The 125,629-nt window shown below is 42.5% G+C and overlaps 1 protein-coding gene across 1 annotated transcript; it reads left to right on the top strand.

Annotated features, from left to right (window-relative positions):
- The first annotated feature begins 18,112 nt into the window (after positions 1-18,112).
- Positions 18,113-95,669, top strand: LUZP4 (leucine zipper protein 4). Its single transcript, XM_039256080.1, has 11 exons — positions 18,113-18,200; positions 38,055-38,143; positions 45,642-45,703; positions 52,884-52,945; positions 71,495-71,623; positions 72,738-72,856; positions 77,456-78,477; positions 83,189-83,270; positions 89,916-89,968; positions 93,988-94,108; positions 95,280-95,669. Exons 1-11 carry the CDS (start codon positions 18,113-18,115, stop codon positions 95,376-95,378), a joined length of 1,926 nt encoding a protein of 641 aa, XP_039112011.1. The 3' UTR covers positions 95,379-95,669.
- The last annotated feature ends 29,960 nt before the right edge of the window (positions 95,670-125,629 follow it).

Genomic DNA, 125,629 nt, shown 5'->3' with positions numbered 1-125,629 from the left:
AGAAAGAAAGAAAGAAAGAAAGAAAGAAAGAAAGAAAGAAAGAAAGAAAGGAAGGAAGGAAGGAAGGAAGGAAGGAGAGAGGGAGAGAGAAAAAAGAAAGGAAGGCAGGAAGAAGAGAAAGAGAGACAGAAAAGAGGACAGGAAGGTAGGAGGGTGGTAGACAGGCTGGAAGAGAAGAGAGGGAGGAAAGGAGGGAGGAAGAAAGGGAGAGTTTGAGGCAGGCAAGCATCCAGATTGGAAAGGAGTCTATTAATAGAAGATATGATCATCAATGCAGAAAATCCAATGGAATCTACCAAAGAGCTACAGGAACAAATAAATGAGTTTGACACAGTTGCAAATAGAAAATCAGTCAAAGATGTGAAAGACCTGTGCACTGAACACTACAAACCACTGCTAAAACAAATAAAGTAAGTCATAAATGGATATATATACATCAGCCTCAAGGGTTGGAAGACAATATTGTTATGATGTCAATTCTCCCCAAAGCCTCCGAGGCATTTTTGTAGAAATTGGCAAGCCAATCCTCAGATTCATATGCAAATGCAAAAGATCTCGAACAGTAAACACACTTTGGGAAAAGAAGAATAAGTTAGAAGACTAAAAACACCAAAGTTCAAGCAAAGCTACACGAATCAAGACGGTGTGGTATTGGTTTAAAAATAGAGAAACAGATCAACAGCACAGAATAGAAAGTTCAGAAGTAAACCCATATGGACAAGTGACATTTGACAATGGCATAAAGGCAAATAAGTGGAAAAAAGTTTCAACAAATGCTGCCAGCACAATTAAATATTCATATGCAGGGGCGCCTGGGTGGCTCAGTCAGTTAAGCATCCCACTTCTCTCAGGTAGTAATATCAACGTTCCTGGGTTCGATTCCTGCATCGCGCTCTGTGCTGACAGTGCAGAGGCTACTTGGGATTCTCTCTCTCCCACCCTCTGCCTCTCCCTCATTCGCACTCTGTCTCTCTCTCCCTCTCTCGAAAATAAACTTTAAAAAATATGGGGCACCTTGGGGCACCTGGGTGGCTCAGTCGGTTAAGCGTCTGACTTTGGCTCCGGTCATGATCTCACTGCTTGTGGGTTCAAGACCTGAATCGGGCTCTGTGCTGACAGCTAGCTCAGAGCCTGGAGCCTGTTTCGAATTCTGTGTCTCCCTCTCTCTCTGACCCTCCCCTGCTCATGCTGTCTCTCTCTCTCTCAGAAATAAATAAAAACATTAAAAAATAATAATAAAATAAAATAAAAAATAAAAAATATGGGGCGCCTGATTGGCTCAGTCGTTTAGGCGGCCAACTTTGGCTCAGGTCATGATCTCGCAGTTTGTGAGTTGGAGCCCCACGTTGGGCTCTATGCTGACAGCTCAGAGCCTGGAGCCTGCTTCACATTCTGTGTCTCCCTCTCTCTCTGTTCCTCCCCTGCTCACACTGTCTCTTTTTCTCTCAAAAAAATAAATAAAGATTTTCTTTAAGTTTAAAAAAGTAAATAATAGGGGCGCCTGGGTGGCTTAGTCGGTTAAGCGTCCGACTTTCGCTTAGGTCATGATCTCGCGGTTCGTGGGTTCGAGCCCCGCGTCGGGCTCTGTGCTGACTGCCAGCTCGGAGCCTGGAGCCTGTTTCGGATTCTGTGACTCCCTCTCTCTGTGATGCTCCCCTGCTCACGCTGTCTCTCTCCCTCTCCTAGAAATAAATAAAACATTTAAAAAAAATAAAATGTTTTAATAGAAAATTGATCGAAGATTTAAACTGGTTCCTTGAATTCACTCTTAATATGCTTTCTCAACAAGAATAGTCAGTGAAATGTAATGTTTGTACATATAAGCAACAAATCAGCATGCTCGGGGTGCCTGGCTGGCTCAGTCTGTGGAGAGAGCCACTCTTGATCTCAGGGTTGTGAGTTCAAGCCCCACATTGGGCATGGAGCCTATTTAAAAAAGAAAGGAAGGAAGGAAGGAAGGAAGGAAGGAAGGAAGGAAGGAAGGAAGGAAGGAAGGAAGGGAGAAAGAAAGAAAGAAAGAAAGAAAGAAAGAAAGAAAGAAAGAAAGAAAGAAAGAAAGAAAGGAAGAAAAGGAAGGAAGGAAGGAAGGAAGGAAGGAAGGAAGGAAGGAAGGAAGGAAGGAAGGAAGCAACATGTTCTTAGAGTTCAAATATATACTGTAGCAAAATGGGTGAAAATGTTAGAATGAAAATGGCCTAGATCCAACTGGGATAATTTAAGTAATATTGAATTATATCCCCTTGATGAGCTTACACTGTAGCTGAATAAGTAAGACTTGTATATAATACACAGTTAAATAATAGTTAAATTACCTTCAGGGTATACGTTTCCGTTTATAATTGTAGTGGGAAATCAAAGAACTAACAAAGTTAAGGAAATCTTCATGGCAGGGTTGGAGTTTCATCTGAGCGGCGAAGGACAGTGGCGCAGAGAGAGCAGAGAGCGTATTCTACCTCAGGAAGGACAGACACAGAAATGAGCGTGCCATGTTTTAGGAGCAGTGGGCAGCATGGCCTGACCAGAGCACAGGGGCCGTGTCGGAATGAACAAAAGGTAAGCTTGCACAGGTAGGATGGAACTAGATTATAAAAGATCTTCAGGTCAGAAAGAAATGTTTTCGGGGCGCCTGGGTGGCTTAGTTGGTTAAGCGTCCGACTTTCGCTTAGGTCATGATCTCGCAGTTCGTGGGTTCGAGCCCCGCGTCAGGCTCTGTGCTGACTGCCAGCTCAGAGCCTGGAGCCTGTTTCAGTCTGTGACTCCCTCTCTCTCTGACCCTCCCCTGCTCATGCTGTCTCTCTCTCTCTCTCTCTCTCCTAGAAATAGATAAAACATTAAAAAAAAAAAAGAAAGAAATGTTTTCATTGGAATCATTAGACAAATTTCTCAGAGAGAATATGATACCATTATGCTCAATGAGTTTAAAGAGCGAAAAATTGGAATAGGGGAGATTTACCAGTTCTGGAAGACTAATGCAGCAATATTAGAAATGTTTAGGAGACAAATTTGAGAGAGATTTTATAGGAGGACTCAACAAGACTTGGAGACAGATTAGACATTTATTTCCATCACATCACTATTTCTATTCCTTGTTTCCTTGATATTTGATTGGTATCTAGTGTTGATCTAATATTTAAGTCTCCTTTCACATCCATATTTAAGAATAATTATAAGGGCACCTGGGTGGCTCAGTCGGTTAAGCATCCGACTTCAGCTCAGGTCATGATCTCAGTTTGTGGGTTTGAGGCCCACGTTGGGCTCTGTGCTGACAGCTCAGAGCCTGGAGCCCGCTTCAGATTCTGTGTCTCCCCTTCTCTCCGCCCCTCCCTTGCTCATGCTCTATCTCTCTCTGTTTCTCAATAATAAATAAATGTTAAAAAAATTTTTTAAAGAATTACATAGTCTCCTTTATATAACCTAAGCCTGGGATCTTTTCTATTCTTGTTCAAGCAAAGTCTATCAACTAATTCTTTCTGATTAATTTATTCAGTATTAAGCATTCTGAGTTCAGTTTTATTAACATGCTTTATATGATGGTTTTATTATAACCTCATTTCATAATCTGATACACTGTTTATTCTGTTTTTTATACAAGATTCGTTTTGTTTTTTTTTTCATTTTTTTAAAGTAAGCCCTATGCCCAACGTGGGGCTTGAACTCACAACCCTGAGGTCAAGAGTCTCATGTTTAGGGGTCCTGAGTGGTTCAGTTGGTTAAGCGTATGACTTTGGCTCAGGTTGTGATCTCACGGTTGGTGGGTTCAAGCCCCAGATGGGGTTCTGTGCTGACAGTGTAGAGCCTGCTTCAGAGTCTCTATCTTCCTCTCTCTCTGCCCCTCCTCCATTCTCTATTTCTCTCTCTCTCTCAAAATAAACATTAAAAAAAGGGGGGTCACATGCTCTAATGGCTGAGCCAGCCAGGTGCCCCACGAGATCCATTTTTAAATGAATATATTGAGCTATAATTTTTTAAACTTTCTTTAGTATTTTTCTAAAGTAGGCTCCACATGCAACATGGGGCTTGAACTCACAGCTCGGAGATCAAGAGTTGCATGCTCTATCGACTGAGCTAGCCAGGTACCCCTAAAACTCCCTCTAGTGTTTTAAACTTCATTTCTGTGATTCAGTATTATGTCCTAATAATTTAACACTTATTCTAGCTGTCTCTTCTTATTGTTCTTGTATGTGCTGAAGTCAGTATCATTGTCAATTGCATTCCATACATCTTCCCAACTCTTCCTTTTTTTAAAATAAACAGCTTTCTGGCACAGAAAGCTTTTTTTTTTTTTTTTTTTTGCGGGATTGCTTAGAGGGTATTTGTGCCTTTGGAGAGACAAAAAGAGACAGCCCGCAGAGCCTTTCTCCCTTACTCTGACCCTAGCTTGCTTTATTCCCATTGCACAATTGCCCAGAGCAGAGCAGGCTGAAACCCATTAGTTATTAAACCTCCACAATAGGCTAAGAGACCAATCGCCAGCAAATGGTTACTCTTGCCAGCCGGAAAGAAAAGAGAATTTTTTTTTTTTTTGAAAAGGGCATTTTCAGAATGATTTTCATACAAATATCTTATCTGATAGCAGCTTTTACGATGCTACCCGACACGAGCCCATTTCCGTCTCCTACTGCCACCGCATCAACCACTTTGACCGCAGGGTCATACTAAGTCTTGGATCAAAACGAAACAAAACAAGGTCAACACAACTCTGCCTGAACAATCTCAAGCTCAAACCCGTTCCCTTCCTGCCGTCCCCAGTGCTTCCTCTTCCTTCACACCCCAGTCACGTCCCGGGCTATTACAGCAGCCTCCTAACTAGTCTCCCTCCTTCTGGGCTTGCCTCTCTCTGGTCCTTTCCATTCTGCACGCTGCTGCCAGAGCGCCTTATCAAAATGGTCACGCACCAGCACCCCTACGGCTTACAGAAGAAAGCCCAGCAGCCTTAGCGTAGCATACAGGGCCTTTCGTGATTTGGCTCCTGCCTGTCTTTCCAGCTCCATCTCTCACCACTCACTTGCTTTGTTACTCCACGCTCTAGTCTAGTCATCCTCAAGTACTTACATTTCCTGCCACATACCATGCTACTCCTCTTGGCCGAATTGGACTCCCCCAAATCTTTCCCCTGGGTAACGCCTACTCATCTTTCAGGTTTTAGTCGCCGCATCGCTTTTCCAAAAAGCCTTTCTTCAACTTCTCATCGGCTGGCTTCCCTCCGGTTCACTTTGTTCTCAATACATTCTGGGCTTATCTCTATTAGTTATTACAGTACGTTACCTCCTCTTGGTCTTGTTCCCTCTCACTCAGATGTGAACTGCTACAAGGCAGGGACTATGTCAAGTTCTTGTGTGTGTTCATCTGTTCATGCAGATGTCCCAGACAGGCATGCAAAGGTGAACTACCACACATGCCTCGTGATCACCTCCTTATATTTGACTCTTGGGTCTTAGAAGAGTTCTGGTCCAGGGGCACCTGGGTGGCTCAGTCGGTTGAGCATCCAACTCTTGATTTCAACTCATGTCATGATCCCAGGGTCATAGGATCGAGCCACACGTTGGGCTCCACGCTCAGCATGGAGCCTGTTTGAGGTTCTTTCTCTCTCCCTCTGCCTCTCTGCCCCACTTGCTCTCTCTCTTTCTCTCTCAAAAGAGAATATGCATGTGAGAATTGAAATTATTTCATCCTAACATCTGCAATAGAAAGATCTTTATGGGGGCACCTGGGTGGCTCAGTCGGTTGAGTGTCCGACTTTGCCTCAGGTCATGGTCTCACAGTTCGTGTGTTCGAGCCCTGCGTCAGGCTCTGTGCTCACAGCTCAGTGCCTGAAGCCTGCTTCGGATTCTGTGTCTCCCTCTCTCTCTGTCCCTCCGCCACTCATGCTTTGTCTCTCTCTGTCTCTCAAAAATAAATACATGTAAAAAAATGTTTAAAGGAGAGAACTTTTTGGAGGAGGGCACTTGTTGGGATGAACACCGGGTGTTGTATGGAAACCAACTTGACAACAAACTATTTAAGGAAAAAAAAAAAGAGATCTTTTTTTTACAGACTCACATTCAAAACACGCCTCTCTCCGCATCATAGTTGAGATCACCTCCCCCTCCTTGCATTCAGCACAAAGCTGCCATGTTTCAAAGTTTGGTTGCGTGCAACCCTGTCTCTTTCAGACTTACGGTTCCATCTGAAGACGCTAACAGCTACTTTCACCCAACGTGACTGCTCCCCCCTGGATTTCTGGGAGCCTCAGACTGCAGCCTTGTGAGCAACTAAATTCCACTGCTGACTGCCCTAAGGCCAAATGCGAGAAAGGTTTTCTGGCTCATAAATTTTTCCTGCTGTTTGGAGTAGAGGGCACAGAGCCTGGGTGTCATAACAGAAAGTGCTAATCTGTACACCGGGTGTACTGAAGCATGTGAAGCCATTTCATACCATTCTATGACACTTTTATGAGCTTAAAAGCATCTTGCCAGACCTATTCGAACTGTATGCATGTGGGAGAATTGTGCTCGTAGCTATTTTTAGCGTTTTAGATCATCTTTTACAAATATGCCAAGGTACCCTCAGTAGTCTGTGAGATATCAGAAATGTTTCAAAAGAAGTATGCCAAGGTTCCAATGCCTTCTGATGCGGCAGGGCTGGTTACAGAATAATGATTCTTACCGTGGGGTAAGGGGATGGACGGCAGGTCTACCCGCTTTCTAATAAGAGGCAAGGCAGGTTGTTAATCTGCTGACTCTGGAGAGAGGATCAGTAAGTGACAGGGAGCAGCAGTCCTTGCAAAAGGCTGGCAGGGAGAAATCTCCGGCTCACGGAGAAGGGAAGTGGAGGTATTGAGAAGTCAGTGTGCCACCTTTAGTGGGAAAACTATAGATTGCTACCCGTCTTAGGATATGCCTTTATCTACTGTCATCTTACCCCATTCCCTCTTTCTTTTTTTTTTATGTTTACTTAGTTATTTTGGGGAGAAAGAGTGAGCGAGGGGAGAGAGCAGAGGGAGAGAGAGAGAGAGAGAGAGAGAGACTCCCAAGCAGGATTCTGTCAGCAAGGAGCCCAATGCAGGGCTCGATCCCACAAACCAGGAGATCATGACCTGAGCTGAAATCAAGAGCCAGAGGCAGACGCTTAACCAACTGAGCCACCCAGGTGCCCCTTTTTCTTTCTTTCTTATCTGTGTCCTTGGGGTATTTGTTCCATGTAATTCAGTCCTCCCCTACCAGGTTTTCGGTAACAACACAATCACAGTCAATAATGTGACATGTCTACTAAAACTGGTGACACAACTGTGTACAGTTTTAGAAGTACATAAAGCAGGTTAATGGAGATAATATCTTCACTCCACTTCTTATTAGGCAAGATATACCTGAATATTTGGTTCCAGCAAGGGGCCTACACTTGAAAAGAATAGACACAAATATCTAGTGACTTTGAAGATCAAGTCTTATAAACACCATTTATTGGAAAAGTTTAAAAATCTATTTTTCTAGGCAGTGTCTCTTCATAATTAGTCTATGGACTATCCTAACAGAATTACTTGGGATGCTTGTTAAAATTTCAGATTCCTGAGCTCAATTCTAGACCTATTGAATCAGGTCTCTGGGGATGGAGCGAGAGCTCTACATGTTTCACATGCTCCCTAGGCAATCCTGTTGAACATTAAACCTTGAAAACTAATGGTTTAGAAAGTATATGATAATGACCTTCATCTATTTGGAAGGTTCTTAGATGGAAAAAGGAAAAGATTAATTTTGAGTTGCTCACAAAAGGAAAAGATTAGTTTTGTGCTACTCAAGAAGGCAGAACATAAACTATGGATGAAAACTGTCACAGGGAAGTGTTCAACATGAGGACAATTTTTTAAAAAATTGAATTAGCTAGCAATAGGAGTCTCTGTCTTGCAAATCAGTGTGTCCTCCACCTCTGCAAGTGTGTGTATTGAGAGGGGACAGAGGGCTCTCTTTAAGGCATGATGTGGTAGGCTTTTTACCTTGAGTGGGAAGTTGAGCAAAGTGATTTCTTGAACCCCTTTCTAGCTCATGCACTTGATAAGTTTATGCAAAAAGCTTCAAACTAGTGAGATTATGCCATCATCTCCAAAACTGATAATGCTGATTTCCTTGATCTTTCCTTTTTGTTAAGTTTATTAATTTGTTTTGAGGAAGAGAGCATGAACAGAGGAGGGGCAGAGAGAGAGAGAGAGAGGGAGAATCCCAAGCAGGCTCCTCGCTGTCGGCACAGAGCCTGACACAGGGCTCAGTCCCACAAACCATGAGATTATGACTTGAGCTGAAACCAAGAGCTGGATGCAGAAGCTTAACTGACTGAGCCACCCAGGCGCCCCTCTTCAATCTTTCCCTTATTTAGCATTTGCTTGTGAGCAACTAGTCTGAACTGAGCACTGTGTTGATTTGTGGAATGTACAGTGTAGTGAGAAAACAGGGTAAAGGTACAAGAGCAGTAAGTGCTGTGGTGGAGGAAATATAAAGTGTTAGGGGAACATAAAGTAGGTGCACCTAACGGGGTTTGGGAGTCAGGGAATGCTTTCTGGAGGACATAATATCTAAGCTAAGAGCTCAATAATTGGCAGGAGTTAGCAAGGCAGACAGACAGAAGAGCCCATGCCAAGGGCAAGAGGCAAGAGACAGCAAGCCCATCAAGGAAATGAAGGCAATTCAGAAAGGCTAGAACAGAAGTGCCAGTAGACACCGGCACAGAAATGGTATATGGGGTCCACATCTGAATGAGACTAAAATGGTCTAGGGGGTCCACACCTCTCTGGGCCATGTAGATGAGAATAAAGACTTTGGATGTTTTTTTATTATTTAAAAGAATTTTTTTAACATTTATTTATTATTGAGAAACAGAGAGAGACAGAGCATGAGTGGGGGAGGGGCAGAGAGGGGGGCGGGGAGACACAGAATCTGAAGCAAGCTCTAGGCTCTGAGCTGTCAGCACAGAGCCCGACGCAGGGCTCGAACCCACGAGCGGTGAGCTCAACTGACTGAGCCACTCAGGCACCCCAAAACTTTGTATTTTATCCCAAAAGGCAATGTGGAACCAATGAAAGATTTTAAGAAAGAAAATAATATGATCCAATTTTTAGTATACAAAAAAACATTCCTTAGTGCACCGAAAATATTGGAGAGCAGGCAAGACTTAAGGCCCGGAGACCAGTTACAAAAGGCTTTCTTCAGTAGTTCAGAAGAAAGACAACACTGCTTTAGACCAGCGAGAAGGTAGGGGAGATGAAGAGATGTGAATTATTTGAAAAATCTTATAAGTCACCATTGCTAGGAGTTGGTGATAGATTGGATGTAAGTGTTAAGGAGAGGCAGGAACCAAGAATGATTCTTAGGTTTGTGGCTTGAGCAGCTGAATGTGATAGCATCGCTCAGTGACACAGAGAAACAAGGGCTGCAAGCTCGATGCACAGAAGATGGACATGATGAGGGCAATTTGGAACATGGAGAATTTGAGCCGCCTATAAAGTACCCACATAAAGATAGAAAATAGCCTGGGTGGCTCAGTCGGTTAAGCATCCGACTTCAGCTCAGGTCATGATCTCACAGTCTGTGGGTTCCAGCCTGTGTCAGACTCTATGCTGATGGCTCAGAGCCTAGAGCCTGCTTCGGATTCTGTGTCTCCCTCTCTCTCTGCCCCTCCCCCTCTCATGCTCTGTGTCTCTCCATCTCTCAAAAATAAATAGACACTGAAAAAAATGTTTGAAAAAAAAAAAAAGAAAGAAAATAGACAGTTGGGTATGTTGAAGAAGCAGATGGATCTGAGCCAGAGATTAGGTTTGAAAGTCATCAGTTTTTGAAACCACGTAAATAAAATCACCCAGGGAGAGTATATTAAGTGAAAAGATCTAAGAGAAATCCCTGTGGAAACTAACAATTAAGCTACAGATGAGAATGAAGAGCCAGGACACCTGGCTGGCTCAGTTGGTAGGGCACGATCTCAGGGTTGTGAGTTCAAGCCCCACGCTGGGTGTGGAGCCTACTTAAAGATTAAAAAAGAGAGAGAGAGAGAGAGAGAGAGAGACGGGGCGCCTGGGTGGCTCAGTCAGTTAAGCGTTCAACTTCTGCTCAGGTCACGATCTCATGGGTTCATGGGTTCGAACCCGCATCGAGCTCTGTGTGGACAGCTCAGAGACTGGAACCTGCTTCGAATTCTGTGTCTCCCTCTTTCTCTGCCCCTCTCCTGCTCTCTCTCTCTCTCTCTCTCTCTCACAAAAATAAGTAAACATTAAAAACTTAAAAAAAGAGAGAGGAGAGAGAGAGAGAAAACAGCCTGCAAGGAACACTGAGAATGTCTAGGTTTTCTTATTCATATGTTTGTATTGTTTTATATTTCCTTTTGTGAACCCCTGAACTTGCGGTTTGTGAGTTCAAGCCCCGCATCTGGCTCTGTGCTGACAGCTTGGAGCCTGGATTCTGCTTTGGATTCTGTGTCTCCCCCTCTCTCTGTTCCTCCCCTGCTTGCACTCTGACTCTCTCTCTCAAAAAAGAAATAAAGATTAAAGAAATATTTTAATGCACTCATTGTCCCATTTGACTACTTGGTTTTCTGATAATTCCCTTAGTACACAGGACAGTCTCTCACTCTGACTTTCGGCAATAACGCTCTGGAAGCCTGCTTACCTAGTGCCCATCTGGCTTTGACCTCTGGCACAGTGTTTCCTATGACTGTTAGCTGCTTTTTGATTAGTACCTCACAGCCACCATTAACATAAAGTAGAAGGTAAATATGTGCACATGCAGCCACACACACTGATCATGAGCTACTTGTGCGACCTCCCTAAGCCTCAGTTAAGTGGTTCATGGCAAAGTTTCATGAAGACAAGAGTCTTGTTTGCTATGATAGCCCTACGGAGTGGTACATTTTTATTCCTCTGTTAATGTTTGTTGATTGAATAACAAATCCACAAAATGTGGATTTGGGCACATACCAATCCTATGGTTGTTATTAATATTAAAAGGGATAACTATGGGGGCGCCTGGGTGGCTCAGGCGGTTAAGCATCTGACTTTGGCTCAGGTCATGATCTCACAGCTCATGGGTTCAAGTCCCATGTCGGGCTCTGTGCCGACAGCTCGGAGCCTGTAGTTTGCTTCGGATTCCATGTCTCCTTCTCTCCTTGCCCCTCCCCCGCTCATGCTCCATCTCTCTCAAAAAAGAAATATTTTAAAAATAATGAAAAAATAAACGAGATAACCATGTTACAAATGTAAAGCCTGAAATATAGCCAGGGTCCAGGAATAGTGGTCGTCACTATTATCATGATGCCTTGGTGCTTTGACCCTGGAGCATCACCTTATCACCCTAGTCTAATTTAATGTACAGTCATGGCTGGACACCACTGACTCTGGCTTTTCTCCTCCTTTTTTGAGATTGCCAGTTTCCTCAACACTTGGTAAGGATTTCCACAACGTGGTGTTGTATTTCCCTAGCTGTGATTCTGATTTCTCCCAAACCAAAAGAATTAATAACAATTTCATTTTTAAAATTCTAATATTGTATTAAGATTGATGCTGAAAATTCATGATTCAACATATTAGGAAATACATTGTTTACAGTCTTCATAATAATAATCTTTAATTTTATTTATCTAGTTTTTAAAGATTTAAAAAAATTTTTTTAACATTTACTCATTTTTGAGGGACAGAGTGCAAGTGGGGGAGGGGCAGAGAGAGAGGCAGACACAGAATCCGAAGCAGGCTCCAGGCTCTGAGCTGTTAGCACAGAGCCCGACGCCGGGCTCGAACTCTCAAGCGGTGAGATCATGACCTGAGCTGAAGTCGGATGCCGAACCGACTGAGCCACCCAGGGGCCCCTAAGGTTTTATTTTTAAATAATCTCTGCACCCAACATGGGGCTCAAACTCACAACCCTGAGATCATGACCCAGCCAGGTGCCTCATAATAATCTTTCAAATTGGAGTTATATGATGTAATTAAAAATAAAAGGAAGAGGGGCATCCGGGTGGCTCAGTTGATTGAGCATCGGACTTCAGTTCAAGTCATGACCTCCAGTTATTGAGCTTGAGCCCCTCATCGGCCCCCTACTGTGAGTGCATGCTTCGCAACCTTTGTCCCCGGTCTCTCTATCCCTCCTCCGCTCTCTCGCTCTCTCTCAAAACTAAATAAACATGTTTTAAAAGGCTTTATGAAAACAAAATAAAGTGGTGCCTGGGTGGCTTAGTCGGTTAAGCGTCCGACTTTCGCTCAGGTCATGATCTCGAGGTTCGTGGGTTCGAGCCCCGCATCGGGCTCTGTGCTGACAGCCAGCGCAGAGCCTGGAGCCTGTTTCGGATTCTGTGTCTCCCTCCCTCTCTGAACCTCCCCTGCTCACACTGTCTCTTTCTCTCTCTCTCAGAAATAAATAAAATATTAAAAACTTTTTTTAAACAAAATAAAAACAAAAGGAAGATGAACCAACCCAAACCAAGAAAGCATGCTATAGAATTTAGTAAAAGAAAACCCTTTCAACCAATATCGAAACTGATGAAGCCCAAGTTTAGCTTCAGCTACTTGTACACACTAGGTAAGCTCGAATCCGTAGGGAACAAAAGCAGAAAATTTGGAAACAGTGACACTGTGAATCAAACCAGGGAAAGATGGATTTGGCGAATTGCTTTGTCAGCCCTGAGGCAGGGAATGGGTCTGTTTACCAGCTGTCTGCCTATTTTCCTGATGTATCTGTTGGGCATTTGCTGTAGAGAGGAAAACAAACAAAAGTCCTGCCAATGGAGGTGAAATGCTGAGCAAGTGGCCTAAACGGAGGTAATTGGTGTGGTAAGACAAAAAGAATAACGTTACGTAACACATCGCTGGATTCTGTATATTTAATGGCTTGATCTCTAAAAAGAGACATGGAGTGGTTTATAGAAATGGATTTAAATTTGAGTAGGTCTGATAGTAACAAAAATGTGGAAAAAAATTCATTTGCCTGAGGGTAAAAATAAATGACTCGAATGAGGAAAACAGACATTTTGGGCAGTACCTTGGTTAGCTCAACATTGTAGATCAGGTTTAGAACACTATTACAGAAGCAAAATTGTAATACATGAATGTGAATTGATTTAAATATATTTGATGATATATAAAGATGTCTAATTACTGTGTATTTCACCCCCAACCCATTCGATAACATTTTATTAAAAGTGATTTTAGAAAGCAAAATGATATTCCCTCGACATATCACATATTTTCATAGTAGAACAGGCTTCATAAGTCTATCAATTGGATTATGTAAGAAGTCCCACCAAAGACGATCTTCCCAAGAACATAAATAGATTGTAATTCAATATTTTAGAGTATGTATAGCAACAATCACAGAAACACAACCACAAGAACGCATGCAGGATTACACTTACCAAATGAAAGGTTATATAGGCAGAAACGGGTCTCCCCAAGACTTAGTACCTCTCCCTGTAGGGAACACACTCTGAGCAAATCTCTCCTTCCCTCATCTGCCGGTCCAATCCTGAGCACAGGCCTTCTTGGCAAAGCTAACTAACAGTCGGGAAATGATCTTGTGTCTTCCCTGTAAGGTCTTTCACAAAGATAAAATATATAGACTGAGGTACAGAAGCGAGTAGAACAAAAATGAACTGCTGTCAGAAAAATCTCCACTACATTAAGGCGAAGTCCCATTTATTGGTGACGGAACCAGTTCTGGAAGTCTGCAGATACCTGAAATGTATTAAAAGAACCATTTTCCTATCCGTCTGATTTGGCAGTGGAGTGCCTCTTAGTGTCCATGGTAACTCCCCTAGAGTGGTTTGGAAATTCATCATGAAAAGGCTTGCACATTAAAATACAATGGAGCAGCCATAGTCCTTAGGTAACGTTCAGTTTCTGAACTTCAAAACAAATTTAAACCATTCTTTACCTTCAGGAACATATTATCAGCGGAATCCACATATAAAAACTAGCCAATTTTTGAAATCCACAGAGATACGATTTTTCAAGTATTACAAAGTATATAGCTTTGTGACAAAGGGTAAAAATATGAGAGTGTGTGGAAGCCTAGTCTCTTGTTTCCTTAAAAAATAAATAAATAAAAATAAAGCCTTCAGAAATGCCTTCTTTTTTATTTTTATTATTTTTTTTAATGTTTTATTTGTTTCTAGGAGAGAGAGAGACAGCGTGAACAGGGGAGGGTCAGAGAGAGAGGGAGTCACAGACTGAAACAGGCTCCAGGCTCCGAGCTGGCAGTCAGCACAGAGCCCGACGCGGGGCTCGAACCCACGAACCGCGAGATCATGACCTAAGCGAAAGTCGGACGCTTAACCGACTAAGCCACCCAGGCGCCCCTGTGTTTTTTATTTTAGATATGTATATCTAAATATACATAAATATATCTAAACATATTTAGATATAAAATATGTTTATTTTATTTTATTTTAAAATTATTTATTTATTTATTTATTTTTAAATTTTTTTAATGTTTATTTTTGATAGAGACAGACAGACAGACTATGATCAGGGTAGGGGCAGAGAGAGAGGGAGACACAGAATCCGAAGCAGGCTCCAGGCTCTGAGCTGCCAGCACAGAATCGGACGCAGGGCTCAAACCCATGAACCTCGAGATCATGACCTAAGCGAAAGTCGGACGCTCAACCGACTAAGCCACCCAGGCGCCCCTGTGTTTTTTATTTTAGATATGTATATCTAAATATACATAAATATATCTAAACATATTTAGATATAAAATATGTTTATTTTATTTTATTTTAAAATTATTTATTTATTTATTTATTTTTAAATTTTTTTAATGTTTATTTTTGATAGAGACAGACAGACAGACTATGATCAGGGTAGGGGCAGAGAGAGAGGGAGACACAGAATCCGAAGCAGGCTCCAGGCTCTGAGCTGCCAGCACAGAATCGGACGCAGGGCTCAAACCCATGAACCTCGAGATCATGACCTGAGCCAAAGTCAGACGCTTAACCGACTGAGCCACCCAGACGCCCCTTTGATTTTTTACTTTCTTAAGTGATCTCTACACCCAATGTGGGGCTCAAACTCACAACCCCAATATCAAGAGTCTCATGCTCTTCCGACTGAGCCAACCAGTCACCCCTAAAGTGGCTGTATTTCTAACTCCAAAAAACTTCCAACGTTTTTTTTGGTTATTCTTTCAGCATTAAGAAGCTAACTAAATTGAAGTAAGGCAAAATTTAATGTAGTGGGTTAAAACTAAAGAAATCTGTCTTGGTTCTCAGGGATAACCCTTCCTTGACAGGTTTCATACTACAATTTGAGAAACTGGTTAAATGCATGGAAATACTTCATTGGTCTGCTTGAAAGCAACTGACCTTTACCCGGCCTGTTAATCGGTGAGTGAAGTCGGTGAGATGTGACTAATCCCAGAGAAACAGCTTTTGAATATACCTTAGTGTGAGTAAAACCTGGCAGGAACTCGGGATGTATTTAGCTGAAATTAAGAATATAAAAATGGTAATCTTCTAGTGGTTTGAAATGCATTCTACATATATACATTTTTAAGTTTATTTGTTTACTTTGAGAGAGAGCTAGCAAAAGCAGGGGTGGGGAGGGAGCAGAGAGAAGGAGAGACAGAACCCCAAGCAGGCTCTAAGCCATCAGCTCACAGCCGGATGTGGGAAACCATCTCACAAACCTTGAGAGCATTACCTGAGCTGAGACCAAGAGTCAGACGCTTCACCAACTGAGCCACCTGGCACCCCTGCATTCTATATTTTTTTTAAAATGGATACTCCTTGGCGCACCTGGGTGGCTCAGTCAGTGAAGCTTCTGACTTCGGCTCAGGTCATGATCTCGTGGTTCATGAGTTCGAGCCCCGCGTCAGGCTCTGTGCTGACAGCTTAGAGCCTAGAGTCTCTTTCAGATTCTGTGTCTCCTTCTCTCTCTCTCTCTGTCCCTCCCCTGCTCGCACTCTGTCTCTCTCTCTGTGTCTCTAAAAAATAAACATTAAAAAAATTTTTTTAAGGTATCTCCGTGTAAATTGGACTTAGTCAACAAAACTATAGGCTCCATACACAATACACTCCCAAAATTTTTAGATGAGGTCAGGAATGTTATGGACTGAATGGGAAGTTTAAAAGAATCAAAATCACATGGACAAGTTAATCACCTGGGAAAATATTTTCAGGAAAATAACCCATGTAAGAGGTGATTTCTGAGTATGTTGATAATTGGAGTAGGGGATTCATAAGTGAGAAACACCCTCATTTAAAAGAACGTGTTCGGGCACCTGGATGGCTCAATAAGATAAGCATCTGACTTTAGCTCAGGTCATGATCTCAGCCTGTGAGTTCGAGCCCCACGTCAGGCTCTGTGCTGACGGCTCAGAGCCTGGAGCCTGCTTCCGATTCTGTGTCTCCCTCTGTCTCTCTCTGCTTGAGCTCTGTCTCTCTTTCAAAAATAAAGAAACATTTAAAATTTTAATTTTTAAAAAATTAAAAAGAAAAAGAAAAGTATTCCTTATTTTCAAAACGTATTGAAGAAATTAGTATCTTACATTGGGGCACCTGGGTGGCTGGGTCAGTTAAGCCTCCAACTCTTGATTTCAGCTTGGGTCATGATCTCATGGTTCATGAGTTCAAACCCCACATCGGGCTCTGAGCTGACAGTATGGAGCCCACTTGGGATTCTCTCTCTCCACCTCTCTCTCTCTCTGCCCCTCCCCCACTTGTGCTGTCTCTCTCTGTAAATAAATAAACTTAAAAAAGAATCTGAGATTGGTACAGCCATTATGAAAGCAATAAGGAAGCTCCTCAAAAACTTTAAAAGAAAACTACCATATGATCCAGCAATCCCCGGTCTGAGTTAATATCCAAAAGAAATAAAATACCATCTCAAAGATGGGACGCCTGGGTGGCTCAGTCGGTTAAGCTTCCGACTTTGGCTCAGGTCATGATCTCACAGCCCATGAGTTCAAGCCCCACGTCGGGCTCCGTGCTGACAGCTCAGAGCCTGGAGCCTGCTTCAGATTCTGTGTCTTCCTCTCTCTCTGCCCTTCTCACAGTCACGCTCTGTTTCTCTCTCAGAAATAAACATTAAAAAAAAATTTTTAAAGTAACCATCTCAAAGAGATAGCTACACACCCATGTTCACTAAAGAATTATTCACAGTAGCCAAGACATGGAAAGAACCTAAATGTTGGTCAATGGATGCATAGATAATCAAAGTGTGATATATATAAAAAATGGAATGTTATTCAAGGATAAAAAAAAAAAAAAAGAAGGAAACTCTGACTTATGCTACTGCATGGATGGGCCTGGAAGACATTATGCTAAGCAAAGTAAGTCAGACACAGAAAGACAAATATTGTGTGATCTTACTTAGAGGTGGAACTTTAAAAAGTTGAAGTCATAGAACCAGTCGGTAGAACAGTGGTGCCAAAGTCTGGGGAGTGGGGGATATTGGGAGATGCTAGTCAAAGGGGTACAGATTTCCAGTTAGAGGATGAGTAATTTCAAGATCTAGTGTACAGTATGGTGACTAGAGTTAACGATGCTACGTGGTATCCTGGAAAGTCGGTAAGTGAGTAGGTCTTAATTAAGTATTCTCGCCACACAGACAAAAACATGACACCTCTACGAAGTGATGGTTGTGCCGGGTAACATCATCGTGGTAATCATCTCACAATGTACATGTATATTAAATCATCATGTTGCACTATCTTTAAAAAAATCACATTGTACAACCTAAATCTATACACTTTTTGTCAATCATACCTTAGTAAAGCTAGAAAAAAATAACTGGTTCTTCTATTTTATGAAAACAAGATCCAGTTGAGTTTTCTCAAATCAGGATATACCCAAGTTTTCATAAAATGTAAGATCCAGTTATATATATATATATATATATATATATATATATATATATATATAACAATCTCTACTTCCAGTGTGGGGCTCAAACTCACCACCCTGAGATCAAGAGTCATATGCTCCACAGACTGAACCAGCCAGGTGCCCCTTCAATGACCCATACAAACTCTGAGAAATAAGCCCAGCACTGACCCAACCAAAGGAGGGACGAGGAGACTGGGAGCACAGGGAAGTGAGGCTTTAATCAACGTTCTTGCAAGAGCAGGTGTCTGACGGACAGGCACACTCGGGGCGGTTCCAGCCGAGAATGTATCTCCTGGTGTGCATGTCCGTCCCCTATACCTCATTGGCTGAGTACGATAGAGGTTACAGCTTTACCGAGACGTTGCCCACGCGTACGTAAGGCAAAAAGTAGTCTGATTGGAACAAATGGACATTCCCTGAGGTGATGCAGAGATTTTCAGTCCCTCCTTTGTTCTTTGCTGCACGCTCATTGCAAAGCCCGAGAAAATAAGCCTGCAAAACTGAGAGGGGAAGAATCAGGAAGTGAAGTGTTCAAGGGTTTGGGACTTCATTATGCGGAGGGGAGACAGGGATCATATATATTTCCTATAGGTTGTAAACCTACTGGTAACTGATAGCACAGCTTTAAAAAAATTTTTTTTTATATTTTTATTTATTTCTAGGAGAGGGAGAGAGAGACAGCGCGAGCAGGGGAGAGTCAGAGAGAGAGGGAGATACAGACTCCGAAACAGGCTCCAGGCTCTGAGCCGGCAGTCAGCACAGAGCCCGATGCGGGGCTCGAACCCACAAACCGCGAGATCATGACCTAAGTGAAAGTCAGACGCTCAACCGACTAGGCCACCCAGGCGCCCCTAAAAAAATTTTTTTAATGCTTATTTTTGAGAGAGAAACACAGACAGAGTGAGAGCAAGGGAGGGAGGGCAGAGAGAGGGAGACACAGAATCTGAAGCAGGCTTCAGGCTCTGAGCTGTCCATACAGAGCCTGACACGGGGATCGAACTCACAAACTGTGAGATCGCGGTCTGAGCCCAAGTGGGAACTTAACCGACTGAGCCACCCAGGTGCCCCTACATAGCACAGCTTTTATTTGGTATTTCTGAAAATGAATCAGCTCTCTCACTGATTCTCACTTTTTCTTATAGATTCACGGTGTTTCTTGTAAATAATAAATAATTCTGATAGATTTCAAATGTCAGTGAGCGATAGACATAACTTTTTAGAAATGTTTCTAATATTTCAAGTGAGGAATGACTTTAAAATAGGTAGAACATTTGGTAATCTTTGATATCGTTATTTCTTTTACATTCTGCAGCCAATTTTGCTTCTTCAAAATATACTCCAAATTCAACCACTTTGCATTGTTCCAAATTACCATCATCTCTCACCTGGATTATTGCAATCGCATACCACTGACCCCTACTTTCTGGCTCCATTCCTGCCCGCGACAATCTTTTCTCAACACAGCAGCCAAAGTGATTCATATTTAAAATATTTTTAAGTTTATTTATATATTTTGAAAGACAGAGAGAGAGAAGAAGGGGCAGAGAGAGAATTCCAAGCAAGCTCTGCATTGACACACTGCAGAGTCCAAGGCTGGGCTCGAACTCACACACCTGACCCAAAATCTAGCCTCCAATGAGCCACCCAGGCGCCCCAGAGTGATTCATATTCAAAACATAAGTCAAATCCATCCCCTTCCTCTGTTCAAACCCCTCCAACTGGCTTTACATTTTCACCAGATAAACAAAACAAAAATTTTATAATGGCTCCTTCAGGGCCACACACAACCCCCCACTTACTACTTTACTCCCCATTCTCCCACACAAACTGAACTAAGGTAGTGAAGTGTAGCAGAATATATCACCCCAAAGTATGCCTCTTGGACATAAGGATTGTTTCTGAGCTGGTGATTTTGAGAAAGAGCAGACACAGGAGAAGCTCTAAAACCAGAGTAGAAGTTACCTTTTTGTACAGGCAATTTACATTTATAGAGGAAATCTCCATTTGCACGTGTGTCTTCCTCTCCTTATCAAGAAGAGAAGAATGACCCTAAATTGTAAGAGAATCTAGCAGCGGAGGAGGCTCTCCCTGAAATCTGCCTAAGGAAACTTACCTTTGTTTGCTGGGTTTTCGTCCAGGGGAACTCCCTGTAACTATTTTTCCCCCCACCCCAACCTCTGTCTTTTGTTTCGCTGACAGTGGTATTTCAGGTGGTGACTTGAGCCATTTTAAGGACTTCCTCAGTTTTTCTGGGTACCTGCGTGTGTGCATGAAGAATACATGTTGATAAGGCTCTGTTTGTTTTCCTCACGTTTATCTGTCTTTTATTACAGGGGTTTTTCCAAGAACTCAGAAGGGCGAAGGGAAAATTATTTTTCCTCCCCTACGGCAGCTGTAAATAATCCACCAGTGTTTAGGGAAAAGGGAAAGCCCGGAAGGAAGTCTTTGCTGGTGAGAAGGGTTGCTAATATTTTGCTATGTTCTAGTGGCAGTGTCCTCATTTACTAGCTAGGTAGTATGGTTATCAAAGTAGGTACACAAAGAGCATTGTACATGTTACTGAGCAACCATGAGGCACGAGAGGAAAGCAATAGCAACATCCGAAAAGCAAGCGTTGCCTATTCTCAAAACCAAAGAATAAGCCCAAGGGACCTTAAGGCTAAATTCAAAAACCGAGAGGTGAAGGTATCGATTTGACATTTTTTAAAGGTGTTGCAGTTTCTTTATTGGTTACTTGCTTCCGCGTTCGCAAACATGAAAACCCAAAGACACCGCATCTCTTTTATTTATTTGCCTTCATTTTTTGATTTGTTAAAATAGTTTATTGTCAAGTTGGTTTCCATAGAACACCCAGTGCTCATCCCCACAAGTGCCCCCCTCCATGCCCGTCACCCCCTTCCCCGCCCTCCCACCCCCATCAGCCCTCAGTTTGTTCTCTTTTAAAACATGGGTTTGGATCCCCGGGCGGCAATTATGGAAAACCCTTTTTGTATTAAAACTGAGAACAAATGGTGAATGTTACTTAATAAAAGTACTTGAGCATGAATAGATTTGTAGTGGAATGGTTAATGAAAGAAGGAAGATAATTGTGATTATTATTATGTGGTATTTTGTATAATAGTAGAGAGACTACAGAATGTTCCCTTCTATTCATTTCCAGAAGGTTCTTAACAAAGAGCTCATATACTCCTAAGAAAACTTCAGAGGTTTTAAAAATGCCTAAGTATATAGCTAGCAGTGCCTCAGTGAAAGTAGATAATTTACCTAATATCTGAATACAAGAGAGCAAGAAACAGGATTCAGCTCAGAAAACGAAGCAGTCATTCACACGAGGGGTAAAGGTCTCTCACTGCATGGTTTTATCCAAAAATGTTGGGCATTTGATATTGCAGTCAAACAATGGGGCAGAATTGAAAATGATTTTCCTATTAAAAACAAATACGTCGCTTTGAAATTTTTAGGAATGAAATTTTTAAAATGCCATGTCTCAAAGGGGGCTTCGGGGATCGATACTGAATTATGAAGCCTGAACCGAAATGCCCAGGAAATAGGATGTCGTGACAGAATTAATTTTCTGATGAAATGTAGCTAAATTTATTTCTGTTCAAATTTTTGCTCAAGAAAAATATTCTAAAGAGTATTGTTTCTCGTGGTCGAATTAATAAAACCAAATTCAACGGAATTAGATTAATAATAAAAGAGCTTTTAATAAAACCAAAAGAACTTTTTTCATGCTTGCCCATGTGGTACTGTTTTGGATTCTAATTTTGAACAATGATCACTCTCCAGTGGCCTCCATACAAAGGTGAATTTGTGTGTTCGTTTACTTGTGTTGTTAACAAAGAGAAATAATAATCTCTGATGACAGGTTTATTGTGATGCTTGATTTTTGTTTTAGATTTTATAAATTGAAGTTTATCACATTGGGCTTGTCTTTTTTCTTTTTTTTTTTTTAATGTCAAGGCTACGTTAGCAGGAGTCTTTTTTTTTTTTTTTTTTTTTTTCAAGTTCATTAACATACAGTGTAGTCCCGGCTTCAGGACTAGATTCCAGTGATTCATCATTTATATGTAACACCTAGTGCTTCATTTTTTATTCCAAGTGAAAAACAGCAAACACCCCCGATTAATCAACTGGAAGTTGTAGTTAAGGAGATAGAGAACATGTAAGATTTCCCATATGTAAGGTCGACTGACCGACAAGAATTTGAATCTCCGATACGTGGACATTTGTATTGTTTCTCTGGGCTTTGTGCATTTTCTGCCTGCGGCTCTGACAGGAGCTCTGTGCCCCGGCCCCGGCCAGGGCTGTCGCTACAGGTCAGGCTACATGTGGAGGGCTCAACAGTTCACCAGCTGCGTGTCAGAGTATGTGGGCTCGAGGGGACCTGCCAGACTATTCCTATTCACCACAGGGGAAAGATGAGGGATCCAAACCCAAAATGCATATTTTCCTGGACGCTTCTCTAGGACGGACCTCAATTACATCTCTTCTCTCTGTCTGAGATGATGTAATGAAACACACGAACGTGCAATCCTAATGAGAAAGAAAAGGCTGGGGCGGGGGGGGGGGAGGGGGGGACGAGGTACCGTGTCCACTGTCATGGAAAGAGAAAAGAAGCAAAGACAATAGCTTTAAACAGATGAGAACATGTGACGCGTGTCGTCCACAAAGAACCTTATCATGACTTTGCGAACGGGTCTGGCCAATATAACTACGAAAGGTCTATTTTTAATGCCGCAGAATAAAAATACAAGGGGTAAGAAAAACAAGTTCAGTTGATTACTTGCCCGATGTCATTGTTTGGATACATTTGTTTTCACCTCCCATTTCTCTGAGGGTAGGTATTTCAAAATGGTAGCAAAATTCTCATCGCAAATTTAAACTGCTTAACTAAGTTTCTAAGGTTTTTTTTAAATTTTTTAAATGTTTCTTTATTTTTGAGACAGAGCGAGAGACAAAAGTACAAGCAGGGCAGGGGCAGAGAGAGGGAGACACAGAATCCGAAGCAGGCTCCAGGCTCTGAGCTGACAGCACGGAGCCCGACACGGGGCTCGAACCCACGAACCGCGAGATCATGACCTAAGCGAAAGTCGGAGGCTTAACCGACTAAGCCACCCAGGTGCCCCTAGTGTCTTTACCTTTAAACCAACACGGTTGGACTGGACCATACTCAGGGCTCTTCTCCACTGTAAAATTCTATCCTTTTTTTTTTTTTTTGTAAATGTTTATTTGTCTCTGAGAAAGAGAGAGAGAGAGAGGAGGAGGGACAGAGAGTGGGGGGGACAGGATCCAAACTGGATTCTGCACTGGGGCGCCTGTGTGGCTCAGTCAGTAAAGTGTCCAACTTTGGCTCAGGTCATGATCTCACTGTTCGTGAGTTCGAACCCCGGGTGGGGCTCTGTGTTGACAGCCAGCTCAGAGCCTGGAGCCTGTTTCAGATACAGATATCTCCCTCTCTCTCTGACCCTCCCCTGCTCACACTGTCTCTTTCTCTCTCTCTCAGAAATAAATTTTTTTAAAAAATTCAAAGTGGATTCTGCACAGATAGTAGAGATCCCAATGCCGGGCTCAAACTCATGAACCATGAGATCATGACCGGAGCTGAGGTGGAACGCTTAAACCGACTGAGCCACCCAGGTGCCCCTAAAATTCTATCCTTTTAAAGAATTATTATTTCTAATTTTGGATCTGGGCCTACTTGGTATAGAGCAAAAGAACAATCCAGAAGAAAATGAGTTTAAAAAACTAAAGATTTAGGCCAGCAAAAAATTGTAGACTCGAATTATCCAAACACACATAAAAGACATAATTTCTTAAATGTACCTTCTCTTTGTAGTACATAATTACATTATTTTATAATGCACTTAATAATATTCAGAACGGCTCCATTTTGGGGAAGAGTAATTTGAACTTTTTTTTTTTTTTTACCAAAATGCCACTTCTTTTACAAACACAAAACTGTGTTAAAAACACTAAAATGGCAAATGTGACGGTTACTGATGTGGAAATGTTGGGGTTGGGGGCCAGTGGCCAAGGAAGAATTCTTGAGACATCTTCCGTGCAATAAGGTGGTTTTATTAAAGCACAGAGACAGGACCCATGGGCGGGGACAGGATCCATGGGCGGGGACAGGACCCATGGGCGGGGACAGGACCCATGGGCGGGGTCAGGACCCATGGGCAGGAAGAGCTGCCCTGGAATTGTGAGGAGATACTGATTACACACCTAGGAGTTGGGAAAGGTAAAGTCCAGGGGAAGTTTCCAATGAGATTTTCATATGTTAAAGAAGACTCCCAGGGGCCACCTGGGTGGCTCCATTGGTTAAGTGTCCTACTTCGGCTCAGGTCATGATCTCATAGTTCGTGGGTTTGCACTCCACGTCACGCTCTGTGCTGACAGCTCAGCTCAGAGCCTGGAGCCTGCTTCAGATTCTGTGTCTCCCTCTCTGACCCTCCCCTGCTCATACTGTCTCTCTCTCTCTCTCAGAAATAAATGAAACATTAAAAAAAAAAATTAAAAAAAAAAAAAAGAAGACGACGACTCCCAGGATACTGGAGGCCTAGCTACTGTCAAGCTAAGATTGTTTCCCTCTAGCAGAGCATTAAGACCGTAGGGGGTTCCTGGAGGAATGTTCTACTCTGCCTGCCTCACGTATTTATCAACGGGCTGCAGGTTATAATGAAATTTAATTTTATCTACCATGTCCCTCTGCCTTTGTTTCCCACATAATTTCCCCCCGAACAGTTTTGACCCTTAAGTCTTTAAGTTTGCTGAGGATGGAAGGTCTTCTCTTCTGTAATTGCTTCCTGCTGAATAGGGGTGTAGAGACGTCCGCACCTATGTATGGGTCATGGCCAGTTGGGGAAACATATACAGGAGCTATCAAAGGCAGAGGCAGCTAGTCCAACATATTATGAACCTCCTTGAGTAGAAAGGATCATCTATCGGCTAGAAGTTATGGCGGTGAAGGAGTATTGGCACCAGGCAGGGAGCCACACCAGAAAAGGCAACAAAATAAGGTTAATAAGAAAAAGAAGCCCGAGTAAAAAGACCTTTGATCATTAACTGAAATTTTCCTCCAGCCCTTTATTGTGGTTTGAAGAGAAATTTGAGGTTTCCCACAGGCTCACAGGAATACTTTGGCACGTCAGCTGGTATATTCGATTCCTGTGAGGAAGGTACAGGTTTAATTCTTGATATATGAGTCCATGAGGAATGTCCTAATTTTACTGCACTGGGGGACATAATATGATGTGGTGGGGGTCGTCCATTTTGGAGTTAAATCCCCTGCTGTATTAGACTTTCTTTTTTTCTTTAATTTTTAAAAAATGTCTTATTTTTGATAGAAAGAGAGACAGAGCACGAGCAGGGATAGACAGAGGGAGAGAGAGGAGACACAGAATCCGAAGCAGGCTCCAGGCTCTGAGCTAGCTGTCCGCACAGAGCCCGATGTGGGGCTTGAACCCATGAACCGTGAGATCATGACCTGAGCTGAAGTCGGACGCTTAACCAACTGAACCACCTTGTATTAGACTTTCAATTCTTTAAATAAACCAGGTCTCCTGGGTTTGTGTGGGGCGGGGTTTCAGTAACTGTCAGGTCAGTTTAGGGAGGATATGGTTTGCATATTCATTTAGAGATTTATGAATTAACCGGGCTGTAGGTGATTAATTTAACAAAGCACTATAGTCTTCATCTACAAAGATGCATTATTGAAACAATTTTTCTCTCTATAATAAGCCTCATTTCCAGAGATAGCCAAAGACTAATTCATTTGTAAAACAACTTTAACAAACCTTAGCCTCATTATTTACATAAGCTCAGCAATAATTGTGGTCGATTATATAAGTCTCTTGAAATTTGCTTTGCTGGAACTTTTATAATACTTGCCATCTGACACGCCTGTAATCCCTTTTGGTTTGAGTGTATTCCTCTCCTTGAGGTCCTCAAACATCCTGAGGTTCCTGCACCTGACAGGAAGTGACATTCTTTCCCCACCTGCTAAGGTTGCTGGGAACTCTGTAATCAAGGTTAACAGGCCATTTCCAAGGGGCTTTTTGGCTCCATGTTTCATGAAGTCAATCTTAGTTCCTTAAAGCTATCTGGTCATATCTGAGTCTATGCATGACTCTCAAATAGGACATTCCAGTCAAAGCCTTGGTAAAATAACCAGGATTTCCAATGGTGTCCTGTTATACCTGTTATTGGATTTATGCAAATGCCCATGATTGCGGCAAAAGAAAGAACATTCAACAAGAGTTTGTGAATTTCAGAGGGCTCCAGTAGAGACAGGAGTTAAACGCTTCAATTTGTTCTCAGAAGAATACTTAACCCTATTTCTGTAGGTCATAGATATCTGAAGAGAAGGTTTCCTTAATCTGGAAGAACAGGGGCACCTGGGTGGCTCAGTTGGCTAAGCCTCTGCCTCTTGGTTTCGGCTCAGGTCATGATCTCAGGGTTTGCGAGTTTGAGCCCCACATTGGGCTCTGTGCTGACAGTATGGAGCCTGCTTGGGATTCTGTCTCCTTCTCTCTCTGCCCCTCCTGACATGCTCTCTGTATCTTTCTCAAAAATGAATAAAAAAATAAACTTTAAAAAATCTGGATGAGTGAACATTAGGGAACCAGCAATGTTTCAAACAAAAGTCACAAAAACTATGATCTTCTTCCTTAATTTACCTAGTCCCATATTACTAATTCTTGTTCAGTTTGAATGCAGCTTGTAGTTAGTTGTGGAAATTTTTACGCATTCTAGTTTCATGATCTTAAAGAAGTCAGGTACCTGTATTTGTCCTAAGAGTCCTTTTCATAAATCTCCTTGAAGATGAAACACGCTTTGTAAGAGCATCAGAACAATTAACTGGAAATGACAAAATCTCAGAAATGAACACTGTTAACAATCCGATATGAGATTTCATTATGATGCAATTGACAAGGAAATTCAGTTATTTGTGTCACATGTAATACTTTAATAATCACAGTGTCAAGTGATGACCTTATTTACCGAAACATATTAAAACTTCAGGAACTGCATATTTATATTCGAACAGTTAATGCATTTACCCAAGCAATACAACCTGAGGTTTATCATTATTTGTCTCACAAGGCTTCCAGGCCAATTTAACATACCAAATAAAAAAGCCTGATTGGTCAAAAAGACTTCATTTACAGTTTAAATCCTGGGAAGTTTGTTTAAAATAACCTCAGAACGTTATAAAAGCACATCCCCAAATAGGATTACAGATAATTACAAAACTCAATTACTTACTTAACCAAAGTAGCAGTAAGAGATCCATCCGAAGGCAAATATGTAGGGTTTATATAGTTGTTAACAAAACTTAGCTCCGTTAACATTGAGACGTTTTAACTAAGTAATCAAAGACGCCATAAAGACAAAACTAGAAACTTTGGTGTTCTGGGCGGACAAAAGAAAAAAAAACAACAACTTTGTTTACAATTTCTTATCAAGTATGAACCAACAAGGAAATTTTGTCCTCTGACAAGAGAAAAAGCAGAATTTCAAACTTTTCTCAGTGCACTTTAAAAAAAATTTTTTTTAATGTTTATTCATTTTTGAGAGAGGGAGAGAGACAGAGCGTGATCAGGGGAGGGGCAGAGGGAGAGAGAGACACAGAACCTGAAACAGCCTCCAGGCTCTGAGCTGTCAGCACAGAGCCCAAAGCGGGGCTCGAACCCACAAACTGTGAGATCATGACCTGAGCCAACGTCCGACGCTCAACCACTCGACTGACTAAGCAACTTCTCAGTGTACTTTTAAATCCATTCATTTTAACCTTAGTCTGTCCTGACCACACGTGAAATTCCTTTCCAAAGACTTACCTTTATATACCTTCCGCAGCTTTTTAAAGTTGCTTCCCTTATTTCCATCAGTCTTAATTACATTTAGCAGCGTTTTGAACCCTTAGGAACATCAGTCTCCAGTGAAAACTAAGTAGTAAACAATTGTGGAAGGTTACACCAGAATTTCTTGGATGGCAAATCTATGGATACATTTAAGCACAAAGCATGATGTCTCACAGACCCAAAGGTATGTTAGTTTCTTGCAGTAAGAAGTCAAAAGCAGATAAACCTTATGTTTAGTAATCAACGCTTTGGTATTTTATCTCATTTGGGAAAGTCCTAGATGTTCAATGAATACCAGCCAGTTTATCATCCGAGCAAAACTTTAAAGTTTCAAGTTACCAAAGACTTTGAAAACTATCTTAACAATCACCCATGAAAACTTTGAAACAGGCTTACCCATTTTAAGTTATCTTTTTGCTGACACATAGCAACAGAAAACACATGAGCTTATTTGACCTTCAGTAAATCTAGAGAGAATAAAAAGTTTCATATTTAATGCTGATAACCCTATTTTTAAATGCTTATTTATTTTTGAGAGAGAGAGTACATCATGCAAGAGCAGGGGAGGGGCAGAGAGACAGGGAGACAGGGGATTCAAAATGGGCTATGCGTTGATAGCAGAGAGCCTGATGCAGGGCTGGAACTCACAAGCCATGAGATCATGACCTGAGCCGACGTTGGATGCTCCACCGATTGAGCCCACTAGGTCCCCCGATAACTCTATTTTTAATTAAACCAAACACTTAAATTAATTTAAATGCTGAGTATATTCTACCTGCATCCACTTAAAAGTCAATCAATTTTGGGGCGCCAGGGTGGCTCAGTCGGTGGAGCATCTGCCTTCCGGCTCAGGTCATGATCTCACGGTTCGTGGGGTTTGAACCCGGTGTCAGGCTCTGTGCTGACAGCTCAGAGCCTGGAACCTGCTTCAGCCTCTGTGTCTCCCTCTGTCTCTGCCCCTCCCCTGCTCAGACTGTCTCTCTCTTCTCAAAAATATATATTTTTTAAAAGTCCATCAATTTATTGCTCATTGTCAATTTTTACCTGGGACATTGCTGGGGAAATCTGAAGTGGGTGCTCCAAGGTGGGGGGGAAGAGCACTCTCTACCGCGACGGTAGGAGGAGGAGCCAATGATGCCAGAGGCACCTAGGATGGTATAGGAACCAGTTAAACAGGCTGCACCCAAGGTGGTGCGGAAACAGGAGGAGGCAGAAGAGGCAAGGTGCCACCAGAAGGCAGAGAAAGAGGGCTCCTGGTTCTAAACTTTGTCAGCTCAGACAGATGAGCAGACGCCATGTTTGTTTTTTTCTTTACCAAAGTGGTTGTTCATATCGGCCTGTTCATATCAGGCCAGAGAAGACCGAGAATTTCCCCCAAAACAAAGGGAGTTTTGGCAGCTGCTTGGGATTGTTCCTTAAAGTCTCTGTCCCAAGGTAGACCCACCACAGTTGGCTCCAATTCTAGCCATTAGCCCGGGAAATGGATGAGGCAGGAGCCCCCACATGTGACTAGAGTAACCTGGGCCTATGTGGGAGACCAGTAGAGTCAGAGATCTCGTCCCCTTCATCAGGGATGGCCTGTGTTTCCTCCAGCCCCCCGGGTTTGTTTGGAGGAGGCCTATTTAGACCGTTATCAACCAAGAGATCAGGAGGAACTTTACTAGCCAAACACATTCTGCAAGGGGCCCTTCGGTCTGGGTTGTGATTTAGAGCCATGGAGACCTGGACCTAGGCTGCCTCCATCCATTTGCCCAGTTTGTGCGGGCGAGATCGAATTGGCAGATCCTACTAAGGCCATGCAGTGTTACAGAAGATCAGCCCTTTCTCGAATTTTGCAATCCGAATGGTTTCCGGTGGGTTAAAACGCATCGGAAGGGAGAGTCCTTGGGAACTGAAGAGAGAAGTTCCATGACCCAAAATCCCCCTGACTGCTAGGGGGTGTCCCACACACAGGCTATGTCAGAGGTTCATGAGAAATGTACGAAATGTATGTCAGAGAAATGTAGCTGAAATTCAATTTCCTTCCAGCTTGCAGCCCGCTGCTAGATACTTGGAACATGCAGAGTGTGACTTCCTTCGCGGAACTCATGGCTGCCTTACTTTCTTACTGTTTCTGTTTTATTAAAGACTAAAACTAACCTTATCTTAACAGCAGCCAGCCCCACAAGGTCCTTGCTTTCAAATTCCTTAGAGACTTACGCTCTCCCCAACAACCACTAGTTTAATAATCAGTCACTTGTCACAACCCCAACGCAGCTCCTTCTGCCCACGGGTCCTGTCCCCATGTTTTAATAAAATCACCTTTTTGCCCCAAAGACATCTCAAGAACGCTTCCTTAGCCATTTGCTCAAGAACCACATAATTTGGGGGCTCTTAGGTGGGGCGTCGAGTATTTTCATATGGACTCTGGGCCGATGCTAACCCAGTGAGTACTTCCTCTTTTCTTCCTTTACTCTCATCCCAGGGGCTTTTGCGAGAGGTATGGTCTTCTTGGAATATTTTCATGTCCATTGCTCAGGATGCAATCCTCTAGCCTCTGGCTACTCTCTACTACGGGGAGGAGAAAGGCTGCCTTTCAGCTGGAAGTGAGCACTCTGGCCAGAATTGTAATAAGACCCAGAAACTGGATGCCCTCTCTTTATTCCTGTCCTTATACAAAGTTGTCTGTCTCAGGCACGGGACAGCCACCTAAGTCACCAGGACACCTGCCAGTCTTAAGTTTCCTCCTCATTGGTCTAACATGATCCCCTCCACATCCCTGGTCTCGCCACTTCTGGCCAAGAAACCTCCATGGGGAGCCGGCCAAAACCAGTACCCGATTGAATTAAAACTCAATCGGACCATTTCCTAGGGAAGTTGGCTGTAAAGTCTACGTGTGTTGGAATGTCACTTAGATCGTGATGGATTTTTATCTTTACAATTTTCTGTCAATGTCCCCTACCTACTACTTAAACTACAAAATTGGGTAATACCCCTCGTGAACCTTTTCTAGTGTTCTCCATGGGTTAAAAATGGCACAGCCTTCAAGGAAACTGAGGCATGACCTTCATGGCATGCTTCTCAAGACAAGGTAAACTAAGGTACGGCCTTTAATAGAATGGACTTTTAAGGCACCGTTTTCAAGGCACGGCACAGCACGGTATTTCGGTCCATAGGCCAGGCACCCATTTGCAGCCTTGGATGAAATGGGGAAGCAAAGGGACACTAGCATCCCTTCTCCTGAACACTTAGTGGCTGGTCCGTAACCACAGCGACTTTGTTCGAGGGATACTTCCGGTCGCTTTGACACCAGGAGCCTCTGACATATCCTGTGTAGGATGCCACCCGGGAGTCACCAGGGGGGATTTTTGGTAATGGACCTTCTCTCCTTTTCTAGGAACATGGGATCTTCCTCAGTCCCCAAGGGCTCTCCCTTGGGATGCCTTTGAACCCACTGGAATCGATTTGGGTTGCAAGATCTAAGAAAGAAAAAACTAACCTTCTGTAAAACTGCCTGGCCCCAGTACTCCTTAGGAGTTGAGGAAAAATGGCCCATTAAGGGGCCATTAAATTTTAATACAATCTATCAGTTAGATCTCTTCTGCAGGAGACAGGGCAAATGGACTGAGGTCCCCTATGTCCAGGCTTTCATGGCCCTAAATCAGGGCCTCTTGCAGGATGTGTCTGGCCCCTAACCAGTCGATAAACTCCCTCCTGATATATTGGATGATTGTCTAAACAGGACTCCTCCGAACAAACCCAGGTTGCTGGAGCAAACACAGGCCATCCTTAACGAAGGGGACTCTGACGCTCTCTCTCACCGTTCCTCCTTCCTAACAGACTCAGGTACCTCTCGCTGTGTGTGAGGGCTTCTCCCTCGTTCATTCCCTGGGTTAATGACTATAATAATTGGAGCCAATTGTCTCCGGTCAGTCTACCTTGGGAAGGAGACTTTAAGGAATATTCCCAAGCAGCTCCTGAAACTCCCTTGTGTTTTGGAGAAGTTCACTGCCTTCTCTGGCATACCACGGACGGCCCGCTTCCACTTGGTTGTGGTGGAAAAAAAAAAAAAAATCTGCATCTGCTCATCTGCCAGAGCAGCAGGCTTTAGGACTGGAAGACTTCGTTCTCTGTCCTCGGGGCTTTTATCAACCTCCAGCCTTCCTGGAGTTATCTCACCTCTCCTGTCTCCCCCAGCACCCTCCCCCCCTCCTGCTTCTCCACCATCTCGGTACAGCCTACAGCCTACGTCTTCCATGCCTCGGGCACCATCAGTCCCTCCTCCTGCCCTCACTGTCGAGGAGTGAAGAGTAAAGAGCACCCCCTCGGACTTATACCGCCCACTTCGGATCCCCCCCCCAGGGGCCCCAGGTAAAAATTAACAATAGTGAACAAAGTGGTTGCCTTTTTAAGTGGACCCAAGTGAAACGTATTTGGTATTTGAACTAATTTAAGTTTGTTGGTTTAATTAATATAGACGTATATTTAGAGTTATCAGCATTAAATATAAAACCTTTTCTACCTAGGTTTACTGATGATCAGATAAGCTCGTGAATATCTCTATTGCAATTTGATAACAAAAAGATGACTTAAAATGATGGCTAATTCTGTCTCAAAAGTTTTCATAGGTCATTGTTAAGACAGCTTTCAAAGCCTTTGGTAACCTGACACTTGAACGTTTTCTTTGAAGGATAAATTTAAATTAAATTCATTGGACTTCTAGTTCTTTTCCAAATAGGATAAGATGTTAAAGCATTAATTACTGAACATAGGTTTGTACTTTTGACTTGTTGTAGAGAAAGTAAGGATATTTGGGTCTGTTGGAAAACCTGTTTTGTGCTTAGTTGATTCATAAATTTGCCATCTAAAACATTCTGGTGTCACAGCTCACAATTCGCTACCACTTAGTTTTCATTGGAGACTAAGGTTTCTAAGAGTTAAAATTCTGCGAAATGTAATTAAGACTGATGGAAATAAGGACAGGAATGCTATATGTAGAAAAGTAGGAGATATGTAAGAAAGATATAAGGAATGGGAATACATTTTTATTGAAGGTAAAAGAAGGTAATGTTGTCCTAAATGAGACTAGTTGATTGGAGAGAAATGGCTTGGGACAAAATCTGAATGCAAAGGAAAGTTGTAGAAGGTTTGCTAAGGGAAACCTTTGGAAAGGAATTTTATGCATTATTAGGATGGACCACGGTTGAAATGAATGGATTTGAAAAAATATACTGGTGGGGCACCTGGGTGGCTCCCTTGGTTAAGTGTCCGACTTCAGCTCAGGTTATGATCTCACAGTTCGTGGGTTCGAGTCCCATATTAGGCTCTGTGCTGACAGCTTGAAGCCTGGAGTCTGCTTTGGATTCTGTGTCTCCTTCTCTCTCCTTGCCCTTCCCCCACTGGTGCTCTGTGTCTGTCTCTTGAAAAATGAACAAACATTAAAACGTTTTTTTAAATATACTGGTAGAAGGCTGAAATTCTACTTTTCTCTCTGTTCAGGAGACAAAGTTTTCTTGGATTGTTAATCTGCTCTTGATAAAAAAAAAAAAAATTGTAAACAAAGGTCTTTTCTCTTTTGTCTCTGGGAAAACCAAAGGCTTATGTTTTCTCTTATCAGGCCTTTGATTATTTAGTTAAAACTTCTCAGTGCTAAAGGAGCTAGGTTTTACTAACAACTACATAACCCTCCATATTTGCCTTTAGAATCTCTTATAGCCGCCTCAGTTAAATAAATAAGATTGGTAATGATCTGTGATCCTATTTAGGATGCGCTTTATAACTTTCTAAGGTTTTAACAACCTTCCCAGGATTTAAATTGTAAATGAAATCTTTTTGACCAATTGGGCCTTTTTATTTGGTATGTTACTTGACAAGCTATGTCATACAATAATGGTAAGCCTTAGGTTGTATTGCTCGCGTAAATGTTATAACGGTTCAAATATATATATAAATTTACTAAAGTTTTCATATGTTTTGGTATAAGGTCATCACTTAACATTTCAATTCTCAAAGTGTTATGTGTCACAGAAATAACTGAATTTCCTTCTCGATTGCATCATAACGAACTTTCCTATCAGGTTGTTCATCATGTCCATTTTTGCGACTTTTGTCATTTATAGTTATTGCCCTGATGCTCTTACAGAACATGTTTCATCTTCAAGGAGATTTATAAAAAGGACTTTTAGGACAAATGCAGGGAGTTGACATCTTTAAGATCATCAAACAAATGGGTAAAAACTTTCCAGAACTAAAAAGCTGCATTCAAACTGAATAAGAATTAGTAACATGGGACTAAGTAAATTAAGGTAGAGAAGATCATAGCTCTTCTGGCTCGTGTTGAAAACACTGCTGGCTCTTTAATGTTTGCTTTTCCAGATTAAGGAAACTTTCTCTTAAAATATCCATGATATACGGAAACGTGACACAGTATTCATTTGTGAACGAACTGAGGCGTTTAACTTTTCTCTCTACCTGAACCCTCTTAAATTCAAACACTCTCGGTGCGTATTCTTTCTTTCATGGCAATTACAGTTATTTGCCTAAGTTCAGTAAGAGTCTGTTCTCCTTGTAAGAGGGCATGATTGGAAATACTGGTTATTTTACCAAGGCTTTGACTGGAATGCCATACTTGAGAGTGACATGCATAGACTCAAATATGACCAGACAGCTTTCAGGAACTAAGACTGACTTTATGCAACATGGAGCCAATAAGGCCCCTTGGAAATGTTGGCCGATACCTTGCTTACAGGGTTCCCAGCAGCCTCACCAGGTGAGTGAAGAAGGTCACTTCCTGGCAGGTACAGGAACCTCAGGACGTCTCATGGAAGGAATTTGCCCAAATCTACAGGTACTGCAGGCCTGTCTGATGGCAAGTACTTGGCTTGGCTCCTGGCCTGGAGAAGCTACTGAAAGTTTACCCTAGAGATTCCTTATAAAAAGTTCAAGCAAAGCACATTTTTAAAAACTTTTTTAATTGTAGTTTATTGTCAGGTTGGTTTCCGTATAACACGCAGTGGCCCATCCCAACAAGTGCCCTCCTCCATGCCCATCACCCCCCTTCCCCTCTCCCCCACACCCATCAGCCCTCAGTTTGTTCTCAGCATTCAAAAGTCTCTCATGGTTTGCCTCCCTCCCTCTCCTTAACTATTTTCCCCCTTCCCCTCCCCCATGGTCCTCTGTTAAGTTTCTCCTGTTCCACATTTGATTGAAAACATAAGGTATCTGTCCTTCTCTGCCTGACTTATTTCACTTAGCATAACACCCTCGAGTTCCATCCACGTTGCTACACATGGCCAGATTTCATTCTTTCTCATTGCCATGTAGGATTCCATTGTATAGATAAACCACATCTTCTCGATCCATTGTCAGTTGATGGACACAGGCTCTTTTCATGTTTTGGCTATTGTTGAGAGTGCTGCTATGAACATTGGGGCATATGTGCCCCTGTGCATCAGCACTCCTGTATCCCTTGGGTAAATTCTTAGCAGTGCTATTGCTGGGTCCTAGGGGAGTTCTATTGTTAATTGTTTGAGGAAGCTCCACACTGTTTTCCAGAGAGGCTGTACCAGTTTACATTCCCACCAACAGTGTAAGAGGGTGCCCGTTTCTCCACATGCTCATCTCCTCATCCTCCAACATCTATAGTCTCCTGATTTGTTCATTTTAGCCACTCTGACCGGCGTAAGGTGGTATCTCAGTGTGGTTTTGATTTGTATTTCCCAGCAAAGCACATTTTAAAAGATCTGAATGGCCAGTTGCCGTTCTCGCTGAGCTTATATAAATAATCAAGCTGTTAAATCAAGTCTGTTAAAACTGGACTTGTTCTACAAATGAATTAGTCTTGATTTGGCTATCTCTGGAAATGAGGGTTAATATAGAGAAAGATTATGTTTCAATAATGCGCCTTTATGGATGTTCAGTTCTGGTTCTGATTGACATTAAATGTTCGTTGTTTGCCTACATTAGACAAATTGAGGTAAACTTCAGAGAAATTGTCACAAAACTCATGTAAAGACAAGCATTGTTCTTGGTGCTCTATGTGCCATTCAAAAGGATCACCACATTTATCTATACGATGGAATACTCATGGCAATGAGAAAGAATGAAATCTGGCCATGTGTAGCAACGTGGATGGACCTTGAGGGTGTTATGCTGAGTGAAATAAGTCAGGCAGAGAAGGACAAATACCATATGTTTGCACATATAGGAGGATTAGGAGGAACTTAACGGAGGACCGCAGGGGAGAAGAAGGGGGGAAATAGTGGGGGAGAGGGAGAGAGGTAAACCATGAAAGACTCTTGAATGCTGAGAATGAACTGAGGACTGATGGGTGTGTCGGGGGGGAGGGGGGAGATGGGCATGGAGGAGGGCATTTGTGGGGATGAGCACTGGGTGTTATATGGAAACCAACGTGACAATAAACTATTTTTTTTAATTTTTTTAATGTTTTATTTATTTCTAGGAGAGAGAGAGAGAGAGACAGCGTGAGCAGGGGAGGGTCAGAGAGAGAGGGAGTCACAGACTGAAACAGGCTCCAAGCTCTGAGCTGGCAGTCAGCACAGAGCCCGATGCGGGGCTTGAACCCACGAACCGCGAGATCATGACCTAAGCGAAAGTCGGACGCTTAACCGACTAAGCCACCCAGGCGCCCCGACAATAAACTATTTGTAAAAAAAAAAAAAAAAAAAAAAAAAGGATCACCACAGTCATTTGAGTTACAAACCAGAAAAACCCATCCAATTCCCACTGCCTGTTCCCACTCCCTTTGAGGAGACTTCAAGCCTGTCACATAGAAATCTTCTCACTGGCAGATCTCAAGACTCAGACACTCAATTTATGATTTTGCTCTAACCATTAACCCATATTTTTATTGTTTCTTTAAAGAAAGACGCCTTAAATGACTCTCAAAATAACATTATATCATGAAACATGAAAATAACTCAAATGCATTAAACAGTTCTACACAATAAAATGGCATTAGATGTTTTAACTGCTGCACAAGGTGGAACTTATGCTCTCATAAAAACAAAATGCTATGTATACATTCCAGATTCTCACCAAAATATTCCTGGATTTCTAACTGACAAGTACTCAAATTGGCACTTTAAATGATCCCTCTCTTTCCTTTAATAATTGGATCAACTCCTAGACTAAAGAAAGGTATTTGCTGACTATCAAAGGACTCTTATTTGAGTTTCTTTTACTTTTTGTTATTTTAATCATGTTTGGCTGTTTTCTCCCACATTTCTCCACCTGGTGCCAACACTCCTTCACTGCTGTAGGTTCAAGTCCACACATGATCCTTTGTTATATGTTATCAACTCTAGATACAGCTGCCTTAGCCTTCCCTAGCTACTATTAAATTCTGGACTGACCAACCTTGGCCCATGCGTAGGAACAACTCTATGCCCCTTTTCTTCAGGAAGAAGCTACGGAAGATGAGACCTTCCACTTTCAAACTCCTTAAAGATTCAAGGGTCAAAGCTGTTCGGGGGGAAAGGATGAGGGGAACAAAGGCAAGAGAAATGTGGCTGAAATTAAATCTCCATACAGCTTGCACTGAAAGATACATGAACATGCACAGTGTGACCTTCCTCAAGCAACTCATGGCTGCCTTACTGCATTAATGTTTTTGTTTTATTAAAGACTAAAAGTAACCTTATCTTAACAGTAGCTAGCCCCTCAAGGTCCTGAAAGCCTTGCTTAGAAATTCCTTAGAGTTTGAAAATCCTAACAGCCACTGAATCTCTAACCCCATTAACTTGAAGGTATATAATCAGTCACTCCTCACAACCCCAGCGCAGCTCTTTCTGCCCAAGGGTCCTGTCTCCGTGCTTTAATAAAATCACCTTTTTGTACCAAAGACATCTCAAGAATGCTTTCTTTAGTCTTTTGCTCAAGAACCTCATGAAAACCAGCCCAAGGTGTCCCTGGAACAAAATTACTACGATCACCGTGTGCCATAAAGGAGGAAAGGCCAGCCCTAATAAGAGCTAGAAAGGCCAGGGGAAGTTTCCAGTGAGATTTTCATCTGCTAAAGAAGACTCCCAGGATACTGGAGGCTTAGCTATTGTCAAACTAAGGTTGTGTTTCCCTCTAGCAGAGCATCAAGACAGTAGGGGGTTCCTGGAGGAGTGTTCTACTCTGCCCGCTTCACGTATTTGTCAATGGGCTGCAGGCTACAGAGAAATTTAATATTCTCCACCACTTCCCTCTGCCTTAGTTTCCCACACCAGTTATCAGTAGCAACATTTGAGGCAGAATTGCTTGTCCATGTTCCTAGTGTCACCAGCTAGACCCCAAGACTGGACCTTTACTGCCCCCCCACTTGTACTCACCCACCTTTGTCCCACATTTGTTCCTTAAGTTCTGCTTTTACAGGTTATCTCTTAACTCGGGCATATGAACACCGAAACCCCACCTCAAGGGAGAGCAACTGCCTTGACAAGAACTCCAGCAGCCCTGGACCAGTACGAACAAACACCCCCCTCCACTATCCCCTCTCCACTATCCCCCCCTTCCTCCACCCCCGTGACTTGCTCCTGCACAGATGCACCATGGAGTGACCTCTAGAACGAATGACAATTACCTTTACATCATTACAATACTAAATTCTCCACCCGAGGAGGGGGCACAAGCTTCATTTGCATAACACACAGTGTGTATATAGGCATTTTTCCTTAAAGTGCACGCATGACCTTATGCCCACCTCTACATATGATGACAAAGTTCTCTTTTTTAAAAATATTCATCCGAGGGGCCCCTGGATGGCTCAGTCAGTTAGGCATCCGACGCTTGATACCGGCTCAGGTCATGATCTCATGGGTCGCGAGTTGGAGCCCTGCATCAGGCTCTGTGCTGACAGCAAACAGCCTGCTTGGGATTCTCTTTCCCCCTCTTTCTCTGCCCCTCCCTTGCTTGTGCGCTCCCACAAACACACTCTCTCTCAAAATAAATACATAAACATTTTTAAGTAAAATAAAACAATGGGCGCCTGGGTGGCTTAGTCGGTTAAGCGTCCGACTTTCGCTTAGGTCATGATCTCGCAGTTCGTGGGTTCAAGCCCCGCATCGGGCTCTGTGCTGACTGCCAGCTCAGAGCCTGGAGCCTGTTTCAGTCTGTGACTCCCTCTCTCTCTGACCCTCCCCTGCTTACGCTGTCTCTCTCTCTCTCTTATAAATAAAAAAAAAAAAAAAAAAACATTAAAAAAAAAGTGCAGTCTTTTAAAAAAAATAATAAATAAATAAATAAAATAAAACTAAGTGCTCCTTTGCCATTATGAAAATCGGTAATGCCGAAAGGAATAAATTGAATAACTCATTTTTTCTGCCATAAGATCGAAGATAATAAAACGAATACAGCTGATTGAAATAATAGTAACTTAATTAAATTGTCCTCACGATTTCAATGAGTTTTTTAAATAAAGAAAACCAACTTAGAAATATCTCCCTGGGGAGTGTCATTTTCTAAAAATTAGAGATTTTATAATTAAATAAGTAAATATTAGACTTTAACATTTTTTTAAATTTTTAATTGAAGTGTACCTGACATATATATTATTTCGTTTCAAGTGTACAACATAGTGATTTGCCAACTATGTACATTAGCATATGCTCATCACGATAAGTACGTTTACCATCTACACCACACAGTTATTAAAATATTATTGACTATATTCCTTATGCTGTACTTTTCTTTCCTGCGACTTACTTGTTTTCTAACTGGAAGTTTGTACCTCTTAATCCCCTTTACCTATTTCACCCATCGCTATACCCTCCCTTCCCCTCTGGCAACCACTAGTTTGTTCTCTATATTTATGAGTTTGTTTCCCTTTGTGGTTCTTTGTTCATTTGTTTTGTTTTTTAGCTTCCACATATAAGTGAAATCATATTATAGTTGTCTTTCTCTGTCATACTTATCTTACTTAGTGCAACACCCTTTTGGCCCATGCCCACATTGTCACAAATGGCAAGATTCCATTCTTTTTTATATGCATTTTTCCCCAAGTCACATAAATGGTCAACAGACATATGAAAAGATGCTCAATATGACTCATCATCAGGGAGACGAAAATCAAAACCACAGTGAGCTGTCACATCACATCTGTCGGAAGAGTTAGTATCAAAAGGCCAAAAGTGGTGCCTGGGTGGCTCAGGTCTAACTGCTTCTTTGGGTCTTCATTTCCTTATGAAGGCCCCTGTGTAACGTGAGACTTACATGAAATAAATGTGTATGGTTTTTTTCTCCTGTTTATCTTCTTTGCAGTCTAACTTTCAGATGCAGCCAAGGACACCAAAAGGGTCAAGGAAAACTTTTTCTTCACCAACATAATTTTATTTTCTTCAATAATATCTTGATTTCTTATATATTTATTTTTTTAGAGTTTATTTACTTTTGAGAAATTTGGGGAATGGCGAGATCATGACCTGAGCCAAAGTTGGATGCTTCACCGACTGAGCCATCCAGGCGCCCCTACCTTTGTCATTTAAAGAATATGTGTGAGGAGCATGTGGGTGGCTCAGTTCATTAAAGGTCCAACTCTTGGTTTTGGCTTAGGTCATGATCTCACGGTTTGTGGGTTGGAGCCCCTAGTTGGGCTCTGGGCTGACAGCACGGAGCCTGCTTGGGATTTTCTTTCTCCCTCTCTCTCTCTGTCCCTCCTCTGCTCACTCTTTCTGTCTCTGTCAGAGCTCCATGTGGGACTCGAACCCTAGATCGGTGAGATCATGACCCGACCGAAGTCAGGTGCTTAACCAACTGAGCCACCCAGGAGCCCCCCTCCAAAATGTTTTAAAGTGGGTGATAATATTCTTTTAGAAAATCAGAAATGCTGAGTTATTTTAGATGCCCATTTGCCCTATGAAGTCTTTCCTACCAAAGGCCTTCTACATCTTTATTATTTTTTAATTTATATATTTTGAGAGAGAGAATGAGCACATGAAGGCACACATGTATGTGCGTGCACATGCACGAGAGAGAGAGAGAAAGGAGCAGAGAGACAGAGAGTGAGAGAATCCCAAGCAAGCTCCGTGCTGTCAGCACAGAGCCTAACACAGGGCTAGACTCCATGAACCATGAGATAGTGACTTGAACAGAACACAAAAGTTGGGCAGTTGGACATTTAACCAATGGAGCCACCTAGGCACCCTAGCCCTTCCACATCATTAAGAAACATAGATGTGTTGAGATATAATTCACATACCATACAATTCATTCATTTAAAGTACACATTATACCGATTGTTGAAAGTGTGGTATTGAAACTTCCCACTATTATTGTTGAATTGTCTATTTCTCACTTGAGTTTTGTCAGTTTTTGTTTCAACTATTTGGGGGCTCTGTTGTTAAATGCATATGTGTTTCTTTCTCTTTTTTTCCTGTTTATTTATTTATTTTGAGACATAGAGAGACAGAACACGAGCAGGAGAGGGGCTCAGGGAGGGAGAGAGATAATCTCAAGCAGACTCCATGCTGTCAGCACAGAACCCGATGTGAGGCCTGAACTCACAAACTTCGAGATCATGACCTGAGCCGAAATCAACAGTCGGATGCTTAACTGACTGAGCTACCCAGGCACCCAATGCATATGTGTTTCTAATCGTTTCTTTACACCTTTATACCAAAAGAGAAAATTGTTATCCCACCCTCTGTGATTGCACAGCGCATTGCTCATTAGCCTATGGTATCGTTTTTCACAATTCACCGTCATTTTTATGATACCATACCTGTCTCTCTTCCTACTATGACTCAGCTCTCTTTGCACGATAGAATCTAATCAAGTACAGGGGCAATAATAGTAGTCAGCAAATGTTAAATGAATGAATGAAGAATCCCTTGTCTTGTATGTAGCCTCAAAGGCATTCCCGCCATGCTTAATATTTTGAGTCCAAGATAGTGATACACAACATTGTCAAAGGCAAGTCCAAAAAGTTCAACTAACATTTGAAAATGTCAAGTGGAATTTGGATAAAATCCCCCCACCAATTTTCTTTGCAAATCTCAGTATATGTTATATTAGATTCAATTGTGTGAAAAAATGAGCACAGCTGCAAAGGTTGAGGTCTCTTCCTTTGTAACTTCTACTTGTATATATTTATAACAGTCTTATAGAAATTATTTCATTTCTCGGGGCGCCAGGTGGCTCAGTTGGTTGAGCGTCTGACTTCGGCTCAGGTCATGATCTCACGGTTCGTGGGTTCGAGCCTCACATCGGGCTCTGTGCTGACAGCTAACTCGGAGCCTGGAGCCTGTGTCGGATTCTGTATCTCCCTCTCTGACCCTCCCCTGCTCACACTGTCTCTCTCGCTCAGAAATAAATAAAACATTAAAAAAAAAAGAAATTATTTCATTTACCTTGTATTTTGGAGTTTAAATTCCCCTACCACTAATGCCCTCATGCCCTCAGTGGAATGTCAGAAAAAGTAAGAAACTGGCACAGAAAAAAAAAAATACCTCTAGGGTATTAAATGTTTTCCTCATTTATGTCTATTTTATTTGCTATCTCCCATTAACCAGGCTCCTAATCTAGAATTGCAACGTGATGGGAAATAACAGATTATTTACTCTCTAGGAAAATATTCTCTGTGCAATTTTGAAAACTAAGAACACAAGCTCTGATAAAATGTTAGAGTTTATTGTAAAAATTCTATTTTCTTTAAAAGTTAAGTGACCCTCTCCTCAAACTGCTAAATATTTGGGGATGTATTTGGCTACACAGTAAAAAGAGTACTTAAGAGAAAGTGTTTTTAAAATGATCTAACAGTATAATTAGTAATCATGTTAGAAATATTAACCTTTAGGAGCCATGGGTGGCTCATTTGGTTGACTGTCCCACTCTTAATTTTGACTTGGGTCATGATTCCGGTGTTGTGGGATCAAGCCCTGCCTCAAGAGTGGTGCTTGAGTGTGGAGCCCACTTGGGATATTCTCTCTCTCTCTCTCTCTCTCTCCCTCTCCCTCTCCCTTTCCCTCTCCCTCTCTCTCCCCCTTTGCCCCTCTCTTCCCCTTCTAAAAAAATAATAATAAAATAAAAATAAGTTAAAAAAAGAAATAAAAAATAAAAAGAAATATTAACCTTTAATGAAAATCTCTGCAGAGGGCCGCCTGGCTGACTCAGTGGGTAGAGTGTGTGACTCTTGAGCTCGGGGTTGTGAGTTCAAGCCCCACCTTGAGTGTAGAGCTTACTTTATAAAAATGAATAAATAGGGGCGCCTGGGTGGCTTAGTCGGTTAAGCGTCCGACTTTTGCTTAAGTCATGATCTTGCGGTTCGTGGGTTTGAGCCCCGCGTCGGGCTCTGTGCTGACTGCCAGCTCAGAGCCTAGAGCCTGTTTCAGAGTCTGTGACTCCCTCTCTCTCTGACCCTCCTCCTCTGACCCTGCTCACGCTGTCTCTCTCTCTCTCCTAGAAATAAATAAAAAACATTTTAAAAAAATTTTTTAAATGAATAAATAATACTAATTTAAAAAGGGGCACCTGGGTGGCTCAGTCCATTAAGCATCTGACTCATGGTTTCAGCTCAGGTCTTGATCTCATGGTTTGTGGGATGGAGCCCTGTGTCAGGCTCTGACAGCACAGAGCCTGCTTAGGATTCCCTCTCTCCCTCTCTCTCTGCCCCTCCCCTGTTCATGCTCTCTCTCTCCATCTCACAATAAATAAATAAACAATATGAAGTTAAAAAAGGAAGTCTCATCACAAACCTTACACTTGAAACATATGTACATGATAAAATATAATAAATATATAATACAATATTTTTATATACAAATATATAACAAGCATGAGTATATAACATAATTATCTATATAATTATGCATAATAATCTTACATACCTAATAATTATATATGTAACTATATATGAGATATATATATATATATATATATATATAACTATTGTCAGTGAAAAAAAATTTTCTCTGCCCTTCGAGGTCCTTGTAACCGGACTAAGAATTAAGCTGACATTAGACAGATCAACAGGAGAAAATCAAATTTAGTTTTGTATGTGCAGGAAATCCATACAAACATGAATTGCCAGTGACAAGTCAGGCAACATGGGACTTACGGGACACCCTGAGCTAAGGTGAGGCCTAGGGGTCCGGGGATAAGCAGGGGAAGAAGACAGGAAGGTGAGTGGAGAGGTTTGGAAAACAAAGGGTGTCCTTTTATGCAAATAAGTTTCTTAGGTAAGGAGGAATCTCTTTTAGTAGCTCCATCTGGTACAGGCTCTACCTTTCAATGTAAATTCAGGGAGTTGAAGGGGTGGTTAAGAGCTTTTCCTGAATCTGCTGGGTTTTGATTGCTTTTAACTCAAAATAATCGTCATTTTGAAGTAGCCCATCTTGGGGCAGCCTGAACTTGGCCCCTATAACACATATATTCATGTATACACACACACACATATATTTTTTAACCATGTAACTTCTAACCACATAAAAATTTTTATACAGAAAGTATAGCCAGGGGGCGCCTGGGTGGCTCAGTCAGTTAAAACTTCAAGTCTTAAACTTCTGGCTCATGGTCCTGAGATCAAACCCTGAGTCGGAGGAGCCTGCTTGAGATTCTCTCTCTACCTCTCTCTGCCCCTTCCTCACTGGCACATGTGCACACATGAGCGCTCGCTCGCTCTCTCAAAATAAATAAACATTAAAAAAAGAAAGTATAGCTAGAAGGAAATATACAAAATGTTTAGGGGAATATTTGAAAATTTGGTTATTTTTCTTCTCTTTTCTTTCCTTTTTCTTTCCTTTTTTTGTGTCTACAAATATGTGAATGAAACTGATCATTTAAATAAACAGTATTTTTAAGATTTTATTTTTTGATTAGTCTCTACACCCATTGTGGGGCTCAAACTCACGACCTCAAGATCAAGAGTCACATGCTCTACCAACTGAGCCAGCCGGGTGCCTCAAATGAATTTTTAAGCTTTGTTTTGGTTTTGTTTTTTTTTTTTAAGGAAGAAACTTACGCTTGCCTTAAATATTGCTGGAACATATATTTAGTTACTCAAGGATCAACTAATTACCTACCGAACAATAAATTACACTATGTTCAAAAAGACATAACCTGGTGGTAAAAAAAGGGATCGACAGAGGATTACTTCCATTGGGTCCTCAAACTTTCTAATTGATTAAGTTCTTCTTTCCAGTTTATCTCTAACACAGACATAAGACCCTGTGGGCATAGCATCCCCTGATGGGAACCCAAACTACCCCCTCCAGCACTGAGGACTGCCCCGAGCCAGGGAGACCCCATTCATGACTGTCCCTCAGACAATGATTGACCTGACCTTTACTGCCCACCTGCCTGTACCCACCAACCTTTGTCCCCCATTTCCTTTATATAAATCTAGAAGTATTTTCAGCACTTAGGAGACAGTCTTTGAGCGGTTAGTCCACCATCTTCCCGGTGTTGGCCTCATTGAAATAAATTCCTTTCTGGTTTCACCACCACTCATCTGTCTGCCTCCGGGTTTTGTCAGTGGCGAGTGTCCAAAGTCAGTCTGTGTTGGGTCCCGCAAACCACATGCTCTTGCACCCCTATGCCCTGGCTACAAGATAAGCAATCCAAAATGGAGTCACTGATGCTGCACCTCATGGCAGCGAACTAAGACTTACTGCCTAATCTCATTGCAGTTTCAGCCTCTCCTGGGAGTGTAACCTCTAACCAATCAACCTGGAATGACCTGGTCAGCACTGATGAATAAATCTGCCTGACAAAAACTTTCCATCCCTCTTTGGAAGACAACCTTACCTGAAACAATGCACTCTTTGCTAATAAGCTGCCATTTATTTCCCCCATTCTGCCTTTAAAAACCTTTCTTTTAAAAAAAAATAATAGATAAAAACCTTTCTTTTTCTACAGCTCTTCAGAGCTCCTTTCTATTTGCTAGATGGGATATTGCCTTATTCATGAATTGTTGAATAAACCAACTTTATCTTTAAATTTACTTAGTTGAGTTTTGTTGTTTAACAGATTTGGTGGCAGCCAGTGCCGAAGGAGACTTCCAACAACTTCAGAGACAATGAAAGTCAAAGGTATGATACCTGAAAATCCTTTCGAGTTTTTTTCTTGCTATTTCTGAGGGCCTCGGGTAAGTTCTCCTTCGTTCTGTTCTCTTGCAGGGAGCTCCTCATCTAAGTGACTTTCCACAGTTCCTCCATTTGTTTGGAATCCCTCTCTGAATTCTCTCCCTAACCTCCCAAACTTCAGGCTGGGAACTGATTGTGGTTACCAGATTGGGTCTTGAGTTGAACCAGGCCCAACTTAAAATCGGGATATTTGGGGCGCCTGGGTGGCTCAGTCGGTTGAGCATCCGACTTTGGCCCAGGTCGTGATCTCGCCATTCGTGAGCTCAAGCCCTGTGTCGGGCTCTGTGCCGATCACTTGGAGCCTTGAACCTGCTTCAGATTTTGTGTCTCCCTCCCTGTCCTTCCCTGCTCGCGCTCTGTCTGTCTCTCTCTCTCTCAAAAATAAACATTAAAAAATTTAAAAATATATATTAAGAAAAAAATCTGGATTTAGTCCAGGATCAGACTGGGTTCAACTTAAAAACCAGACTGGGTTTGGAACCAGACTGAGTTCAATTTAAACTGGGCAGGGTACACTGAGAGGCCTTGTTTTAAGTAAGGGCTATTGCTAATGGTTATCTTGGAGGCCAAAAAACAAACAAACAAACAAACAAAAGCTACAAAATTGGAGACCGTGGGTCACGCACTTAGAAGATGACAGAATGCCTGCCACTTCACTCAAAGGTTCCCATGTTACATAAGTCGGTTACAAAGCCGGTTAGATGGACACGAGGTCACCCGCCAACTTTAAGAGAATTTCCGTGCAACAAGGTACATTGTAAAATTCCACATAATTCCCAACCCAGGGGTGCAACCCTCTTAGGGTATTAGGTTGGCTCCAAGAGACCCAAATACTTACCAAAAACTGAGATCGTTAAAATTAAAACAGTTAAGGACACCACCTTCCAGCATACCTCCTGAAGGCAATCAGCAGAATCCTTAGACATAAAGTATGTCTAAGAACTAGGTTCCAGAAGCTATAGATAACTATGGCAAAATCTTGCTAAGTTTTTGTGTCCTGAGAACTGGGCTTCGTAACTGCGAGGCTGAGGGCTCTAAACTATGGCTAGACAGAAATGTGGGCTGTACGCTATTTGTGGCTAGATATGACTGGACCAACATGTGGGCTAAATTCTCCTTGTGGCTAGGTTCCTACCTAACTGCTTCCAGCCGTTTAATGTTTATTTATTTTTGAGAGAGAGAGAGAGAGATACAGAGTGTGAGTGGGGGAGGGGCAGAGAGAGAGGGAGACACAGAATCCGAATGAAGCAGGCTCCAGGTTCTGAGCTGTCGGCACAGAGCCAGACACGGGGCTCGAACTCACAAACTGTGAGATCAGGACCTGAGCCGAAGTCAGACACTTAACTGACTGAGCCACCCAGGTGCCCCTACAGTGACTATTTTGAAGAACATTCAAATTAGGTACGTCCATTTTTTTTTTTTAGAAAATATTTATTTAGTTTTGGGAGAGTACAAGCAGAGAAGGGGCAAAGAGAGGGGGACAGAGGATCCGAAGCGGGCTCTGTGCTGACAGGCGGACAGCAGCAAGCCCGATGTGGGGCTCGAATGCACAAAGCGTGAGATCAGGACCTGAGCTGAAGTGGGAGGCTCAACAGACTGAGCCAACCAGGTGCCCCTTAGCTAAGTTCACTTTTCAAAGTGCACTTAAATGGAAGGGTTTCCAAATCAAACAAACAGAATGGGAAACCTATTTTAATTGGCAGGCAGAAGCCTCCAAAGTGCTTCAAAATTCCAAAATAGCTCCAATGAAAGGCTGGCTGTGAAAGGCGAATGAAAACATTAAATATAAGAGGTACCTGAAACAAGACTGATATAAATCCCACTGCTTCCCTCTATCTTCCTTTATTTGAGTACTAATTCTAATAATCCTCTGTCTAAATAGTTTTTTTCTTTTCACTCTGCAAAGTCTATTAAACAATGTTAACTTTTAAAATAAGACTATCTGGGGCGCCTGGGTGGCTCAGCTCATTAAGCGTCCGACTTCGGCTCAAGGCATGATCTGTAGTTCATGAGTTCGAGCCCCGCGTCAGGCTCTGTGCTGACAGCTCAGAACCTAGAGTCTACTTAGGATTCTGTCCCCCTCTCTCTCTGCCCCTCCCCTGCTCAAACTCTGTCTCTCTCAAAAATAAATAAACATTAAAAACAAAAAGTTTTTAAATAAGACCACCCAAAGCTACAGGTGATCCTCTTTAGCTAGCTTTCAGTCTTTGGTCAAAGGCCAAACTACGGGCGATCGTTTAAAAATTTCCTAAACCCGCAGAGAACCATCAAAAATTTTTCTAAACGCATCATCTTCCAAGACTAATAGGTTGATAAAAAGGCAGAGGCTAGGATGAGAGGCCACTGGTGTGACTAAGCACTATCAGTGCTAAGTGAGCACTTACTTTGTTCTTTGTGAAAAGACTTTGGGACAAGACTAGAAAAACAAAATCCACCAAATTAGTGGCCTTGTAAACAATCCCATATGCACCCTCCAAGAAGGGAGGCCGTTTCATATGGGCCCCTTCTAGAGTTGATGAGACTCTGAGGAATTTTCTGGCAAAATGCTACACTATTCCCTTAAACTACAAAGGGGAAACTAAACATTCATGGAAAACCTTGGTGAATGTTAGTAGATACTTGAGCTGGACTCTAAACCCCACGTGGCCTATAGATGGGGCCCTGCGGAAGTTCATTAAAGCTGGCTAAGGGTGAGAATTCTTACCAGACTTGGCTTCCAGATCTTGATCAGTAGTACCCAGTAGAGGAAGGAAACCAAAATATCTTTTGCATCCTCTTTCTAATGTCTGAGTCCAGGGGTTGTTAAATATTCCCATGGATATTTACTGTTCGTCCCAGCTGAAAACTGATGAGATCTTTAAAGAGATTCTAAGCAGTCGGCTAAATTGGAAGCGGATACTCAGAACCTGATAGAAATTTGTTTTTATTAGGCCCTCTCCCCTAAACTAAAATAAAACTATGTACCTGGAGGAAAAGAAAAGCTTTCTAAAGCCTCTGTGGAAGGATTCCTAGAACTCTTAACAATAGGAAAACTAACCCAACGGTTTTGAGTTTCTTTTCAAGTTCTCATGACCTAAGACAATCTTCAGTGAATAAAAGCTAGTTTAAGCTGTTGTTTTAAATAAAATAGACATGTCCGTAGCGTTATCAACATTGAATGAATGTCATATAGACATACTAAACTTTTACTCCACCTGGCTTTACTAACCGAATAAGTACAAATTTGTCAGCCAGAAAAACAGCGTGAAATAATGAATGACTTTGTCTAATGTGTAATAACACTTTCATAATTAATCTAAACATAATTATCAAGAAAAAATGCTTTTAATAAGATGTAAATGGGATAAGTGTTTCTAGGTGATCTTTCCAGCAAATAGTTCCCAAAATCTTTTGGTTACTCAAAAAGTTAAAGTTTGAGCAAGTTAGGTTAAATGATGAGTTAAAACGAACATTAAATATCTAGGTCGTCTCCAAATGAAATAAAACACTGAAATATTACTAAAAATAGATTTATCTGCTTTAGGCTTCCTTTACAGAGGAACTAATGATACTTGGGCCCATTAGTAAACATGTTATGTGCCATACTGAAAAATTTACTATGAGAAAGCATATGTTTCTAAAAATTACAAAAAGTGTTTATTGGCCAAGCCACAGAATGCTAGTGTAAGAGAGAGTCCACAGTTGTTCACATCTTAATGTTCAGTAGAAAATAAGGCTTTTAAGGATTAAAAATTCTAGTATATGTAATCTAAAGTATTTAATTGAATTTACATGTATGTAAAACACATTTAGATAAAATATATGTAAATGAAAGCTACTAGAAATTATAGGGAGAGCATCTCTGTATACAAGGAAAGTAGAATCTGTATTTTCAGTAAGAAAGGTATGAGATGCATTTTGTTGAAGGAAAATAAATTAATTTTGTCCTAAAGTGAAGTTGGCGATTTCAGAATGGGAAAGAGTAAAAACAGGACAAAATCTGAATGTGAAAAAGAAATTCATACAGGGGCATCTGGCTGGCTCGGTGGGTAAAGCAGCTAACTCCTGATCTCGGGGTCCTGAGTTTGATTCCCACATTGGGTACAGAGATTACTAAAGAATAAAGAAAGAAAAAAATATATGTACAAAATAAAAAGCTTTACATAGCAACAGAAACCATCAGCAAAACAAAAAGACAACCTACTGAATGGGAGAAGATATTTGCAAATGATATATCCAATAAGCACTTAATATCCAAAATATATAAATAACTCATACAACTGAACACCAAGAAAACAAATAATCTGGTTTAAAAATGGGCAGAGGACCTGATTTTTCTCCAAAGAAGGTATTTTTCTGAAGAAGACATACAGATGGCCAACCTCAGTAATTATCAGGAAAATGCAAGTCAAAATCACCACGGGATATCACCTCAAACCAGTCAGAATGGCTAAAATCAAAAACACAAGAAACAAATTTTGGCAAGGATGTAGAGAAAAGGGAACCCCTCATGTACTATTGGAAGGAATGTAAATTAGTGCAACCCCTGTGGAAAACAGTACTTAAAAAATTAAAAAGAGTAATTCCACTTCTGGGTATTTACCCAAAAAAAGAGAAAACACTAATTTGAAAAGGTATATACACTCTTATGTTTCTTGCAGCAATATTTATATAGCCAAGATATAGAAGCAACCAAAGTGTCCACTGACAGATGAATGGATAAAGAAGTAGTATATCTATATCCATATCTATATCTATATATTTATATCTCTATCTCTATCTATGTCTATGTCTGTCTATCTATCCATCTATCTGCAGTGGAATATTACTCAGCCATAAAAAAGAATGAGAGCTTGTCACTTGTAACAACATGGATGGAGCTAGAGGGCGTTATGTTAAATAAAATAAGTCAGAAACAAAAAGCCAAATACCATATGATTTCACTCATATATGGAATTTAAGAAACAAAAAATAAAGAATAGAAAAGAGATGAACCAAAAAAAACCAGACTCTTAACTACAGAGTTGTTACAGATGGTAACCAGAGGGGAGGCAGGTGGGGGGATGGGGGAAATAGGTGAAGGGGATTAAGAGCACACTTATCACGATGAGCACTGAGTAATGTACAGAATTGTTGAATCACTATATTGTACACCAGAAACTAACATAACAGTGTATATTAACTATACTGAAATTACAACACGTGTTTTCTTTATGCTGTATTTGTATAGGTATATGTTATAAGTATTCCAGAAATTGTATAAAATTCCTAAAGTCTGATATATCCTTTATAATAGTATATTATATTATATATGTATAATATATATGTATGCCTACATATGTATAATACTATCATCACAATTCTCATTATCATTTTAAAATTGGTGTGTCTTAGGGATGCCTGGATGGCTCAGTCATTTAAGCGTCTGACTCCTGGTTTGGCTCAGATCATGATCTCACAGTTTGCGAGTTCAAGCCCTGAACTGGGCTGTGTGCCCAAAGTGCAGGGCCTGCTTGGGATTCTCTCTCTCCCCACCTCTCTCTCTGCCCCTCCCCTGATCGTGCTCTCTCTCTTCCTAAAAATAAATAAATAAACTTTAAAAATAAAATAAAATATAAGATAAAATAAAATTTGTGTCATAGGAGTAATCAAATTTTCTGTCAATTCTATTATAATGAACTGTAATCAGATCTTTAACAATGGGGATTTTAAAAAGTCTTTTGTCATTAACAGTTATTTTACTCAGGGGTGCCTTGGTGGCTCCGTCCATTAAGTGTCCAACTTCAGCTCAGGTCATGATCCCACGGTTCGTGAGTTCGAGCCCTGCATCAGGCTCTGAGCCTGGAGCCTGCTTCGGATTCTGTGTCTCCTCTCTTTTTCCCTACCCCGTGCTCTCTCGCTCTCTCTCTGTCTCAAAAAATAAACATTATAAAAACAGTGATTTTACTCAAAGTCTTTTACAAAAGTATTCCTGCCAAAGTGTCATCTTCAAGGATATTCATAGAATGAACTCTGGTAAACACAGATTTCTAATAGATCTAAGATCATGAAAATGGACTGGATAAGAATTTCCAGAATTAATGATATAATCGGATCCTAATTGAAAAGAATGATTACAATTATTATGACTCCTTGTTTGAAACATTGCTGGCTCCTTAGTGTTTTATTTTTCCAAATTTGAGGACATTTTTTCTTTTATTTAGGACTTACAATAATTTGGCCAAGTAGACTTTTGTAAACAAGGATGGCACCTGCACTTTTTCTCCCACCTGATTCCTCCACAATCCAGAGATTCTTGGGTCTTTTCTTGGCAAAATAGTTATTTACATAAGTTTGATAAGATTCTGTTTCCCTTGTAATGGGGCACGATTAGAAACACTGGTTATTTTACCAAGGTGTTGCCTGAAATGTCACAGTATTTTTGAAATGTGATATTCGACAGAGATGTGTGCAGACTCAAAAATGGCCAGAGGGGTTTAAAAAAACTAAGGTTGACTTTATGAAGCCAATACAGCCTTTGGAAAAATCAGCCTGGTCCATTTTTCATGAGGTTTCAGCAAAGCAGCCTTCCAAGGAGCTTACATGGTCAATCGCTATTCTTGCTGCACTTTCGTAAGTAATCATAGCGTACTTAGGGCAAACAAATTGTCTTTGGTGAAAAAGAGGGGGGATAATTATAATAAGAAGAATGATGTTAGCACCTTTTTTGATATTAGATTCTAATCCTCTTAAATGCCTTAAGATTTGGTTGTATCCCTGTAGCCGAACCGGGTCCTGAATTCTTCGGGTTTCCTCAAATATCTGGCTCTAACTTTTCGAACGAACATTTCCAAGTGTCTCCCATCCTTCAAGTTTGGAATCACTCAGAACAAAGGCTGCCCTTGAATCTCCTTGGAAAAGGACTAGATCAGGTCTTCCTCCCTAACCTAGAGATGGCAGCTGAAGTTCAGGGACTTGAACCTCGGATAATGTATTTCACGAATTTCAGCTAAAGGAGTCTCTACCTGGACAGTTCACACAGCTGGAGACTTGAAAATCAAACTGGTTAGTAAAAGAAGTAGTTGACATAAAGGCCAAGACCCTAGATCAAGACTTCACACCTTAACTGAACAGGACACTGTTCCTTTCGTCTCTTTCTTCCCTTTAGAGTGTCATCGGCCCGAAAAGAGAATGCCATCATCTGTAGCAGCCAGGCAGTTGCTAAGGAGGGTACTCCAACTTTCTAACAACTGTTGGGCTTGCACAATGCTCCTGCTTCAGTTTCTCTAGAACAGACTCAGCCCCCTCACTCTCGCGTCACACTTTTTCACCTAGGGATCGATTTCCTCATCTCTGGTTAACAACTCCAAACGCAGAGAACCTTGAGTCCAGGCTTTATACCGAGAAAGGAAAACAAAGCAAAGGTAATCAGAAAAAACCCACCTGAGGGTGCCTGGGTGGCTCAGTCAGCGAAGCGCTTAAGTGTCCGATTCTTGATCTCTGCTCAGGTCATGATCTCGGGGTTCATGAGTTTGGGCCCTGAATCAGGCTCTCTGCTGTCAGCACAGAGCCCGCTTTCGATCCTCTGTCCCCTTCTCCCTCTGCCACTCCCCAACCCATTCTCTCTCTCTCTCAAAAATAAACATTAAACAAAGAAAGAGAGACTAAAACCACTTGTGTGGTTTATAGACCCTTAGATTTTACTTACTTGCCCCCACGGCTGTACCAGAGGCTGACTGAAAATTAGCTCCCTTTGGCGGGTCCCAACTTCCCTGTTTAGGAATAAACGTAAATAAGAATGTGATCAGGAACCTCTCGTTAAATCTTGAAAATATTACAAACTCTGTTGCTAACGCAATAGCTGTCTGACAAAAATCCTTCATCCTTCTGGCCAAAAGTGTTCTTGTGGGTGGGGCTAGCCCTTGATTATGTTTTTAGCGGCACAAGGAGGTGTCTGTGCTGTGTCCAATCCCCCCTCTTGCACCTGGATTAGCACTTCTGGGCAAGCTGGAACTCAGTTGCATAAGCTCACTGAGCAAGCCACTCGGCTTAAGAAGGTGACTCCTTCAATGGGGTCTTTCTCTGGCTCAGTTGATTTTCATTGGTTTGGGTCTCGGAGCCCATGGCTTTGACGTGCACTCCAGACATCGGTAATTATCTCGCTTGTAATAATCGTAGCCATCTCCTTGGTGCGGTGTATTCTCTCAAACACCTAAATGCGTGTTTGCGGCCGCTAACCACCAAGAAAAAATGACCTCCCAAAAACTGGAGCGCCAGAAAAAGAACGAAGAAAATGACCAACTAAAAAATTGTGAGCCTGAAGTCGTGACCTGTGAGTACCACAGAGTCAGCAAAATCGTGCTGACCTGTGAGTACCACACAAAGAATCAACAAAAACAGGGAGAACTTGAGAGGTGGCTGGAAGTGGCACTAAAGCCTTACAGTTTGGTCACATGTCTCGGCTTAGCTAACAGTTTGATCAAAGGGGCTGGGGATTGTTAAAAAAGAGACAACCGGTCCCAAATGGGGTCACTTATGCTGTCTCCCACTTCACCAAACGGAGACTTGCTACCTAATCTAATTGAAGTTTCAGCCTCTTCCAAGAATATAATCTTTTTAAAAATTTTATTTACTTATTTTGAGAGAGAGAGAGATAGAGTGTGAGTGGGGAAGGGTCAGAGAGAGAGGGAGACACAGAATCCAAAGCAGGCTCCAGGCTCCGAGCTATCAGCACAAAGCCCGATGCAGGGCTTGAACCCACAAACCATGAGATCACAACCTGAGCAGAAGTCAGACGCTTAACTGACTGAGCCACCCGGGCACCCCAATTTAGCATCAGAATCTTGATCTCCACTCAGGTCATGATCTCATGATTTGTGAGTTCAACCCCACTTCGGGTTTTGCCCTGACATCACGGAGCCGGCTTGGGATTCTCTGTCTCCCTCTCTCTCTGTCCCGCCCCCTACCCCGACAAAATAATTAATTAATTAATTAATTAATTAAGATAATTTGTTATGATACTTTGCCAGAGAAATTTGCCTAAGAAACAATAGTTAAGTGTATGTAAATTAGTACCTAATTTTGTAGGTACCATAGTGCTTAATCTCCATTCTAGGTACATAAGATCTATGTTGCTCTCACTCCTCTAGGTGGGAATGGTTACCTATTTTTTTCTTTTGCTATCATTTCTGCCTGTTATTTTATTTTTATATCTAAAAAATTTTTTTTAATGTTGTATTTATTTCTAGGAGAGAAAGAGAGAGACAGCGTGAGCAGGGGAGGGTCAGAGAGGGAGGGAGTCACAGACTCTGAAACAGGCTCCAAGCTCTGAGCTGGCTGTCAGCACAGAGCCCGACGCGGGGCTCGAACCCACGAAATGCAAGATCATGACCTGAGCGAAAGTCAGACGCTTAACCGACTAAGCCACCCAGGCGCCCCGCTGCCTGTCACTTTAAAATCCCGAGGGACTGATAATGGTCTCTGAATCATACGACTGCAATAATTGGCCAGAGAAGTCACCATGCATTTGTTTCTCCGATAGCCTCAGACTTAGAAGGAACCTCAGAGATCATTGAATGCGGCCCACCGAGGCAGTCAGTAATTTAGCCTCCACGGTTCCAGTGTCGGGACCTCCGTTCAAGGCGGTTTATCCCATTGCAGTTTGCCCCACTACTGTCGTTTAATTATTGGAGTGTCTCTGCAGTGAGGGGAAATCAGTTTTCCCAGAACGGGCTCGTGCTGCCCTCTAGTGCTGCACAAAGTGATCATTTTGCTCCCTCTTCCTAGGATTATTTGAAACTGGCTATGGTCCCCTGAGATTTCTACAGGCTAAATATGTACAATTTCTTCAATAGTGCTTCACAGGACATGATTCAAATCTCACACATTTAGCTGAGTTCCTTTGTTTCTTTTTCTTAAATTCTTTTTTACAAAATGATTGATTTATTTATTTGGGGAGAGAGATTCTGAGAAGCAGAGTGCGAGAGAGTGAGAGGGAGACACACAATCTGAAGCAGGATCCAGGCCCTGAGCTGTCAGCACAGAGCCCAACCTGCGGCTCGAACCCATGAACCACCCATGAACTGCGAAATCATGACCTGAACCGAAGTCAGACACTTAACCGACTCGGCCTCCCAGGCGCCCCCTGAGTTCCCTAGTTTGTCAGTTAATATCAGTGGCCAGTACTAAAGCAAAATTCAATGCATTATTTCTCCTATGCTGGATGTTTGATTGATGCCAACAAGAACAGCATTCTTAGTTGAATGGGACTAACTCTGGCTGCCTTACGAATGGAAGGAATTTACTCAAAGTCAGTTGGGTAGCTCAAGAAATAGCTAGAGACTCCAGAGAATGAGGCTCAAGAAAAAGGACAGGAACCAAGAATGGCTAGAAATTCAGAATTGCTGGGGCACCTGGATGGCTCAGCGGGTTAAGTGTCCAACTTCAGCTCAGGTCATGATCTCACGGTTGGTGAGTTCAAGCCCCATGGCAGGCTCTGTGCTGACAGCTCGGAAGCTTGGAGCCTGCTTCAGATTCTGTATCTCCCTCTCTCTCTGCTCTTCCCACTCCCTGGCTCATGCTCTGTCTTTCTTTTGCTCTCAAAAATAAACATTAAAAAAAAACTTTAAAAAACAAAAAGGAAATTCAAAATCGCAACTAAAATCACACCTCAAGATTAATCTGATGAGGTCACCAGCGCCACACACTGCTGCAGGAATCACAGCATGACCACTGCTGCCCCTAGAGACTGACTACTGTGACCAGAATGACTTCTACACGGTCCCTGCTTCGGTGTTCTACTAATACTAGATGCCATGCAGGCCAAGTCTAGGTCATTTGTCTCCGCTCTGTTTCTTAGAAATTTTCTTGGTTGGTGATTGGAGACAGGCTCTGCCTCCCGATAAGATTCTAATGCTGAGCAATCCCTATCAAAATAACAACAGCAGTCTTCACAGAGCTACAACAAACAATCCTAAAATTTGTACGGAACCAGAAAAGACCCCGAATAGCCAATGCAATCTTGATAAAGAAAACCAAAGCTCCAGGTATCACAATCCCAGATTTCAAGCTGTATCACAAAGCTGGAATCATCAAGACAGTATGGTACTGGCACAAAAAGAGACAAATAGATCAATGGAACAGAATAGAAAACCCAGAAATGGACCCACAAACGCATGGCCAACTCATCTTTAACAAAGCAGGAAAGAATATCCAGTTGAAAAATACTCGTCTCCTCAGCAAATGTGCCTGGGAAAACTGGACAGCGACATGCAGAAGAATGAACCTGAACCACTTGCTTACACCGTACACAAAAATAAATTCAAAATGGATGAAAGACCTAAATGTAAGACAGGAAGCCATCCGAATCCTAAAGGAGAAAACCTCTTTGATCTCGGCCACAGCAACTTCTTACTCAATACGTCTCTGGAGGCAAGGGAAAACAAAAGGAAAAATGAACTATTGGGACCTCATCAAGACAAAAAGCTTCTGCACAGTGAAAGAAACAATCAGCAAAACTAAAAGGTAACTGACAGAATAGTAGAAGATATTTGCAAATGACATATCGGATAAAGGGTTAGTATCCAAAATCTATAAAGTGCTTATCAAACTCAACACCCAAAAACCAAATAATCCAGTGAAGAAATGGGCAGAAGACATGAATAGACACTTCTCCAAAGAAGACATCCAGATGGCTGACAGACACATGAAAAAATATTCAACATCACTCATCATCAGGGAAATACAAATCAAAACCACAATGAGATACCACCTCATGCCAGTCAGAATGGCTAACACTAACAACACGGGAAACAACAGAGGTTGGCGAGGATGCAGAGAAAGAGGATCTGTTTTGCACTGCTGGTGGGAATGAAAACCGGTGCAGTCACTCTGGGAACCAGTATGGAGGTCCCTAAAAATTAAAAATAGAACTACTCTGTGACCCAATAATTGCACTACTAGGTATCTATCCAAGGGATACAGGTGTGCTGTTTCGAAGGAGCACATGCACCCCAATGTGTATAGCAGCACTACCAACGATAGCCAAAGTATGGAAAGAGCCCTCAAGCCCATGGACGGACAAATGGATAAAGAAGATGTGGTGATATATACAACGGAGTATTATTCGGCAATCAAAAAAAAAATCTGTCCACTTGCAGCTATGTGGATGGAACAAGAGGGTATTAAGCTAAGCAAAGTTATTCAGTCAGAGAAAGACAAATATCACATGACTTCACTCATATGAGGAATTTAAGATACAAAACAGATGAACATAAGGGACGGTAAGCAAAAATAATATAAAAACACGAAGGGGGACAAAACATAAGAGACTCTTAAATATAGAGAACAAACAGATGGTTACTGGAAGGGTTGTGTGGGGGGGGGGATGGGCGTAAATGGGTAAGGGGCATTAAGGCATCTACTCCCAAAATCATCATTACACTATGAAGGGACTTCATTTGCTGAGCAGTTGACTAATGTTTTAAAAGCGTCATTTTAGCCTCTGTGTGGAAAATAAACATAAGAGCCATGACAGAATTACGAAAATTAGGTAGGAAGCCACTTCAGTAATGGAGGCAAGAAATGACGGTGGCTTGAATCAAGATGGTAATGGTCAAGGTGGTGAGAGATGGTGAGATTCTGGCTATATTTTGAAGATAGAGTTCACAGCATTTGCAGATAGGTTGGATCTGGGGTACGATAGAAAAAAGTCAAGAATGACTTCAAATGCTTTGTTCCGAGCATAAAGAAGTATGCAAACAGACTCTTAAGTATAGAGAACAAACTGAGGTTGCTGGAGGGGAGGTGGGCGGGGGGATGGGTTAAATGGGTGATGGGGATTAAGGAGGGCACTTACTGTGACAAGCACTGAGAGTTGTCTGTAAGTAACGAATCACTCAACTCTACACCTCAAGCTAATATTAACTGACTGGAATTTAAATAAAAACTTAAAAAAGGATAAAAGAAAAAGAAAGGAGCTGCCGTTTAATGAAATGGGACAATGCGTAGGAAGGGCAGGCTTTGTGAGGTAAGATAAGAATTTGGTTTGGGGGCGCCCGAGTGGCTCAGTCAGTTAAGCGTCTGATTCTTGGTGTCAGCTTAGGTCACGATCTCACTGTTCATGAGATCGAGCCTCACACTGGGTTCTGCACGCTACAGCACAGACCCTGCTTGGGATTCTCTCTCTCCCTCTCTCTCTCTCTGCCCCTCCCCTGCTCTAGCACACATGCCTGCTCTCCCTCTCTCAAAATAAATAAACTTTTGTTTTAAAGAATTTGGTCTTGAAAAATTAAGACCACTGTGTATCTGAGCAGATATGTTGAGTAGGTATATCAGTTATACAAACCTTCAGTGGAGAGGTCTGAGCTAGAGATTCAAACTTAGCAGACGTCAGTGTCTAGCTGCTGTTGAAAATCATGAGACTGGATGAGATCATCAAGGCAGTCTAGGTAAATACAGAAACTGTCTAAGGCCTGGGCTTTGGCTCTGGTGGGTAAAGCAATGGTCCTCAAAACATGGTCCCCTAGACCAGTAACATCAGCATCACATGGGAACTTGCTAGAAATACACATTTTTCTTCCCTATTCCTGACCGACTGAAATCAGAATCTCTGGGGGGTAGAGCCCAGCAAGCTGGGTTTTAGTAAGGTGATTCTAACGTCTGCTAAAGTTTGAGCACCAGTGGTTTAGAGGTCAGGACAATGAGGAGGAACCAGAAAAGAAAACGTAAATGGAGCAGCCGGTAAGGTAGAAGGAAGCCCGGGAAAGCATAAGTCAAGTGAACAAAGCATTTCAAGGAGGAAAAAGTAATCAACTACATCAAATCCTGCTGGTGTATCAAATAAATTAACCAGTTCCGGTCTTTTGGGAGGGCAAACTATACTTCACACTGTTGACCTTCACTGGATGCTTCTAATAAATCCTCTTTTTTGTTTAACCTGGTTGCATTAGGCTTCTGTTATTTCCAACCAAAAGATCCTTGACTAAAAAACCCTCAAATGTTCTACAATTGATTTAGAGAAACAACATTTTTTATGTTTATTTTTGAGAGAGAGAGAGAGAAAGAGAGAGAGAGAGTGGGGGTGGGGTGGGGGAGGGGCAGAGAAACGGAGGGAGACACAGAATCTGAAGCAGGCTCCAGGATCTGAGCTGTCAGCACAGAGCCCCACACTGGGCTCCAACTCATGAACCCCCTAGATCTTGACCTGAGCCGAAGTCGGACACTTAACCAACTGAGCCACTCAGGTGCCCCTCTTTTTTTTTTTTTAATTCTAAGTTTATCTATTTATTTTTGAGATAGAGAACATGCATGTGTGCACATGCAAGCAGTGGAGGGGCAAAGAGAGAGGTAGAGATAGAATTCCAAGCATGCTCTGTGCTGTCAGCTCAGAGCCCGATGTGGGGCTCCATCTCACAAACCATGAGTTCCTGACCTGAGCTGATACCAAGCGTCAGACGCTTAACTGACTGAGCCACCCAGGTGCCAGAGGATTAAACGGAGGAATATTTGTAAAGATCTTAGAATGGTGACTGGCAGGCAGCAAATGTTATATGTGTTCATGAAATAAAAAATAATAAATTGCTCAATCTTCAACTTAGGGCCTGTTAAAAGTCTGCTGAAGGTTAGGAAAATAACCAACCAGCTCTTAATTACTGAATTTAATGAATTCTCTAGTCCTTAGCTAACTTGATCATTCAGCAATACTCGACCTGGTGTACCACTAGGTTCTTCTTCGAATTTTCCCTTTATTTCCTGGATGCTTCTTTGCTGGTTCTTCCCATAGCTCTCTGATCTTGTCTACTCAGTTTCCTTTGTAATTTCTTTGGGATTCTGTCTTTGGTCCACTTCCCTTCTTACTCTATAATGCAATCAATCTGATATTTTAAATAAATGCTCCAAACCCTTTGTATAAAAACCACTCCATAATCTATTCTCTGCCAATCTCTTCAGATTCCTATTTCAGTACTTCACCACATGAAGTGGCTTGAACTTTTCAGAGTGCTGGTAGTGATACTTCCTCTGTCAGGAAATACCCTTCCCACCCTTAAAATTACTCCCTAACTTTTCAAGTCTTAAAAGAATTTTTCTTGATACCTTTGGTGATTTTCTCCTGTAAGTCTCATATATATTTTATAGATACCTGCGTCCTCAGAGACTAACACAGTAAGGAGCTCAGTAGTTACTGACAGACCGAATTATAGCATCTAAGTTAATATTTTACATGTGTTTACTGTCTTCACCAACTGTATGGGCCCTGAGAAAAAGATTTACTTATTAATCCTCAGGATTTGGGTGCTAAGGAATGACTTCAATACAACAAATAGTTCATAATTTACATTTTTACAATAATTTCAGATATTTATGCTGTCATTTCTGTAACACATTTTCAGCTCTCAAAATGTATTGGTTTTATTTTTATTTCCTCTGAAGAACCAGTGACACCCAGGATTATTCTAACACTTAAAAATAGCATATCCTGAGCAGTATTAAGCTGATAAGAAGAAAGATTACATTTTTTTCCCTTAAGAAATGTCATGGATACATCTTTAGGGAAGTCATCAAAAAGTATGTGGTACCTCAAGCCTGTGGGGGAACCCTAACTGCTAAATTTGTAGTAGCTCTTCAAATCTTAGGGAAGCACGGAACCCATCACATAGAGAACACGATGTTCTCTTCACCAAGAATGCCAACGGCAAAGAGGACAAACGGGTTTTTCTGAGTTATGAAAGGCGAAGGTCAAGGTGTCACAGAAGAAAAAGAGTTGTTCCTGATAGGATGGGGGATGCACAAGACAAGAGACGATTTTTAGAAAGAGCAGAAAAGAAATGCGAGCGTACTTTTTTTAATGAGCCAAGCTCAAGTTCATATCAGGGGAGCTCTGTGGGGGCAGGGGTGGTAATTGCTAAGCTCCACCCCTTGAGCCTTAGCAACAGTGAAGGAAAGGACTGTGATTGGGTGACAAATATCCCCAGACTCTTAAGGAGCAGGCAGAGCTCGCACTCACTGCGCAAGCTTAGCCGAGAGCCGCGTGCAGCTGCACGAAGAAGATGGCTTCGCTTCTCAACGCAACACCCTCTGAAATTGTCCCGAAAGAAGCTAACACTGAGATGATGGACTTTATAGATATATCTTTAGGTACGTAGACCCCAGACTCTAGCCCCAGCTAGTCGGGGCTCCCCAGTTTTGGACAGAAGACCTCAAGTGGTGCTTGAGGCAAACACCGCTGGGCCACACGAGGCTTGCACGCCATGCGCCATTCTGGGCCCACAGGGGTGCAAAGCCCGGACCTTTCTGCCCCCATTTTCTCTGAAGCGGGCGAAAGCTGATAGAAATTGTGTGCAGCGCGACTGCCGCAAAGGGTCGGGCTGGGGGGAATAAAAAAACCAGCTCTCTGCATGTATTTTCTTAAGGGTGGAGAGCAAGCTACCTGCCCCCTTCACATGTGGGGCCACGTGAGTCTGGAAATCACTCTTGGAAGTCCGAGAGCCTCTCACAAATTACTGCTTTCCAGGGACTAGTTTCCAAAGGGGGATAATGGGCAGCAAGACTAGGCAAAGGGGTGGTTTACCTGCTTGCTTGCTTCTTGGTTGGTGCTTATGTGCCACAGATCACCTTTCCTCTCCGCTGGCACTCCCGAACCCGCTAGCCTCAGACCCCTTCACGATTAGCACCCACTTTGGAAATGGGGGAGAGGGGCAGACTTCATAAATGAGGGTTGGAGAGCTGAGCAGGGAGCTCCAAACTTAGAAATGGCTGAATGGCTGCAGTGCGGGCGCAGTGGGGGAAGGGGAGATGCGGAGGGTGGGGGAGGGAGATACGGGAGGGGGAGGGGAAATGTGGGAGGGGAAGTGGGGGGAATATGCGGGGGGGGAGATGCGGGCGGGATATGCGGGAGGGGAGGGGAGATGCAGGGGTTGCAGAGGTGGGGGTGGGGTGGGGGAAACAGGGAGGGAAGTGGGGGGGGAAGTGTGCCCCAAAAATGAGGTGGGTAGGGACAGGGAGGGCGTACGTTACTAGTAGAGGCCCAGCCGTGAAGGCCAAGAAGAGCCGGAGATGCAAATACTAGACACGCGCAGAGCAGAACACGTGGGGGATTTAGCGATGAGTCGCCTAGAGTAGGAGAAAAGAGACGCGGGCGGGGGCTTCCAGAAATAAGCAGGGAAAGCAGAGCAAGGAGGGGGGACCTTAGTGGGGAGGGAGAACTAAGAAAAGCCCACGTTAGAAGTGGGGTTGAAGAGGAGCAAAAGACCTTAGAAATGGAAGGAGTCGAGGACGGATGCAAGACCCTAGAAGCGGGGTGGGGGTGGGGGGCAGTGAGGGTGGAACTTTGAAATGCGAGGGCACCAAGCGGGGAGAGCTGACCTTATTAGAAGTGGGGAAGGGGGGGCTTGAGAAATGAGGAAGGAGCTGGGGTGTTCAGGTCTAAAATCTGAGACGGGGAGCATTGTGAGGGCAATCTTTGGAAGCCAAGAGAAGAGGAGCCCGAAAAGAATGGACGTTGGCAATGAGAGCAAAGGAGCCGATAGGGAGGGCAGCCCTCCCAAACCAGCCAGGGAGGATCCTGTAAGCGGCCGGGAGCAGGCGGAGTGGACCTTCCAAATGTGGGTGAAGGCGCGGACTTCTGAAATGCAAGAGAATGGTTTGCCTTTTTATTGTATTCGTTTTGTGGTGTTTTTTTTTTATTACATATTGTGGCCACTAGACCCTTCTCAGATATGCAATTCACAGATCCCTTCTGTATTGCGCGTGCGCTTTTTACTTTCTTGAGAGTGTCCTTTGAAATCCAAGCATGTTTACTTTTGATGAAGTCCAATTTATTTTTTTTTCTTTTGTCGTTCATGATTTGGTATCATAGCTAAGAAAGTATGAAGGCTTACCTCTATGTTTCCCTCTAAGAGTTTTCCGGTTTGGCCTTTGGCATTCACTTCTTGATCCGTTTTGAGATGATCTTTTGCTAATGGTGTGAGCTAAGATCCAGCTTCATTCTTTCCCACGTGGATATCCAGTTGTTCCAACATCATTTGTTTAAAAAAAAAAAAAAAAAAAGACTATTGTGTCCCCTATTGGATGGTCTTGATGGAATTGGTTTCTTTTTATTTATTTTTTAATTTTCTAATGTTTAGTTATTTTTGAGACAGAGACAGTGCCTGAGTGGGGGAGGGGATTTGCTTCTGTTTGCGGATATTCTGTTCCACAGCCTTGCCAAGCTTGTCTATTAGGTCTAGTGTGTGTGTGTGTGTGTGTGTGTTTCTTTAGGATTTTCTTCATATAAGATAACGGCATCTGAAAATATAGATATTTCCACTGCTTTCCTTCAAATCTGGTTGCCTTTGATTTCTTTTGCTGGACTAATTCTCTTGGCTCGAATTTCCAGCGAATTGTGAAATAGATGGGCTGAGAGTGGACATCCTTGACTTGTTTCTGATCTTAGGGGGAACGTTTTCAGTCTCACGCCGTTAATCATCATTTTAACTGTGGGTTTTTTCCGGATGCTTTTTATAAGGTTGAGGAAGTTTCCTATTCCCCGCCACCACCCCCCACCCCTTACCTCTGAGGGAGAATGGCCCAGAATAGTACCTAAGACATTTTCTTGCTTTTTTCCCTTTAAAGTGTTTTTAACATCTATTTCATGATGGGTGTCAATAAGCTTTACAATCCCTCTGGATTCCAGACTGCAGAGTCTGGCTTCTTGCCCTCCACCACAGGCTCCAATGTGAGTTCTGAAATATTTTGTGGCATTAAAATAACTTTTATTTTTTATTTTATCTTATTTTATTTTATTTTATTTTATTTTATTTTATTTTATTTTATTTATTTGAGAGAGAGACAGAATCTCAAGTAGACTCCAAGCTCGGTGCGGAGCCTGATGCGAGGCTCAATCTCACAACACTGGGATCAGGACCTGAGCCGAAATCAAGAGTTGGCTGCTCAACTGACTGAGCCACCCAGACACCCCTGAAATGACTTTTGGAAAAGAATATTTGGTCACTGGGCAGGGCTGGGGCTATGGTGAGCCAGATGAAATCCTTGCCAAAGGTGCAGAATTTACGGAGGCAATAAAAATTTGATGATTGAGATAATATTTTTAATGAGATGTTTTAAAAAATCAAATGGATAGCTTCAGCTTTTTAGCTGGTCATGTATTTCTGTAAGTAAAGGAACTAGAATGAAGCAAGTGGGGCAAGATTCCATGCACAGGATCTGCTCTGATTTCTGTTGTTGATATTGTATTCATCAGGGATTGTTCTTGCATTGATTAATTTTAAATTTTTAATGTTTATTTATTTTTGAGAGAGAGAGAGTGGGAGGGGGCAGAGAGGGAGAGAAGGAAACACAGAATCTGAAGCAGGCTCCAGGCTCTGAGCTGTCAGCACAGAGCCCGACGTGGGGCTCAAACCCACGAAACATGAGATCATGATCTGAGCCAAAGTCAGACGCTTAACCAACTGAGTCACCCAGGTGCCCCTAAGAAATGTTTGTAAAGATTTTATTTTTAAGTAATCTCTATACCCAGTGTGTGGCTCAAACTCACAACCCCGAGGTCGAGAGTCGAATGCTTTACCAACTGAGCCAGCCAGGTGACCCGCGTTGATTTTTATTTTTTAAAATATTGTGTTAAATACTGAGGGTTTTGTTTTGTTTTTTTGGAGCGGCCTAAAAATTATGCGTGAGGTGAGTGCCTCATTTGCCTTACTGTAGGCTCTGCCCCGTCCCCAGGAGCGTGAATGGTGAGGACATCCCAGAGCCAAGGAGAATCTGTAGCACTGAGGTCAAACCTAATTTCCTGTGCTTTTTTTTTTTTTTTTTTTTGCTGTTGATTTCATTGTCTTATACTCTTAAACACTGGTTCCCCAGATCCATATTTATACCATTTCAGACAGACGAGAGTACAGGTTTTGAGTTTTTCAAGGGGAACAGGCAAAACTGGTTAGTCATGAAAGGCCCTTCCAGTGTGAAGCCAAGAAAAATACATCGTAAGGGAGGAAATACATGTGGCTTCTATGAGTTGATGAGAAATCCATACTTTTCCAGTAAATTTGCCCATGATTTTATTAAACTTGTCTTTGGATAGCTGCATATGTACATTAGAAAAGCAACTTTGGGAGCGTCTGAGTGGCTCAGTCGGTTAAGCTGCAGACTCTTGATTTCAGCTCAAGTCATGAGCTCACAGTTCGTGAGATTGAGCCCCACATGGGACTCCGAGCAGACAGTGCACAGAAACTGTTACTGATTCTCTCTCTCCCTCTCTCTCTGTCCCTCCTCTGCTTGCACTTACTCTCTCTCAAAATAAGTAAATTAAAAAAAAGAAAAGAAAAGGGGCCCCTGGGTGGCTCAGTCGGTTGAGCGTCTGACTTTTGCTCAGGTCATGATCTCACGGTTCGTGGGTTTGAGCCCCGCGTCGGGCTCTGTGCTGACAGCCAGCTCAGAGCCTGGAGCCTGTTTTGGTTTCTGTATCTCCCTCTCTCTCTGACCCTCCCCTGCCCACGCGCTCTCTCTCTCTCTCTCTCAATCTCTCTCTCTCTCAGAAATAAACATTAAAAAAATTTTTTTAAAAGAAAAGAAATTTTGTTATTTATATTACTTACATATTATATATATGTTTATATTGTCTACATTATTTATATTGAATGCAAGATTATTACCTCCATTGTAATAAGTTGTGCTAAAATAGGAAAAGGCTATACAAATTTATTTTTGTTCTTGTCCGTAGTAAACATTTTCAGAAGGTATTATAGTGTTTTCTTAGAAATAAAAGGCAGAAATATGGGGAGCCTGCCTGGCTCAATAGGCAGAGCATGTGACTCTTTTTTTTTTTTCAATTAAAAAATTTTTTTAATGTTTATTTTTAAGCGAGAGGGAGACACAAAATCCGAAGCAGGCTCCAGGCTCTGAGCTGTCAGCACAGAGCTCGAACTCAAGCGCCGCGAAGCTCCTCTGACCTGAGCCAAAGTCAGATGCTTAACAGCTGAGCCACTCAGGCGCCCCAGGCACGTAACTCTTGATCTTGGGGTTGTGAGTTCAAGCCCCATGTTAGGGGTAGAGATTAAAATATTTTTAAAAAGAAATAAAAGGCAAAACTAAGACCAAAATTGGAACTGTCAGCAGCAAGAACTTAATGGGAACCACACTTCCTTGTTCACCACTCTGTCTAAAGGAGACTAAGGCAAAAGTACCGTAGCGTGAGGGAAAAACGACTACTTTCTGCTTGCTAGATGCATTGGGTCATAGACCCATACATGGGTATAAAGCATCCGCTCTGTATGAAGCACAGTGCTAGGCACGTGGTACGCTGGTAAATAAGCCATGGCCTCCTCTCAAGTGGCTCATAATGCAGTTGCAGCGGCGGCTAAGTAAATACGTGCAATTCTGTGTTGTGTTGAGTGTTCTGGAAGTGTATATGGTCAGAGTCTGTCAGAAATGGACGGGAACTAAGTCACACTTTTTGAAGTTTTTAGTATTTTCGGTATTTAAGGGGCACCTGGGCTCAGTCGGTTAAGCGTCCGACTTCAGCTCAGGTCATGATCTCATACTTCATGGGTTCAAGCCCGGCGTCGGACTCTGTGTTGACGGCTCAGAGCCTGGAGCCTGCCTTGGATTCCGTGTCTCCCTCTCTCTCTGCCTCTACCCCACTCACAGTCTGTCACTCTCTCTCTCTCAAAAAAAAATAAACATTAAAAAAATTTTAAAGTATTTAAAAAATGACAGAACAGTGTTTACAAAAATTAGAGTATATATATTTTTAAATTTTTAATGTTTTATTTATTTCTGAGAGAGAGAGAGCATGAGCAGGGGAGGGTCAGAACCCATGAACTGAGATCGTGACCTGAGCCGGTGTTGGACGCTTAACCGACTGAGCCACCCAGGCAGCCCAAAAATTAGAGTATATTTTAAATGTTCATAAATAGGGGCGCCTGGGTGGCTCAGTCGGTTAAGCGTCTGACTCTTGGTTTCAGCCCAGGTCATCATCTCACGGTTCTTGGTTTCAAGCCCCGCATCAGGCTCTGTGCTGATGGTATAGAGCCTGCTTGGGATTCTGCCTTCCTCTCTCCCTGTCCTTCCCCTGCTTGCTCTCGCTGTCTCTCTCTGTCTCTCTCTCAAAAATAAATCAACATTACTTTTTTAAAAATGTTCATAAATAACAAAATAGTGATTTCAACACATTCTAAAATACAAGGGAATATAATTACGCTTTTTAGTGGCACCTGGGTGGCTCAGGGGGTTAACCAGGCTGTTAGGAAGGCTCCTACCCTTTCTTGTTTATCAGGATACTAATAACTCAAGGCTTTTCATCGTCTACCTTCTTTTTCCCTTTTATTTTTTTAATTTTAAGTTTTTTATGTTTTTTAAATGTTTATTTATTTTTGGGAGACAGGGAGAGCACAAGCAGGGGAGGGGCAGACACACACACACACACACACACACACACACACAGGATCTGAAACAGGCTCCAGACTCCAAGCTGTCAGCACAGAGCCCGACGCGGGACTTGAGCCCATGAAGCATGGGATCATGACCTGGGCCAAAGCCAGTTGCTTAACTGGCTGAGCCACCCAGGCGCCCCCTTTTCCTTTTTAAAAATTTATTTGTTTTTGAGAGAGAGACAGAGTGTGAGTGTGGGAGCGGCAGAGAGAAAGGTAGGCAGAGAATCCGAAGCGGGCTCCAGGCTCCAAGCTGTCAGCACAGAGCCCAAAGCGGGACTTGAACTCATGCACAGCAAGATCATGACCTGAGCCGAAGTCAGATGCTTAACCGACTGAGCCACCCAAGCACCCCTACCTTGTTTTTTTTAATGTTAATTTTTGAGAGAGAGAGAGAGAGAGAGAGAGAGTGAGCAGGAGAGGGGCAAAGAGAGAGGGGGACAGAAGATCCGAAGCAGGCTCTGTGCTCACAGCAGGGACCCCGATGTGGGGCTCGAACTCACGAGGTGAGAAATCATGACCTGAGCCGAAGTTGGGCCCTCAACCTACTGAGCCCCCCAGGCGCCCCTTTTCATCGTCTGCCTTATTTAACTTCGCCCCCATAACTCTCCAGCACTAATCTTCTGTTCTAGCCATTTTGGTCTTCTCCCTGGACATACGATACTAATTCCCAGCTCCAAGCCTTTTCCTGCGTTGTTTCTCTTTCTTAGAGTGCCCGGATCTTAGCCCTCATCGCCGTCTTATCCATCTTACCCAACTCTGCCACAAAGATTTCACAGCTGTCCCAGTCCACAGCAATCTGACTCTTTTCTGCGGTCTTGGAGTATTTTGTCTTTATGTTATTCAGTTGGTACTTAACCATATACAGGCAAGTCCCAGCTGGCAAAGTGCTGTTATGTCCGATACCTCATTTGTAGGTCAGCTGTTGGATGCGTGATGAATTTCCCTGTAGAAACAACATTTTCTACCTTATTTAATCCTTCTGTGACTCTAACATGGAGCTGGCCATTATTTTCGGTGACTGGGAGGTCAGGAAAAATTGGGTCACTGAAAATCATCCAGGAGGGCCACAAGACAGACAGGTTCCATAGCGCTCTCTCGTGTCACTGTGAAACGTACCTGTGACTCAGGAAGGAGCTTGCTCTTCGTTTTCTCTGCTCTGAAGTTTTGCTCTCCTGTTTAGCAAGTCACCCAGCCCACTGGGTCCCTGTGAGCTGGGTGGCAGCCATTTTAGGGCTGATGAGGGCAAGGGGTTGGAGATGAGAAACCTCTTCCTGCGGTGTCCTCTAAGATGTTCCGATTCACGCACTTGCTTATTCTGTAACGAGAAAAAACTCTGCACGGAGATTTGTACAGACTTTACATGTAGGATACAGCGGAAAGAACCGAGGGGGAAACACTGAGGAGGTAAGAGAATGCAGAAGGAATACAAGGAACTGAAAATTAAAGGCTGCGTCTTTGCAAGATGTTAACAACCGTTGGCTGGTGACAGGCAGACAGAACAAAGGCTTAAAATGAGCTTGTCAAGAGATGGTACTCGATCGTTGAGCTTTCTCCTGGCTTTTACCTCTGAAAATGTCAGCCATTTCCAAAAAAAAAACCAAATCAGAATCAGATTTGCGTAGGCCCGAGGCAGGACTAGCACTAAGCAGAATAAACGTCCCTATTTAAGGAACGAGTAATCTTTGGTATTGAACTGCCTCCTTTTTTGCACCCTTCCCAGCTCCCCCTCTTTCTTCTAGTATCTCTAGTTCTTTCCAAATGCCTAGCTTGTGCTTTTTTTTTTTAAACATTTTTTAAAGGTTTCTAAAATTTATTTTTGAGAGAGAGATACAGAGCAAGCAGGGGAGGGACAGAGGGAGACGGAGAGAGAATCCCAAGCAGGCGCCACGCTGGCAGCGCAGAGCCTGATGCAGGGCTCGAACTCACAAACTGTGAGATGATGACCTGAGCGAAAATCACGAGTTGGACCCCCAACCAACTGAGCCCCCCCAGGTGCCCCAGCTTGTGCTCATTTTAAAGGTATCGTGACCTAAGTAAGCTTTCATCCACTGATAGAACATTGAACTTTTAAATCTTACCATCTCAGGTATTAGGAGAGATTTTTTTTTTCTTTTATAGTTCACTGTCAAGTTGGTTTCCATATAACACCCAGTGCTCAACCCAAGTGTCTTCCTCCATGCCCATCACCCTCCTTCCCTTCTCCCCCACCCCCATCAGCCCTCAGTTTGTTCTCCGTATCCAAAAGTCTCTCATGGTTTGTCTCCCACCCTCTCCCCAACTAGTTTTTCCCCTTCCCCTCCCCTATGGTCCTCTGTTAAGTTTCTCCTTTTCCACTTATATGTGAAAACATATGGTATCTGTCCTTCTCTGCCTGACTTATTTCGCTCAGCATAACACCCTCAAGGTCCATCCACGTTGCTACACGTGGCCAGATTTCACTGTTTCTCATCGCCATGTAGTATTACATCGTATAGATAAACCACATCTTCTTGATCCATTCGTCTGTTGATGGACACTTAGGCTCTTACCAGGTTTTGGCTATTGTGGAGAGTGCTGCTATGAACATGGGGGTCCATGTGCCCCTGTGCATCAGCACTCCTGTTTCCCTTGGGTGAATCCCTAGCAGTGCTATCGCTGGGTCATAGGGGAGTTCCCTATTTTGAGGACCCTCCACACTGTTTTCCAGAGGGGCTGTACCAGTTTACATTCCCACCAACAGTGCAGGAGGGTGCCCGTTTCTAGGAGAGCTATTTTAAAGCGGGTTGTACGTGTCTCTCACCCTTCAAATCATGCCATGTAAGTGCTGTCTGTATGAGAGCAGTAAGAACGTGCCGAACTATAAGGCAGTCTGATTGCTCCCTGCTGTTGACACTAACCTTGGCTCCTTGCTCTTTGCTGTCTCCTGTGAACGCCCATCACTATTGTTCCCTTTCTTATAATTCACAAAAATAAATGCAACTAATTGCCTAGCACTGACATTTAACCAGGAATGACACGATTGCTCTATGTTTCTCTGAAACTAAAACAACACTTGAAAAATCATTCATTTAAATGCTTTCCCCTTGAGGTTACATTACTCTGAAAGCATTTTATTTTTGCCTGTGTGATGTTACTATAAATCTATTTAACAGGAATCTTTCTCTTTGTTGTTCCAGGAAACTGACCCTAAAATGTCTGCATCGTTTGTTTTTTGTTACGGTTTTACAAGTTCATTATTATTATACAGGTATCATGTTTCAGGGTGACCAGTTTTTATAACGTTCTAACATATGAGGTAGAATATAGATTATTCACTTGAGACACATTGTAATTTGGCTTTTTCTATTGTCTTCATTTTTTTATGTGTTTTCTAATACAGATGACAAATTATTTAATAAGCTAGAAAATATAAACACTGACTCAGGCAATGAAGAGGAACGGAAACATAAGGAAAAGGACCAAGCTTCAGGACAGCGATCAAATGTTCATAGACGTCGCCAGCATAAAGGTAAACGTTTCCTAAAACTCAGACATCCTAAAGAATCTGAAATATTTGTGAATAGCTAGGTAAGCAAGTTCACAAACGTGGAGCGTATTCTAAAATTGCATCACGTTGCTCGTTTCATTTTTTTCTTGGAAACGTAGGCGTATCCGTTCGGTAAGAATTTATGCCATGACAAATGAAAAGGAATTTCTCATTTCTGTGTGGCACTCCCTTAAGGGAGAGCAGGATGAGAATGAGAAATGTTTTGCACCCGTTCACAGGCCTGGCGTGTAGGTCCAAGTCCACCTTCGGGAGGTAACACAGGAGGCTTACAAGCCTGGTTAGTCACCCGAGCACGATGGCCTCCACAGTCTGAAAAAAAAAAAAAAATGAATGCTCATACAGCAGAGCAGGAAGAAAGGCTTCTTTTTGGGTTTCCAATCCCATGGGTCAGGGCAGTGCACACAGTTTAATAAGCACGAGCTGCAGATCGCCGCTGCAGAGAAGTCTGTTCCGCGGTTAAGGATCTCCATGGATCAGTCAGCAGCCTGGAGCCATCTTGAGTGTGTGCGTGCCCGAAGCCAGTTCGACCCAGCCTCTTACAGTCTTTGTTTGAACCTTTCAGTGGCTTAGCAGGTTCTGGGAAAAGGAGGGCTGGTGGTTATTACAGGTTATTACCCGCTAAGAATGGGGAGGTGGCCCATTCTGTTTCTAAATGAGCCTTTTGGAGATCCATATTGTCTGTTTCTTAAACTATCTTTACACCCAGAGCACAGCAGGTGACCGAGGGAAATAGTCACATGACTGATACAAAGCAGACTGTTTTTCTCCGTCTCCTTTTTCTAGTAGGGTGTTCTTCCAGCTAATTTCAGATAGTGTGCCCCAACTTCGTTGTCATACGGAAACAAAATTGAGGTGTCATGTAGAAAGAAGATTACTATATTAAGCTATGCAAATGGAACACGAGGGCAAAGGCTGTTCTAGAATTCGGTGAGAGTCTCAGATGATATCAGACTGATGAGATGTCAAGTTTTGCAAAACCCAGGGCAGAGCCTTAAAACGGTGAGGTCACAGGTAATATTTCTGAACGATTGTTGAATTTCCTGACTGAAAATACAGAAAATAATAATTTTTCAAGGATTCTCACGATCCAGAAACAACGTCGAAAAAGGAAATCAAGATAAGAAACCACACCAAGAACCTTCTGAATTCAAGTCTGACCACAGCTCTTCAGACAAGCAGCCCGTGGATAATCAGGTAAATGTAAACACTGAGAGTTAACCAATATAAAAGGTCCTAAATTTAATGTAATTCTTACTATTAAAGATTATCTTCAATTTCATTGAGAGCAGAGATTGCTTCTTAGTCCCCCCTCAGGGCGCCTTGGACATAATTTAAACCCAGTATTTGTTCATTGATTATTTTCCCTCTGTAACCATTTTAATAAACATTTAATTGTTGCTATTTTCAGTCGTTGCTAGAAATTTTGAATTTATAAAGTGCCAAAATAGATGATTGGTTTTGTGATTTGTCTTGCATAATCATTCTCATTTTTGCCCTCATATAGAGTCTTTGATCTTAAGGTATAGTGTAAAACAGCTTTAGTAGACTTGGGAGTGAATTGTATAAACCAGAAGTCAGGGGCGCCTGGTTAAACAGTAGGTTAACCAGTAGGTTAAACATCCGACTTCGACTCAGTTTGTGAGTTTGAGCCCCACATCGAGCTCTCTCCTGGCAGCGCAGAGCCCAATTCGGATTCTGTCTCCCTCTCTCTCTCCCCGCTCCCCAGCTCATGTATGCCCTCTCTCTCTCTTTGTTGAAAATAAATAAAAACATTAAAAAAAAAAGAAAGAAAAAATTCTACTTAAAAAAAACCCTAGAAGTCACGTGATATAGGATATGAAATATACTCCGGGTCCAACTGGTGGGACACACTATAATTGTACAAAGACATCACTTCTGAACTTGTGTAAGTGAGCCAGTCACCAGACAAGAATTGGAGAGGTCCTCATATCCAGATTCATAAGCTAACATTGATGCTGCCCTTTCAGCTGGGCCTATAAACTGATTCTTCCTAAGGCATTATGTGGTCATTTAGTAAAAAGCATGGCGGTTTTGGGAAAGTAAACCGTTTTGGTCAAATTATATAAACGCCAATCTTTTTCTTTTTTGGAGGGCAACATGTTGCATTTTCAAATAGAGGATTAATTTGAATTGATTTAGCAAATATTGATTAAATGTCTACCCGATGCAGGTACTATGCAAGATACTAGAGAAGTCCTGCCTCACATAATATATGTGGCCATAGCAGAAAAAGATAAAAGAATTTAGTGCCAGGCAAGTTGCAATATGTGTTCTAACGTATACACATTATATATTGTGAGGGGGCAGTAATCATGCTGATTGGGAGGGCTTGGGAAAGTTTGATTTAACAAGTGACCTATAATCTGTAGGATCAGGAGGTTTTTTCATAAAGTTTGGAAAGAAGGATATGAGTTTATATCTGCTATATAGTCTGAGATGCATAAATGAACTGAGAATTATTGTAAAATAGTATTTGCTTCTTTTTTAACGTTTATTTTTGAGAGAGAAAAGAGACAGCGCGTGAGCAGGGGTGGGGGAGGGGCAGAGAGAGAGAGGGAGACACAGAATCCAAAGCAGGCTCCAGGCTCTGAGCTGTCAGCACAGAGCCAGACTCGGGGCTCGAATTCATGAACCATGGGATCAGGACCTGAGCCCAAGTCGAACACTTAACCGACTGAGCCACAAAGGTACCCCCCCTTTTTTAAAAAGTTTTAACACTAACATAGTTAACACACTAATTTCAAGTGCACAATATAGTGATTCAAAAATTCTCAGTATTTTCAAATTTAAAGCATGTTTTATAATGCTTATTTATTTACTTTTGAAAGGCACGGAGAGACAGAGAGAGAGGGAGACAGAGAATCCCAAGCAGGCTCCACACTGTCAAGTATAGAGCCCGACGCTGGGCTCGGACCCACAAACCGTGAGATCATGACCTGAGCCTAAATCAAGAGTCTGATGCCCAACCGAGTCCCCCAAGTGCCCCTAAAGCACCTTTCTATCTCCCATACTTAATTTTTTTAATTTTTAAATTTTTTATATTTATTTATTGTTGAGAGACAGGGAGAGACAGAGCATGAGTTGGGGAGGGACAGAGAGAGAATGAGACCCAGAATCCGAAGCAGGCTCCAGGCTCCAAGCTGTCAGCACAGAGCCCGACGTGGGGCTCGAACCCACAAACTGCAAGATCAAGACCTGAGCCAAAGTCGGACCGTTAACCGACTGCGCCACTGAGGCACTCCTCTCTCATACTTTTGAGACTTTTGAGACTGTCATTGTAGCAGAACTCACCAGAAAAACAAAGTACTCTGAGCTCAAGAAATCTATTAAAATGTAAGCACAAGTATTTCACCGATACATTGGATAACAATTATAGTTTTCAATCATGTTTGAAATTCTAATAACCTGGTTTGATACTGCACAAGATTTAGTCTCAATATCAGTAGAATACAATTGTATTTATTCAATACAGTTCTTTTTTATCGTCTCTGTTGTTTATCAGAAAACTAACGTACGTTTCTTTTTTGAAAAGGAGAAATTTGTCGTATCCAAGTGGATGAAAATGTTTTTTATATAGACATTTGTAAAAATAGCGCAAGTTCCTTTGGAAGGGTACTTGCTTCCATATGGGCCTTTAGGAGATGGGTCTCAATCCTTCCTGCTGACTCTTTATGCAGCCAACACTAATCACTTAGAAAAGGGAAGAGGTACCTGTGCCTTCCACCTAGTGTCCTTATGTTTTATGGTAGAAAGGCTGGAGAGTAACTGTGGCTTTGTGCTTTAGCAAAGGAACAAATTTGTCATAGTGTTTTTCTTTTTTAAATGAAAGCAACGAGATATTTTTTAATGTTTATTTATTTTTGAGAGAGAGAGACAGAGTGTGAGTGAGGGAGGGGCAGAGAGAGAGGGAGACACAGAATCTGAAACAGGCTCCAAGCTCTGAGCTGTCAGCACAGAGCCCGATGCGGGGCTTGAACTCCTAGAGTGCGAGATCATGACCTGAGCCAAAGTCGGACGCTCAACCGACTGAGCCACCCAGACGCCCCTGAAATTTTTTAAAAAATATCTCTTCAGGGGGCACCTGGGTGGCCCAGTTGGTTAAGCGTCTGACTTTGGTTCAGGTCATGATCTCACAGTTTGTGGGTTCGAGCCCCACATCGAGCTCTGTGCTGACAGCGAGCTCAGAGCCTGGAGCCTGCTTCCGATTCTGTGTCTCCCTCTCTCTCTGACCATGCCCTGCTCACGCTGCCTCTCTCTCTCTCTCTCTCTCTCAGAAATAAATAAGACATTAAAAAATTTTGTAAAAATTTGTGTTTATTTTTTAAGAGGGAGAGAAAGCAAGCCAGGGAGGGGCAGAGAAAGAGAGAGAGAGAGAGAGAGAGAAACTCCAAGCAGGCTCCACACCGTCGGCGCACAGCCTGATGTGGGGCTCAAACTCACAAAGAACCGTGAGATCATGATCTGAGCCGAAACCAAGAGTCAGACACTTAACCGACTGTAGCCACCCAGGCGCCCCTGTCATATTTTTCATTTTACTTACGTTTTATGTGATTCATATTCTTTATATCAGTACTTCCCTGCCTTTTAACAGTTGCTTTCTGCGTCTGCCAGTGTTCTAAGGAAAGGCACAATGGTACGCCTAGGGCATGTTTTGTTTGCCAGGCAATATTTACTAGCGGAAAGCTTGTGGTCTGTATCCTTTCGTCCCCTTGCATTTATGTAACATCATAGAGATCTGTCAAAGGTTTCACCATTTCCATTTGGCTGGTTGCTCTATTGCCCTTTTGTTTTAAAACTTGAAAAGGCCGAAAGGCTGTGTTGTTGCCAGGTCAATTTATTTATTGAACGGGATTAAGTCAACCTTCTGCTTTCTTTATTGCTATCTTTCCCCTCATTTATTTGTCTTTCTTTCTAGAATTAAGTATTAATTTATGTTGAAGAGATAGTCTCTTTTTAATGATCCCAAGCAGGTGAGGAGTAAATAGTATGATTTTGAATACTTTCCTTTGGTTCTAGGGATTTGTACTACAAAATATTAAATATTCTCTCCTCAGCTATAAAGTCACAGAATCTGTCGTTTCTTTACTTAAAACACCTTGGGATATATTCAGATTTGCAAAGCAACCCATTTTCTATATTTAAAACTTTTTTTTTTTTTGAGAGAGAGAGAGCGAGCATGGGAGAGGGGTAGAGAGAGAGGCAGAGAGAGAATCCCAAGCAGGCTCCACATCCAGCACAGAGCCTGATGCGGGGCTCGATCTCACAATAGTGAGAGCGTGACCTGAGCTGAAATCAAGAGTTGGACACTTAACTGACTGAGCCACCTAGGTGCTCCTACATTTAAAACATTTTATTAAACTTTATTTTTTTATTTTTATTTTTTAAAAAGTTTTAAATGTTTATTTTTGAGAAACAGTGAGACAGAGCAGGGGAGAGACAGAGAGCAAAGGAGACACAGAATCCGAGGCAGGCTCCAGGCTCTGAGCTGACAGCTAGGGCTCGAACTCACAAACCATGAGATTGTGACCTGAGCTGAAGTTAGACGCTTCACCGACTGAGCCACCCAGGTGCCCCTAATTATACTAAACACTTACATGTATGATATTCTTTGTGCCAGTGACATGGGATCTGAGTTTTCTCTGCAAATTAGTTCTGAAAACTTTATAAAAGTAGAGGCAATGAAGTTCTTAAAAAAGAAATTGTCCATAGAACTGGCTTTGACCAAATAGCATTATATTTGTTTTGCAAAATTGTGGGTTTTTTTTTTTGCAGAAGTGCAATGACAATTCCAACTCCCAGGCAGAGAAGAGTGGAAGCCCGTCGGAGGAGAACCAGCAGCAGTTGGAAGGACCTCAAGGCCAAGCGTCAGAAAACAATCGTTCAGAGAGATCTCAAGGCCAGTTGGAGAGTTCTTCTGATCAGTCAGAGAGATCTCGTGGCCAGTCAGAGAGTTCTCATGACCAGTCTGATACATCTTGTGACCAATCGGAGAGATCTTGGGCCCAAACAGAAAGATCTCGTGGCCAACTAGAGAGAGCTCATGACCAGCAGGAGAGATCTCATACCCAGATAAAACGAGCTCATGGCTACCCAGAAAGATCCCATAGCCAGTTAGAGAGATCTCGTGGCCACACTGAGCGATTTCATGGTCACTCAGAGAGATCTCGTGATCATTCAAAGAGATCTCATATCCCGTCAGGGAGATCTCATGTCCCATCAAGAAGATCTCATGTCCCATCAGGGAGATCTCCAATTCCATCAGGGAGATCTCATTTCCCATCACGGAGATCTCCTATCCCATCAGGGAGATCTTATTACTCTTCAGGGAGATCTCCTGTCCAGTCAAGGAGATCTCCCATTCGGTCAGGGAGATCTCCTGTCCGGTCAGGGAGATCTCCTGTCTGGTCGGGGAGATCTCCTGTCTGGTCAGGGAGATCTCCCGTCCGGTCAGGGAGATCTCGTTTCTCGTCAGGGAGATCTCCTGTCCCATCAGGGAGATCTTACTACTCATCAGGGAGATCCTATTTCCCGTCAAGGAGATCTCCTGCCCCATCAGGGAGATCGTATTTCCTGTCAAAGAGATCTCCTGTCCCGTCAAAGAGATCTCCTGTCCCATCAGGGAGATCTTATTACTCATCAAGGAGATCTTCTGTCCCATCAGGGAGATCTTATTTCCCCTCAGAGAGATCTTATCTCCCATCAGGGAGTTATTATGGCCAATCAGGGAGATATGGAAGATACTCACCAGTAGAAAGATTCAGAACATCACCCGAATTTGAGTCTCAATTTAACAGGTAAATACATAAATACTTAATCATTAGTACAGTGTGTTGAATAATATGGAAATGGAAGGGCATGCTTACTTTTATTTTAATGGGTAGATACGTGTTTATAACAGATGTTGTATTGGGACTAAGATATTAATAGATTGGAGGTAACACATACATGGCATCAGTATTCTTTCCACTTGCTGACCATCCCTAGTATCATCCAGATTCCCAGTGTGCCCTCATTAACTTGTTTCCTCTAGGTTGGCCTTTCCTGGCAGCATCCCATGTGCTCAGCCTTTCCTACTGAGCCTTCCCGACAATGAAAAGACATAGACTTGGTGTCCCATACCCTTTGAAACTGCCAGCTTTCTAGGCTAGCTAATCTAACAACAAACTATGCTAGACTGATAATATATAATCTCCGATAATGAATTTCTATGTTTCCTTTCTCTGTCTCCTTCCCAAAGAGTCTTCAGAGAGTCCTTAGCACACAGATGATAGGTGCCTCTTTGAGCAGCTGAACTTTTCTGCTTTCCTTTGACTCAGACCATAGGAGAGGATGCTATTCTTTGTGTAAGATACAACACTAACCTTCTGAATATATTTAGAATATAGTGTGTATGTTTACTTGCCTCATAAAACTGTTAGGTTAGATCTGTCTGCCCTAGCAAAAATAAGAAAGAGGAGGGGGAAGAGAGAGAGAGAGAAATTTAATAGTCTTGCAGATTGTTTGAGTTTTAAAAACCACAAGTCACTTGTATTGTGCTTAGGTAATTGAGTAAAGGTTTATTTCCAGTTCAGACTTCTCAGTGATTGCCTTCAGTTTGCATTGCCTATAAATGTCTAGTCAGGTATTTTAGCACATATTAACAATTGCACAAAATTGCTAGTTTTCAGCTGCATTTTCCCCCCCAAAATGTAGGTGTAGGTTATTGTGTATATAGACGATGTCTGATGTAGTCACTATTTTAATGCTAAAGGCCTCATCCCATTTATATTAACAGTACACAAATAATTTGCTATCAAAATTGAAACATGCTTAACACTGATGACAGGTAATTAATATTTCTGCATTCCTTCAAGATTTTTATGTTTTACTTTATTTTATACGGTAATTTTTGTCGGTCGAGTGCCATAATACTTCCATTGAGGTGCCACCATTCCATTTACAACGCCGTATCTCTGTCACTTTCCATCTTGAAAGATAATGAACAATTGTGTTCAGTTGTTTCTCCTTTATCTTCTATTATTATAATTATTTGTATTCTCAGCACAAATAAGTAGTTCTCGCTTGGTTAACATTAAAGTTCTCAAATGCAGAACTATTTATTATAAAAGAACATATAAAGTACAGAAAATTCACATACTCTTATAATTGATCCCCTGGAGATTAATTCTTCTACTCCATCATTTTCCAGTCTAATGCTACACATAAGTGGACCAGTTAGGTGTAAGAATACTCTTCAAACCTGGAGTTGGCTTTTGCACCAAGTATAAAATGAAGACTTTAGGAATTTCATGCCCTCACGTGAAATTTTTCTCTCAGGCCAACTTCACCAGAAGATAAAGACAAACCAGAAGTGTTAAGTACATTTCTGCCTTAAATAAGTCACCAATGTACAAGCCCAGTGTGGTCTGGATAAAAGGTAGCCTCTTATATGATAAGGAGTAAAGAATGATAAAGAAGGATAGCCTATGCAGGACATTATTTATTGGAGATTCGCAATAATGCTTTTCAATTCTGAAAAACCAGTATGATTCTCAAAAACTCTAAAGAGAATTTCTTGTAAGCAAGGTGTGGATTTGGATTTTTAACACCCAAAAATACCGGATCCTTTTCTGAGCTGGTAATTACATCCATAAGCAGATGCCTTTCTTGGCTGAAGTGATATGTAAATGGAGAAGCACGCAGAACAAAAGCTGTCTTTTGTACCCTCCACTCAGTAATTTACATGAAATGAACTGGCAACTGGCAACGTGCACCTATCTTTACATTGGCTGGGCTGGTCCACCTGATGAAAGCTTTTGTAAACACAGATAACAGCTTCAGAGGAAGTGGGCCTCTTAAGTTTCAAACTCCTTGCCAATTAAACTCCAATTACAGAGTGACAGCTGACATTACCACTCCACCATTCCAAGTCATTCCTGGAACAGATTCAAACCCGATGATAACGGACAAATCAGATCTTTGAGTCTAAAATCCCTAATTTACTATGTCTCACTTTGAAAAACAGAAGTCTTTTCAGACTGATTACTTGATTTCCCGATTTTTCTTCCGAGATTCTTCACTATTCCCTGGCCTCATTTGTTACTCAGCTGTTAGTATTTTTCTTATTTCTTGGAAGATGATGCCAGTGAGAATCTGGTCCGTGATTTTTAAGGAAACGGCCCCTCATGGAGTATAAGTAGCACGAGTGAGTGGAAACAACATAAGAATATAAAAACACAGCTTTATGTCCCAATTCTGTCACTAAGTGTATTGGGCAAATTACTGAATGTTTCTAGATCTCAATTTCCTAATAAGTGCAAGGGGAGATTTGGACTGCGTGACTAAAGATCTAGCCCAACTGGAAACATCTTAAGAATTCGTGAATTTTGTTTTTTTCATTTAAAACATTGTAAAAAGCAACAGAAAATGACCATCTTAATCATTTTCAAGTGTACACTTCAGTGATGTTAAGTATATTCACAGTGCTGTGAAACAGATCTATAGAACTTCATCTCACAAAGCTGAAACTCTAAACCCGTTAAATAACTTCCCACTTTCCCTTCACCCCAATCCTTGATAACTACCATTTTCCTTTCTGTTTCTCTGTTTCTGTGCGTTTGACTACTTTAGACACCTCCTGTAAGTGGAATCATGTACTATTCGTGGGGGTTTTTTGTGAGTAGTTTATTTCACTTAGCATAATAGTCTCAAGGTTAATCTATGTTGTAGCCTGGGGCAAGACTGCCTTCCTTTGAAAGGCTGAATGATATTCCATTGTGTGTATATACCAGACTTTATTTATCTTTTGATGGACATTTGGGTTGCTTCTACCTCTTCAAATACCCTCTCTGCTCTTCCCTCCCCTTCTAGGATTCTCATAATGCATATATGGGCCTGCTTGATAATAAACTATAAATCCCTTAGTCTCTCTCCATTTTTCTTTGTTCATTTTTATTTTTGCTTCTCCAACTCAGTGATTTCAAATGACCTTGAAATGATTTCCAGTGACCTCTTCAAGTTTGCTGATTCTTTTTTCTGCCTAATCCAATCTTCTGTTGAATGAATTTTTCATTTCAGTTCTTGTGTTTTTCAGCTCCAGAATTTGTTTCGTTCTTTTTTATAGTTTCTGTTTCCTTGCTGCTAACCCTGTTTTGCTTGTGCATCATTTTCCTGATCTCCTTTAGCCATGCATCTGCGTTCTCTTGTAGCTCATTGAACATCTCTATGACCATTATTTTAAATCCTTTGTCGGGTGGCTCGTGGATCTGCATTCCTTTAAGGTTGATTTCTGGAGTTTTATTTTGGTTGATTGGACCAAGTCTCTGTTTCTTTGTTTGTCTTATAGTTTCTGCTGGGATTTGCACATCTAGAAAAAATAAACACCTTTCCCAGTCTTTAGACATTGTGGCCTTGCGCAGGAGAAGACCGCCCATCTACTGTCTGGGAGTTCTAGCACCTCTCAAGTCTTCTATAATCTCTTGTTCCCCTTGGCATCTGCCTACAGAGCTGCAGCTCTGACGTGCTGCTTGCCTCTCTCTCCAGTAGCTTCCAAACTCTGGCCCCGGTCCCACTGATGCCCTGAGTCTGGTGAGACAAAAGGCTGGCCCCACAGGCAGCCCCCGGAGAAACCAGAACATTCGATACGTGGTCCCCTCTTTCGGTTCTATCCCAAGGGAGGAGCCCTAGTCCGGGAGTTTCCTCTAAATGCGGGGCTTATTCCTCCCCCATTCTCTGGAACCCCTTCTTGGTTTTACGATGGCTCGAGTGCCATAGGTTCTCAGCTGGTCTCTGGAGTTCTTACAGAGGTAGTCTAGTCCATATATTGTTTTTACTCATTTATTTATAACTAAAAACATTTTTTTAATGTTTGTTTATTTTTGAGAGGGAGAGAGTCTGAGTGTGAGCGGGGGAGGGGCAGGGAGACACAGAATCCAAAGCAGGCCCCAAGCTGTCAGCACAGAGCCCGACGTGGGACTTGAACTCATGAAACCGCAAGATCATGACCTGAGCATAGTCGGATGCTTCACCAACTCAGCCACCCAGGCGCCCCTATATGTTATTTTTAAGAGAGTGTCTCTCTTGGGCAGAACGGGCCTGCAGCTTCCCAGCCCACTGCTGTCTTTGTCTGCTTGGGCTGCCGTGACAGAATAGCACGGACTGGCTAGTTGAAACGACAGACATTGGTTTCTCCCAGTTCTGGAGCCCAGCAGTCTGACGTCGGGGTGCGGGCGTGGTCGGGTTCTGGCGGGAGCTCTCTTCCGGGCTTGCGCACAGCCGCCGCCTTCTCTCTGTGCTCTCACCTGGTGGAGGGAGAGCAGAGTCTGGGCTCTTCCTCTTCTTCTTACTTATCGAAATCACTTATCAAAACACTATTCTGTATTTTAATCGCATCTAGTATTCAGTCTTAAGTCAGATGTTTAAATATGTATAATAAAATCATATTGCTTGAAGACATACCTTTTACATCATTTCATTCCGTATAAAAAGTAGCTGTTTTAAAATATCACCATTTATGACTTGTGCCAGGTTTTTAACAATGAAAAGAAGGAACCCACACTCCCAGAAACAGATGTGGTGGAGATATGATCAAATGAACAGGAACCGAAAGGTAAGTAGCAGCCTTTTCATTTTTATAGCACAGATTCTATATAGTTTTTTAAATGTCATTTTCATTTGAATAGGCTTTCTTTTTTTGTAGCCATTTTTCTTCTCATTAGTTTTGGCATCTGCTTACAGTGACGATGACTTTAATATACCAACATCAGTGGAAGAAGAAGCCACATTTGTCAAACACGTCTACACGTTTCCACCCATATAGTACAATGGCTTGAAAAGGTTCCCCCTTCCCACCCGTTGCCCTCCTCCTACTTTATATTATTTAGCTTCTAAGTGGGCATGAGACAAAAATGAGTTGGGTGGTACAAATAAAACGTATTAATAGCATGTATTATTATTTGTAAGTAGGCTCCACACCCAGTGGGGGGCTTGAACTCCTGGCCCTGAGATCCAGAGTCACATGCTCCACCGACTGAGCTAACCAGATGCCCCGGTAGCATATGTTATCTTAAAACAATCTTGTACAAGCATCGAATTCCCAGGGCATTGTCTTTATTTTATTTATAACTTACTCAAGTGCTATGAATAACAGATTTAACTGACTGAATCAATATACAGCAGTTCTTGTAACTATTTTCCTGGAAACTTCCATCTTTAATACCAAACTCATGTGTTTGACCTAAGTATTTAAGTGAAAAGTTCTCTTGAGTAGATGGAGTTCTTACATGAGCTACCTAATACTTATTCCTACACATGCCACTCTGGTACCTTCCCAGTACCTCTTCACCTATAGCAAAACACAGGGTAGCTTAGATGGCAATGTGATATAATGTAAACTGTACCAGTCTGAGTCAGAGAGACATCGTGTCCTGGCTAATCTACGTACTAGCTATGTGTATGACCTTGAACAAGTCCCTTCCCCTGCTCTCCGTATCAGTTTTCTTTCCCCTATAAATAAGATTAGAATGAAGGACGTCGACAGGATATCTAAAGAGATCTAAGTGGTACGGTGAAGTGACTAATGACAAAGCCTTTTACTCACATGTGAATGGAATCATATTTCTACCACTTCCTACCAGTCTAATCAATTTCAAGATACACATGCTTTTGTCAGTTTTAATATCGCCGAAATCAGGAAGTACGTTACATTCACTATGGTATATCATAGTTAAATTGAGAAGCTTAAAAACTTTTTCAGCGCGCCTGGGTGGCTCAGTCAGCTGAGTGTGTGACTCTTGATTTCGGCTCAGGTCATGATCCCAGCGTCATGGGATCCAACATGCATCAGGCTCCACGCTGAGCGTACAGCTTGCTTAAGGTTCTCTCTCTCACTTCCTCTGCCCTGCTCCCCTGCGCGCTCTCTCCCTCAAATAAATAAATAAATAAATAAATGCCTTTTCAGTGATAGGCAAAATAACAGTACGTTTTATAATCATGGTATCTTGGATTTGATGAAGTATAGTAGCTGAGGAACCCTAGGCAAGTCCCTTTGAGCTTGTTTTCTCAGCTATAAAATGGCAAGAATATTGATCTTATAGGCTGTTGTGATGATTAATTGAAATATATGTTAACATTTAGGATAGAGGTGGGATTATGGTGAGCATTCTATAAATTGGAGTTATTATTTTATTATTACTATGATGATCATATCAAATTATTTATTATAATTATAAAATGTTCATTATGGCCATATAGATATGGTTACTTTAAAAATCAATGGCTTAAAAAAATTTTTTTTAACATTTATTCATTTTTGAGAGACAGATATGAGTGGAGGAGGGCAGAGAAAGAGGGAGACACAGAATCTGAAGCAGTCTCCAGGCTCCAAGCTGTTAGCCCAGAGCCCGACACAGGGCCCGAACTCACGAACCGCGAGATCTTGACCTGAGCCAAAGTTGGCCACTTAACCACCCAGGTGCCTTCCATGGGTTTTTAAAAGTCTTTACATTCTGGGGCACCTGGGTGGCTCAGTCGGTTAAGCATCTGACTCTTGATTTCAGCTCAGATCATGATCTCACAGTCATGAGACTGAGCCCTGCATCAGACTCTGTGCTGGGCATGGAGGCTGCTTGGGATTCTCTCTCTCCCTTTCCCTCTCCCCCCTTGCTTTCATGCTCTCTCTCTCTCAAAATAAATAAATAAAAGTCTTTACATTCTAATTAATTTCGTAGAATCGATAGGTAGATAGATAGATACATACATACATACATACATATTCAAGAGATTTTCAGTGTGAAATAAAACTTCCCCTTGAGAATATAGGGGCAAATATGAACATTTTTTTGAAATGTTTTATTTATTTATAGGAGAGAGAGAGAGAGAGACAGCGTGAGCAGGGGAGGGTCAGAGAGAGAGGGAGTCACAGACTCTGAAACAGGCTCTAGGCTCTGAGCTGGCAGTCAGCACAGAGCCCGACGCGGGGCTTGAACCCATGAACCGCGAGATCATGACCTAAGCGAAAGTCGGACGCTTAACCGACTAAGCCACCCAGGCGCCCCAAATATGAACATTTTTAAAATAGGAACAAAATCTCTAATAGGCTTCCACATGGATACAGCTACAACCTCATAAGTGTTTCTGTTTGCCATTCGTTTCTTGAATCTGACTTCAGTTCCTAGCATTCTAACAAATATTTTTAGTACTGCTTTGTGGTCAAAGTCAATGTTCTTTTCTTAGTCTTTTCTTTCTCCACTTCCTTGTAGTATTTCATTTCTTATTTGACACCTTTGAGCTCTTATTACATGCCAGAAATGTGCTATGTACTTGGGAAAGAAAGAAAAGGAAGGAAGGAAAGAAAGAAAGAGAGACAAGGAAGGAAGGGAGAGAAGGAAAGAATGAGGGAGGGAGACAGACACACACACACACACACACACACACACACACACACACACAGAAGCATGGCAAAAATACTTAGCGGTGGGCCCAAGGTACAAACCAGCTAAGGAAATCATCTGAGGGGAGAGAGTTGAATTGTAGAGGCTGAGTAGAAGTAAGCAAAGCAGAAGAGATGCGAAAGGCATTCCAGCCAGAGGAAACGACATGATTAAAGTTACAGAAGTGGGGCGCCTGGGTGGCTCAGTCGGTTGAGCATCTGACTCTTAATTTCGGTTCAGGTCATGATCTCAGAGTTATGGGATTGAGCCCCGCAGCAGGCTCTGTGCTGAGTGTGGAACCTACTTAAGATTCTCTCTCTCTCCCTCTCTCTCTGCACCTCTCCCCAACTTTCTAGAAAAAACTAAAGTTACAGAAGTGAAACAAAGCATGGCATGTTTGGTAAACTGCAATTAGCTTGGTGTGACCAGACTGCAGTAGTTTTCTAACTTTGTACTGCAGAGTTCGAGGGGTTTTGAAGAGGTGCCTTAGGAGCCCACGAAGGCAGTTTTGCTTTTCAGTATTTTGCAATCCTGGGATACCAAGTTTGAAAAATCACCGAGCCCAAGTGTAATGTGTGTGGGCAGAGCTGATGAGAGGTGAGTGTGAAGAGGTAGTGTGTCAGGAGACAGTCATGCTGGAGTATGGATTTTATATCGAGGGCCGTGTAGAAGTATGGAAAGACCTTAAGGAAGGAACTGGCATTGACCAATTTATCGTTAGAAATAATCGCATGTAATCTCAAATACCTTTCTTAACAATAGTTTCAAGTTCCAATTCCTGTTCCTTTCCCCCCATTTCATTGTATTCTCTTTTCTTCTACTTTGGCTTCATCCATCTCAAATTCAGGGCTGCCGTCAGTAAGTAGCATGTTTCCATGTAAACACTAAGATGTGCTTCCAGCCTAAACATGAACTTTCCAATAAAAGGCTATTTGATCTGTACCCATTAACTTTGAAGAATACCTGCATGTGTTAACGGTGCTTTTTTTTTTTAAAGTTTTTATTTATTTTTGAGAGAGAGAGAGAGAGAGACAGCATGAACAGGGGAGGGTCAGAGAGAAAGGGAGACACAGAATCCGAAGCAGGCTCCAGGCTCTGAGCTGTCAGCACAGAGCGCGACGCAGGGCTTGAACCCACGAACCGTGAGATCATGACCTGAGCCGAAGTCAGATGCTTAACCGACTGAGCCACCCAGGCGCCCCCTATTTTTAATTTTTTGAGGAAACTCCATACTGTTTTCCAGAGTGGCTGCACCAGTTTGCATTCCCAGCAGCAGCGCAAAAGAGATCCTCTTCCTTCTCATCCTCACCAACATCTGTTTTTGCCTGAGTCATTAGTTTTAGCCATTCTGACAGGTGTGAGGTGGTATCTCATTGTGGTTTTGATTTGTATTTCCCTGATAGTGAGTGATGTTGAGTGTCTTTTCCTGCCTGCATCTGTTAGCCATCTGGATGTCTTCTTTGGAAAAGTGTCTGTTTGTGTCTTTTGCTCACACTTCTTCACTGGATTATTTGTTTTTTGTGTGTTGAGTGTGATAACTTCCTTATAGATTTTGGATACTAACCCTTTATCTGATAGGTCATTTGCAAATATCTTCTCCCATTCCATCCGTTGCCTTTTAGTTTCATTGACCGTTTCCTTCGCTGTACAAAAGTTTTTATCTTGATGACGTCCCAATAGCTCATTTTTGCTTTTATTTCCCTTGCCTCCGGAGACATGTCAAGTAAGAAGTTGCTGGGGCACCTGGGTGGCTCAGACGGTTAAGCGTCCGACTTCGGCTCAAGTCATGATCTCACGGTTCGTGGGTTCGAGCCCTGCGTCAGGCTCTGTGCTGACAGCTCCGAACCTGGAGCCTGCTTCAGATTCTGTGTCTCCCTCTCTCTCTGACCATCCCTTGCTCACGCTTTCTCTCTCTCTCAGAAATAAATAAAACATTTTAAAAATTAAAAAAAAAAAGAAGTTGCTGTGGCCGAGGTCAAAGAAGTTGCTGCCTCTTTTCTCCTGTAGGATTTAGGCGTTTCATCCATTTTGAGTTTATTTTTGTGTATGGTGTAAGAAAATGGTCCTGGTTCATTCTTCTGCATGTCACTATCCAGTTTTCCCAGCACCATTTGCTGAAGAGACTGTTTTTTTCCATTGGATACTCTTTCCTGCTTTGTGGAAGATTAGTTGGCCATATATTTGTGAGTCCATTTCTGGGATCTCTGTTCTACTCCACCAATCTATGTGTCTGTTTTTGTTGCCAGTACCATACTGTCTTGATGGTTACAGCTTTGTAATACAGCTTGAAGTCTGTAACTGTAACATCTCCAGCTTTGGTTTTCTTTTTCAGGGTTGCTTTGGCTATTCGGGGGCTCTTCTGGTTCCGTACAAATTTTGGGATCATTTGTTCTAGCTCTGGGAAGACTGCTGTTGGTATTTTGATTGGGACTGCATTGAATGTATAGATTGCTTTGGGTAGTATCGACATTTTAACAATATTTGTTCTTCCAGTTCATGAGCATGGAATGTCTTTCCATTTCTTTGTGTCTCCTTCAGTTTCTTTCATAGGCTTTCTATAGTTTTCAGCATACAGATCTTTTACCTCTTTGGTTAGGTTTACTCCTAGGTATCTTATGGTTTTGGGTGCAATTGTAAATGGAATTGATTCCTTGATTTCTCTTTCTGCTGCTTCATTATTGGTGTATAGGAATGTAGCTGATCTCTGTACGTTGATTTTAGATCCTGTGACTGCTGAATTCACATATCAGTTCTAGCAGTTTTTCGGTGGAATCTTTCTGGTTTTCCACTTTAGAGTATCATGTCATCTGTGAAAAGTGAAAGTTCGACTTCTTCCTTGCCAATTTGGATGTCTTTTTGTTGTCTGATTGCTGAGGCTAAGACTTCCAACACTATGTTGAATAACAGTGGTGAGAGTGGACATCCCTGTCGTATTCCTGATCTTATGGGGAAAGTTCTGTTTTTCCCCATTGGGGATGATATTAGCTGTGGGCCTTTCATATATGACCTTTGTGATGTTATGTTCCTTCTATCCCAACTTTCTTGAGGGCTATTATCAAGAAAGGATGCCTTATTTTGTCAAATGCTTTTTTTCCACGAAAGGATCATATGGCTCTTATCTTTCCTTTTATCAATGTGGCGTATCATGTTGATTGATTTGCAAATATTGAACCAGCCCTGAAGCCCAGGAATAAATCCCACTTGATCATGGTGAATAGTTCTTGTAATGTACTGTTGAATTCAATGTGCTAGTATATTGTTGAGAATTTTTGCATTCAGCCTCATCAGGGATACTGACCTGTAATTTTCCTTTTTAGTGGGGTCTTTGTCTGGTTTTAGCTATCTTTTTAAAAAAAAAGTTTAAGTAATCTCTACTCCCAACATGGAGCTTGAACTCACAACCCAAAAGTCAAGAGTTGCACAGTCTTTTGACTGAGCCAGCCAGGCACCCCCTATCTTAAATACAATCAGTATCACAAGTTTATTACGTAAAAATTATAAGGACACACTTTGTGGATTTTATCTACAGTTATTATCTTTCCTCTAGATCCAGGAAGTACTGTGGTATTTGACTTTTCCGAGTCCCCATTTCCTAATTTGTTATGTGAGGGGGTTGGACTGCTTCATCTCTAAGGACCCACTGGCTTTGACATTCTTGCAATTGTGAATAGGGGAGAAAAATCTGAAATTGAATGTTAGATGGAGGATCAAGCAAAGAGAATATTGTCACTGAAAATGTTAGTCAATTTAAAATAAAGAAAATAAGCATCTTGTGCTGAGTAAGGACGGCTTTTGCATAATTTGTTTCCACTTTTCCCATTTAGATGTCACTAGAAAATGGCCACAGATTCCGCGAAAATGATCGAAGACGTAAGAGGTAATTGCAGATAGACATCAGTACAATAGATTTCATTCTTCTTAGGAGAAAAGTGAAACAAAAACAAAGGTAACTTACAGGGGGAGGCTTCTAGAATGATCCTGAAGAATCCATACCAATTTATGTTAATAATCCTAATATTGAACCAGAAAATTCACGATTAAAACGGCCAGGCTTGATTTAGTGGTTATGCTTGAGATTTCCGGGTTTCCTGTCTCCTTAAAGTGGGTAGGAATTGCCACCCTGAAGAATTTGGTACCATGAAGAATTTTCATTATTTAATCTTAAGATTAAAACCCTCTGCTCCTTATAATATATACCAGACATACTAAGTAAATTTCAATGTTCCAAAGTCCTCAAGCATGGAGGACTTTGCCGGGTGAAATTGTCAGGTGCATTTGTGTAACCCTTCAGAACCACAGCCATGAAAGAAGGAGTCTTGTTACACTCCCTTTAAAATGGGCCTCACCACAGGCATCCACGGAAGGGCTCAAAGAGCTGTGGACATAGGAGCAGATTCATGGGAATAGATAGCATTTACCGAGTGCCTATTATGTGCTCGGCCCTGCACTAAGCAATCCCGTGAGGTTGGTATGAACATTTCCATGTTACAGATGCATAAAATAAGCTCCAGAGAGTATATTAACTTCCTTGAAGCAATACGACTAATAACATAACTCAGATTTTGAATAATGTATTCAGCATTGGTTTGTGTGGCTACGAAGCTGTGGGCTTTCTACTCTTGTATATTGTCCCTCCACAAGTACAAGTGGACGAGGTTAACTTGTTTAAAAGCCTAGCTTATTAGTTTTCTGTTGCTGCTTAACCAAATCACCACAAACCGCTGAAAACCATACTCCTGTATTATCTCAGAGTTCTGTAGCTTAGGCACCCAGGCATGCCGGGCTGGTTTTCTACCTAGGGCCTTGTGGGGCTGAAATCAGGCTGGCCCTGGGATGGACTCCTGTCTGGAGGCTCTGGGGAAGAATCTGCTTCCAACCTCTTTCTAGTTGTTCCTTGAGGCTGTAGGAGTGAGGTTTTCCATTTCCTTGCTGGTTATCAGTCAGGGGTCACTCTGTTTCTAGAGGGAGCCTGAATTCCTGTTCATGCGGCCCCTCCATCTTCAAACCAGCAACAGCATGTCATGTCCTTCTCCCTATTTCTTTCCCTCCCTCCCTCCCTCCCTCTCTTTCTTCCTTTCTTCCTTCCTTCCTTCCTTCCTTCCTTCCTTCCTTCCTTCCTTTCTTTCTTTCTTTCTTTCTTTCTTTCTTTCTTTCTTTCTTTTCTTTCTTTCTTTCTTTCTTTCTTTCTTTCTTTCTTTCTTTCTTTCTTTCTTTCTTTCTTTCTTCATTCATTCAAGATTTTTGTTTTAAAGTGATCTCTACACCCAACGTGGGGCTTGAACTCACAACCGGGAGATCAAGAGTCTCATGCTCTGGACGCCTGGGTGGCTCAGTCAGTTAAGCGTCTGGCTTCGGCTCAGGTCATGATCTCATGGTTCGTGGGTTCGAGCCCCGCGTCAGGCTCTGTGTTGGCAGCTCAGAGCCTGGAGCCTGTTTCAGATTCGGTGCCTCCCTCTCTCTCTGACTGTCCCTTGCTCATGCTGTCTCTCTCTCTCTCTCTCTCTCTCTCTCAGAAATAAATAAAAAACATTAAAAAATTTAAAAAAAAAAAAAAGAGTCTCATGCTCTACTGACAGAGCCAGCCAGGTGCCCCTCCTTCTTACTCTTTCTCCTCTCTTTTGCTTTTATCGTGTGATTAGATTAGGCCAGCCCAAATAAACGAGGATAATCTCCTTATTTGAAAGTCCACTGAGTTAACTACAAAATAAATAAGTAAAATTTAAAAATATAGTTCGTGGACCTGTAACTTGAATTACATGTATAAGGTCTCTTTTGCCAGATAAGGTAGTATATTCATGATGTGCTATCTCATCATAGTCACAGTTCTGATGTAATTCTTTGGGGAACTCTTTTTGGAATTCTGCCTGCCACATCTAGAATGTTATAATTATCTTCTTTTAAAGTTAACAATGTAAGGGCACCTGAGTGGCTCAGTCGGTTGTGCGTCCGACTTCGGCTCAGGTCATGGTCTCACCGTTCGTGAGTTTGAACCCCGTGTCAGGCTCTGTGCTGACAGCTCAGAGCCTGGAGCCTGCTTCGGATTCTGTGTTTCCTTCTCTCTCTGTGCCTCCCCTGCTCATGGTCTGTCTCTCTCTCTTTCTCTCTCTCTAAACTGAATAAACTTAAAAATAATTAACAGTGTAATATATTGTGTTCAGTAAATAAATAAAACATACATATTCTGTGGCATCCTGTTAAAGGAAAGAGAACATGTGTCTAAAAGTTAATTAGGAAACCAATATCTATTTAATTCCTCAGAGCAGTCTCTCTTTTTTCCAAGTCAAACCCTGGTCTCGGTCAATTGGGTCCCAGCAGGAGCAGTGTTTATAACCAGAAAAAAAAAGCTACAGTGAAAAAAAGACCTGACTTGTTTAAAACCACTGACTACAACAACTTAACTGACAATATCAAGATAACCCCATAGCAGTTAGGCTTTCATTATTCTCTGCCTCTTACAGAGGGTGACTACATATGGTCTCAATGTCTGTGTCCCCTCCCCCCAATATTCATATGTTGAAACCCTGATGCCCAGTGTGATGGCGTCAGGAGCAGGACCTTTGAGGGGTGATTAGATCACAAGGTTGGAGCCAGTGGGATTAGTGTTTTCATAAAAGAGACCCCACAGAGCTCCCTGGGCCCTTCCTCCGTGTGAGGACATAGCCGGAAGTTGGCAGTCTGTGATCCAGAAGAGAGCATTCATTAGAATCTGATCGTGCTGGCACCTTGATCTTGGACTTAGCAGCCTCCAGAACCACGAGAAAGAAATTTTTGTTGCTTATGAGCCATCCAGTGATTTTCTTATAGCAACCCAAACGGACAAAGACACTACAGGTGGCAAACATCTTCCCTTGAACTCTATAGCCACCCATTACAAAAAAATCTGTGCTGTTTATTTTCATGAAGAGCCGTTACGATAAGAACCAGATCTACCATCAGCCATTCAGGAGGCCCTAGGTAGAGGCCACATCTGCAGTGTGGCAGAATAAAAATTTTAGGATTGCCAGGCTGCTGCTTCTATCAATTTCTGTGTATCCACATGTTTCACCTACTTAAAAAAACCTTTTTTTAAGTTTATTTGAGAGAAAGAGAGAGAGAGAGAGCACAAGCAGGGGAGGGGCAAGGGAAGGGCGGGGTGGGGGAGAGAGAGAATCCCAAACAGGCTCCATGCTGTCAGTGGAGAACCCAATGCAGGACTGGAACTCAAGAACCGAACTGTAAGATCATGATCTGAGCTGAAAGCAGGAGTTGGACGCTTAATTGACTGAGCCACCTAGGTGCCTCCAGCTACTTTTTAAATAACTTTACTGAGGTATAATTTTCGTGCCATAAAGCCCATCCACTTAAAGTATACAATGCAATGGCTTGTAGTATATTAACAGAGTGTGTCACCATCACGATAATCTAATGTTAGAACATTTTCATTAGACCCTAAAGAAACTCCTTGTACCCATGAGTAGTCACTCCCCATTAACTCCCTTACCTCCCTCCCCACCCCAGCCCAAGGTGCCTACTAATCCATTTTCTTTATATGTAGAGGCTGTGGCTACTTTTGTTCCAAAATGCTTCTAGGTATGACCATACTGAAATAATAGCAAAGCTGCTTTGGCATTTAAGGGTAGAAAAACTCACTTCATGGTTTTGAAGTAACAATATAAAAAAGGCTAGATTAATGCATGCAAGTGATTTTGTTAGATGCTATGCAAACATTCCTGGATTCAGTACTTGGAATCTTAATGTTGATCCTGAAAGGAACTTTGAAGCTTCTTGAGTAAAACTTCTTCATTATGTAGCTGGTGGAAATGAGACCTAGAGAGGTTAAATTGAATGGCCCAAAGTTGCTCATCTAATTAATGCCTGTCAGATACGTTTTTAGTAAATATTATACTTAATTGACAGAAACATGAGACGTGCTGCTAAAGCTTTACTGCTAAGAAATAAAAATACTTCAACCAAGAATTCTCCACAGCAGTCCAAAGAAATAGAAGTGAAATTCAACTTTCAAGCAACCGGTCATCAGGTAAATGTAATAGAATTGCACCATAAGCTTTGCCCATGAGATGTTAAAGAATCCATGTGTAGTTTGAGGATATACAAGGGTTATCTTTTAGGTATAGGAAAAAAAAAGTGGCTAACCAAAGCCTATCTGGAGCCCTTTAATACACAAGAAGTTTCTTCCCTGTATTTCACTTTTGCTGAGGACACAAAGGTCAAGAAAATAAGCTGACCTCAATTACTCATTTTCAAAATGAACTTCAAGTCAGCCATGGATTTAGCCCAGTCTACTGTGAGTTCACATCTGTAGTGGCCTTAAGGCTCAACATGGTTCTCATTTTCTAAGGAGACACTGTATTTACCAGACTGTATACTACAGCAAAAACAAAAAGGCTAATGTATTTTTTTTTTAAGATTTTCACAGCAGAGATTGCAATCAGAAGAATTATCTGCCCACTTTTAGTTAGCAACAGGAGAAATTAACCAGAGCGCCCTGTTCTACTCATATTCTAATTAATTCGGTTCTGCATAAAAGCATATGACTCGGAATTGGAAAATGGGCGATATATAGTAATGGGTAGACTGCCTGTGCCTCAGAGCAGTATCAGTCTGGCTTCTGGTTTAGGTTTTGGGATGGTGTTAAAAGGCCCATTTCTTGAAAATGGAGAAAGAAATGTCGGCTCAGTGACAGTCTATATAAGGAAGAAACTGGAAGTCTTGGGAGATCTTTGATGTATCCCAGCTGGTTATAGACGAATAATACTAATTGGAGTCACTTAACCCGAGGGATGTCTTCACAACGCAGATTACCAAGTTGCTGGGCACAGTCGAGGCATTTAGTCTCCACTGCGTAGAAGCAAGCCTGACCCTCATCCCACTATGGAAGCTTACCCACTTACTCTCTGGCTAATAGTATGCTTTCTTCGTTACCTCTTCAATTAAACCCCTTTGATGACACTATTTAGCCTGTAAGAACCCAAGAGGTGGCCTCGGTGGTATACCACAGGTCAGGCAAAGTCTCATGTTTTTAGGGCCATCGAGAAGAGTGCTGTGTAGTTTCTTCAGACTCGCAGTCTGTCTCTGGTCACTCGCAGTCTTCTCCAGCTACCCCCCCTGTCCACTTTAATAACCAAGTTTCATGAGTATTTTTAAATATTACTCAACCGCTGAAACCATAGCTTTTCTTTCCTTTGCAGACGAAGCTTTCACTCAATGAAAGATTCTCTAAGCTGACAGAGAAGAAAGTACCAAAATCAGTTGTCAATTCTGAGGACCAAAAAGTCCTTCCCTCTTAAAGGTTTGCTGTTAACAGGGATATTGTAATGAGTTAATGCTCAAGGGTATACTTGCAGTGTTTAACTTTGTGCTACTCTTGTCAATGTATTTTTTCTTCCGTGTGCTTTGATGTGCATAACCTGTCAAAAGTGTTTACATAAGAGAAAACAATTTTTCCTTTGTTTGCATAAGAGAAAAAAAAGGTTACTTTGTTTGCATAAAAGAACCGAGAAATGAGTAAGAAGTGGGAAAGGTGATTTGGCATGAGAGATGTTAGGAAGACAGCTAGGTGTTCAGAATGACACACAATAGCAGAGAATTGTTTTTATTTTATTTTATTTTATTTTATTTTGCTTTATTTTATTTTATTTTTTGTTTTATTTTTTTATTTTTTTATTTTATTTTATTTTATTTTTTGTTTTCTTTGTTGAGCTCAAGAACCCACATGTGAATCCTAGAGAAAATATTTCAACAGTAGAGCAAGATTCTTGATAAGTATCTTTGAGAATGAAATATTCTCTGCTTCAAAAGTTAGTAAGATTGAATTCTACTCTTCATTAAGAGGATAAATTTGTATCCAAAGCTTTTCATTTTTGCTTTTGATATGAACTTATAAGAATTTCAAACTGTCCTACTGTAATTTTCTGTGAATGCATTAAGTTAATAAAGGTTAAATAGAAATGTGACTTTTTGCCTTTCCATTCTTACTTGGGGTCCAAAGTAATAATGATCCTGATACACACAGATTATCACAGTGTAATTTGGATGTCAACCGTGTCCAGCTAAGCCTGTTGTTACAATACATACAATACACTAAAAATACTGGTTCATTATTATGTGCTACTTACTTATGTAAGACTTTTAGCCTCATTTAATAAATCTTGTCCTCACATTTATGTTATTTGTGCAAGAAAAATGAAATGCACTATAGAAATATAGGAATAGTTGGATTCTAGTCTGACTCATTTATGCCGTTGTTTTCTGAACCCGATTAACAAATGGTTGAAACATTGAGTTGAAAACCAGAACCATTAACAGTTTGACTCAAGGTGTGTACACTTTCCTGTAGCTTTCCTCCCAGGTTCTAATCTTGAATATGGAGAATAACAATGTGCATAAAGCTTCGTAACCTAATTTGCAGCAAGTGATTTGGGAGGGAATGTTTCTTCAGATCACAAAAACAATACACATTCATTGAAGAAATTTTAGAAAACGCAAAATACCAAAAAAATCCCCACGTGCATAACAACTGTGATCTCTACCTCCATATTTATTTTGTTGACACGAAGATTTCTTCCACAGCAAAGCTTTCTTTCCACAGTATGTATCCAGTTTCCCATTGCTAGACATTCAGGCTGCATCTAGTTTGAGGTTTTGTACGTGAAACTTGTAACGACCATCCTTGGAGCTGTATCTTTGCCGTAGATCTCCAGTTTGTTCCATATGATTATTCTAGAAGTAGAATTGCTAGATAAGAGAGTACTTATTTAGACTGTTACACATATTGATAAATTGCTGTGCAGAACATGTGCAGAATATGAAAAGGCTTGTTTCCTCATACCCTCGTCAACAGAGAATGTGGGATAGATGTACTGTTTTCAGTGTCTTGCTTGCTGAAGGATAATAGCGGGTGAAGAGAAACAGCAGAAGTCAATGAACCTAGTAATACCTTCCAGGCTCCAAAATGGTCTCTCTTCAATATTAACCAGTAGCCATGGTCTCTTTTCTGTATTGAACAGCAGTCTCATAATTCACACATCACTCCCTCTATACCTTGAATAATGAACGGTAGAAATACAGGAGCATAAACAACCAGTTTGGTCAATGCCAAGAGATAAACACTCTGGCTATTTGTCAGTACATGAACCAAGAAACAGGCTGAACTTCCCATGGTTGCCTCATTTGGCCCCAATCATGACATTAATTTTTTAATGTTTATTTATTTATTTTGAGACCCAGAGAGTAGGAGAAGGGGAAGGATAGAGAAGAAGGGAGAGACAACCCCAAGCAGGATGTGGGGCTCGATCCCATGAACCCTGGGATCCTGACCTGAACTGAAATCAAGAGTTGGACCCTTAACGGGCTGAGCCACCCAGGTGCCCCCATAGCATTAACTTTTGGAGGGAGGTCCTCAGACCTGTGTCAACATCACTTGGGAGGTTGGAGGGTCTCCAGCCTCACCCCCAGACATACGGAATGTGAAACTCCAGGTGCGGGCCTCAGCAATCTGGGTGACTGACACATGCTCAATTGTGCGAGTGTACTGCTACTCAGCGGTAGCTCAAATTCCTACCATGTGGAAATCGTAGAGCCTACCCTGTCTCCCTCTCTTCTGATTCGATCTTTCTGCTTATTACTTTTCTGAAGTTTATTTATTTATTTTGAGAGAGAGAAAGAGGTGGGGAGGGGCAGAGAGGGAGAGAGAGAATTCCAAGCAGACTCCTCACTGTCCGTGCAGAGCCCGGCGCAGGGCTCGAACTCATCAACTGTGAGATCACGACCTGAGCCGAGATCGATAGGTTTCTTAGAGATTGGGCTCAGGATTTACCAACAGATCACACTCGATTGATTGGTTTGGGGTGAGGGGGGTAGCGATCATGGAACAACTAGACATGGCAGACGTGCCATTTGAACCAAAATCTCTCAAGTCCCAGAGGCCATGCTCTTAGCCATTATAGCATTGATGCCTTTGCGTCATTAATGTCTCTTTCTGGGATGTCCTTGGGCTTCCTTGCTGACTTTGGATCCTGTCCATCGTTCAAGCTACAGCTCTGCTATGTTAAATGGGTTTAAGTGGGGGGAAACCCTACAAAGTTATCTACGTGATTTGGCCCCTTTGTGATTTGGTCCCTGGCTTTCCTCTCTAATCTTTTTCCCTTCCAGTTTTCTTCCCCCATATACCTTTCCAGCCATACTAGCTTCCTTGTTATGCCTCTAACACAGTAGGATGCTCTCTGCCCCAGACCATTTGCACGTGCATTTCCTTCAGCCTAGGATACTTTTCACCCTACAAGACTCTTCCTCCAGACATTTGCATGGCTCCCTCCCTCTGATCATTTGAGAGGTTCAAATACCCCTTTTTCTACCACCTCAGGGGGCTCTTCCATGACCACCCTATCTAAAACGGCACTGTAATCATTCTGCCCCACTCATCATGCTTTCTTTCTTAAAAACAATTTTTTAAGTAGGTTCCATGCTCAGAGGATCCCAGTGTGGGGCTTGAACTTAAGACCCTGAGATCAAGCCTTGAGCTGAGATCAAGAGTCAGACACTTAAACCACTGAGCCACCCAGACTCCCCCCTGCCCTTATCATGTTTTCTTTTTCTTTACAGCATTTATTGTTATATAGCATGTGATGATATCTTCATTTGTGTATTGCTGCCCCTACTCTTGAATGTAAGCACAATGAGGGCAGGGACTTTCTTGATTTTTTTTCTTTACTGTTTTAATTTTTTAAATATTTTTATTTCACTTTTGAGAGAGGGAGACAGAGAGAGAGAGAGAAAGAGAGGAGAAAGAGCGGAGGAGGGGCAGAGAGAAAGGGAGACACAGAATCCGAAGCAGGCTCCAGGCTCCATGCTGTCAGCACAGAGCCCGACACAGGCCTTGAACTCAGGAACTGAGATCATGACCTGAGCTGAAGTCAGACACTCAACTGACTGAGCCACCCAGGTGCCTCTTTTCTTCACTGTTTTAATCTCCAGTGCCTAACAAAGTGCCTCGTATATAGAAGGTGCTAATAAACCTTTGTTGACTAAGAGTATTGCCAAAAAAATGTATTAAAACTTGGGAAGAAAATGCACCATCATCTTTTAGAATTTGGGAACTACAGGAAGTTGGTGTTACTACTTTTCCAGATTTTACAAATTTTCGGAAATAATCACATTTCACTCATATCAGAAAACATAAACACTTTTGTGAGTAAACTAATGAGCCATAAAAGTACTAAGTTGCCTTTTGGGTTTTGTGCCTAGTGCCTTCAGTTGTGCGGGTTTTCTGTTTGTTGTTTGCTTTGTGGGTCTGGTAGAAAGATTTCCTTGCACCACCTGAGTGCTGCTTCCTCAGCCAGCAGATGGCAGCATAAAACTTCTAAACTATAGCCTTCCTTGAAACTGCAAACCCCCATGAACAAAAAGGAAGGAGGGAAGGGAAAGGAAAGGGAAGGAAGGGGAGGAGAGAAGAGAAGGGGAGGGGAGAAGAGAAGGGGAGGAGAGGGAAGGGAAGAAGAAAGCTACTTTATGGTTAAACAAGTTGTGGAGTGTTTGGAGTTTGGATCCTTCAGAAAATGGATATTTCTAAAAAACAGCCTTACAGCAGTTTCTCAGTGTAGTTCAGACAGATGATCTTCAGGCTGTTTATTTATCTGGGTTTTTTTAAAAGATTTTATTCTTAATCTCTACACCCAAAGTAGGACTTGAATTTACAACCCCCAGATCAAGAGTCACATGCTCTACTGACTGAGCCACCAGGCACTCCTATCTGTTTACTTTTTTAATGTTTATTTATTTGGGGAGGAGGGGCAGAGAGAGAGGGGGACAGAGGATCTGTGAAGCAGGGTCCATGCTGAAAGCAGAGAGCCCGATGTGGGGCTCAAACTCACAAGCCGTGAGATCACGACCTGGGCTGAAACCAAGAGTCGGATGCTTAACCAACTGAGCCACCCAGGTGCCCATTCTTTCCTTTTTTAAATATTTATTTATTTTTGAGAGAGAGAGAGAGAGAGAGAGAGAGAGAGAGAGCTGGAGAACGGGGGAGAAGCAGAGTGAGAGGGAGACAGAGGATTCAAAGCAGGCTCCACGCTAACAGCAGAGAGCCTGATGTGGGGCTCAAACTCATGACGTGCGAGATCATGGCCTGAGCCCAAGTCAGATGCTTAACCAACTGAGCCACCCAGGTGCCCCTGTTGTTTTTTTCTTTCTTAGGGAAAGAGGTCTGAGACTAAGGGCTTAAACAACTTGGCCTTGATCATATAGCCACTAAGTGCAGAGCTAAGACGTAAACAAGGTGTTGGTCTTCTACTTTATGGTTGTGTTTTGCTATATCATGCTGCTTTGCTTTAAGAATATATACCTTTGCCGGGCGCCTGGGTGGCTCAGTCGGGTAAGCGTCTGACTTCGGCTCAGGTCATGATCTCACAGTTCGTGAGTTTAAGCCCCACGTTGGGCTCTGGGCTGACAGCTCGGAGCCTGGAGCCTGCTTCGGATTCTGTGTCTCCCTCTCTCTCTCTGCCCCTCCCCCGCTCATGCTCTGTCTCTCTCTCAAAAATAAACATTAAAAAAATGTTTTTAAGAAAAGAATATATACCTTTGGTATCTAGGACTGGCTTTAAAATATTGTAACAATAGTGGCACCTGGGTGACCCAGTTGGTTAAACATTCGACTCTTGATTTCGGCTCAGGTCATTATCTTGAGTTTCATAGGTTGGAGCCCTGCATTGGGCTCTGCACTCTCAGTGGATTCTCTCTCTCCCTCTCTGTCTGCTCCTCCCTGTTTGTGCACACTCTCTCTCTCTAAATAAATAAATAAACACTAAATATATATATTAAAAATTAAAAAATAGAGTACTCCAGCATTAAGTAAATAAGTTGGTAAAATATAATTATATGTAATTTGTAAATAAGTCATATACAGGAAAAAGCAGAGTGGGAAATGGAGAGGCCGAGGCCGAGGACAAACTTGTAGTTACTTCCTCACCCGGTCTTGGTTCTTGACTGAACCAGCTGTGGGATCTTAGGCAAATCACTTCCTTGTGGAAGTTTCAGTTCTCTGGTGAGGTCTGTACAAAAGACGGCCTTTCAGGTCCCTGAAAGCAATCCATATCTCAGCTCTCTACAAAACCCTGAAATATTTAAATTCCTCTTTGAATTTTCTGGAGACGATGCCAAAGGAAACCTCAGAGCAGAAGTCCCATGGTCTTAGCCATATCATTATTTATTTATTTATTTATTTAAGTTTATTTATTTACTAAGAGAGCGAGAGCAAGCAGGGGAGGGGCAGAGAAAGGGAGAGAGGGAGAATCCCAAGCAGGCTCCACACAGGCAGCATGGAGCCGGATGACGCAGGGCTCAAACTCACAAACCCGTGAGATCATGACCTGAGCCAAAATCTAGAGTTGGATGCTTAACTGATTGAGCCACCCAGTTGCCCCCATATCAGTTTTTTAAAAGTATATTTATTATTTATTTTGAGAGAGGGAGAGAGAGCATGCCTGCACAGGGGAGGGGCAGAGAGAGAGAGAGAACTCTCCAAGCAGCCTCTGAGCTAACAGCTGAGAGCCCGGTGTGGGGCTTGATCCGATGAACTGTGAGATCATGACCTGAGCCTAAATCAAGAGCTGGACACTTAACTGACTGAGCCACTCAGGTACCCCTGGCCATATTTCTTATAGCTAAGCAGCCCTACAGCCCCATAGTTCCTCAGAAGGCCTAAGGCCACCAGTTCTGGAATGGGACTGAAGTCTTTGGCAAGCCGACTACTCACCATTGAGGTTTCCCCAGGGATAGGAGGTACCCAAGGAAAATGGCTATATACCACTCCCACGGCTAACCCCAGCTTCTATTTGAATATGACATATTCAAATATAATATATAATATGTGGTAGACCAAAGTTGAAATCCCATCTCTGCCTCTTCCTAGCTCTGTGTGATCTTGGTTAGGTTATTCCTATTTCTCAATTTCTCTCTCTATAAAATTGTTGTGAGAAGCAAGATAAGAATAAAAGTGCGAGCACCTGGGTGGCTCAGTCGGTTAAGGCTCCAACTCGATTTCGGCTCAGGTCATGATCTTCGGTTCATGGGTTCGAGCCCCGTGTCAGGCTCCAGACTGACGGCACAGAACCTGATTGGGATTTTCTCTCTCTCTCTCTCTCTCAAAATTAAATAAATAAACTTTAAAAAGATTAAATGTGAGTAGGAAAGTAGATAGAGAGGTGATATAGAAGAACACATTTGAGATGCTATTAAACTTTGGTCCTTTAGGGTTCACTCCCTTTCCATTCAAGTTGCTAGTCATTGCCTCAGTGGTAGCAGTGGGATCTTCCTGACTTTGGAGGAACAAAGTGTCCGGGCAGTGGTGTGCTGGAGCCAGCTTTACATGGGTCTATCTTTTCATCTTTGAGGCGTAATTAATGTATAATTAACCATTTTAAAGTGAACAGTTCAGTGGCATATATCTAAATCAAAGCCAGAATATTTCCATCACTCCAGAATAAAAGCCCATACCCATCAAGCAGTTACTCCCCATTCACTGTCCCCCCCGACCCGGGCAACCACCAATCTGCTTTCTGTTTCTATGGATTCACCTATTCTGGACATTCCATATAAATGGAATCATGTGACCTTTGTGTCTGGCTTCTGTCACTAAGCACAATGTTTTCAGGATTAATCAGTCCATCCTGTAGTGTATATCAGTACTTCATTCCGTTTTATGGCAGAATAATATTCTCTTGTACACAGGCACCACATACCACATTGTGTTTATCCATTCATCAGCTGACAGATATTGGAGTGGTTTCCACTTTTTGGTTAAGATGAATAATGCTACCATGAACATTCCTGTATAATTGTGTGTGTGTGTGTGTGTGTGTGTGTGTGTGTGTGTGTGTGCATGTGTGCACGTGCGTGAACATGTTTTCAATGCTCTTGCGTATGTCCCTAGGAGAAGAACTGCTGGGTCATAGGGTAACTCTGTTACCAGGGTTTGAAAAAGATGCCTATGATCGGCTTTCAAGAGCCAGCTGGCAAGAAGCACATGAAAGGGTACAGAGCATCATTAGCCGGCAGGGAAATGCAAGCCCAAACCACAATGAGATACCACTTCACAACCACTAGGATGGGTATAATTAAAAAGACAGGGGCGCCTGGGTGGCACAGTCATTTAAGCCTCCGACTCCTGATTTCGGCTCAGGTCACCATCTCGTGGCTTGTGAGTTCGAGCCCCACACGGGGCTCTGCTCTAACAGAGTGGAGCCTGCTTGGGATTCTCTCTCTCCCTCCCTCTCCCTCTGCCCCTCCCTAAGTCTTGCGTGTGTGCACACATACCCTCTTTCTCTCTCAAAATAAAGAAAGAAACTTAAGGGGGAAAAAGACGATAACCAATGTTGATGGGAAGGTGGACAAATGGGAGCCCTCATACTTTGCCGGTGGGATTGTAATATGGTGCAGATGCTTCAGAAAACAGTTCAGCAGTTCCGGAAATGGTTAAACATAGAGCCCTGGCATTTGTGAATGTTCCTCCGGCATGGGGACGGGGCAGTGGTCAGGGTGTGAACAGAATAGAGAACCCCTCCCTTCCCCCCGCGGTGGGATAGTCCTTAAACATGTGCCCATTCAGACAGATGGGTAGATATATGGGTATGATATTCATCTCTTTGGTGTCATCTCACATCATACCCTCCAGGCCTACCTCCACCTCTCACTTCTTCAATGGCAGCATTCTATTGCCATAGGAATTCTTTTCTCCTAAACAAATGGTACAGAGAAGGCTACTTGTGGTTTTTCTTTCTGGGGATGACTGATTTTTTTTTTTTTTTTTTTTTTGGAAGAGTGAGCAGAGAATTACCATGAAATTCATAGATGCAATTCACATGATGTATTTTCCTGCTTCTGGATCTTTTTCCGCCCAAGTTTTATTTATTTAAGTCACCTCTGCACCCAACGTGGGGCTCAAACTCACCACCCCGAGATCAAGAGTCACATCCTTTTCCGACTGACCCAGCCGGGTGCTCTGTCCTGCTTCTGGATCTTATTTCCACTGTTCTACCTATGCAAATGCGTCTCTCTTTCCTTTCAGCCTGTCTAGATCCTTCCCACCTTATGGGAGCTGGGTCGGGCCCCATCCCCGCCATCCTTGTAAACGTTTGTCTCTCAGTCATACTCAGGAGAGAAGTGCCCAGTGTCTCACTAACATAACTCCTCGATGTCATAGTGCTCTTAACCAAACACACCACAAAATGCTGTTGTATTTTAACCTAGTAGAGTTGAATACATCATTCTTTGGTACATGCAGTTCTACCTTTTGTGAGAGACACTGTGGCAGGTACAAAAGATGGAAGAAATAGTTCAGCTGGGTAAATTTAAGATGGAGCAAATGTGAACTAGGTTTTTTTTTTTTTAATTTTACTTGGAATTGTTTGATTTTACTTGGATCGCTAATGCTTTGTGGGTGGCTGTATTGTGTCACTTCCTTTGGGTAGCCAAATAAGTGGGGTGAGAAATTGGCAGGGTTGGGTCCTGGTCATAGTTTTAGTTGCTAACTAGGTATGTGATCTTTCTTTTTCCTATTTTTTTAAAGTTTTTTTTTTTTTTTGAAAGAGAGAGAGAGTGTGTGTGTGGGAAGGGCAGAGAGAGAGAGGGAGAGAGAGAATCTAAGGCAGAATCCAAGCCCTGAAATGGGGCTCAAACCCACAAACCATGAGACCATGGCCTGAGCTAAAGTCGGACGTTCAACAGACTGAGCCACCCAGGTGCCCCAGGTATGTAATCTGAGCTACCTAACCCCTCGTAAGAAGCAATTGGAAAATGGGGATGGTATACCTATCAATAAGCAATTCCTATGGATTCTTTTTTTTTTTTTCTACTACCTCTTTGCTCCACTTTAACTTCCCCAGGCCAGGCTGTCATCACCCCCAGCCTAGGTCCTTGTTACTCAAAATATAGTCTGTGGTCAAGCAGCAGCATGACAGACATTCAGAATCCCGGGCTCCACTCCAAACCTACTACAACAGAATCTGCATCTTAGCAAGATCTTTTTTTTTTTTTTCTAAGTTTATTTATTGATTTTTGAGAGTGAGAGCATGAGCAGGGGAGGAGGAGAGAGAGAGGGAGAGAGATTCTCAGCCAGGCTCCACGCTGTCAGCAGAGAGCCTGACGTGGGACTTGAACTCACACACTGCAAGATCATGACCCAAGCTGAAACCAAGAATCAGATGCCTAAACGACTGAACCACCCAGGCGCCGCTGTTAACAAGATTTTTTAGGTGATTCATATGCACATCAAAACCTGAGAAGCGGTGTTCTATGTTAAGTATAGCGTCTTAGCTGGTCTCTCCATCTCTGCTCTGGCCGCTTCCAATCGACCTTCTACATTGAGACTAGGTAGATCTTTTCAGTTAGGCCAAGTTGATTTTATTGCTTCCCTATTTAAAATCCCTCAGGGGCTCCCTAGTATACAGCAGCAACGCGGAAAGGGCATAGGCACTTACGGTTCCTAGGATGCAGCATGCTGTTTTATGCCTCCAGACTGCTGTCCAGGTTGCTTTCTCTTTTGGGGGCTATTTACCCATCTTTGTTTCCTTATAATCTTTCAACAGTCCACTCACGTGTGTAACCCCATCACGGAAACCTTTTTTGTTCCTTCCGTAGTTAGGCCTCTGCCCTAAACTGCCTTTTCCGAAGGCATCGCCACGAGTTTATTGTGGTTATGTGTGTACTTGTTTGTGTCCCTTTCCCAGCTGTGAACTCTAGCCCCACTGTGCTGTGTGTGGGGATTCTGTGGGGAAGAGGACAAAGTCTCAACCCTCTTTTAAAAAAAAAAAAAATTTATTTATTCTTGAGAAAGAGAGAGAGCGTGCGCGCAAGCAGGGGAGGGGCAGAGAGAGAGGGAGACACAGAATCCGAAGCAGGCGCCAGGCCCTGAGCTGCCAGCACAGAGCCCGACGCGGGGCTAGAACTCACAGACCGTGAGACCGTGACCCTAGCCGAGGTCGGACACTTAACCCACTGGGCCAACCAGGTGCCCCAAGTCTCAACCCTCTTGAGGTTTACAGTGCAGGAAGGAAATGAGACAATACACAAGGAACTTTATAATTAAATTGTGATAAGTCTTATAATGGATACAAAGCAGGATATGATAAGGGGTGGGGGAAGCAAAGTCCTTCCTGGAAAAGTGACGTTCGCATTGAGGTTGAAAGGCTGAGTAGGCATTAACTTTATTCATATGCTTAGGCTGACACCCAGTATGAGGCCCGGCACATAGTAGGATGCATAAATACTTACTGAATATGCAGCCTAGCTCAGGGTGGTAACATCTGCCAAAGTTCTTTGGAGACTGAAATGCAACAAAACGCAATTTTATTACCGATTCTATCTTGAGAGTTTAGGAAGCAGAAATCACTCGTCTACTGGAGGGAGCCTTAGAAAACATCTACAAACCAGCAAGTTCTGCCTCAGCCAAGTGTATTCAGGCATACAATCCTCTCCCCAAACAGAATTTTCCCATTCTGTTTGGATCATCAACATGGCTTTTAATAAGATACAGGAGGGAGTAGACTCATGGCTTGTGTGGGTGTAGTTTTGGATGGAGTCCTACTGGCAGGAAGGCAGCCAGCTCTAGTGCATGGACTTGAAGATCAGACTGGATGGGCTTCAGGGGTGGAGGGGGGATGCTAAGGGCAGTGGGAAGTGGGGAAGGTGCTTAAGAATAGTATTAATGAGGGGCACCCAGGTGGCTCAGTCGGTTAAGCATCTGATTCTTGATTTCAGTTCAGGGCATTATCTCATGGTTCGTGAGTTCAAGCCCAGCATTGGGCTCTGCTGTCAGTGCGGAGCCCACTTGGGGTCTTCTGTCTTCCTCTATCTCTGCCCCTCTCCTGCTTGCGCTCTCTCTCTGTTGCTCTCAACAATAAATAAATACACTTAAAAAATAGTACTAATGAGGGGCGCCTGTGTGGCTCAGTCAGTTAAGTGTCCTACTTTGGCTCAGGTCATGATCTCCCAGTTTGCGAGTTCGAGCCCCGCGTCAGGCTCTGTGCTGACAGCGTGGAGTCTGGAACCTGCCTCAGATTCTGTGCCTCCCTCTCTCTCTGCCCGGCCCCTGCTCACACTCTGTCTCTCTTTCTCTCAAAAATAAAATAAAACATTAAAAAAATAGTACTAATTTTGTTTTTGCCCCTCAATATGATTGGATTCTGTATTTAAGTGTTTGAGTTCCTTTCCTTTACTTCCCTAACTCATGGCTCTCCAAATATTCCCTGTTTCCAGCAAGACCAGAGAATTAATATATATTTAGCATCTGCTGTGTGAAAGACACCATAGTAGGTGCTTCTTCTTCTATTTATTTATTTATTTATTTAATATAGCTTATTGTCAGGTTGGTTTCCATATAACATCCAGTGCTCATCCCAACAAGTGCCCTCCTCCATGCTAGTATGTGCTTCTAAGGTATGTAGAACACAGGCTCCTGAGTCAAACTGTCTAGCCTTGAACCCCACCCCACCCCATCGTTTTATGCTAACTGTATTACCTTAGTCCGAATGCACTCTCTCTGTGAATCTAGTTTCCTCATCAGCGATGGGGATAATCTCTTGTAGAGTTGTGACTCGGACTCAGGTAAGTATTCTATATAATATTTATTGAGTATAGATCGTCAATAAACGAGTGTTGTTATGGTAGCTATTACTTGTGGATTGATTCCTGGGTTGAGCCCAGGTCAGTGTCAGGACTTTCTTCCTTGCACAGGTTTCTATGTGTTTCCTTACAGGCTGGTTGCTTAGGCCCATAGGGATAATAATATATGTGTGGACTGCCTTGGTTACTCCCACTGATCACCAACAGTGCTGTCGTCATGGAGTTGAGGCACATCATTTACTGACGTGATACTGTACTGGCCCCTTAAGACCCTTGCTGCTTGACTAATTAATTAAATCTTCAACAAATGCCCAAGGACCTACTGTGAAATACTATTGAGTGCCTACTATGTGCTACATCTTAGAATCAAATAATAAATATGAGATAGTCTGGGGTTCAGTACAACTGTTGCTTCTCAATGTTAAAGGTGGGGCTCTATCCGGGGTCTCATAGAGGACCGTAGCCTTTAACCTCAAGGATCTCCATGTGGGGGGCCAAAAAGAGGTAGAAACAGAAAGAACACTCTGGTATACAGCCAGCAACTGTTGCTTGCAAGTCCTTGCACTCCAGCACGTAAGGAACATAGTGATCCAAGGTAGTTTGACACTGGCGTTGGCTCCATTCAGGAAATACAAATAGAAACTACGAAAATAAATTGCTTCTAAAGGAGGGGGAATGGGAAATGAGACTTGCTTTCCGTCATAAATTCCTCAGCATGCCTTGATTTGTTACTGTGTGCATCTATTACTTTGACCTTACTTTGATAAAGTTCATAACACAATTAGTAAAATATGAAACTAACTCCAAAAGACCAGAACCTAACCCTTCCCATTTCCATTTTGACCAGCCATTTGATACAACGAGTGTTTGGGATGAGGTAAGGCTTAGGAGAGGAGACGTAGAGTGGAAAAAAAGAAAAAAAAAAGATATTTACTGGCTCAACTGCTTGACAATATCTTATTTAAGCTTGAAAGATTGTTTCTTTGTTGTAATGGCCCAAATACTTTCACATCAAAACAGTGGAATCAAGACAACCTATTTAGTGTATTTACTCTAGTTCAGATACTTTATATCTAATACAGTATCCTTACCTGTCTCCTGTACAGAAGGGAAATATATTGCCATGTTGTATATGTGTTGTGTGCATTCTAGTCCCAGCTCTCCCTTCTATGAGTTGATGGTGTGAGGCAAATTCTTTTCTTTCTCTGGATCTTAGGCCCATCTGAATATGAAGGTATGGATTATATAAGTAATTTATATACTTTCAAACTGAGTTTCTGTGGGAAACTAGGGTTCTGAGCAAAGGCCTCATGGGACTTCGTGAGGGTACGGGGAGCAGAATTGGCAGGGAACTGAGAACATCCACCTTTGCTTCAACCAGAGCAGCTAAATCCTGCTCCCATCTTTTATTTACTGCTTTTTCTATTAAGATTTCTACTGAAATAAGGATTTTATATATTTGAAATGTTTTTCTGTTTTTTATTTGAGAGAGAGAGAGAGTGCGTGAGAGGGGCAGTGGGAGAGAAAGCGAGAGGATCACCAGCAGGCTCCACGCTCAGTGCTCAGCGCTCAGCTCAGAGCCCAATGCAGGGCTTGATCCCACAACCCTGGGATCACAGCCTGAGCAGAAATCAAGAGTTGGGGATGTTCAACCAACTGAGCCACCCAGGTGCCCCTGAAATATTTTTTTAATCCCTGAAGTAAATATCTAAAGTAGATACCTATTTCCATGCTATAGTTCTATGGCTTTAAAGGAATACTGTAAGTTGTCAAGTATTGACCACAATAATATATTTCTCAAGGAAAATAGCTTAAAAATCACTTTGACATCATTATCCCATTTGATACCCAGAATAACAATATGAGGGCTAAAGAAGGAGAGATCAAGAGAAGAGGAATTCTTGGGGCACCTGGCTGACTCAGTGCAGTTTGCGGCTCTTGATCTTGATGTTGTGAGTTCGAGCCCCACCTTGGATGTAGTGTTTAATTATAAAAAGAATAGGAAAAGAGAGAAGAGGAATTCCTTTTTCAAAATTTTATTTTTAAGTAATCTCTACACCCAACGTGGGGCTCAAACCGACAGCCTCAAGACTGAGAGTTGCACGCTTCAGTCACTAAGCCAGCCAGGCACCCCAGAGAAGAGGAACTCCTTACCTCAGCACAGGCAGCTAGAGAATGCAAGAACCATGACTGAAACCCACATCTTCTGATGTTGAGGCTAATCCAGTCTCCACTGCACTCACTACTATGCCACTTCTCAAAAATTGGTTCTAGCACAAAACAATGAAACGTCCCTCAGAACCAATGTTGGGCACCATGGACACTGAAGTCAGAAAGTTCTTTAGTATCCTGGGAAATTCAAGATGCTCAAATCCTGCAGGCCCACAATTATAAGTGCCCAGCCAGGGTTGTTGAGCTGTTCCTCCTCTTTTGTACAGGAGAGAACTGATCAAGGAAACTAAGACAACCTATCATCTAAGGAAAGCATTCTCCATCAGAGAACGATCAGAGGACACACAAACGCTGCACCGACTCATTCAACAAAGACCTTGACTTACAGCTTTACATAGATGGCTATGACTGGGAGGAAACTTCCAGATCACGGAGACCTAGGAACCCAGAACATTTTACCCATGGATGTAGAGCTGGCCCAGTGGCAAGTTAGGACAGAGACCTTGGGAGGTGGCAGCGTGGCATAATGATAAAAGTGGACCTCCAAGTCAGATAGATCTAGGCTTGATCTGGAGCTCTCGCTCTCTGTCTGCAGCCTGCAGACAGCTCACTTACTCTCTCTGAGCCTCAGCCTCCTCATCTGTAGAATTGGGGTGATGCCTCTTAAGGGGCATTCAAAGGAAGCAAAGGAGATCATTTGCAGATAGTTCCACTGCTTGTAGTAGACTCACTTAATTTCTCTGAGACTTTCTTTGAAAAGTCGACAGAAACAACTACTTTGTAGGAATCATACCTATTTTGTAGGCTTGGTGTACTTTTAAATGACATTCCAAGTAATTAATGACGGTAGAGCATGGGCACTGACCAATCAAAACAACACCTGCTGAAAATGATGTGGTTGCATCATACCGATGCATAATGGCCATATGGCCAAATATTAGCCTTTGTGAGGAAATTAAATTAAATGACATGGAACATGATGGATATGTAATGAATCATATTTATGTCTCCTTTTCTTCCTGCTCTTACTTTTAGTCCTCTTTCTGTCACATCTGGCTACTTAAGCAGAAGAGTCTAGTTTCTCCCTCATGTGAATTACATAAACTGTCTTCCTCATTTAATAATTTTATTTGGGCTCCTTATTTGATCAGATTTTATTTTATTTTATTTTTAATGCTTTATTTATTGTTTCTGAAAGAGGGAGATAGAGAGAGAGACAGTGTGAGCAGCGGAGGGTCAGAGAGAGAGGGAGACATAGAATCTGAAGGCAGGATCCAGGATCTGAGCTGGCTGTCAGCACAGAGCCTGATGCAGGGCTCGAACCCACAAACCGTGAGATCATGACCTGAGCCGAAGTCAGATGCTCAACTGACTGAGCCACCCAGGTGCCACTTGATCAGATTTTAAAGTCTTGACTTTTCAGGGGTGCCTGAGTGGCTCAGTCAGTTAGGTGTTCAACTCTTGATCTCAGCTCATGTCTTGATCTCAGGGTCATGAGTTCAAGCCCCATGCTGGGCATGGAGCCTATTTAAAAATAAAATAAAATAAAGACTTGACCTTTCAGTGTATTCAATTTTATGCACCAATGATTTGAAATTCACCATCCAAGTGGCCATACTAACTACTCTAAGGAACGTTGGGAGAGTAAGGTAGACATCTTGAGAAGCTACCATAGACTACCAGTGAGTTCACTCGACTCATCTTTGAGGAAAAGGTCCTTTTGCCATGTGAAAAGATTTATGTCTCTTAGAAAAGAGCCCAGTTCAGACCTAGGCCTGGCTTTAAAAGATATAAACAAGGGTGCTTGACTGGCTCAGTCAGAGGAGCTTGCAACTCTGGATCTTGGGGTCAGGGGTTCAATTCCCACGTTGAGTATAGAGATTACTGAAAACAAAACAAAACAAAACAAAAAAAAACTTTAAAAAGGATGTAGGGTTGCCTGGGTGGCTCAGTCAGTTAAGCATCTGATTCTTGATTTCAGTTCAGGCCATGATCTCACAGTTTATGAGATCGAGCCCTGGGTCAGGCTCTGCACTGACAGCACAGAGCCTGCTTGGGATTCATTCTCTCCCTCTCTCTCTGTGCCTCTCCTGTGCGCTCTCTCTCTCTCTCTCTCTCTCTCTCTCTCAAAATACATAAATAAACTTTAAGAAAGATATAGACAGAGTTGGAAATAGTAAGAAAAAAAAGATTCACAAAAAATGACTAACTAAAATAGCACCTAGTACTATAGTCAACAAATAGTCGAGGAAGGAAGGGGCTGGTGAGAAGACGTGATGAGTACTGTGTGGTTGGTGTGGAAATGCTTCAGAAGAGCAATTAAGAAGTTTGGGTTGACCAGCCCACCCAAAGTTAAAAAAAAAAAAAAAGACCTGCTGCATAGGCAGCGCTACACGGACCGGAAACATTCAGCTCCCTTATATCGCTGTTGCCCCCTCTCAAGCGTCCCTACTAGACACTCCATCTTTGTCTTCTTCTCAAGTTGAATCGGGCATAGGCACAAAAAAAAAAAAAAAAGAACCCTGTTTGCTTGGTTATCCTATATGCCTGTTTACATTAAGTATCTCCAGTACGTTCCAGGGAAAGGATCTTCTCACTTGACCTGAGGTAACTGGGCACAGCTCTGGCAAGAAATACTTCCGTGGCAGAGGTTATTCCATTAGGGAGATGAAGACCGCTTAGCGCTACCTTTGTTTCTTCTGATCTTATACTATGAAATTATACCGTGATATAAAACGTATGCAGTACGTGGTTTCTCTGAGTGGATCTTCCGACCAAGGAGATACCTATGCAGAAAACAGGTTGTTCGGGCTTGGGTTTTAGCGCAGTTCAGACTGGGAAGAATATAAGGCAGGGTGTGTGGCTTAATCATACCTGAGTAAGTTGACTCTCATGGTTTGGGACCCACATAGCCTGGAGGATCCGTCTCCTTTCCATTTCCTACCCCACGTGGACAAGCATAAATGTCTATAAAGCCTCCGTCCAGACGCCTTGCTCTTCCTTAACAGGACCCGCTTACCCACTGCCCAGCGAGCTTTCCTTTGCACCCCAGACTGGTTTTTGCAATGGACTCTTACAGATATCTCTCTACCAGGATAGTCTGTTCTGTCTTCTGTTGTGCCCAATAAATAACTATTAAGAATTACAGGCCAGTGGGCTGCCGTTTTTAGACACTATTCGAGTATTGTCCGCTGCTTTTGTTAAAACGCTGAGAGCCCCTTTATAGTATTTTACTGCTCTTACATAATAATAGAAAATGGCTCCCGCATATATTTGTATCTGTTTCCTTCTTGAAAATTTAAAAAAAAAAAAAGTGGTTCTTAAGGACTGTGTCGGTAAGAAGCAAGGCAAGGTTTCCCAAAGAGGTTAACTATCTGTGTATCTTCTTAGACCTCATGAAGATGTTAAAGATGAAGGGGGTGGGGGAGCCGAACGTCAAGAAGGGCCCGAGGAGGTCAACGTTATCAGACGTCAGGAATTCTCTTGAAGCTGCTTTGAAACCCCAGTGGACCTCAAGGAAGAGCAAGGAGAGAATTGCTTTGGATTTCACAGAAGCACAGCCACACTCAAGGGTGTTCCATGCCAGGACTCACAGGTGCCATCCTGTAGATTCGGGCAAAGAGTCACGCTGTGTACTGTGTAGACAAGTTCTCCCGTGGCACACGAAATCGTCCTTTGAGAATCTGTCGATTTGGATCTAGTTTCTTTTTATGCCCCAAGATGGAGCTACAGCGATGCAGTCCTCCTGAAACTCCCCGTATTTACCGCCTGCAGAACAGGAGCAATTAGGGGACCTTCCGCATCTTCACACAGCCAGTGCACGAGAAGGGAGGCATCGTGTTTTCTTCTTGGAAAGCATGGTGTTTCCCAGCCTAGGACCATGCTGGGGATGAGAGAAGCACAGAATCATTGCAACTGTTCGGGCTGGCTTCTTTCCTCAGCAAGGCCCCACTGGGTTCTCCGGAAAGGCAAGCCCATTGTCCATGTCAGGTCACAGGTGAGGTTTTCAGGGCCAGGGGTTTCTTTCTCTCCCTTGTTATCCTTGCGGCCCAGGTTTTCACCATTCAAGAGGAAGAAAGGATAGACTGAGAAGTACTGAGTGGGCCAGGAGTCTGACGAATAACCAGACATTTTCATTAAATGCACAGGTTTGGTAATTTGCAATTTACAATTGGTTTTGCTTCCAGCTGCTGCCCTTTTCAGCTGGCTGCCTCAAGTGCCTATTGAGATGAATAAAGCATTTAAGGATTGAGGAGGGAGGAGTTAGTTCGATTTCCTATTTCCTACTTGCTGGGGTAGCTCTGCTTCCCCCTGAGCAAGGAGCTCACAAAGACCTCATTGGTATTTTTAAATTTATTTTTCAATTGGTATTTTTAAATTTATTTTTTAAAAATTTTTTTATGTTTATTTTGAGAGAGAGAGGGAGAGAGAGAGTGTGTGAACAGGGGAAGGGCAGAGAGAGGGAGACACAGAATTCAAAGCAGGCTCTAGGCTCCGAGCTGTCAGCACAGAGACCAATGCAGGGCTTGAACTCACGGACCTCAAGATCATGACCTGAGCTGAAGTTGGCTGCTTAACCGACTGAGCCACCCAGGCTCCCCTCATCAGTATTTTTTAAAAATATTTATTTATTAGGGCGCCTGGGTGGTTCAGTCGGTTAAGCGTCCGACTTCAGCTCAGGTCATGATCTCCCGGTTGGTGGGTTGGAGCGCTGCATCGGGCTGTGTGCTGACAGCTCGGAGCCTGCTTTGAATCCTGTGTCGCCGTCTCTCTCTGCCCCTCCCCTGCTCATGCTTTGTCTCTCTATCTCAAAAATAAATAAACTTTAAAAAAGAAAATATTTATTTACTTTGAGAGAGTGTGTGTGCATGGGGTCGGAGAGACAGAGACAGAGAGAGAGAGAGAGAGAGAGAGAGAGAGAGAGAGAATCCCATGCAGGCTCCACACTGTCAGAACAGAGCCCCACTTGGGGCTTGATCTCATAAACCATGAGATCATGACCTGAGCTGAAATCAAGAGTCAGACGCTTAACTGACTGAGCCACCCAGGTGCCCCCATCACGATTTTTTTTATTTTAGTGGAGAAAGATAATAGCTTTTCAATTTGTTTCTTATGTATAAGGACCTCTTTGCAGAGACTGAATCTTTAAAAACTTATCCAGTATGGGGCGCCTGGGTGGCTTAGTCGGTTAAGCGTCCGACTTTCGCTTAGGTCATGATCTTGCGGTTCGTGGGTTCGAGCCCCGCATCGGGCTCTGTGCTGACTGCCAGCTCGGAGCCTGGAGCCTGTTTCAGAGTCTGTGACTCCCTCTCTCTCTCTGACCCTCCCCTGTCTCTCTCTCTCTCTCCTGGAAATAAATAAAACATTAAAAAAATATATAAAAACTTATCCAGTATATAAATAGAGCCAAGACTAGAAAGAAAAAAAAAAAAACCCAGATATGGGCTTTCTAGAGTCACAGAATTGTAGGTATATTATATGATTATTTATCATTTATTGAGCTCTTGCTATGGGCCAGCCACTGCACTAGGCATTTGATAACTCATTAATCCTCACAACAACTCTCTGAAGTAGCTGCAATTATTATCCCCATTTTACAGATGGGAAAACTGAGGCTAACAAAGGTTAGATGACTTACCCAAGTCCAAAGACCTAGTAAGTAGTGGAATCAGGATTCAAACCCGAGACTGACATAGCAAAAATGTTGTTCTCATCATAGTACTTGAGAAATGTTGCCTGGAATACCTTCCTGACCTTAATAACATCAATACTTAACACTTATTAAGGGCTTCTCAGATGCTAGGCCTGAACACTATATGCATCAACTCATGTATCCTGTAGATCTCACAAGCCCATGAAGATAGGACTATTATTTTATAGGTAAGGAAAGGGACGTACGGAGAACAAAATCTCTTATGTTCACAGACCTGGGAAATGGCACTGGGCTAACACTGAGGCAGTCTGACTCCAAAGGCCATCCTCTTAACCCCCAAGCTGTATTGAAGGTAACACAGTAAAAGCTTGGATTTCGAGTAACGTGTTCTGTGAGTGTTTCACCAGACGAGCAAACATTTCTAATCAATTTTAACTTGATCAATGAGCGATGTCTCGCAATACCAGTCATACCTGACGCCGAATGTCACGTGATCACAGCTGCGCCTGTGGTTCTTGAAATTCGCTTTGGATGAAAAACATGTTTCTGGAACGACCTCCGCTCGCCAACCAAGGTGTTATGTTCATTTCTGCACGAGCCAGCCTACTCCACTTTGCGCATCGGCTTTCTTGTGAGACTGTTGGGCCTGTAACTTAACTTCTCAGGAGCAAAGAGTGGAGTTCCGGAGTCCAGCCTGCAAGCTGAGTCTCTTGCTCTGGCTCAGATTCCTTCGCCAAATGCGCATCTCCACTCGCCTTTAACTGGCACCTTTGAACAACTGAGTTACCGAGGGGGGTGGGGGTTCGGCAATGGCAGGTGTCAGCTGTGCCTTTAATGTCTGATGAGTCTGTTAGCGTCCTCCGTCTTTCATTCGATCTAAGGGAGACCTAATGAGAGGTCATTTCCTGATAACACACTGTCTGCTCCCGACATCACGAAGGAAAGCACTCCACGGCAGACGATGCCTATTTTGCCATAACTGCCTTAGAAAAGGGGGAGCACGAAGCAGCAGCGCACTCGCCTCAGAGTTTGGGTCTGATTTCCTGAGGTGTTCCATTTCAGAAGAGGCCCCTGACAACAGGCAGAGAAGAAAAACAAGTGTGGTCTGGGGCAGACAGTGTTTTTCAAACAGTTGGCCAAATCTCTCCTGGCAGCCGGGAAGCAGCTGAATCATCAAACGCCCGGCCTCTAACGAGATGGAGGCTGGGCTGCATCGGAGCGCATTCCAGACGGACTGTGAAGGCCAGGGCTGCTGCTGCTTTACCAACGCTGGCTCCCTCCCAGGGGGGCTGGCCTGGCCCAACCGCCCCGTCAAAGCCTGACTGCATCTCCTCTCTCTCTCTCTCTTTATTTTCCTCCTCGTCGTGATTCCCAGCCCGCCTTTGCCTGCCTGGGGATGGAACGTCTGAATGACTTTTGGGGTCACCCCAGGTACGGCCTGGGCTCGGCAAGCTGACGTTAATGAAATCCATTTCCTGGTCGGAAAGTCAAAATAGCGGGGGGGAGAAAGTCACTGAGACGGAGCACTCAGGGACTGGACAAGAATGGGCAGACATTCTTTTCCGAGAGGCAGGAGTGACCTAGGCGTACAGAAATTGAAAGCCAGATGTTTGGACAAAACCCTAGACCCAATTTCAATCTTCAAAGTGTTGAAATCCCTTAGGAAACCCTTTGACTAAAGCTTCAGAGAGTGGAAGGTAAGGAAGGGGGCCCAAGGAGGGTAATGCTCCTTGAAAAGAAATAGATCCCTCCCTTTGTAGGAGAAGCAAAACAAATGTTTGGACTCATTAAGCATGAAGAATGCACGATCTTTTCTGTGTCTTTTAAGACGACTACCTGCGGTCTCCCCATCCTGAGCCTAGTTATGAATGAGCACAAAAATATGTGTTTTGTGGCTCCGTCTCTGCTAATGTGCGTGCAACTTGCTTAATTACATTTGTCCCTAATAAGTAAGAGGAAAGAAAGTAAGCAATAAATATGTGGCTATAGTAAGGAATAGGTAAGGGGAAAGATTCAGTGTCTTGCTAACCAACAGTGCCGTGTTGGGTACTGCTCACAACTTTGAGCCGAGATCAGCTTGCTCAGATGGCTTTTTCACCTCAAGGAATATTGTGGAAGACAGGAGCCTGCTTCTTCACTGTTAGCAGTAAACTGTGAATGCATGAAGGCGGGTGGGGCTGGGGGTAGTGAGGTTGTGACTTGGAAAGAACCTTGAAATTCCACCAAACTATAATCCATTGTCTGGACTCTGATGGGAAAAAGAAAGAAACTGGATTCTCCTCCCTTCGGTTCTCGCCAACCACATTCTTCCTCCGGTCTGTTCTCCCTGACCCCACCCGTAATAATAATAATGTGTGTTATTTTTATAAAACTCTAAATAAGTTTCACACACGTCTGCATTTGATCTGTATAACTTCAAGAGGATGGGAAGAAGAGATCTTTCCCTTTGCACAGATGAGAACACTGAGGTCCAGAGAAATGATTTGATTTGCCCAAAGTCACATAGGAAATGAGTTGTACGGGCAGGTCTGCTGGGTCATCGGTTCCTGATGCTGTGACTCCTTTTCTACACCAACCCATAATGGTTTGCAGTGCTGGTTCTCAAACTTTCAAGTGTCTCAGAATCACCTGGGAAGCATTTCACAAATGCAGATTTATAGGCTCTACCCTCATATACAAGGTAGGTCTGGGATAGATCTCCGGAATCTACATTTTAATTTAATTTTTAAATTAAAAAAATTTTTAGCGTTTATTAATTGTTGACAAACAGAGACAGAGCGCAAGCAGAGGAGGGGCAGAGAGAGAGAGAGACGCACACACAGCATCAGAAGCAGACTCCAGGCTCTGAGCTGTCAGCACAGAGCCCGACATGGGGCTTGAACCCACGAACTGTGAGTTCATGACCTGAGCTGAAGTAGGCGCTTAATGGAATGAGCCACACAGGTGCCTCAATTTTATTCTTATTTTTAATTCAAGTATAATTAGCATACAGTGTTATATTAATTTCAGGTGTATAATATAATGATTCAACAATTCTATACATTACTCAGTGCTTATCACAATAAGTATACTTTTTAAAAATTTTTAGAGTTTATTTATTTATTTTGGTGAGAGAGAGCACAAGCAGGGAAGAGGCAGGGAGAAAGGGAAAGAGAGAGAGTCCCAAGCAGGCTCCACACTGTCAGCTTTAAGCCCAATGTGGGGCTCGAACCCATAAGCCGTGAGATCATGACCTAAGCTGAAACCAAGTGTCGGACGCTTAACTGACTGAGCCACTCAGATGCCCCATGAATAGTGTACTCTTAATCCCTCTCACCTATTTCACCTATTCTCCCCACCCACCTCCCCTCTGGCAACCACCAGTTTGTGCTCTATAGTTAGGAAACTGCATTTAAAAAAAAAATGTTTATTTTTAAGAGAGACAGAGACAGAGTGGGAGTGGGAGTGGAGCAGAGAGAGAGAGAGACACAGAATTCAAAGCAGGCTCCAGGCTCTGAGCTGTCAGCACAGAGCCCGCTGCAGAACTCCAACTCACAAACCGTGAGATCATGACCTGAGCTGAAGTCAGACACTTAACTGACTGAGCCACCAGGTGCCCAGGAACCTGCATTTTTAAAAAGAACCCCAAATGCTTCTGATGCAAATGGTCTTTGGGCCATACGTCAAATGAAAGCAAATCTATAAGCCCTGGGATGTTCAGAGATTTCATGTAAATCTCTATAGATAATATTTTTAATTAAAAATTCACACAGGAATAGAAGAAAATTAAGAGAGCTATTCTTTTTTTAAGATTTTATATTTTTATTCTTTTATATAATCTTTACTCCCAACATGGGGCTCGAACTCCTGACCCCGAGATCAAGAGTCACATGCTCCACCAACCAAGCCCGCCAAGCACCTCCTAAGAGAGCTATGCGTTTTTTATTTTCTGGGTTTTTTTTTTTTTAATTTGCATCCAAGTTAGCATATAGCGCAACAATGATTTCAGGAGAAGATTCCTTAAGCCCCTTACCCATTTAGCCCATCCCCCCTCCCACAACCCCTCCAGCAACCCTCTGTTCTCTATATTTAAGAGCCTCTTATATTTTATCCCCCTCCCTGTTTTTATATTATTTTTGCTTCCCTTCCCTTATGTTCATCTGTTTTATATCTTAAAGTCCTCATCTGAGTGAAGTCATATGATAGTTGTCTTTCTCTGACTAATTTCGCTTAGCATAATACCGTCTAGTTCCATCCATGTAGTTGCAAATAGCAAGATTTCATTTTTTTGATTGCTGAATAACACTCCATTGTATATATATTCCACATCTTCTTTATCCATTCATCCTTCGATGGCCATTTGGGCTCTTTCCATACTTTGGCTATTGTCGGTAGTGCAGCTATAAACACTGGGGTGCATGTGCCCCTTCGAAACAGCACACCTGTATCCTGTGGATAGATACCTAGTAGTGCAATTGCTGGGTCGCAGGGTAGTTCTATTTTTAATTTTTTGAGGAACCTCCACACTGTTTTCCAGCGTGGCTGCACCAGTTTGCATTCCCACCAGCGGCGCAAAAGACATCCCTAAGAGAGCTACTCAAGAGGACCATGAGATGAGGCTGTTGAGGAGAATTGACGTTGTCTTTGACAAAGTACACTTACTGCCCCAATTCCCTTCCTCCCAAACCCCCTTTTGCATATGAAGGTGAAGTCAAATGAACATCAAAGGAAGCTTTGAAGATAAGGATATCTTGCAAGCCGGCCCCTAGACATTTGGCCAATGGCCAAAGAAAGGAAGTTTGAGAATACGGCGCAAGAGTGGCTCTAGGTAAGCATGATAGATGTACTTGCGACCCAGGTCTTTTTTTTTTTTTTTTTTAACACAGTTGGTAGGATTTAAATAGTACCTCTGTCAATTATTAGCTGTATAACCTTGGGCAAGTCGCTGAAATTTTCCATGCCTCAGTTTCCTTATCTGCACAATGAAGATAAAATTACTACATATAGGATTGCTGTAGGCACTAAACGACCTAATGTATGCACACCATTTAGAACAATGGTGACATCTGGCAAGAGGTAATAGTATTATGTTAATTACCGTTTCCCTGAGTCATTGCTGAGCTGCAATTAATAAGGGATGGCTTGTGCCTAGAATTAATCATTTCTGTGGCTTTCATGCCTGTGCCTCAGTAAGCGCGGAAACAGAGGTGCTCTGAAAAGCCATAGATGCCAATATTATGGCCTTGCACTAAATCCCTTTTCCAGATTAACAGATGAATCCTGATGACCTACAGGGCTTCAGGTGTTTTCTGTGGCAGCACTACAGAGCAAAGAGATATTTGACCACCAAACACAATACTTTTTCTCTCCTCTTGAAAATTATTCAGTGGAGGGGCGCCCGGGTGGCTCAGTCAGTTAAGCGTCTGACTCTTGATTTCAGCTCAGGTCATGATCTCACAGCTTGTGGGGTTGAGCCCCACATCGGGCTCTGTGCTGACAGCTCGGAGCCTGCTTTGAATGGTCTCTCTCTCCCCTCTCTCTCTGCCCCTCCCCCCTAGCACTCTCCCTCTCAAAATACGTAAACAGTAAAAAAATTATTCCGTGGAATTTCACATAAATGCGCTCAGCATTGTATACAGCACAATATACATTCAAAACACCGTAGTGCATTGCTATTGTTCTCGCATTAACATTTCCATCTCAAGACTGCTCCATACACGATGAAGGATGCTGATGGTGACGATGATGGTGATGATGATGGTGATGACGGAGTTACCAAGGGACTGAGGCTCCTTTAAGAGTCTTAGGAAGGTCTATGGGGACACAGCCCCAGTGTACAGCACAGAGTGGCGTGTGGCTAGTTATAGAAGTTATACTCAGGGGGGCGCCTGGGTGGCTCAGTTGGTTAAGTGACTGGCCTTGATTTTGGCTCAAGTCATGATCTCACAGTTCGTGAGATGGAGCCCTGCGTCAGGCTCTGTGCTGACAGCGCAGAGCCTGCTTGGGATTCTCTCTCTCTCTCTGCCCTTCCCCTGCTCCCACTCTCTCTGTCTCCCTCTCAAAATAAATAAAGCAACATTAAAAAAAAAAAAGAAAAGAAATTATACTCAGGGACTGGCTTTGCAGAATTTGCTGATGGGTAATATTTGGGGATTTTGGCAGGGTTTCGAAGTCGGTAGATTTATTGGAGGCATGTTAGTGTGTGGAGAGCCTAGGATATAAGTGTGTGTGAGGGGGATGGAGGAATAGAGAAACAGAGGGTGGAGGAAAGAGAAAGAGAGAGGTCAACAGAAACAGAAAGGAGTTTGAAGATGGAAAGCGAGAGAAGAGAATTTTTGCAAAGGAATGGTGGGAGACAGAGAGGGGTCTGGCACTGTGTCCAGAATCTCCTAGAAGCTTCTGGAGCACATCACATCTCACAGGGAAAGTGGAGTTTCATTCCCGCCTGACTCAGCGCATCTGCCAGCAGCTTTGTTCCCTGCTATCTGTACTGTCACTCGTATACAGGGACATCTACTCCAGTGCCCCCAAGCCATTTCATGGTATAGTCCTCTGCACCTTTGCTGCTCATGTGACCGCCAGCCAGCCAGCGAGGCATCCGAGTACCAGCAAGTAGCCCAGGCTGGTGTGTAAAGGAAACACTGACAAACATAAAACACCTCCATGCGTAAGTGTCTGGTACCAATTACAGCCACTTGGCGCTTAAAACAGTTCACGCGGTGGTATCAATACGGAGGCCCGAAGGCTTATGTCTTTGATTATGTGCATATGTGCATCCAAGGAACCCACTTGCGCCCAGAAATCTTTCAGTAACTGGCAATTTTCATGAAAATGATGTAAGAAGGCTAAGTCCATTCCTGGCTTTCTCTTTCAACAGGTTCAGTTACATAGTGCAAACTGTTCACAGATCAGACCATTTATTCCCCGATGAGCGTCTGCTTGGCCTGGGCCCAAGGCCTGCTAGGCTAGAGGGCTATGGTGGCTGCAGCCTTGGCTACTGTACTTTCTGTGCACGTGCAGCTCGCACATATTTGCCCTTGGAATTGGATAGTCCCTAGCAGAGTACATTGAAATTGGAGGCTGGTTTCCCATGCGTTTTGCAGCCTCCCCAAACACCCAGGGCTTTTCTTATAATCGCAGTTCAGCTGACAATTTTGCTCCTAACGGGGAGGCAACCACTAAATAAGAAGGCTTGCAGGATTTTTTCCCTACTAGACTATAAAATCTCTTTAATTCTTCAACGGATGTACAGTTTGAATGAACTAAAGCCAGGGTTTAGAGAAGGTCAGGAACGAAGGCTAGAATTAATGGAAATTAATGGTTTTGCCTTTTGGAGACAAACCGAATCAGACAGAACTATTTATCCAGAACCAGGTTCTTAAAAACTACCCCATGAAACAGAGAATAAAGGCATGTCCTTTTGCACTTCCTTGTGAAAACAATTAAGTGACCGGCTTTGGTGATCTATGCCATTGAAATCATTTTCAGCAAGTTGCAGGCACTGGTATGGTTTGGAAAAGTAAATCGTCTATGTCCTGTGTTCAAGACAGACATTTTAGAAGTCCCAAATGCATACCTTACGGCAGTCATGACGATACCCACTGGCCCTGGTTTACAGACCTTTAAAAAGGTTGGTGAGGGGCGCCTGGGTGGCTCAGTCGGTTAAGCGTCCGACTTTCGCTTAGGTCATGATGTCGCGGTTCGTGGGTTCGGGCCCAGCGTCGGGCTCTGTGCTGACTGCCAGCTCAGAGCCTGGAGCCTGTTTCAGTCTGTGACTCCCTCTCTCTCTGACCCTCCCCTGCTCACGCTGTCTCTCTCTCTCTCCTAGAAATGAATAAAACATTTAAAGAAATTAAAAAATAAAAATAAAAAGGTTGGTGAGGCTGGAGTCTGGGAATAATGCCTTCCCAGAACCACCCCTCAAGTTGGGTAAAATGTCTGTCAATAGATTCCTAAGTATTTACCTGTTTAGGTGTCTGTCATTCATAGTAAACTGTGAAGTCCTTGAGGGCAGAGACCATATTCTACTCATATTTAAAACACGGTCACCTACCTCCTGCATGATATAGAGTAGGTGCTAAATAAATACTTATTGAGCAGTTGATGGAAATCAGGCAATGGGACAAAGGAAAATTGGGCAAGGGAGTGGTCTAAAACTAACACTAAAAATATAGCCCACTTTCTGGGGCACTTGGGTGGCTAAGTCAGTTAAGAGTCCGAATTTGGCTCAAGTCGTGATCTCGTGGTCTGTGAGTTTGAGCACTGTGTCAGGCTCTGTGCTGACAGCTCAGAGTCTAGAGCCTGCTTCAGATGCTGTGTCTCCCTCTCCTTCTGCCCCTCTCCTCCTCATGCTCTCTCTCTCTCAAAAATAAATAAAGATTAAAACATTTTTTAAATGACCCACTTTCTACTTTGATTTCCATGATTTGTATAAAAATGTATACTCCCGAGGTGCCTGGGTGGCTCAGTTGGTGAAGAGACCGACTTTGGCTCAGGTCATGATCTCATAGTTCATGAGTTTGAGCCCTGCATCGGGCTCTGTGCTGACAGCTCAGAGCCTGGAGCTGCTTTGGATTCTCTGTGTCCCCCGCCCCTCCCCTGCTCATGCTCTGTCTCTCTCTCAAAGATAAATAAACATTTAAGAAAAATTTTTAAATGTGTACACCTGGATCTTCATGACAGGGCCAGGTTTCTATAAGATCATTAAGAAGCCCATCTTGGGGACACCTGGGTGGCTCGGTCAGTTGAGCGACCAACTTCTGCTCAAGTCATGATCTCTCAGCTTGTGAGTTTGCACCCCACGTAGGGCTCTGTGCTGACAGCTCAGAGCCTGGAGCCTGCTTCGGGTTCTGTGTCTCCCTTTCTCTCTGCCCCTCCTCTGTCCATGCTGTCTCTCTGTCTCTCTCTCTCTCTCTCAAAATTAAATAAACATTTAAAAAATTAAAAAAGAAAAAAATAGAAGCCCATCTTGCTAAATCTCTGCTAAACTTCATTATTCTATTCTGTCATTTTGCCCGAAATCTCAGGATAATGAGATCCCTTTTGTAACGTTGGAGTTTCCTTGAGGACCTTCCACATGTTCAATGTTTCATATCTTAGTATGAAATTGCTGGATCGGGTTGCTCTACTTTTAACACCTAGCTGAGATTAGCCCTGAGGTTAAAAAATTTTCTTTTTCTAAAGAGGTGGGAGGATGAGAAGGTGCCCAATCAAGAGAGAGTGAATGTTTTGGAGAATGCAGAACTAGAGGGAAAATCCAGCCTGGCAGCTCAGGGCAGATCCCGGTCTCAGGTGAGGTAGGGGCCAGAAGCAAAGCACAGGTATGGCAAAGAATTTGATGAATGACAAAGTCAAATTTAGAATCATCAAGTCGTAGGCTATGAGAGGTAGAGAGATTATTACACCTCCTTAATGACAATAGGAGGTAGAGAGATAGAAAGGTTAAATGACTTTCCCAAGGTCACAGAACTAGTTCTTGGTTGAGCTAGAAATAAAACCAACAGGGAGCTCCTGGGTGGCTCAATCAGTTGAGCTCTGACTCTTGATTTCAGCTCAGGTCATGTTCCCAGGTCCGTGGGATCAAGCTCCTCATCGGGCTCTGCACTAACAGCACGGAGCCTGCTTGGTATTCTCTCTCTCCTCCTCCCTCTGCCCGTTCCCAGCTCTCTCTCTCTCTCCCCCACAATAAATTGTAATAAATCATAACCATTAAAAAGATATTTTCTTTAAATGTCTCATAATCAAATTTACAGATGACATCTCTGCACTTGCTGAAGGCTTATGTTGTTACTTATTTAATTTAATCTTTTACCATTAATTTCCAGAACAGTATTTCATACTGTTTCTATTTTTACACATACTCACATTCACAAAGAGTTAAGTCAAGCTTTGGCAGAGACTTACCTAATTCCTTCATTTATATCCCAAGCACCTACACTGTTAGGATTTGACTTGTCTTTCGTTTAAGCTTAAATTTGTCTTATCACTACTAATATACAACCCATTCTGGGCAAGAATACTAGGAAGGAACAAACAATCTGCCTTCTCTTTGTGCTTCGTGTTTGCTCTTTGTACTTGTTTCCACGGTAGGTATATTCCCAACGGATCCACAGGGAGTCAACA

Source organism: Hyaena hyaena, unplaced genomic scaffold, assembly GCF_003009895.1.
Source record: "Hyaena hyaena isolate Hyena2069 unplaced genomic scaffold, ASM300989v1 scaffold_556, whole genome shotgun sequence".
Classification (NCBI taxonomy): domain Eukaryota; kingdom Metazoa; phylum Chordata; class Mammalia; order Carnivora; family Hyaenidae; genus Hyaena; species Hyaena hyaena.
Note: the sequence above shows the minus strand (reverse complement) of the source record. Positions and strands in the feature narration are given on the sequence as shown.

Coding starts and splice junctions, on each gene's coding strand:
- LUZP4 (XM_039256080.1), top strand. CDS start 18,113: ATGTATCTCCTGGTGTGCATGTCCGTCCCCTATACCTCATTGGCTGAG. Junction 52,946..71,494: donor CCAGGCAGTTGCTAAGGAGG/GTACTCCAACTT, acceptor TTTCTAATACAG/ATGACAAATTATTTAATAAG. Junction 71,624..72,737: donor TAGACGTCGCCAGCATAAAG/GTAAACGTTTCC, acceptor TAATTTTTCAAG/GATTCTCACGATCCAGAAAC.